The 144,179-nt window shown below is 42.7% G+C and overlaps 1 protein-coding gene and 2 long non-coding RNA genes across 3 annotated transcripts; 1 reads left to right on the top strand and 2 right to left on the bottom strand.

The window, feature by feature from the left end:
* Positions 1-39,285: 39,285 nt before the first annotated feature.
* LOC115460390 lies at positions 39,286-57,053 on the bottom strand. Its single transcript, XR_003940476.1, has 4 exons — positions 57,043-57,053; positions 44,682-44,696; positions 44,325-44,329; positions 39,286-39,379 (listed from the first exon to the last, which is right to left on the bottom strand). It is a non-coding gene; the product is annotated as an uncharacterized LOC115460390 (long non-coding RNA).
* Positions 57,054-73,440: 16,387 nt separating this feature from the next.
* Positions 73,441-112,283, top strand: SBSPON (somatomedin B and thrombospondin type 1 domain containing). Its single transcript, XM_030215532.1, has 5 exons — positions 73,441-73,853; positions 100,123-100,317; positions 100,713-100,803; positions 107,454-107,630; positions 111,848-112,283. The coding sequence occupies exons 1-5, from the start codon at positions 73,622-73,624 to the stop codon at positions 111,963-111,965; spliced, it is 813 nt and encodes a 270-aa protein (XP_030071392.1). The 5' UTR covers positions 73,441-73,621; the 3' UTR covers positions 111,966-112,283.
* Positions 104,735-112,365, bottom strand: LOC115478235. The gene is made up of 3 exons (XR_003943471.1): positions 112,282-112,365; positions 105,139-105,144; positions 104,735-104,744 (listed from the first exon to the last, which is right to left on the bottom strand). It is a non-coding gene; the product is annotated as an uncharacterized LOC115478235 (long non-coding RNA).
* Positions 112,366-144,179: the final 31,814 nt, after the last annotated feature.

Below are 144,179 nucleotides of genomic sequence, written 5' to 3'. Positions count from 1 at the left end.
TTCAGATGTATGGAAGAATTTTTGCCTCTATTCTGAGGTGATGATCTGATGGTGAGGGGTGTGTGTGTCTGTAAAATCAATGATCCGCGTGGCCCAGTCCTTTCTTCTGTCATGTTAGGGATATATATGATTAAAATGTTCATTTTGGTTTTTTTAAAGCTCTGCTCTGTCATTTTATTCTTTTTATTTGATGTTTAATTTGGTTAATTAAATTTTAAGAAAAATACACACAAAATTGATAAAGAAAAGGAGGAGCATCTTCATCAGCCCCACCCCCTCAGTTCCTACTTGTGCCATCTGTGGGATCTATGTACTATACATAGGTTTAAATTAAATTAAATAAGGATAAAACCAAATTTCTGTGATGTAGTAGACGAGAGAATGCTATCCCTACAGAATTAGTCCTATTGGATGGGTTGATTTTAAAAGTGGCAAAAGTATCAAAGATACATGGTGTCCTTGTCAACACCTCTTTATCAATGAAACCTTGGGTTAATGCTGTAACTCAGTGGTTCCCAAACCTAGTCCTGCAACTGCTTTCTGTCACGGGGACAACCAAAGTTCACGGGGGCATGTCGGCAGAGTAGCGAAGGCGGGACTGGGGCGTGCTTAACACATGGGCATCCTCGGCCGATAATGGAAAAAAGAAGGGTGTCCCTGATGAACACTTGGGCGACTTGGTCCATTTTTTTTCATGACCAAACATTAAAAATGTGCCTGAACTGACCAGATGACCACAGAGGGAATCGGGGATCAACTCCCCTTACTCCCCCAGTGGTCACCAACCCCCTTCCTCCCTCAAAAGAAATCTTTAAAAATATTTTTTCTCAGCCTCAAATGCCATACTCAGGTCCATCACAGCAGTATGCAGGTACCTGGAGCAGTTATAGTGGGTGCAGTGTAAATCAGGCGGGCAGACCCAGGCCCATCCACCCCCCCCCCTACCTGTTACACTTGTGGTGATAAATGTGAGCCCTCCAAACCCCACCAGAAACCCACTGTACCCACATGTAGGTGCCCCCCCTTCATCCCTAAGGGCTATGGTAGTGGTGTACAGTTGTGGGTTTTGGGTTTGGGGGGGGGGGTTGGGAGGCTCAGCACCCAAGGTAAGGGAGCTATGCACCTGGGACCTTTTTCTGAAGTTCACTGCAGTGCCCCCTAGGGTGCTCGGTTGGTGTCCTTGCATGTCAGGGGGACCAGTGCACTACGAATGCTGGCTCCTCCCACGACCAAATGGCTTGGATTTGGTCGTTTTTGAGATGGGCGTCTTTGGTTTCCATTATCGACGAAAACCATGGATGACCATCTCAAAAATGACCTAAGGACGACCATCTCTAAGGTCGACCTAAATTTCATGATTTGGGCGTTCCCGACTGTATTATCAAAACAAAAGATGGGCGCCCATTTTGTTTCAATAATACGGGTTGCCCTGCCCCTTTATGGGGCCGTCCTGCGAGGACGCCCTCATGAAAACTTGGGCGCCCGTTCGATTATGCCCCTCCATATAGCCCAATATAGCTCCATACAATATTTTTTAAAAAATTAGGCTACCTAATTTGAACATAATCTGGCCCTCAACTGGAAGCCAATGAGTCATCACATAAAATGGAGAAACATGCAAAGAAACTTTTAGTGAAAAGACCAAACAATTGGCAGTATGTTGTATAGTTTGCAACCTTTTAAAAGATTCTTAGCCACCCCCAAATAAACTATATTGCAGTAGTCCAGTTTACTCAAAATTAATGACTGAACTACCAGTTGAAACTGTTCACTATTAATATATTTTCTAATTTTTCTCAATTTCTGCATTACCCCAAAACATCTCTTTGTCAAATAATGTATTTGTTCCATCATGGTCATCTTACAATTGATGATAACCCCCCAGAATCTTAATTGATTTTTCTAGCAAGTATGTTGTATTGTGCATGATAAATGAGGCTGTTTTAAAACATGGAGAAAACAATTACAAAAGCTCTTTCTGTATGTAGCACCCTCTCAAGTAAAGAGGCAAATTTATTGCCTAGGAAGGAGGGAATTGCCAACAGAAGAAAATTTACCCACTGTGTAGCTGGCTAGATCCTGGCGGGTCTAGTGAGGTGAGGGTTCATATCTGCAAATGGGGTAACCAGTGTCCCACAATGTCCTACCTATGTCTTTTGGGAAACCTAGTTACATGGGTAAATCGGAGGTTGAAAGCTGCCTTCCCATTATGGGAGTAAAAGTACTTTTACCTACCGCATGGATAGGTGGGGTCCAACGGACAATACATACAGATTTGCATTTTGAAGTCCCCATGTGTGATTTATGGTGCGCACGTGGGAGGTAATTCTATAACAGTGCAACTACATTTAGGTGCCTAGACTGTGCCTGTTCTAGAAAGGAAAGTATCATGTTTTCCTTTATAGAATTCTAACATACCACAAGCACTTAGATCAGCCATAGAGCTCACAGCTAAATGTCAGCAATAAGCACATAGGGGTAAAGACTCAGCTTGGCAGTGGTATTATGACCAGATATTCCATGTCGGGCCATGTCCAGACACTGGCATTGAATATCCAGGTTTGTGCGGCTGGCTATCCCGTATCCTGTTAAATGTGATATTCAACACTTAACTCCCTATATGAAACCAGATAGAGATAGGACTGAGTTTTATGTGGTCCGATTTGTCCACTTGACTTAGGCAGTTAAGTGCTGACTCTGCCCACAAAATAGCTGTCTAGGGCTTTAGCAGTTACCCCCAGATTCTATATATTCCACTTAGCGTTCTGCGCCAGAATCCAAGCGTATTCTATAATAACGCATGTAACTTAATTGGCTTAACAAGCCAATCAGCCTTTTTAAACAGCACTTAACAAGCAATAATGAGCATTATTTGTCAATAATTAGAATTTACTTGCATAACTCGCTAAGTGTATTCTGTAACGCAGAGCACCTAAATTCTAATGCGCTGAGCCAAATAAGGGGCGTAGTTATGGGTGGGGAAATGGGTGTTTCATGGGTTTTCCAAAATTTACGTGCACTGTTATAGGATATGTCCCTCTGCACCTACATCTATGCACCAGTACTTATGTCACATTTCCCTTGGTGTAAATGGATGCACGTAGTTCTAGGCACTGGGATATCAACTAAGCGTATTCTATATACTGTGCTTAAATCTAGGCGCCACTCACAGAATATGCTTAGGTGGAAATTTATTCCGCGCAGATTTTGGTGCTTACTTATTTTTATAAAATGCTGGCATACTGTATATGGTACAGAACATGTCTTGAATGTAGGCATGTAGTACAAGTGGAAGGAAGTCAAAGGATTAAGGAGCCACTAGTCCAAAATTATAAATGGACCCACATTTATTGAAGAAAGACCCATCTTGACCAAGTTTCGGCTAAAGCCTGCATCAGGGACCATCAAATTTTCATATTCACGGAACACAATGGTCTTACAATGATAATAAGGAACCCCTTTCTTTTCTGCTGCAACTATCTCCGCCGGTGTCAGTATCTTCTCAGACTCAGTTCATGCCAACATGCCAAAGCATGCTCTTCCATGTCTGTCGGTATTTTATAAGAGGTCATTTACGCTCATATTTGGCCACATACATGTGGGAATGACTTTATGAAGTTGCCTCTTAAATGACCGGCATCTATACATTTAGGAGTCAGGGGACAGAATTCAGAGTCAATGTACTACAAATTCATGAGAAACACTGGCCTTATGTTTGGTTTGATGTGATCAGTTTGATTTAACACACATTATAACATGCCTTCTCCAAATCAGTAAAGAAATTTACCCAAGCAATATTATAAAGAATTAATAAACACTTATTTGGAATATTAGTGTAAAATACAACTTTAAAATTCATAAGCCCAGCTCACCTCGCTTCCATTTACTAGCTGTGTGATATCAGACAAGTCATTCATTCATATCTCCCAATTTATAGTTTATATTATTGCCAAATCAGTCCCACTAATGACTCCAGATATTTGGGTATGAATATTGCCCTCTCTCATTTAGAAATTTTCATGCAGTTCTTGCTCCAAAAAATGTGCTGTCATGTTATACAGCACCTAGATGCATGTTTTTGAAGTATTTATAAAGCATGTTGCATCTTGTTGGCAGGAAAGCCACTGTATGAATCCAAAATTATTGTTTTAGTTTAGGTTTTCTTTAGAAGAAATAATTAGCAGTTTTAACGTGGAAGAAATTTAACAAGTTTAATAGGACTGCTTTTTTTTCCTTTTAAGATTATATTAAGTAAATAGGAGAATATGTATAGAACATGTGCCTAATAAAAACATGCATGATCGAAGCTTCCTGTCTTGTAGTTCAGATTCACTTATTGTGACCTCATCATTAAAAAAGAGGAAGAATTACATAGGATGAGGCTTTCATTTCACCATATAGTGACATTTATTTTTGTTTTAAATTTTTTTCCTCTTGTTCCCTTGGCTTCCAGCTTGGATGGAGTTTGATGGAGTTTGGGAAGGGGGGGGGGGGGGGGGGGGGGGGGGGGGAGGAATTTACTACCAAAAGTAAAAAGGGCCGGAAGGAGGAGAAGGTTGTGTTCTGGCTGGCAGAAAGGGGAAGAACAGGACATTTTGTGTCTGCCCATGTGATTCAGAAGGAAGAGTTGGCATCAACCCAGGTGGGCTGGAATAAGGGGGGGGGGGTAGGAGGGGATGCTCTTATATCAACAGAAACAGAGGACCAGGAAAGCAGAAGTTGGAGGCAAAGATGAAAGCTTGTGGGGAACTGGAAGGAAACGTTTGCTGGGGTAAGGGAGAAGAGGGAGAAAAGGATAGAACTGTGGGGTTGGGAAGTAGGGGGGGGGGGGAGTAGTGGCACAAAGCTTGGGGAGAGGAAAGCGTACAAGTATAAAATAATAATAACTGGAATTTGTAGATTGCCTCTACCAAGAGCTCTGAGTGGTTTACCAAAAAACAATAATCAATTTTAGTACATAAAAATGTAGAAACCCTCCCCCAATCTAACCACACCTTTTATAAAGCTATACTAGTGGCTGTTGGTGCAGTAATGTTTACTAAGTCACGTTAGAGGTGTGTTAGTGTGCACTGTGTAGATGCCCATAATATTCCTATGGATGCATACATCGTTAGTGCATTCTAATTTTTAGTGCACCTTAGGGCCCCATGTTTGTTTTTTGTTTCATTTGTACCTTGTGCTTTCCCACTCATGGCAGGCTCAATGCAGCTTACATGAGGCAATGGAGGATTAAGTGACTTGCCCAGAGTCACAAGGAGCTGCCTGTGCCTGAAGTGGGAATTGAACTCAGTTCCTCAGGACCAAAGTCCACCACCCTAACCACTAGGCCACTCATCCATTTTAAAGCCTTTCTAAAAATTAGATAATCAACTTCTGATCTTAAATCTGTAGGTAAAGAATTCCACAACCCTGGAGCAACTGCTGCCAGGACTGGCTTCCAAGTTAAGATTTTCCCAAAGCCTGACATAAAAGGAAGTTGAATTTTTCAGCATAAATAAATTGAGATGAATGTGATCTTGTTGAAAGTTGTAAGAAGGATGATGAGTAATAAGGACTGTGTCCATGTGAAATTTTAAAAGAGAGAACAACTTAAACTTGATCGTGTGTGTGTGTGTGTGTGTGTGCGCGTGTGCGTGCGTGCGTACGTGCGTGCGTGTGTGCATGCATATGAAAGAGAAAGAATACGAATGGGTGAAAGGGAAAGATAAATTGTAGGACTACATTTCAATCAAATTTTAATTGCATGATTAAAGATATGTTGTTGGTTTTTTCACACTGCAAGTCCTTGTGACTCTGGGCAAATCACTTAACCCTCCATTGCCCAGAGTCACAAGGAGCTGCAGTGAGGACAAAAATAAACAAACAACATACCATTAATTGTGCAATTAATCACATGATTGATCACAATTACAAATTTTAATCAAAAAGCAGCCGTAAAAAAATTTAAGAATAAAAAGTAATGCAAAGATAAGAAATACAAAATGCAAACAAAAATTACAAATGAAAGAATCTAAAATAGCATGCAGAATAGCTATGGACAGCCTTACAGTTTTCACAGCCTACTTCAGAAATGCAGCCCTAAAAAATTGTGCTCGCCCTCCACTATTCTGATCCATGGAACGGTCCAATCTGCAAATTTTTAAAAAAAACATCCAACTTCTCAAGCCTATATTTTGCAAATAAAGAAGCCGTTACATGAATTGGGATCTAAAGGCACAGATCACCACCAGGCAATTTACCTGAGTTTCTCCACTGAAGATCCACAATTGTTTTTAACTAGTCCAGAAATATATTGGGAAAAAAAAGGAAAAAACCTGAACTAGTGTGTATTATTGTCCTATATAAGAGTGGATCTTGAAAAAGCCTGGTTCGTGCTCTCTCCCCCTGGCTTGTGGGAGAGATAATACAAAATGGATCCATCTTCAACAGTAGTTGTCAGCTGACAATATCATGCTGTGTTTCTTTGCTAAAACCTTTTAGCTAGACTGAAATCTCCAACAAATCTATCTAAAATCAAGGGCCTTCTGGATCACCAGATGAACCATAGTCCCAATCATTGCCCTGTGCCATCAGGAAAAATTCTTCCACTAGAATCTTCCCTCAGAATATTAAATTGCTTCTTCAATCCCCCATCTGTTCTTTTCTTTCCCCCCCCCCCAAATAATCTTTATTAAGCTTTGTCAACAGATTAAAACAAGAACAAACAAAACAAAATGGTGTGAATAGAATGGAGAACCATAAAGCAAGACTTAACTAATGCAGACATTTGGGTAGAAAAGGACAGATGGTGGTGTCTGGGACCACATTGCCATCTGTCCTTTTCTACCCAAATTTCTGCATTAGTTAAGTCCTGCTTTATGGTTCTCCATTCTATTCATGCTATTTGAGCTTTTCTAGATAGCTCCTCTTTGATTTCTCTGGTTTCTACACTTCTCATTGGGTGTCTTCTTGACTATTGTAACTTGACTTACAATGGTATCCCGTATTCACTGTTACATCATCTTAAGTGGTCCCAAACACTACAATTAATCTCTGATGCAGAGATTTTCAACCTTTTTCATCTCATGGCACTCTCACAGTGCTAAAATTGTCCCTACACATGGTCCAGCATTTTACCTTCTTCCCCCCTCCCACACCCACCCCCACTCCCGCATACGGTCCAGCATTTTACCTTCTTTCTTCCCACTGCACCCGCACCTCCACACATGGTCCAGCATTTGGCCTTCTTTTCCTCTCACTCATAGTCCAGCATTTTACCTTCTCTCCCCCCTCCCCCCACCACAAACAGTCCAGCATTTACCTTCTCTTCTCTCACCCTCACAAATAGTCCAGCATTTACCTTTTCTTCCCCTCACGACCACAAAAACAGTTCAGCATCTCTTCATCCTGTCCTCTCTCCAGCTGGCAACCAGGTACCTCCCCTTGTCTCTCTTGATTCTCCCCCCCCCCCCCCCCCCCAGGTACCTTTTAAAAGTTTTCTTGTCTCTAGCAATTGATGGCAGTGACCAGCGCTTTCATACAGCCTGCTCATGCCAACGCCAGAGCCTTCTCTCTGATGCTTCCCACTTTTGTGGAAACAGGAAGTTACGTTAGAGAGAAGACTCCGAGGTTGGTGCGAGCAGGCTGTATGAATCGCTGCTCCCTGCCACCGACTGCTAAAGACAAGAAAACGTACTCCATTCTAGCACAAATTAAGCTGGCCCATCTCTTGTGGCACACCTGGGGAGCAACTGTGTGGCACACCTGGGGAGCAACTGTGGCACAACATTGTGCCATGGTACACTGGCTGAAAAACGGTAATGCCCAGAAGTTTGATTACTTAAAGACGCCCACTGGCTCTTGGTGTCCCATTATATTAAATTCAGGGTATTGATCATGGCCCATAAAGCTATTTATAAGGGATTCCTATACTATCATTATGACATTTGATCCACTCTGACTAGAAGTTTGTTTTCAAGACTAAAATAATCTTGCAGTCCCACATAGGCCACTTCCAGCTTGGAATTCACCAGTCAGGTGTTTTGTTTTGTTTTTTTTTCTATCTTGTTCCAGCCCTTTGAAAAATGCACTTCAGTTGGCTATCTGAACTGAAACTAATTTCAAATTTTCAATAAAGGACTGACAGTACATTTTTGTTTCACTAGCATTCCAAGACAATTAGCCCCAGCATTGGGAGTCTGTATCCTTTGGTGGCTGAAGTTATGAGAATTTTTACTCTGATCCTGATTTTCTGATCACCTTCTTTTGCTATCTCGTATTTTACTATTGTAAATTGCTTTGATTTGTTCCTCAGGAGGGGCACTATAGCCAGTTTTAAATAAACATAAACATATAACATTAATTGAGCCTGGGTTCTGAAAGAGGAGGTAATCAAATCTAAAAATCCAGATCTCCATTTTTATTTTTCTCACTACATTCCGGAGCTCATGGTGTAAATTATCCAAGTGATAAATGATGTTTCGCCTTTCATTCTATATAGAGGTTGTACAAAATATTATTTTTCCTTCTCATGATATAGTGAGGGCCTGTGAATTCCATAGCTGCTTCCACTGACAGCTTAAGTGGGGCCTACACAGTTCCTGCTCACTCAGCCAGGTTGTTAATCTTTTTAGCAGGTTTTTAGGTGGGGTTGACACATGTGGTTTCTAGACTCCTTTATGCTCTGGTCTCCCAAGCTGCAGGATACCTGCTCCATTCACTTAAGTGGCTTTTTACTGTATCTTGTAAAAATAAATGCATTCCCTGATTGTATCTTATCACAGGTCTAGAAAAGGTCACCAGTATTGTTAAGCCTGGTATTGTACTAAAACAGCCCAAAACAAATTCTACCGAGTATCCCAAATAAAAGCAAATAAAGAAATTCAAGAAAAAGCTGAATAAATAGAAACATTAAGGGGTCTGAGTTTGCTGTTTTCTATAAATCTGTAATTTGAAAATGAACTTTATAGTCGCGGGCCTGGCAAACAAATCCAAATAAAGGATTTAAACAAAATGGGAAACAAAAAACGTATGGTGATACCAATATGATGGACACCTAAAAGGGTATTTTTAATAAAGTCCATTTTTACCATGGCTAGCAGGGTAGGTGCCGCTCAAGTGGAGACATACACATATCCGTCTCTGTTTTCTTTGTATTAACATTTGCCTTTTCAGCCCCTTACCTGTTATATTTTAATGAATCATCATATTTGCTGTCCAAAGACTGAAAATATGAAAAGGCACAGGATTAAGGCAATAGCTGCAGGAGTTTTGGTGCATGAAAGATTCAAGTTCTCGATAATATGAACAAATAAAGGGTATGAACAAAATGAAAAAGTCTTATGGAGATACCAATGTGATGGACACCCAAAAGTATATTTTTAATAAAGTGCATTAAGCACTTACCCCAGGATTATATACGTGGTGTCTTAATTTCTGCGTGGAAATTGAAGTGTATTCTATAACAGTGCATGTAACTTAATTGGTTAACAAACTAATCAGTACTGTTAATTGGATGTTAACAAGCAGTTATCAGCACTAATTGGCATTAAGATTTATACGCACAACTCGCTAAGCGTATTTTTGTAACACAGTGCGTGTCAATTCTAAGTTGCATAGTTGAAAAGGGGGCATGGCCCTAGGCAAGGCCTAGGCATTTCTAAAATCTATGTGTGTTGTTATAGAATACACCCGCTCTCCCCCAGATTCAATATAGCACACCTAGAGATCCGAGCCGAAATAACAATGCACGTAACTGAATTGGCTTAATAAGGTAGTGAGCGCTGATAACAGCACTTAGCAAGCAATAATGAGCACTTATTGGCACTGATTAGAATTTAGACACACAGCTCACTAAGTGTATTCTGTAATGATGTGCGCTGAACTTCTAACGCGCGCAGGCAAAAAGGGGTGTGGTTATGGGTGGGGAAATGGGCATTTTGTGGGCATTCCAAAATTTACACGCCTACTTATAGAATATGGTCCAGTGACCTAAATTTACACACCGGGATTTACGCCACATTGGTGTAAATGAATGTACGTAGAATTAGACGATAAAATATCAACGAAGCGTATTCTATAATTGGCACCTAAATCTAGGCACTGATTATAGAATACGCTTAGTCCGCACTGATTTTGGAGCCAATTTTTTAGGCGCCATATATAGAATCTCCCCCTCTGCTTGTAACTTAGGCGTTCAGATTTACACCAAATAAAACATGGCATAAATGGCCACAATTACATTTGGTCACATGGAGAGGTGACTGGCATTATTCTATATACCTTGAAGAAATTTAAGCCTATTCTATAAAATGTAGGTGTACTTTGCAGAATACGTCTGGGTGTATTTTTTTTCCACACAGAATTTTCAGCCGTCATGTACAGAATCTAACCCTTAGGGGACTTTTTACCAAACAGCAGTAAAAAGTGGCCTTAGCAAGTCCTTAAGTGGGTCTTTCCAGCATGTTAAGGCCATTTTTATCCCTGGAGTAAAATGGCCGAATTTACTGTATTTTTTATTAATGGCCAGGTGCTAATTTTGTTATTAGCGTGTGGCCATTAGTGTGTGAGTACCTACCACCTTCTGTAGGAAATAAGGACATATGCGCTAAGCAATGTAGCTGTGCTAACTGATTAGCACAGAACACACTCACTCTCCACCCCCAGACAAGCCCCCTGCACCATAAATACATTTTATTTTTTAGCCCGTGGGTCATGTACACACATCCCAAAATTACCACAGGTATTCTGAACACAGCAGCAAGCAGGCCTGAAGGGTAGCCTAGTGGTCAGTGCAGTGGACACTAAGTCAGGGGACCCAGGTTCAAATCCCACGTCAACTCTTTATTTTACTTTTAAATTGTGAGTCCTCCAGAAACAGAGATATACCTACTGTACCTAAATATTAAAGACACCTGCAAGCCTGAGGGCTATTGAGGTGGTACACATTCAGTTACAGTAGGTATTTCCCTGTCTTTGTTGGGCTCACCATTTAAAATAAGAGTTGCAGTGAAATATGAACTTGGATGCCCTGGATTAAAGTCCACTGCACTGACCACTAGGACGCCCCTCTGCTCTGTGGCCATTTTGTACAAATACTGCCAGATGAATGTCCTTGTATCTGTTTGTTGTATTTTTTTTTGTTGCCGTTCATAATTTTAACATTTTATTTTGGAAATTGGCTGTTCATTTTGGACGTTCTCACATATTTTCGAACAGGAAACTCCGATGTTTCTCCTGTTCAAAAATGGCTGTGAGATGGACATTTTGGGGGGATATTATGAGCTGGACGTCCCAATTCTGACCTGGACATTCTTTCAAAAATGCCCCTCTCTGCTTACTTGTGGACTTGAGTGTAAAAATGTGTTTATAAATATTACTTCTTGATTTCGATATATGTTAACACTTTTCTGAACTAAGATTATGATCTTGTCTTAAAATGACAAAATTGCAAAAAAAAAAAAAAATGTCCCTCCACTTGTCATGGAAGCTTTGGGTGTTCCAAGATCAATATTCTTTACTCAAAGAATTTGAAAATTTCAAGCCAGTTCTTTAGAGTTGTCATCATCTTAGTACACATTTCAAACTTGTTTTAAAACCCTTTGGGGGTTGAGTGAGAGATATGCTATATCTGTTTGACATTAATCCTTACATACACAGTTAGTACATTGTAAACAATATGTAAAGCCAGCATGACAGTAAGATTAGTGTAGTAAGAACATTAGTTTATCCAGCATGGAAATGTGTTCTCTTTCACAGCGCAAACCATAGTGGCCCTCACCCGAAAGCACAGTAGATGAAAGTGCCCTCGGACAAGCTAGATATTTTCACATGTGCAGGGCAAAAAAATTATTGAAGTGATTCCTTTTTTCCTTACATTTTGAAAAATCTGTTTCTTACTTGCTAAAAGAGTACACAGATCCTTTACATATGGAAGGGATAACTTATTAGCCCAATTGTACACACAAAGGGGGTATGAAGGAAACTGTTCTTATTTCTCTTATCCTGTCTAATGTTGGTGTTCGTTTCTGTTTAAGGATTTGTTTTATTGTGAACCATTATGCTGTATTTTATGAATAGCGGTATATCAAATAAATTTAGACCATAGATCATCATGGGGATACCATTATGCAATAAGATCTTTAATAACTGGGGTTAACAGAATAAGACTTTTAATTGAATATTCAATTAAGTTTGTTCATTTCACCATTAACTAGAGAGCAGAGCTGTATTTGCAGAAGATTCATTTAAGGTCTTTTTCAAGTTCTCCCATAGCTTTTGGTATTTTGACCTATTGGCATATTGAAACAATTGGATAGTTTTTCTCCTGATACAGCATCAAGGCTCTTGAAGCAGGCCTTTGGCCGAAACACAGTGCTGCGTCAAGTCATCAATCATCAACAGACATTATTTCTTTGAACCTCTGAAGTTTCTTCCGTTTGTCCTTGGAAAGCCAGAGTCCATTTCCCAACGGTTTTTTTTTTACCCTTGTGCCTCTTGTGGGAGTTCGACGTTCTTCCACTATGGTTAACTGTTTTGTTAACGGAATAATAGCATGGAACCTATGCTAAAATAGCATGAGTTAGTGGTAAACCAACATGTCTTAATGGTAGTCCATATTGATAACTACACCCCAAACAGTGTTTTGCATGGACAAATGGGCACACTGTGAAGTTGTGTACGCAAAAGCAGGGGCAAAAGTTGGGCAGAGCTAGGTCAGAGCTATGAGATACACAAACATGTTATAAAATATACATATGTCCACACAAATGTATGTGGAAAAATTTCTCCTGCCTCAAAGCAAGTATAATTTTGTGCTGCAGCTATTGGGAATAGAAATTTATCAACATATACCCCTTTGTGCCTTTATAATCTAGGCACCCAGTTATAAAATCTATCCCCCCCCCCCCCCCTCATTATAAAGAAGCAAACTTTTTTTTTCAGTGGTAGAGAACTAGGGTAATAGATACCTAGTGGGTACTGGAAGGTAAGATGGACTTCAAGAAGGCATGAGGTAAGCACAGAGGATCTGTATTTGCAAAAGGTGAAGAGACAGTGGAAGAATTAATTAGCAACAGGATTTACCTGACAGATTGCAAGTTTAGTAATAAGTAGAAGCCCTAGTAGAAAGCTGGGCACTTAGGTAGGCAGACTTGTCCGAGAGTCTATGATTTTAGAATTAATGAGCAACTAGGTTTGTCTGGCAGGCTATAAGTACAGAAGAAAGTGAAAGTTGTAGTGGAAACAGAAGTGCTGACATAGCTAGGTTTTGCTGGAAGGCTCTATACTTCTTGTGTTGATCACATCAGTGTAGTAGGCTGTTGGTGTCAGGGCATCTCCAGGAAAGGCATGATCATTTAGGAGACTGAACCTGAAGCTAACAGCTACCCTGATTTCTGTGGCATTTTGACTTCTTGTGGGATGTTATGATTGGACCTTAGAAGTGTGCATGGAAAAAAATTGTCATTTTGTTTATTGTTTTAATATCATTGCCGTTCCTTTTTTCAACTAGTTGGTTCTTTTCATTTCTTTTTAGTGCACACTTAAGGGTCCTTTTACTAAGGTGCACTGAAAAATGCGCTAGTGTAGGCACACGTTTTGAATGTGCGCAGATCCATTTTTCAGCGCGCCTGCAAAAAAGGCCTCTTTTTTTTGCCGAAAATGGACGTGCAACAAAATAAAAATTGGTGCACGTCCATTTTAGGTCTGAGACCTCACCGCCACCCATTCACTTAGCGGTAAGATCTCACATGTTAACTGGATGGTAATCATCAGCGCGCGTACAATGCCGATTACCACCTGGTTAGTGCCACTTACTGGAAAATAAAATATATTTTCCAGCGCTTGTAGTGGACACGCGTAAAAAATGAAATTACCACCCAGGCTACGCGGTAGCCAGGTGGTAGTTCCGAATTGGTGCAAGTTGGGTGCACACAGGTGCCTGCGTGGCTTAGTTAAAGGGCCCCTTAATTTTTGCAATGCTTGCTATTTTGTACAAAGCTTGTTATTTTGCAAATAGTAAAATACTAAAAAAAAATTAATAGCCCTTATTTGCAAAGTAGCACGCATTATAAAAATAAGAATGCTTCAACAACAAGAAAATGGAACATTTTTAAAAATAATATGTATCATTACATATAAACTGTAAAGCACATTCCTATTGAACATGGGATAGGAGATGTGCTGGAGGTGAAAAAGAGGGATCTTACATGTAGAGGCCAACCAAAACCGAATCCGCAGCTGAAATTCACCATTGGTTTCAGCTGGAACTGAAGCTGAAGTCAAAAACAAAATCTTGGCTCCGCCCCCCTGCCGCCACAAGTCCATTCCTCCCGAGTCAGCCTTCTCCCCTTCAGGCGCCCACCATCCTCCACTCATAGGCCCTTCCCAGGCCTACCTTCTAAAAGTCCTGGTGGTTTAATGGTCTCTTCGGGGCAAGAATATCCTGAGTTGCTCCCGGTTATACTGGTTTTGGGAATGGAACTGGCATGGGCAGGAGCAATCTCCAGTTGCTCCTGCTCATGCCACTTCCAATCTCAAAATGGTGGCTATGACCTCGCACAGCAGGAGTGACTGGGGATTGTTCCTGCCCGGGCCAATTCCAATCCCCAAATGGTGGCCATGACCTCTTGCAGCAGTCTCACTGGCTATTTTCACAATGTAGCCATCAAGAGACAGGAGCAACTCAGGATGCTCCTGTCCCCTGAAGAGGCCACTACATCACCAGGACTTTTAAAAGGTAGACTTGGTGAGGGCTTATGGGTGGGAGGTGGTAGGCTACCAAGGGGATGTGTTCTTTGTCAGGGGAAGAAAGCTGGATCAGGGGGACGGACTTACAGCGGGGGGGGGGGGGGGGGGGGGGGCATGGCCATGGTTTCAGTTTCCACTGAAAAAGCACAGGCATTTTTGAACAAAACTCAAACCCGCATTTCAGGTCAGTTTCGGTGCCAAAACCGAAATTTGATCGGCCTCTACATAAATGATCAGCTATCAGAAAAGTAGAGTAAAATGGAGGAAGGCTACTAAAACTGTCTTGAACAGTGGCGTTCCTAGGGGGGCTGGCACCCGGGGCGGATCGCCGATGAGCCCCCCCCCCTGGGTGCAGCGCCCCCCCCCGATGCAGCACGGACCCCCCCCCGGCGAAAGGACACCCCCGCGAAGGAACCCCCTCCACCGGGTGCACGCCGCCGGGCGGGTGCCATGCGCGCTTGTCCTCCGTTGTTCCATGCTTCTTCTCTGCCCCGGAACAGGAAGTAACCTGTTCCGGGGCAGAGAAGAAGCATGGAACAACGAAGGACAGGCGCGTGCGGCACTCCCCCCCCCCCCCCCCCCCGGCGGCGTGCACCCGGGGCGGACCGCACCCACCGCCCCCCCCCCCCCCCCGGAATGCCACTGGTCTTGAATAAGGAGTGATAGCCTACAGGTGATAATGCTTTATGACTGTTGGGATATATTCTTGGTAGTGTAAGCAGGAATAATCTGGAATACTGGATGGACTAGTTAGGGCTACCAGTTTCTATGTAACTATCAGGCTTATTTTTGAAAGAGAAGGGCGCCCATCTTTCGACACAAATTGGGAAATGGGCATCCTTCTCCCAGGGTCGTCCAAATCAGCATAATTGAAAGCCGATTTTGGGTGCCCTCAACTGCTTTTCGTTGCGGGGAGACCAAAGTTCACGGGGGCGTGTTGGAAGCATTGCGAAGGCGGGACTGGGGCGTGTTTAACACATGGGCATCCTCAGCCAATAATGGAAAAAAGAAGGGCGTTCCTGATGAGCACTTGCCGACTTTACTTGGTCCATTTTTTCTTGCGACCAAGCCTCAAAAAGGTGCCCGAACTGACCAGATGACCACCGGAGGGAATCATGGATGACCGCCCCTTACTCCCCCAGTGGTCACTAACCCCCTCCCACCCTAAAAAAATCTTTAAAAATATTTTTTACCAGCCTCTATGCCAGCCTCAAATGTTATACCCAGCTCCCTGACAGCAGTATGCAGGTCCCTGGAGCAGTTTTAGTGGGTGCAGTGCACTTCAGGCAGGCGGACCCAGGCCCATCCCCCCCACCCACCCACCTGTTACACTTGTGGTGGTAAATGTGAGCCCTTCAAAACCCACCAGAAACCCACTGTACCCACATGTAGGTGCCCCCCTTCACCCCTTAGGGCTATGGTAGTGTTGTACAGTTGTGGGTAGTGGGTTTTTGGGGGTTGGGGGGGCTCAGCACCCAAGGTAAGGGAGCTATGCACCTGGGAGCAATTTCTGCAGTCCACTGCAGGGCCCCCTAGGGTGCCCAGTTGGTGTCCTGGCATGTCAGGGGGACCAGTGCACTAGGAATGCTGGCTCCTCCCACAACCAAAGGGCTTACATTTGGTTATTTCTGAGATGGGCGTCCTTGGTTTCCATTATCGCCGAAAACCGGAGACGACCATCTCTAAGGATGACCATATCTAAGGTCGACCTAAATGTTGAGATTTGGGCGTCCCTGACCGTATTATCGAAATGAAAGATGGCCGCCCATCTTGTTTCGATAATACGGGTTTCCCTGCCCCTTCGCCGGGACGTCCTGCGAGGACGTCCTCAGGAAAACTTGGGCGCCCCGTTCGATTATGCCCCTCCACGTAAATCAGTCATATTTTTGGTCAGCTAAGACATAAACTACTCCATTAAAAGGAATTTTTCTGATACAATCTATCAGTGAGTGTTAGAGAGCCTTATTCAGTGGTAAGGCTTGTATTGAATACCTTCATTATGTACTATGGGCTAGATACATGGTGCCTAAAAAATTGGCAATGAATAAAATAGCACTTAGTGCTATTCTATAAACCACACTTAAAGTTAGGCATGGTTTAAAGAATAGTGCTTAGCGCTGGGAACCATGACTACATTTAGGCACAACCATTTACACCAACGAAAACCTGGTGTAAATTCCCATGCATAAATGAGGTGCAGATCCCCCTAATTCTATAACAAAATGCATAAATTGCAGGAATGCCCCCGACCCACCCACGTTCCTCCTATGTCCATGCCCGCTTTTTGGGTCCACGCACTAGAATTTATACTACAAAGGACACGCAAGCAGGATTCTTGTCTAATGGCGGCAGATTCTGGGGAACACAGGTGTCATCTATTTCTGTTTTGGCTTCAGAGAAGTTTCAGGTTAGATGCTCCCAGGTCTAGTCCTAATACATCTGTAATGGAAGCTTTGGAGGTGATCTCCAACCTAGTTATTCTAATTGGAATAAGCTAGATGTGGTTCTACTGGGGTAGTCATGGGAGACAGAAACAGAAATTGAGGAAAACAAACAAACAAACAAAAACCTCCAGGGGGGTCATTTTCTCCCATTGAAATGGTTACTAAACAGGTCCCTAAATGAGCAGCTATCTTTGGCTCTATATATCAAAAGCTTCAAGACTTTAGTGGCTATGGACTAGATTCTATATATATATATATATATATGATGCCTAAAAAATCAGCGGTGAAAAGAAATATGCTTTGTACAAAATAGCAAGCGTTGTAAAAATTAAGTGTGCACTAAAAATGTCCACATGGTTTACAGAATATGCAGAGCACTCATCCGTGTAACTTACGGGCAGTTAAGCCAAGTAAAAGGTGTAAATGCTGACACTTAAATTAGATGTGGACTGGATGTTTTCTATAAGCAAGAGCATAGATTTTAGGAACTCCCACAACCCGCCCATTCCACACCCATGGTCATGTCCCCTTTTCAACTATGCGCATCATGTTATAGAATTAGCTTAGACAGTTCTGCGCATAACGTCTAATTCCAATTAGTGTCAATAATTGCTTGTTAAGTGGCAATAACAGCACCGATTGGCTTGTTAATTAAGTTGCATGCGCAAATCCAGAATACGAATGGATTTGCGTGTGCAACTTAAGTCTCGCTATATAGAATCCCAGGGTATATGCTTAAGTCTCTTGCTTCTTGGAAAGAAATACATAGTTGCAAGTTATCCTAGAGGATTCCATTTGACCTGGACAGAGCTCAGTGATACTAGGTTCACTCATGAATCCATCACTTCTATGGGAAGAGAACAGTCAGCATACGAAATGGTACTCTCAGTCCTTTGCAAGAAAAGGAACATACCAAGACCTGTTTCAGTTGCTGCAAGCGGCTGTGCCTAAAGTTAGGTGTGATTCCCGGGCATAGGCGCTATTCTGTAAAGCATGCCTAACTTTAAGCGTGACTTATAGAATAGCATTTTTTGGTGCCAATTTTTTTGGCACCATATATAGAATATAGCCCTTAGCGGGCAAGTTTCTAAGTAGGCACTTCCATTTAGGTGCCCTGATGCCTCACAGTGAAAGCCTATTCTATCAATACCATCTGGGCACCCAGTTTCTGTTATAGAATACAAGCATAACCTGGTATCAAAAGGCCTTAGATTTATGCACCTGCAGTTACACCAGACACAGCCTGCTGACAGTTAACTGCTGTCATATAAATGAAGCAGGGATGCATGTAACACTGTAAGAAGTATCCTATGCCATACTTTGTATTGCTATTTGAATATTTTTACTGCAGTAATTATCTGTTGCTGATGTTTGATTTATTCTTACTGTACACCACCTTGAGTGAATTCCTTCAAAAAGGCAGCAAATAAATCCTAATAAATAAATAAACTACCTTTTACTCCACTTCCCAAACTGCAAATGATCTCTTTACGACACAAGGTTCTCCTACCTCGCTAACCCAGGCCTAGAACACCCTCCCCACAAACATTAGGAGAATAATCGATTACCTTACATTTCACAAAATGCTAAAAGCATACCTCTTTACAAAAGTTTTTACTAACATAGGATAAGCCTCCGACGACCGAGCACACAACCCGACAATGGCTCCTAGTCACTCTTTGACTGACTCAACAATGACACCTCCCTGTGTACCAGCCCTGAACCTTACTCTTCATAACAACACACAACTACTCTTGTTATTCACTATGTTTTCTATTTACACCATGGACTCTTGTCTATAATAGCTCTTAATCTTCATTGTTAACCTGTTGATTGTAGCCTCTCTCTTACAATGCAACTGTTACACAATAGATTCATTGTCATAGTAGGTTCCCTGCTACTCCGTAACCTCAATGATTACAGTTCTCTATTAGATTCATTATCTTAGTAAGTTCTTCGTTACTCTGTAAGCCTGTTGATTGTAATTCCTGATTATAATGTAAACCACGTTAACTGATTCTGTTACACTGTGAGCCACGTAGAACCGAACTCGATTTGGATAATGTGGGATATAATAAACGGAAATGGAAATGTAACTGACGGTATTCTGTAAGTTATGCATGTACGTGGGAGCACCAACCATTTCTATGTGTTTCCTTGCATTTATACTCTATGGGGGGAATTCTATATACGGCACCAAAAAAATTGGCACTGAAAAAGCACTATTCTAAGCTGTGCTTAAAGTTAGGTGCGGTTCTGTATACAACAGAATGGTGGCTTAGTGGTAGGACTCCTTGTCTGCTATGTGGGTGACCTGAGTTGACTTCCAGACCAATGAAGTTGAAGGAAGATAATTTTTATTGTTGGAATGGTGAAAGTGTTTACCTAAAGTCTGATTGGCCACAGCTTGGTCACGTGATTAGTTTTCAGCCTCTTTAAAACAAGGCCGATGCCATTTTTGAAAGTTTTATCAGCTGAGTTGTAAAGATACCGTACAAAGAACTGGCAGTTTGTGTTAAAAACCGAAATTGTACTATGTGATACCTGCCAGCAAGTCTTCTCAGGAGTGGTCCCTACACCGTGGAACTTGCTCCTAGATGGGCTATGTTTAACTCAAGACTACTTCCATTCCAGAAAGCAGCTGAAAGCCTGGCTCTTCTCCCAAGCTTTTAATGCAGACTATCCAGTCACTCGGCACCTGGGACAGCTTACTGCACATCCTGTAACTTAGACCAATTCCTCATATCTTATTCACCCGTACATATAATTTGCCTTCAGTCTGTCCTGTCTATATATTTCAACTACACTTGCCCCCCTCGGCTCCATATTAAGACGTTTTGTTGTGTTGTACAGGCAATGTTGGCATCATATTTGTGTTATATGAATGTTCTAATGTGTGCCTATTAAGGTTTTTCATTTGTATTGTGCAGACATCATGAGGATTACTATAAATAAATAGTTTGATAGCAATGTCATGGTTTCTGGTAGGGTTCCCAAATAAACTCCACACAACCAAGGGATCAGATAAGAAACATTTTTGATATTTTATTAAATAGTAATAAATGGAAACATTTGGATACGTTTCTTTCTTGGTACCAATTATTAAAGTTTGATGGTATTAAAGAAAATGGTACAAGGTGTTAAATACTTTGCAATAAATTACAAAGGCAATAAGATGTTCTAAAAGTTTGCAATTAAAGTAACCACAATTTCAATTTAACTTCTGTAATAACACAAAATATCCCAAACTTTTGCACAAAACTTAGTTGTTGATTGTTCCCTCAGTACCTCGGTTACTGGAATTTAGTAACTGCAACCAGCAGCTTTCAGGGACCATAGCATCAGATGAAGCTACTCTTTCGCCTTAACGTAATTCCAATTCTGTCCACTAGGGATTTGATTCTTTGTTCTCAAATCTTAATTTTCCTTTATAGGTTTCATTGGATTCACACACACCCAGACTTTCCTCAGGTAAATATTTTCTGGTGGGTGTGTACTGGTAGTTAGTATAATCTGATCTGAGATTTTCTTATTAGAATTAAATGATATTACTGTTATATTAAATATTTAATAGCATTAAAGCTGTCTTGTGGTGGGTACCTTAGGTATCTCCGTGTCCATGTCTCTCGGGTGTCAATGTCAGCTCATCTGCTTAGGAACTCCAGAGTACCTATTATCCTGACTCAAAAAACTCAGAAAGAGAAAACCTTGACTCTCTGTCTTCGGTGTATGCACCCTATCCTCAGTCAGTGTCTTCTTTGGCAACAGAGCCTTGTGAACTAACTGAATTTAAATAAAAAGATAGCACAGGGAATTCCTATCTAACTCTCCCAGCACATATCCCCTTTCTTGATATCTTTTTCCACCCATTCTATGCCCAGTACTTGAACTGGCAGGCAGTTAAACTAAACTTCTTAGAGGCAGGTCTCTAGTTGAAGGCACTCATAATGGCAGGATTTCTGCCAAGGGCAGGCACTTAAATTGGTAGGCTCTTACATGGACTCCTCCTTCACAGGACAGGCACTCCCGCTGGCAGACACTCCAAACCAGGCTTCCTCATGTGTGGGCACTCGGTGCAGGTGGGGCTGTTTTCATAGTGGGGCTTCTTCCTCTTCAGGATAGGCTTCTTCTTCACAGGGCAGGCACTCACACTGGCAAACGCTCAGACTGGGCTTTTCTCATGAGTTTGGGGCTCCAATCATACAGATTTCCCCCAGTTTTGCTTCCCGGCCCAGCCTGGCTCTCTTAGGTGCCACACAGGACTGCTGTTCTTTGTGGCCTGGTGCTGTTCCCAGCACAGATCTGCACTAGGCCCAGCCCAGTGCAGCTTCCTAACACAGGGGTCCTTTTATAAAGGCGTGCTAAAAATGGCTTGCGGTAGTGTAGGCGCGGGTTTTAAGTGCGTGCCGATCCATTTTTTAGCGTGCCTGTAAAAAAGGCCTTTTAAAAATTATTTGTCGAAAATGGACCTGTGGCAAAATGAAAATGGCCACGCATCCATTTTGGTTTTGAGACCTTACCACCAGCCATTGACCTAGAGGTAAAGATTCACACAGTAACTGGGCGGTAATGACCTAGACGCACCAAATGCCACTTGGCGCGCATTTGTTATGAGCACCAGAAAATAAAAAAATATTTTTCAGACACGCTTAGTGGATGCATGCCAAAAATGAAATTACCGCAAGAGCCACGTGGTAGTCAGGCAGTAACTCCGTTTTGGTGCGCATTGGGCGCGCATAGACACTTACGCGGCTTAGTAAAAGGACCCCAAAGTCTCTGTCCAGCGCACACCAGCCCTCGTCTCTCTTCCTGCTCATACTGTCCAGGCTAGCCTCAGCTGTTGTTGTTTCTCTTCCCAGCCTGGGATTTACCTGAAGCCTTCCTTCTCACTCTCTTTTCTCAGCCATGCCCTCTTCCTGCCCAGGCTTATCTGCTGCCAGTCTCCCTCTTCTGGTTTACTTCTGTCTCTTCTGCTTTCTTGTCTTGCTGTCTGCCCTCAGCCCCTCCTGCATGGTCCAGGGGCTTCTCTGCACTGCTCCACTTCCCTGGGGCTCACCTTGTCTCAGGTGGTCTCTCACACTCTCTTCCCAGGGAATCCAGCCTGCAGCTCCTGCTTTCCTCTCTCCCAGGCTTGCTTTATTTTTCTCTTGAACCCTGCCTGTGGCCCTTCTTTGCCTGGGCTTGCCTGCCTTCCTCCCAGGCTTGCTTGTAGCTGTTCTTTGCCTGAGTTCACTTGCCTTTCTCCCAGGCTTGCCTGCAGCTCTTCCTCTTTTCATTGCCAGCTCTTCTCAGACCCGCAAGCCTGCATTAGGAGGCTCCATGCTCCTCTTCTTGTTCCTGAAGCCCTCCCCCCAGGACTTCCCTGATGCTGGAAACCAACCCCTCCTCCTGCCAGAGAAGGGGGTGCAAGAAAAACTTTTTTAAAAAAAAATATTTACGGTATCTATGTGATATGAATGTTCTTCCATGCTGTCTATTATGATATCATTTGTATTCTGCTGACACTTATTTTATTTCTTTTTTTTTTTTATTTCACATATTTATTGATTTTTTACATTTACATATTTAAAACATAAATGTGGAAATACAGAAAAAAAAAATAAAAAGATATATGAATAACATATTTTACATCCAGTAAATATATTATTGAAATATACTATTACTTTAGTCCCCAATATCAATATCTGAATCAAGATACTAGGATATATATAAAGAAAGTTAAATCAAATTAATAAGCAGTTAAGAACAACAGAGACCGAAAGCTGACTTTACAGCATTTCCTATGAGATCGTTTTCAGGGGTCTTCTCCCTTTTTCTTTAAGTTCAATAAATTCCAACAATTTTCTTGGGGTATAGAATACATAGAGGGGCATAATTGAACGAAAACGCCTATCTCCATGGGCGTTTATCTCCGAGAACGGGTCCGTGAAGGGGCGGACCCAACCGTATTTTTGAAAAAAATAGACGCCCATATGTTATTCGCTAATTTGTGAGCTGGGCGTTTTTGTTATTCAGTGATAATGGAAAATGAAAGCGCCCAGCTCAAAAACGAATACATCCAAGGCATTTGTTCGTGGGAGGGGCCATGATTCGTAGTGCACTAGTCCCCCTCACATGCCAGAACACCAACCGGGCACCCTAGGGGGCACTTTTACAAAACAAAAAAAAAAGGTAAAAGAGCTCCCAGGTGCATAGCACCCTTCCCTTGTGTGTTGAGCCTCCCAAATCCCCCTCAAAACCCACTGCCCACAAGTCTACACCATTACTATAGCCCTAAGGGGTGAAGGGGGGCACCTACATGTGGGTACAGTGGGTTTGGGGGGGTTGGACGACTAACGCATTAAGCAGCACAATTGTAACAGGTAGGGGGGGGGATGGGCCTGGGTCCACCTGCCTGAAGTCCACTGCACCCCCTAATAAGTGCTCCAGTAACCTGCATACTGCTGCCAGGGAGGTGGGTATGACATTTGAGGGTGAAAATAAAAAGTTGTGAAACGTCATATTTTGTGCTGGGAGGGGGTTTGTGACCACTGGGGAAGTCAGGGGAGGTCATCCCCGATTCCCTCCAGTGGTCATCTGGTCATTTAGGGCACTTTTTGGGGCCTTATTCGTGGAAAAACAGGGTCCAGAAAAAGTGCCCTAAATTCTCGCTGAAATCGCATATTTTTCTTCCATTATCGGCGAAAGGGCGCCCATCTCTGTTCGCCCGATAACCACGCCCCAGTTCCGCCTTCGACACGCCTTCGACACGCCCCCGTCAACTTTGTCTGCATCCGCGACGGAGTGCAGTTGAAAGCGTCCAAATTCGGCTTTTGATTATACCGCGTTATTCGTTTTTGTGAGATAAACGCCCATCTCCCGATTTAGGTCGGAACTTGGGCGTTTTTCTCGTTCGATTATAAGCAGGATAGTTAACTGATTCTAAAGATATACAACATCTGCAAGGAAACTTTAACACAAAAAGACCACCAAAACCTTGGATTTATATAAAAGAAATTCTTTTCTCCTTTTTTGTGTATTTCTTGCAATGTCCGGAAAGATCTGGATCTTACCCCCAAGGAAAAAGTCATTCAGATGTCCAAAATACAGTCGAAATATATTGTTTTTGTCTGGTTCCAGAGCAAATGTTACAATTAACGTTGTTCTTTCAGTTACTATCTCGAGAGAGTTTCCAAGAAATTCTGTTAGGCTTATTTTATTTCTGTTACATGATTGTTTTACAGTGCTGCTAAATGTTTATATTTCGGATATTGTATCACTAGTAAAAAAAGGCCCGTTTCTGCTTCTGATGAAACGGGCGCTAGCGGGCACAGAAGTCCCTTCCCCTCCCCTTTCGCTAGTCTCCCTGGTGGTCTAGAGGTACCTGTTCGGTCGGGGCACGAAAGAAAGAGCCCCCTCTTTCCTGCCTGTAGCGGTGCTGCTAGCTGCTTTGCTGCATCGTGTGGGAGTCCGGCTCTCGACGTTTCAAAATGGCCGCCATGAGTTGAAGTCTCGCGAGGCAGCTTCAACTCTCAGTGGCCATTTTGAATCGCCGAGAGCCGGACTCAGACACGATGCAGCCGGGCAGCTAGCAGCAGCGCTCTGGGCAAGAAAGCGGGGGTTCCTTCGTTCCTGCCTGAGCGAACAGTTACCGCTAGATCACCATGGATAGTGGCGTAAGGGTAGGGTAGGTGACAGGGGGGAGGGAAGGTGATGAGGGGAAGAGTGTGCTACCGGGGGCGGGGCGGTACCTTGAAAGAGGCGGGGCGATGGGGCGAGAGGTCCGAGGTGATGGGCACGTCGGCGGTGGCGGCTGGGATTTCTTGGAAGGGGAGGAGTAGGGAAACACGTGCCGCGTGTTTCCCTACTGCTCCCCGTGCGTTCATGTGCCTTGTTTTCTTGTTCCGCCCTCGATGTCATCACGTGTGATGCAAGGGCGGGGCATGAAGACATGGGGGCGTATTTTCAAAGCACTTAGCCTTACAAAGTTCCATAGGTTACTATGGAACTTTGTAAGGCTAAGTGTTTTGAAAATGAGCCCCATGGTGAGTGTTGTGGCTTCGATATAACAAAAGAGAGGGAACGAAGTACAAACTGAAGTCCAAATAAAAAAAAAAACAGCACCACGGGCCTTTAAAAATGGAACACAGTTCTTTAATGAATGAGCCTTGACAAAAAGACCCGACACGGGCCGTGTTTCGGTGACTAGCACCTGCGTCAGGGGTCACAGTGATGACGTGGAAAACTTGGGGAATAACTCGAATATATTTCTCTACAATATATTATTCCTTACCCCACGTCTCATATAGTAAAAGCTACAAAGCACCAAGGCACTTTCACTTTCTGTATCCAAATTTGAGTGTTGTGGCTTCACCACCATGAACTTACGAACCGGTGTGTGAGTGCCTGCAGTGACGTCAGTGTCCTCAGAATGTTGAGGGTGTGTTTTATTATAGTAGATGTTAGTCCTATCTCTAGGTTTCAATTTGCCATCTCCAAATTTACCTCATTGTTTGTATTTATGATTATATTTGGTCATTTTACTATTGTTATAGCGTTAACAAAATTGTATGTTGAGGACTAGATTCATTAAATGGCGCTCAGATTTGGGCGTTGAAAACAATGAGCGCTGAGCACTATTCTATAAATGGCACTCCAAGTTGGGCGCTGTTTATACAATGGCGTTTAGTGCCAGGATCCATGGTTAATTTGGGGCACAAGGATTTACACCAACTGAAATAAATCCTTATGCCTAAATTAGGCATTGATTGCCCGTATTTTATAATACAGCTCACAGCTTTAGTGAATGCCCCTGCCCTGCCGCTCCCATGGTTACGCCCCCTTGTCGGTTGCATAGAATAGCACCTAGCAAGATGCGCACATATATTCAAATTATGGCCACTTAGCAATAATTGTTAGCGCCCAATTATTGGCACCAATTGGCTTGTTACTTAATTAAATTGCAAGGACAAATTGAGCATGCGCCCAAAATTTGTGCAAGCAATTATGAGCGCCATTTATAGAATTTGGGGGTCTATGTCAAGATGTATCTGCTGTACACCGACTTGTGGGAGTCTTTTCATAAAAGTGCTTAATAAAGTCCAATAAATAAATGAATACATAATTTAACAAATGATTCTTGAAACACAAACTGAAAGAAATTACCTAGACCAGACTTCAATGCAAAAGTCAAGGTGTCTCATCCGTGAAAGCTAACAACGTATTTATCCAGTTTTAATTCTAACAGTCTTCTCAGACTCCATTTAAATATGGGCAATCATAACCAATTAACTATTTAAATAACTTCCAGAAAATCCATCACCTAGTGTGAATGCCAGGCACAATCATCCCAAGCCACAAACAGGTGGAAAATGCTTTAGCCAAATAAATTCTGTAATGCTCATTGAAGTTCAGGAAGAGAAAGTACTTAACTGCAATTTGTCTTGATCCTACAATACTTCACTGCCAGGATGCTTTCAGTATATTAGTGCACAAAGTATAGGTAGAGATACACACATAATCTCTTCTTCTCATACCCCTGATCCCCTTCCCCCAGTACTGTTAGCTCTGATCTTTATCAGTGTTCCTGTTGGTTTCAGCAGGGCAGGGTAGGATTTTAATTTATGTGCATTACTTTTTGATTTTCAAAAGTATGCAGGCAAATTTTCCCAAAAGCAGATTTACGCGGTGAAAAAGTATTTGCATAGTTTTCTCTGGTTAATTTTCAGTGGGAGAGTTCATGCACACTTTCCCTCCAAAAACAGATGTATCCAAGATAGTGCCATGAAAAGGGGTGTGTTTGGGTTCCCCTTTTCTCTTTGATCGTGCAGGTTTTTTTTTTTACTTATCTGACAGGAAAGTGTTTAGACTAGTTTCTTTAAGTGTGGTCTAATCAGAGTGCTTCCATGGTTGTGGTACTATGCCCTTGATCAGGCTGTTATTAGATTAAAAAAAAAACTGGAAAGATGGAGGGAGAGTAGCTTTTACTAAGCCCAGCAGGCACCACATCTAGGGTAGAGCCAGCTGGATTAACAGAGGAAATTAGTTTTTGCAGTTCAGAAGAAATTGGAGAGAATTCTGAGAAACAACTTATTCCGCATTCAACTGGGTACAGTCCGATGACAATAGAAGGCAGCAAGAGAGAGAGAGAGTGGAGAGAAATAGTGAAGAAATAGAAGGGCCTTGGAGATTAACTAGTTTCCCAGTGTAACCTGGTCCTGCTATCCCAGGTTAGAAGGGGCTCAAGATGCACTGCATATTATTCTCACTTACTCACTCTGGTCCCGTCAGCTCATCCACTCAGGAACCACATGGCACTCAGAGGATTAAAAGAACTGGAACATTTATTAACTCTTAACTGATGGTGTCATCCATCTTCTTACAGTCAATTGTGACTCATAATGCTCTCCAGATGATCATAAGCAATAATACATATCCGGGCTAATATACATGCTTAACCCTCATGCCTGTCCTGCAGCTCAGTCAGAACCCAGAGTGGATTTCACACTCCCAATGTACTTCAGTACCAATGTGAGCTGGACTTCCAGTAACTGCATTCTCCCTTCGGGCTGCCACCCCGAAGGTCTCACTATCAGCCAGGGGTAGACTGCAATTCCACCCGAGCCCTGGTTATGGCTGGACTCTCCAATCCGCCAAGTTTCTGGCTCCTAGAATGGCTGATGCAATATAACAGCTTACTTTGCAGGTAATCGGTCTACTGGTTACAATGCCACAGGACTTCCCCTTCTCTTGCAATGGACCATCTGGCAGGGGAACTAACAGTAACACCTAATTCCCACACCCAAAGCTGGTTACTTAATCAAGAGGCAGAACCAGAGACGGGATCCTTTCCCCGGGGCTTCCCTTATATACCCTCTGAGCTCCTTCTAGGTCTGGGCTGCCGGGTCTTGACGGGAGCAGAAGTATCCTGCAATTACATATACCTTTTTTGGATAGTTCTCAGCTGAGTGAAGCCGTTCAGAGACATATGTTACTCTGGCCTGTTGGAGAAGGGATTTGTATTCAATCTTTAGGGATCTACTGATAGTGGAGGCACCTTTGTTCTGCTTTGTGCAGTGCAGCCTTATAGGCCCTGAGTTCCAGAGTACAGAAATAGATCATGAAGGAGCAAAAGGGGTACTCAGGGAGGACAAAGCGGAGAAACTGAATGAATTCTTTGCTTCTGTCTTTACAGAAGAAGATGTAAGAGATCTGCCTGTACTGGAAATAGTTTTCAAATGTGATGATGCCGAGGAACTGAAAGAAATCTTGGTGAACCTGGAAGATGTACTGAGCCAAATTGACAAATTAAAGAGTAGTAAATCACCTGGACCGGATGGCATATATCCAAGGGTACTCAAAGAACTCGAGCATAAAATTGCTGATCTGCTATTAGTAATATGTAACCTGTCATTAAAATCATCCATAGTACCTGAAGATTGGAGGGTGGCCAATATGACGCTGATTTTTAAAAACGGTTCTAGACGTGATCCGGGAAATTATAGACCGGTAAGCCTGACATCGGTGCTGGGCAAAATAGTGGAAACTATTTTAAAGAATAAAATTACAGAACATGTAGACAAACAGGGTTTAATGGGACAGAGTCAGCATGGGTTCTTATGTACTCAGCTTTTAAGGGGATGAATTGATCCAATACCAAGGTCACGTGAGCTGCAAAAACTTTGGCCTTATCATCGAGGGGCAATGCAGATAAAGATGATAGGTTAGCAAGACCCTTTTGGAAAAAAGGTCCTTATCCAGCTTGCTATAGGCACAGTGAACCCATAAAGCATAAAAAGAATGAGACAAAGTAGATGGCAGCTGACAGTTAAACTTGACTAAATAGTGATCCTACCGGGGGGGGGGGGGGGGGGGGGTCAAAATCAAAATCACTCAGAAAGGGCATACAGACTTCTTGTCACCACTAAGGCCAAGGAGTGGCCAGGAGGCATAGAGAGTAGGGAAAAATCAAGATCTTGAATCAAATCTAAGATATCACACTCCAGCCAAATGGAATGTCATCAGCATATATGTTAAAATTGCCAAGCAGTAACAATAGGCCAGATCACAAATGGTTTCAAAGTCAATTCAGGTGGCTTTTTGGGCCCATGGAGAAATACAGCTACAGTGCATACATGCAGCTTGGTTATGATTGAGATGCAAAGAGATTACATTCTTGGAATGGGTTATCATGTTTTTCCAGCAGAGAACCTTCAGGAGCACACAGGATCAGAAAATGTTTGAAATTAGAATGATCAAACACTTTGAGAATGACACAAAAGGACTCAATAGAGACATTGGCTTTCTCACAGGGCCTTTGAATTATGAATTGTTATTGTCTCAGCATCTCTGTCTGTCTTCCATCCCCTTTCACTGAGCTGTACTAACATAGTATGCAGATAATCTGAAACCTAGATGAGTTTGTGGTACTTACACCCATTTTATTTGAAATGTTTTTCCACTGACCTGATGAGGAGAGGATACTGAGGAAAGGACTGCTTGTGGAAAAGGTCACACATGCTTAGAACTTTACACTAAGTTCTGAGCTCTGATAGAGCTGTTTCAACTCGCAATGTGCAATGACAGCACCCTGTGGGCAGGGCCGCCGAGAGCCAGAGCCGGGCCCGGGACAAGGCCGCCCCCCCACCCCACCCGAGGTCATCGTCGTCGCCGCCGGGCCCCCCTCCACCCGCTACCGGGCCCTGAACTAACCTTAAGCGCCTCCTTCCTTTTCTTTCACCACCTTCGCAGCAAGCAGCAGCAGGGCAGACCTCTCCTTCCTTCCGTGCACAGCCCTCGCAGACGTTACGTCAGGCGAGGGCGGGACATGGAAGGAAGGAGTGGCCTGCCCTGCTGCTGCTTGCCGCGAAGGTGGTGAAAGGAAAGGAAGGAGGCGTTTAAGGTTAGTTAGTTTGGGAGCGACGGTGGGCGGGCCTGACTGTGGTGGCGCCGGGCCCCCTCTGGAGGCCCGGGCCCGGGGACTTTTGTCCCCCCTGTCCCCTCCCCTCTCGGCGTCCATGCCTGTGGGCCTAACTTAATTCTGCTTGTTGATGGAAGATGAAGACTCAGCAGCTTGTGTTCAGGTCTCTAAAGAAAATCCGGACAGGAGTCAGAACATAATAGCAGCCATACTGGGTCAGACCAGTATCCTGTTTTCCAGACAGTGGCCAATCCAGGTCACAAGTACCTGGCAGAAACCCAAATCGTGGCAACACTCCATGCTACCAGTCCCAGGGCAAGCAGTGACTTCTCCCATGTCCATCTCAACAACAGACTATGGACTTTTCCTCCAGGAATTTGTCCAAACCTTTTTTAAACCTAGATATACTAACTGCTATTATTATATCTTCCGGCAAAGAGTTCCAGAGCTTAACTATTTGAGTGAAAAAATATTTCCATGTAACTTCCTTGAGTATCCCCTAGTCTTTGTACTTTTGGAATGAGTAAAAAATCGATTTACTTCTACTTGTTCTACACCAATCAGGATTTTGTAGACCTCAATCATATCTCCCCTCATCCGTCTCTTTTCTAAGCTGAAGAGACCTAAACTTCTTAGCTGTTCCTTGTATGGGAAGAGTTCCATCTCTTTTTTCATTTTGGTTGCTCTTTTAGAGTACTTACTTTTTTGAACCTTTTCTAATTCCACTATATCTTTTTTGAGATACGGTGACACAAACTGAATGCAGTACTCAATGTGAGGTTGCATAATGGAGCGATACAGAGGCATTTTAATATTCTTGGTCTTATTTTGCATCCCTTTCCTAATAATTCCTAACATCCTCTTTTGGCCGCCGCCACACACTGGTCAGAACATTTCAATGTATTGTCTACAATGACACCTAGATCTTTTTCTTGAGTACTGCCCGCAACCTCAGAGTCATCTTTGACTCCTCTCTCTCCTTCTCTGCGCATATCGAGCAGATAGCCAAGACCTATCGCTTCTTCCTCTTTAACATCAGCAAAATTCGCCCTTTCCTTTCTGAACACACCACCCAAACTCTCGTCCACGCTCTCATTACCTCTCGCCTGGACTACTGCAACTTACTCCTCACCGGCCTCCCACTTAGCCATCTATCCCCCCTTCAATCTGTTCAGAACTCTGATGCACGTCTCATATTCCGCCAGAACCGATATACTCATATCACCCCTCTCCTCAGGTCACTTCACTGGCTTCCGATCAGATACCGCATTCAATTCAAGCTTCTCCTTCTGTCCAATAACCAAGTCCTAATCCATAACAGAACATTGCCTCCTATCCCGTGAATTTTTAATTTTCTCAGGAGTGTCTCATGAGAAACATTGTCAAAACCTTTTTGAAATCTAGATACACTACATCAACCAGCTCACCTTTATCCACATTTTCCAAGGAATGAAGCAAATTAGTGAGGCAAGACTTTCCTTGGCTGAACCCATACTGGCTTTTCCCATTAAACCATGTTTATGTGTTCCATAATTTATTCCTTTATTCCTGCTGGTGATTTTGCCACTGAACTGTACTATTTGTGACTGTTTGGATTTTTGTTTCTGTGCAACTATTTCAGTAAACCTTTTCTTTTTGAATAACCCCCAAATCTGTGTGCCTTTATGGTTTGTTTATGGGAGATAGTTGAGAATGGTAAGGGACTTAATGCTTATCTTGATGGCCCAGTAGCTCCCATTTATGTTCTTATGACCAAAAAAAAAAAAAAGAGTAGACTAGAGGTTACATTAGATGTGTCAAGGAAATCTTCTTGCACCTCCGTCTTTTGCCACTAGGTATAGAGGAATGGATATAGACAAGCTTGTAGACAGAGATAGCTTCAGAAAAGTTAGCACATCTGAAAAGAGAACACCTGCTGATGACAGTCATGCCTCCAGCTACCCTCTGGAAAGAGTCAGTGACCAAAGAATGCAGAGCTGTCAAACCTTTCACCTCAAGGACAAGCTGGGAAAGTGACCTATATGGGATACACATGTCCATACAGGAAAGAGATAAGAACTTTGGCCAGGTGAAATGTACTCCATTAAATCTGCCTTAGGGTAAAATATCCTGCTAGCATCTCCTACAATGTGCATTAAGAAAGAGGCAGCAAAAGAAACAGTGAAGATGACCAAAAAACTATGTGTAGCCAAAAATATCTTCAAATAGGGTCCTTTATTAGCAAACAACTCACATAAAGCAAATAACTGCTAAGAGGACTCAACACGGGCTATGTTTCAGCTTTCCTGCCTGAATAAGGAGTCAAAAAAATAAATCTAAACAAACAAACTAATAAGAAACTAATAAAAACTGTATGACACAAGCATAAATAAGACACACATGTATAGAAAATAAACCTAACTAATCCCCCCTTTACAAAGCCATGCGGTAATGCCGACACAGCCCATTCACTTGAATGGGCTTTGTCGGCATTACTGCACTGGCAGCCACTAGTGCAGCTTTGTAAAAAGGGGGTGAGGGTAAGATGTGTGAAGGGGCATTTTTGATATGACATTTAAATCCAACTTTGAACGTTTTGCTCAAAACATCTAAAATCCAAGCGGCAATTATAATGATTTTCAAAAATGCAAAACATTTATCTTTTAATTTCAAAAATGGCCTTTTTCTAGATATTGCTGTATGTACGTTTATCTTTTTGGACCATTTTCGAAAAAAAAAAAAAAAAAAAAAAAAAGACCAAGTGAAAAACACATAAAATCAAGCCACCTGGATGTAGAAAGAGCCAGCATTCTTAGTAGACTAGCCACACAAACATCCAAGCAGAGCAGTGGGGCACCCTAGGGGGACTGTAGTGGACATTACATAAAAGTTCCCAGGTAAACATCTCAACCCTTACCCACCAAATACGTACGGTACCCAACTATACACCACTACATTAGTCCTTATGTCTGCAGGTGTTGCCTATATGTAGGTGCAGTACGTTTTTGGTGGGTTTGGGGGGGGGGGGGCTGACACTTTCCACAGTTAGAGTGAATTATGAGCATGGTCCCCTTCTCTACAGTGCACTCCATGGACCACTAGGTGACTCCAGGGACTTGTTTGCTGCTCTAATAGGACTGGCTATAACATCTGAAGCATTCATAGAAGCTGGTATGTACTGTTTCTCTCACATCTTTAGGGGGTGGGAGGGTGGTCAGTGACCAATGGGGGAGTAAGGGGGTGACATTACTTTACTCTTCCAGTGGTCATTACTACTACTATTTAACATTTCTAGAGCGCTACAAAGTGTACGCAGCGCTGTACAAACACAGAAGAAAGACAGTCCCTGCTCAAAGAGCTTACAATCTAATAGACAAAAAGTAAAGCATTTAAATTTAAAATATTTAAGCAGTCAAGCACAAGAGAACAGTCACAGAAGGACAGAAGATGTTGAAGGGTGGTCAGTGTGATTAGGTGTAACTCTGGTTGGAGTAGTGGGAGAAGGTGATAGAAGAATAGAAATGGGTGAGGTAAAGTAATGAGTGGGTTGATAGGGAGGTTATATAAGACATGTCACTCTAGGGGTGGGTGGGTAGAGGGGTAGGGTGGGTGGAAGCAGGAGAAGGTATTCTCTGCAGCCTATCTGTGAGATGGAAAATGCTCTCTGAAGCTGCTGCTATAAGTTGTTAGTTTTCTCTCCCTGAAAGAGATCCAAGCCACACCCACGAAGTTCAAACTGTCAGTGGGGAGGGTGAGGGGAGGAAATGGCAGTGCTTGATGAAAAAGAGAGCTCAGTTTGATAGGAGATATACTATAGGATGTCATTCTGAGGCCAGGCTAAGTCTAAAGCAGGAGAAGGTATTCTCTGCAGCCTATCTGTGAGATGGAAAATGCTCTCTGAAGCTGCTGCTATAAGTTGTTAGTTTTCTCTCATCTGATCATCTGATCATTTAGGGGACTTTTTTGTGGTTTAGTTGTTACTAAAACAGGACTAGCTCAAATTGTCTTAGTTTGTAGTCATGAACATTTTTGTTTTGTTATATTGTAGCAGAAGAATGTCCAAGTGTTAGGAATGTTCAAATCCTGCCTTTTACATGCCTCTGACATGCCCCCTGATGATTTAAATGCACTGCGGACAAACAGCTTGGAAAAACATTTAGAAAATGGGTTTCAGGAGGAAGTGACATCACCAGAGAAGATGGGCGCCTGATCTTGGTGCTCCGTTTCAGGCCTGAGAAAAACCCCATTGTTAGTGTTGCAGCCCATGGATCTCTTGTTCAGAAGGTGGCTGGTAGCGGGATGGCAGCTCATCGGAAGACAGAGGCAGAGCATGTGGCTCCCCAAGCTGGAGAGAAGATGCCAGGTCGTGGCCAACCTGGTGCAAGTCAGGTGGGGAGAGTTCTCCATGGCGACCATTGGCAGGACCTGAACTGGAGAAGCGGGTGGTGGAGCAGCCAGACCGGGTTGGCCTGGAGGCGCTGACCAAAGCAGACATGAGAGAATGGTTTTTGGAGGTCAATTCTGAAATTGCTACAGTGGCAGTGCAGGTCTGTGAGGCTATCCAAGAACTTAAAAATGATTTGTCTAATATGGGCACTCGCATTGGCACTGTGGAGGCCTGCGTGGATAACTGTGGGACCTTGATGATGCATGCACAGAGCTCCAGGAGTTGGTGGATAAAATGGAAGACATCATGAACCGCACTCACCACAATAATTAGCGGGTTCGGGAGGTCCCGGAGACGCTAGAGTACCCGTATATGGGAGAGGTGGTGACTCACTTGGCTAGATTGGTTCTACAGGAGGATTCCCTTGATCCAGGTATCAAGACTGCACATTGGGCGCTGAGTCCCTGCTCCCAGGATAAGCCTAAGGACATTGTAGTGTGCTTTCGGAGTTTTGCGCTTAAGGAGTGGTGGCTCCAGCCGGCTCGCAACCTGGGTACTATTCAGTGGAATGGTTGTCGTGTGGAGTTCTACCAGAATCTAGCTGTGAGTACGTTACAGAAGCGCTGGGCCGTCTGGAAGGTGACACATGCCTTGACTCCTGCCCAAATGCGGTGTCGGTGGACTTTCCCATTTGGGCTTCTTATGACTTTTAATGGTGTCCACAAGAAGGTTATCACGTTGACGGCGGCTAAGGACCTGCTGCACAAGGAAAGTATGGAGATCCCTCTGGATGCAGGAATGCCAGCAGTAGCTTTGAATGCACGTCAGCGGTTGGCATATTTCCACTGGGAAAAGGTGGAGAGGGGCTCGAGACCTGGCCAGGATGCTGGGGGCCTGGGACCCTCCAGAGGCTTGGGCTGATTTGGGATTGCATGTTCGTGGAGCACCTGAACATTTCTATTGCCCCTTGCCTGTGACTTTTGGGACTGTAACATTGCATGGCAGGGTAAACGTGTGTGTATGTGTGGGGGTGGGTTGGAAGGGGTATGTGGGAAGTGTTTGATTGGATGTGCTTGGGGGTGTGGGTGGTGTGGGGTTTTTTTTGTACGTAGGGGTCTTGTTGTGTTCGTGGCTATGGATACAGGTGGTATGGGATGGGAAGGGTGGCAGGGTGGGCATAGGGTGTCCTATCATTGGTCTACATTGATTGCTGCTTGATGCACATTTCCTTTTTCTTTTTGTGCTGGTTTTTCTAGATGAGGCTTAGATGTGCTTTTGCTTTAGTTTCTGTGTCACTGGCTACTGGGGGCATTACCTTCCTCGGACCATCGTGGGGATGCTGGTGGAGGTGGTGGGTAGCCAAGGGGGTGGCCTTGGGAGTAGTTATAGTGGAACTACGAGGTTTTGCTGATGAGTGGTCAGGGGTTAAATTTGTTTCCTATAATATTTGGGGCTTGAATTCTCTACACAAGCACAAGGCTTTTTTTTTTCGGGAACATACCCGGGTGCAGGATTTAGTGTGCTTTGCCCAGGAGACACATTTAGTGTGAGCCCATGATCATTACCTAAAAGATCCCTGGTTTACATTGACTTTTTATTTATTTATTTATTTATTATTTATTTATTTAATTGCATTTGTATCCCATATTTTCCCACCTTTTTGCAGGCTCAATGTGGCTTACAATGTATCGTTCTTGGTGGAAATAAATGAGAAAACAGACACTTAATGTTACATAAACAGACAATGTTACATAAAGACCTTGAATAGCATAGTAGAAATTTAAACAAGCAGATACATGAAAACAATTCTGAATATAGGTAGGAGGAGATGTGTTACATTTACATTTGTTGATCTTTGTGGTATGCCTTATTAAAGAGATGGGTCTTCAGAAATTTACAAAAGTTAGTTAGTTCGTAGATCGTTTTTAAGTTGTGCGGCAGTGCGTTCCATAACTGTGCACTCAAGTAGGAAAAGTTTGACGCATGCATTAGTTTGTATTTTAGACCTTTGCAACTGGGGAAGTGAAGATTAAGGAATGTGCAGGATGATCTTTTAGCATTCCTGGGTGGTAAGTCAATCAGGTCTGACATGTAGGCTGGGACGTCTCAATGATTGATTTTATGAATTAGGGAACATATCTTTAAGTGGGAGCCAGTGTAACTTTTCTCGTAAGGGTTTAGCACTTTCATATTTTGTTTTTCCGAATATGAGTCTGGCTGCGGTGTTCTGGGCTATCTGGAGTTTCTTGATTATTTGTTCTTTACAGCCAGCGTAGAGTGCGTTGCAGTAATCTAGGTGGCTGAGCACCATTGACTGTACCAGGTTGCGGAAGATGGTCCTTGGGAAGAAAGGTCTTACTCTCTAATTTCCACATTGAATGGAACATCTTCTTGTTGTGTTTTTCACGTGGGTTTCAAGTGTTATATGTCGATCGATGGTGACTCCAAGAATCCTTAAGGTGTCCGATATTGGAAGGGACAGGTTTGGTGTGTTTATGGTGGTGAATTTGCTTGTGTTATGTTGTGAGGTGAGAATGAGGCATTGGGTTTTTTCTGGATTAAGTTTTAGCTGGAATGCATCCACCCATGAATGCATGATTTGGAGACTTTGGTCGATGTCGTTGGAAATTTCCTTTAAATCTTGTTTAAATGGGATGTAAATTGTTACGTCATCTGCGTATATATATGGGTTGAGGTTTTGGTTGGATAATAGTTTGGCCAAGGGTGTCATCATTAAGTTGAATAGATTCAGCGAGAGGGGGGATCCTTGTGGGGCACCTAGGGGGCACTGCAGTGGACTTCAAATAAATGCTCCCAGGTACACATCTCAATGTTGCTCCTTTATCTTGTCTGCTGAGCCCCCCAAAATCCACCCAAAACCCACCACACCCAACTGTACACCATTACAATAGCCCTTATGGGCACCTATATGTGGGTACAGTGGGTTTCTGGTGATGTTTGGAGGGCTCACAGTTCCCACCACAAGTGTAACACGTAGGGGGAGGTATGGGCCTTGGTCCATCTGTCTGCAGTGCGCCCACCACTGGACTACTGTAGGGACCTGCATGCTGCTCTAATGGACCCGAGTATAACATCTGAGGCTGTCCTAGAGGCTAGTAAGTAATGTTTTTAATTACATTTTTGAGGGGTAGGAGGAGGTTAGTGACCACTGGGGGAGTAAGGGCAGGTCATCCCCAATTCCCTCCAGTGGTCATCTAGTCATTTAGGGTACTTTTTATGTGGCTTATTCATTAATAAAACAAGTCTAGACCAAAACATCCAATGTATAGCCCTGGATGTTTTTGTTTTGTTCCATTACAGCAGAAAAACGGCCAAGTATTAGGAATGCCAAGATCCCGCCCTTAACACACCCCTGGCATGCCCCCTTGTGATTTGAATGCACTTCTGACAGACTTCATAGAAAGCAAGACTCAAAAAAGAACTAATGAGTTCCACACAGTCTCACAAGACAAAACCAAAAAAAGTGGAAAAAGTAAACCAAAATGTCCAGCATTTCTTTTGAAGAATAAATTTTGGTCATCCTGGACATTTTGGTTGGCTTTTTCCATTTTTTTGGACGTCATAGAAAAACGTCTAAAAATTGATTTGAAAATATCAGTTTGGATGTTTTTGTGAGAAAAATGTCCAAATGCAGATTTATGCCACTTTTGGACATTTTTCTCTTTTGAAAATGAGCCCCAAAGGCACATAAGTGGGTTTTTTTTTTTTTTTAATAAAATGTTAAAGGTAAGCATCAGAAATCATGCCTACCTTGCAAGCTCAGATACTTACAATTCTTTAGCAGATGTAAGAATCTATGTCTATATTATACAAGGAGGTGCATACATTAGAATATTTTATAATCTATGCATGTACTAGCAAACTCCACCCATGCTTCACCTAAACCCAGCCTCTGTACATGCCTACTGGCAAAATAAATGCCATATACTTTTACACCAGTTGGTATTTTATAGACTCCATTTACACATGTAAATCAGCATCTTCCACACAAAAATGATTTATAAAATCACCTTCCATAAGTCATTGAGGTGCAGCTTAAATGCGCCTCAGCTAGTCTATGTGGAAAGGAAAGCACCATCATCCTTTTGTCTGTTTATATAGGATGCTGTTAATGGAAAGAAAATAGCAAGGGGTGTGTTTCAGCAGTGCCAAGTGACCATACCACCACCAGCAGCTGGTCATCTTAATCCAATATTGGCATACCATCTGCAATGATTGTGATATTGTCTGTAAACACTGCAGAACCAGCTCTGAAATGAGACCTTAAGTGATCTTTTTCCTGCCACTGTTTTACATTCCATTCCACTGGAACCTATGAAACTTCAAAGGAAAGAAAGTGGCATGGCCCAGCTCCCATTATTTTCCATGGAGAAAAATAAAAACAAAAGTGACAATTTTCCTCATAAAGGAAATAATGGGAGCTATGTGACCAAAAGAGAAGCTGCCAAGAGTTGTCCCTGTTCTGAATAAGAGTAAATCTATTTGAGATAGAGGCCATCATGAGATGAATAAAACCTACACAAAGGCAGGTGTGAATAACCCTTTGTGGGCTGTGCTGAGGACTGTAGATAGAAAAAAATGGGAATTGTGGTGGCAGGGTTGCCAAGGGGAAGCAATTTTTAAGACGGAGGTTCTAAGCTCTGTCCCTGCTCCATCCCACTTAGCTCTACCCCCTGCACCTACCCCACCTCACTCCACTCCCTAGCTCCACCCACTATCACACCTCTCCCCACAGTCATTCTACAAAATACTTTATTTAAAGAGATACATTTTCTCCTGTACTGTGCAAAATATAAAGCTATCAAATGTAAATGATCAAAACTGACATAATTCAAACACTAAATTGAAAACAAAATTTGTTTCTACCTTTGTTTTCTGGTGATTTTATTTTTCTAATCGTTTTGGTCCTAGTCTCTGTTTCTGCTTCCTTTACCTGTCCTCTTAGAGTTTCTTGGGCCACGGAGCCTTGAAGCACTGCCATTTCTTTCTTCTTTCTGAAGCACAGTAGTTCCTGGTGTCCTCAGACACATCCCCCTACCGGTTACACAGCGTGTTGCCCCAAGTACAATACACAACATATATATTGTAACCAGGCGCCTCTCTTGTGCAGCCAGGGATAGAACAATCTCCTCTAACCACAGGCTCCCGGTACAATGAAGAAACAGATATCCACCAGTAACTTCAAACTCAAGGACTTTATTCCATGCAGGTTTCTAGTACACAGTTCCAACAGCAGCATTCATTCAATTCATCCTCATAGTTAAATCACCAAGCCGCAGTTATACTTTCTATTCTCTTCACCCTCATAATGAGTTCCATATTTTAGGGACTTCTCACACCCAAGGGATTCCACCCTGCTTCATTAGTAAGGTCAGTACTTTAGGGACTTCTTCTTACCCCAAGGATTTTCAGCCTGCCAATACTTCCAAGACTTCAGTACTTTAGGGACCTCCCTGCCCAAGGGTTTTCAGCCTGCAACTTCCTCTCAGACTTCAGTACTTTAGGGACCTCTCTGCCCAAGGGTTTTCAGCCTGCACTGCTTCTCAGACTTAAGTACCTTAGGGACCTCCCTGCCCAAGGGTTTTCAGCCTGCAGCTGCTTCTCACCTTCCTTGCTGCTCTCCTTGAACTGAACTGCTGAGACTCCTTCCCACCTGCCTAATCAATCCCTGGCTTCTGCCTTCACAACCAATCATTCTCCACTCATTAGCTTCTCTACACACCCATACCAGCTGAGTTGAGCATGAGCCTAATGAGGAGCTCCTGCACACAGGGTTTCCTAGCTCTCTTTCCCCCTAGGGGCAGCCAATCTACACATCCTGTCAGCTTATTCCCTTGTCTTCCCCTATTGCAGCTAGAAGTCCAGTCCAGGTTCCTCATCTCACCCCCTGGCTCCTTGTCTGCAATGCCTTCTGGGACTTGTAGTTCAGACTGAAACTGCCTTAACCCAACTATCCTGGATGTGACTTTATCACAATATATAGAATGTGTGTACATGACCCCTGAAGCAAGCGGTACATCTGCCGAAACATAGACCCATGTCGGGTCTCTATTGTTGGTGCCACAATAAAGATGTTTGATCTATACTCCCTGCCTAGTGTTTTCCGTGGATGGTTGTAGAGGAACTTCCTGTTTCTTTCACTTCTGCAGTCAGGAATGTCTGCGTCTAAACATTCGTGCTTCCTCCCCTGCCTTAGCAGGAGTGTCCATTTCCTCAACAGAATGACACCAAAATGACTGTCTCTGGCTGAATGTGGGAGACTTGGCAGGTATGTGGTAGTTAAGGGGGAAACAACTGTCCCAAGGCTCTCATTGCCCGACAACACAAAAACTGTTTTCTCCAGGTCTTTCCAAAAAGAGTCAGTCTACAAGGTTGTGTACTTCTCTTGGAAATCACCTTTATCAGTGTCTTCCCCCAAAACAAAAGTAAACCCAGCACAGGAAAAATGAGTAGACAGCTAACTGCTGTAAAAGAATTTCCAAAAAATAAAGAACAATTCAAAATCATAGTCCTCTTTAGATTATTGTGTTCAGCATGGAGTCTTTATCTGTCTTGTTTTAGCCAAGTAGACTACCTCTTGGATCTCCTTCCAGCCTCAGTACAGAGTGGTTCACCTTCCTCTACTCTTTCTGATCTTCACAGTTTCTTTATGTACCTGGATGGCATCCTGTCTCCTTAGTCTTCCTTGAAAGGAAAGGGGAGATCTAAGCTTTAGTAAAAGGTCGCCTTACTTGTTAAGATATGTGGCATATCACACTGGTAAAAAGAGCTTTCAGGTCTTTAATTCTGCCCAGTGAGTACATTCTTCAGCCAGAATTGCTAAGCCCTATGCCTTCACACAAAACAGCAACATTGATTCAGTTCAGTCACTTTCATCCCATTAATGGCCACATATAAAATACTTTTCTAATTATGTATTTTTTTTTTCTTTCATCTGTTTCCAGTTCTTGCTGCTAGAAGACACAAATGGTTAACGTCAGAGCAGTGCATTAAAATTAAAATTCTTCTGTCATTAGACATGGTCATTTCATGACTGGGAATAAAAATGAATGCTAGCCAAGACAAACCGCAATACTTCTCCCTCACAAAACAAACACAGCCCCACTTTTGAAAACAGTTTGCCAAGCATTTCTCAAAGTCTTTTACAATCTGTAACCTCTAAGACCTTTTTTTTGTATAGTGAAGTAGTGGATCAGAGTTTTAAAAGAAGGGACCTGAGTGTTCCAAAAGTGGGGCCTATTCTTTGGAAAGTAAATGTTTTTGAATGGGAAAAATGACTGAAATTGCTATTCAAATAAACAATAGGGGAACTATATTCAATGAGTTACTGGGTGGGCATGGGAACATAGAATGTTTCCTTTCTGTATCACTTGAGGTTATCAATAGAAATCAAACAAAATAAAACATGGAAAAGAAAATGATACCTTTTTTATTGGACATAACTTAATACATTTCTTGATTAGCTTTCGAAGGTTGCCCTTCTTCGTCAGATCGAAAATAAGCAAATGTGCTAGCTGACAGTGTATATAAGTGAAAACATTCAAGCATTACTATGACAGTCTGACAGGGTGGGAGGATGGGGGTGGGTAGGAGGTATGCATTGGGACATCAAAGCATATCAACTCAAGACATGCCTAACCAGCCTGGTTTGTGAGAAAGCCACAAACAATATGCCTCAGGTAGATTTGTGTAGTTTGGAGACCATATGCTTTGATGTCCCCATGCATACCTCCTACCCACCCCCATCCTCCGTGGACTAACACGGCTACCACACTCCTCTACTGTATCACTTGAGAAATTCTCTCTCTTACAACATTCTGTGTTCTTTATTAAATGGCTGCTTAACTTCTATAATTAATGCATGAAAGATATCACACTAATTGACACGCTGACCCTCAGACGTGGCCATTCTAAAACAGTGTTTTCCAACCAACGCAAGGCATGCCTAACCAGCCTGGATTGTGGGAAAGCCACAAAGAATATGCCTCAGGTAGATTTATGTAGTTTGGAGACTAGGCGGGATATCCTGAAAATCAGATTGATTAGGTGTGCTTCTAAGAGTTGGACAATGCTGCTCTAGAAGATGGGTGAGACACAATGGTAACACAGTGTTAGGAAGATTAAATTTAATTTCATTTTTACTGTTACATGTGCAGATCATTTTTCAAGATTTAAATGCCTCAAAGGGATTCACAACATTTGAACATAATAAAATATAATGAAAGCATAATAAACTTAACACATAACTACGGCTGTCATTCTTCCTAGGTCTGCATATTCCTATATGCAATATAATATAACATGTCAAAATACAATACAAAATCATTAAAAATATTATAAATCACTGTTGCCCAGCAAAAACTAATGAGATACCTTTATTGCTACTTTTAATACCATAACCCCATCTTTCCCAGTTGATCTCTATGAAGCTTCCCCTTTGGTTCACTCTTAGGTGGCAAGTGCAACTTGGCACTGATAGGAGGCCATCTTAACTTTTGTTCTTGATGACCTTAGTAGTATAAAGTAGTATTTTACTTACTTTATAGATAAATGAGCACTTCCATTTATAAAACTGTAAGTTTGCAAGCTTTCAGAAATACTAAAGGCTATACACCAAGCTTTTTCTCCCAAAACACAAAGACTCTGATGCAGTAAGCTGTGATATCCTTTAATGCAGTGATTTACTCAAGATTTAGTACATCTGTTCTATAAGGGTGTAATTTCTTTTAACAAGACACCTGTGCAGGAAGTCTAAATGGCATCTATGTTAAGCCTATTTCAGAATGGAAACATAGGGGTCTTTTATAATTTTACATTAGCGTTTTTAGTGTGTGCTAAAAATTAGCATGTGCTAACCATGTAGACATCAATAATATTCCTATGGGCATCTATACGTTAGCGCATGCTAATTTTTAGCGTGCGCTAAAAACGCTAGCAAGCCTTTGTAAAAATGGCCCATAGGCACTTATGTGTCTTTATAAAATAGGCTCCCAGAACCAGCCCCATTAGCATGCAAACATTCATGCAAAAATTTCCACCCATCCCACAAGAGAGCATATGATGCTGTGAGTGGGGAAACACGTGCATCTAACCTGCTCCGGGGCCCTCAACTTCATCCATCTATATTGTCCACAAAGTAGCGACTGGTTTTGCTCCTAATTATAAAACACATGCCAGTAAATACATGGACAAATTTTTGGCTCAGTCTGGGGAAGCAACGTCAACTATATCAGCTAAGAAAGTGATCGAGCACAAGTTTCTGATTACAAGATGGCGGAGCCCATACTTGAAGCCATGTCTCCGTTTACAGAGGTAGCACTGGCAAAGCTAAATAATGCAGTAGACAGGCCTTAGGACCCTGTTCAGAACAGCTCTTGGGACAAATCACTCATCAGGAGGCGATTTTGGTTGAGACTACTTGACAAACCACGGGTTTCATGGTAGAGGATGATTCCCAAATGGTGTGCGAAGCTTTGGATGACCTCAAAGTTCTAACGCATACTCATGCAGACAAAATAGAGGACCTGGAAAACCAACCCCAGAGAGGGAACCTTTGTTTATGGGGGTTTCCAGAGTTGGTCCCTGAAAATCGCCTCCTCAGTGAAGTGGAGCATTGACTAAAGTTGGAATTGCCACTATGCGAGGGCCTAGCACTGTGTGCTTGGAGCGCGCTCACTGCATTGGAAGGAAATTACCTGGATATCGTTGGCTGAGAATAGTAATTGTGAAATTTCATGATTATGTGCACAAGGTGGAAATGCTCAGACAATACAAATTGAAAAGGGACAATTTGAAATATGATGGCATCCTGTTACGTCTTTTTCAGGATTATTAAGTTGCACTACTTGAAAACAGGAAATTGTTTCACCTGCTCTGTAGTGCACTAGCAGGAAGGAAAATGCATTTCATGTTTTTGTATCCAGCAGTGCTGAAGATATATCATGGGGGCAAGTGGAGAGTCTATAACTTTGATCAGTACACGCAGGATTGCATTAATACCTTGGAGAAGCCCACAGTGTCATGTCCCCTACCTCAACGCAAGCGGCGTCCTCGGGCTGTGCGGGGTCCTGTTGACACGCACACTTGCCATGTGTGTGTAGTTCTTCTCTGGGTTTGTTCAGAGAGCGGTGGTTGCAGGCTCCTTAATTGCTTTGCTTCCATGCACCTGTGTCTGCTCTCTCTCTGCCTGGCTTCCAGGCTCCTTAATTGCTTTGCTTCCATGCACCTGTGTCTGCTCTCTCTCTGCCTGGCTTCCAGGCTCCTTGATTGCTTTGCTTCCACCCACCTGTGTCTGCTCTCCCTCTGCCTGGCTTCCCTTGTTCCTCTCCTATTGGTCTTCCGATTCCTCCTTCCCCTGCTCTTGTCCTATGGCTGTGCTCCTTCTCCCTGCTGGTTCCTGCTGATGTCAGAAGCCAGCACTTTATCAGCTCAGCTCTTCCTGGACTCCATGCTTCGGCTTCTACTTTAGTAGGTGTTACTTGCTCAGTAGTTTGCTTCTTATCTACTTGTCCCTCGTTGCTGATTTTTCCTGTACCTGGATCACTCTCTTGACCTGCTGCCTGCCTACTGACTTTGCCTGTACCTGGATTACCCTCTTGATCTGCTGCCTGCCTACTGACTTTACCTGTGCCTGGATTACTCTCTTGCCTGGTGTTTGCCTATTGACAATGCCTGTTCCTGGATTACTCCCCTGCCTGCTACCTGCCTATTGGCTTTGCCTGTATGTGGATCACTCTCTTGCCTGCTGCCTGCCTGGCTAATACGTTCACCACCCCGCTTCCAGCTCCATCTCGTAATTCCTGCAGGCCGCCCCACACCTAGGGGCTCAACCTGTGGGGAACGGTGGTCAGCGCAGGTGAAACCCGGGGTTGTCCAGCCACCAAGCAGAACCTGGTCCGAGTACCGGGCTCAGCAGCGCTGTACTTGGTACAAAAACTCACAAGTCTGACGCACAGCTCCTACTACTGCTAGAAAGTTATGGTACTTTTTTTACAAAATTACTAAGTTGGATTTTTATTGGACATTATTGTGGATATAATTAGCTTAACATGGGCTAAGGAAATTTCACTATTTCAATGATGGTGGTGATGTTGGGGGCCCCGTGAGGCATATATCATGTGATTTGTGTCAGGTGTTCAGTGCTGCGTGCGTCTGGTAGCGCTATACAAATGCTAATAATAATAATAATTAATAATCAAAAGAGGCTCAAAAAGTCCACTTCTTACACATGGTAAATACAACAAAACAGTGGATCCTAAGTTCACCACAATATTATTAGATAGGAGAAAAAGATCTCGGACGTTACCAGGTCAATTCACCCTGAGCATTCAAACTGGGTGAGAAAATAGAACCCATAGGTGACTGTTGTAATCATTGACCAAAAAATCCTTTCCTTCCACGTTAAACTTTAATAGATACATATTTTGTATTTATAATATTTTCAATGGTTTTTTTCATAAAAAATCTTTGAAAAAAAAGTGACTGTCAATTGGCAAAATTCATCAATTTAAAGTGGCATATCTGTAACCCACTAAATCCCAACAGGCACCCATTTCGCTGCTGCTTCTTCAAGGGATATAGGCCAGTGGTCACCTAAAAGAAACAACAAAAGTCACTCATTTAAAAAACAGTGAAAAAAAACATCAAACATTTCACCTGGCTGTCACAAACATCATGAAACCATGCACAATGCTTCTGCTGCCAGACTGAAAAACTCGGTGGCGGCATCTTAAGAGCCTTGCAACAGGAACTGTAGAGAGAACAAATAGGATATGACATCATCAAAATCACAGGCAGCTTCACATAGAGCAACCCCAATTCACACTAGTGTTCAAACCTATAGGTTCAGGAGACTGTAGGTGGTAAATTCAAAATAATTCCCTTTGTAGCAGGATTCTATCAGTGTTGCCGCTGCACTTTGAAAGGAACACACAATCTATAGCAAAACAAACCAAGTCATTGAAACTGTGTGTTTGAGTCAAACAATGCTGTACCAAAGAGCCCACATTTTCTGCCTGCTAATACATGATCTATATTCAGTAATGCATGTAGAGCCCACATTTTCTGCCTGCTAATACATGATCTATATTCAGTAATGCATGTATGTAAGGCTCTTTTTGTTTTCCCCACATACAGTATATCTTATTGCAGGTGCATCTCAAAACATAAACTACATGGGATGTCAGGCATGTGGTATGATGCTTCAAATGATAGATCTTATTGTCTGCTGGATTCAAGAAACCAGTAGTCTGTTCAGTAATCAAACAAGTCTTAAAGCCCGAGCTGCCACATTTGAAATGACTGACAGGTAGGTTCCATGGTACATCTAAAACATTCATAAGGGTTAACTGAGCAGGAGTCAACAGTTCTTTTAAAATTTTGGCAAGTGAAAAAGCAACCCATAAATATTGAACTTTAAATACAGAATGTGCCTTCATAATATCCCAGTTCCAGTTCTGTAGAATTTATACAGCAGAAGAGGATTTTAAGGTTCAATCTAAGAAGTCTTTTTTCAAATTTAATTACAAGGAATTATCCTCAGAATGTTCTATGTCGAGCTTACAAGAAAGCAAAATATAATAACTGAGTGCTCCTGTTGGGTAACGGACAACAAATAACATCTGATGCAGATTGAAGCACCTATGTAGAGCAATTTATGTCGGGAGGGGATGAGTTGGCAAAAATTATTTATTTATTTAGTTATTTTATTTATTTATTTATTGCATTTGTATCCCACATTTTCCCACCTCTTTGCAGGCTCAATGTGGCTTACAATATATCATGAATAGTGGAAATACATAAGAAAATAGACATTTAGTATTACATAAGGATCTTGGGTAACATGATAGTGATAAAGCATGATAGTAGTGTGTCAAGTAATTATCTTAAGGCAATTCTAGATATGTGTGTTGGAGTTCACATTTGTTGATCTTTGCAGTATGCCTTGTTAAAGAGATGTGTCTTCAGTAGTTTGCGGAAGTTAGTTAGTTCGTAGATCATTTTTTAGTTGCGCGGCAACGCATTCCAGAATTGTGTGCTCAAGTAGGAAAAGGTTGACGCATGCATTAGTTTGTATTTTAGACCTTTGCAGTTGGGGAAGTGAAGATTGAGGAATGTGCGGGATGATTTTGTGGTGTTCCTGGGTGGTAGGTCTATCAGGTCTGACATGTAGGCTGGGGCATCTCTGTGAATGATTTTGTGAACTAGGGTACATCTAGTATTTTTTTTGTTTTGTACATTTGTACCCCACACTTTTTCCCACTCATGGCAGGCTCAATGCGGCAGGCAATGGAGGGTTAAGTGACTTGCCCAGAGTCACAAGGAGCTGCCTGTGCCAGGAATCAAACTCAGTTCCTCAGTTCCCCAGGACCAAAGTCCACCACCCTAACCACTAGGCCACTCCTCCACACGAGGTTTCTTGTCACTTCAAGACCATTTGTTACAGTCTCCTTCACTTGATGAGCGGTTTCTTATATACAAATCTACAACTCCTCTAGTCCTCTGCCCATCCGTTTCTGAAGCACAGTAGTTCCTGGTGTCCTCAGACACATCCCCCTACTGGTTACACAGCATGTTGCCCCAAGCACAATACACAACATATATATAGAATGTGTGTACATGACCCCTGAAGCAAGCGGTACATCTGCCGAAACATAGACCCATGTCGGGTCTCTATTGTTGGTGCCACAATAAAGATTTTTGATCTATACTCCCTGCCTGGTGTTTTCCGTGGATGGTTGTAGAGGAACTTCCTGTTTCTTTCACTTCTGCTGTCAGGAATGTAGGCTGGGGCATCTCCGTGAATGATTTTGTGAACTAGGGTACATATTTTGAACATGATGCGTTGAGTGGTAGCCAGTGTAGCTTTTCTCGTAGGGGTTTAGCACTTTCATATTTTGTTTTACCGAATATGAGTCTAGCTGCTGTGTTCTGGGCTGTTTGAAGTTTCTTGATTATTTGCTCTTTGCAGCCAGCAAAAAGTGCGTTGCAATAGTCTAGATGGCTAAGAACCATTGATTGTACCAGGTTACGGAAGGTGGTCCTTGGGAAGAAAGGTCTCACTCTTTTTAATTTCCACATTGAGTGTAAAATCTTCTTGGTTGTGTTTTTCGCGTGATTCTCAAGTGTTAGGTGACGATCAATGGTAACTCCAAGAATTTTTAGGGTGTCCGAAATTGGAAGTTTCAGGTTTAGTGTGTTGATGGTGGTGAATTTGTTTGTGTTATGTTGAGAGGTGAGTATTAGGCATTGGGTTTTTTCTGCATTGAGTTTCAGCTGGAATGCATCCGCCCATGAGTGCATGATGTGTAGACTTTGGTTGATGTCATTGGAAATTTCCTTTAAATCTTGTTTAAATGGGATGTAAATCATTACATCGTCTGCGTATATGTATGGGTTGAGGTTTTGGTTTGATAGTAGTTTGGCCAAGGGTGTCATCATTAAGTTGAATAAGGTCGGTGAGAGGGGAGATCCTTGTGGAACTCCGCATTCAGGTGTCCATGTGGCTGATGTGGTTGAGTTAGATGTCACTTGGTATGACAAACAAAACTGGGATATTATGAAGACACATTCTGTATTTAAAGATCAACGTGCCAAAAATGTGGCCATCTTTACTTGTGACTGTAACAAGAATGTCGGCCCCATGTGTGCTGGAGGGATATTATGGGGAGGGAGGGTTGATAGGATTCAGGGAGGGAAGTCTAACAGATATAGATAGATAGATAGATAGATAGATAGATAGATAGATAGATAGATAGATAGATAGATAGATAGATAGATACCCATTCCACAAAGGTGTAATTTTATTAAACTTTCCACACAGAAAAGGGCTTTTTATACAATTATGAAACATGTATGCATGTGAGAAGTATGTGCGTGGAAAAAGGCACCTACTTTTACATGATCTATGCACAGGCTTTCCCAGGGGTGTAGCTTGGAAGGAATGGAGTGGAGTTGCAGTGTACATGTATAGAGTCCCTGCACACATTTACACCTTTACACTCTCACCGCCTAACACATAAGTCTCTCGTGGGTTTCTGACGCACTTAGGGAGTAGAAACCCACGAGAGACTTATGTGTTAGGCGGTGAGAGTCTGATATGTACTGAGGGGGAGAGGGATCTTGGGGTGATAGTATCTGAGGATCTGAAGGCGACGAAACAGTGTGACAAGGAGGTGGCCATAGCCAGAAGGTTGCTAGGCTGTATAGAGAGAGGTGTGACCAGCAGAAGAAAGGAAGTGTTGATGCCCCTGTACAAGTCGTTGGTGAGGCCCCACCTGGAGTATTGTGTTCAGTTTTGGAGGCCGTACCTTGCTAAGGATGTAAAAAAAATTGAAGCGGTGCAAAGAAAAGCTACGAGATTGGTATGGGATTTGCGTTCCAAGATGTATGAGGAGAGACTTGCTGACCTGAACATGTATACCCTGGAGGAAAGGAGGAACAGGGGTGATATGATACAGACGTTCAAATATTTGAAAGGTATTAATCCGCAAACAAATCTTTTCTGGAGATGGGAAGGCGGTAGAACGAGAGGACATGAAATGAGATTGAAGGGGGGCAGACTCAAAAAAGATGTCAGGAAGTATTTTTTCACAGAGAGAGTGGTGGATGCTTGCAATGCCCTCCCGTGGGAGGTGGTGGAGATGAAAACAGTAACGGAATTCAAACATGTGTGGGATATACATAAAGGAATCCTGTGTAGAAGGAATGGATCTTCAGGAGCTTATCCGAAATTGGGTGGTGGAGCCGGTGGGGGGAAGAGAGGTTGGTGGTTGGGAGGCAAGGATAGTGGTGGGCAGACTTATACGGTCTGTGCCAGAGCCAGTGGTGGGAGGCGGGACTGGTGGTTGGAAGGCGGGGAATAGTGCTGGGCAGACTTATACGGTCTGTGCCCTGAAAAAGACAGGTACAAATCAAGGTAAGGTATACACATATGAGTTTATCTTGTTGGGCAGACTGGATGGACCGTGCAGGTCTTTTTCTGCCATCATCTACTATGTTACTATGTTACGTGTGAATCCAAATAGGGGTGTGGTCATAGGAGGGGCATGAGTGGGCCAGGGGCATTCCTGGAATTTGTGCAGATCCACACCTAATTTAAGTGTGAGGATTTATACAAGGTTTCAGTTGGGGTAAATCCTCATGACTAAAATTGGACATGGATCCTGGCGCTAAGCGCTATTTTGTGTTTCAATCATTTTTATATGTTTCAATCATTTTTTTTTTGCAAATATGCATAAGAAGCACATACAACACCTGTTAAAGCAACCACATCATACCCCCCAAAAAAACAAAAAATAAATGCCCCCCCCCCCGTACCATCAAGAATAAACACCCTTAGAGAGCGAAGAAAGCAAAAAAGATTAAATATAAGTACATAAGTGTTGCCATACTGTGACAGACCGAAGGTCCACCAAGCCCAACATCCTGTTTCCAACAGTGGCCAATCCAGGTTACAAGTACCTGGCAAGATCCCAGAACAATACAAAACATTTTATGTTGCTTATCCTAGAAATAAGTAGTGGATTTTCCCCAAGTCCATTTTAATAGTGGCTTATGGACTTTTAGGAAACTATCCAAACCTTTGAAAAGCCCCGCTAAGCTAAATGCTTTTACTACATTCTCTGGCAATGAATTCCAGAGTTTAATTACACATTGAGCGAAGAAATATTTTCTCTGATTTATTTTAATTTGACTACTTTGTAGCTTCATTGTGTGCCCCCTAGTCCTAGTATTTTTGGAAAGAGTAAACAAGCGATTGACGTCTACCCGTTCCACGCTGCTCATTATTTTATAGACCTCTATCATATCTCCCCTCAGCCGTCTTTTCTCCAAGCTGAAGGGCCCTAGCTGCTTTAGCCTTTCCTCCTAGGGAAGTCGTCCCATCCCCCTTTATCATTTTTGTCGCCTTTCTCTGTACCTTTTCTAATTCCACTATATCTTTTCTGAGATGCGGTGACCAGAATTGCACACAATATTTGAGATGCGGTTGCACCGTGGAGCAATACAAAGGTATTATAACGTCCTCATTTTTGTTTTCCATTCCTTTCCTAATAATACCTAACATTCTATTTGCTTTCTTAGCCGCCGCTGCACCATGAGCCCTGGAGAGATGCGTATACCCACACTTGGTAGTGTGCAGCAGCCACCAGGGATATGTGCAATTGATGAGAAAGATGTTTCTTTTTTTAGTTTCAATGTATTAGATATGCAATTGTAAATTCTTCTGAAGGACTAATTGTTTGTAATCCGTTTAGAATCTCTTTTGAACTTAGAAGAATATAAGAATAATATAGCATAGCATATACTAAATGAAGTGCAAAAGACAAATTTGCCAAGATTCCATTCCCTGGGGATCTGTGCACCCCCCCTCTTGAATCTCCCATAAGATCAAGAGAATTTTCCATTACCAAGTTGAAGTCTCCAGCTATCACCAAATCAAAAGGGTAGAGGAGCAGTAAATGTTTCAGGAGAGAAGAATAAAATGTAGAGACAAATATGGTGTAGGGCCATAGACCACTAGCAAATAAAACTCTCTACCTTGTGCCTACACCTTAAGGCATAAATAATGCCCAGTCTTATCTTTAAATATCAGGCGTACTTCCACTCCCCCATGGCGTCCTCCTGAAGATGAAAAATATATCTCCCCTACCTAGAGTTGCTTTCAAAATCTGCACCCTGGTTCATAAAATTATCTACTGCAAAGTCCTGGGATACATGACAGACCTCATAGAACTACCAACCAGAAACACAACAGGATCAACACGAATATACCAAGGGCGTAGCCAGACAGCAGATTTTGGGTGGGCCTAGGCAAGAAGTGGGTGGGCACCAAATGTTCTCCCCCACCCCCCCCCCAAGCCAAAAAAATATCTCAGCTGGTGGGAAAATGCTTCTCTCCAAGTTGGTAGTTTGCAGCAGGCATGCACTGAAAACTGAGCATGCGCAGGTGCCGGTCTCTTGGAGAGTAGCGTTTTCGTTACCATCAGGGGGAAGTCTTCAATTGGCAGAGCGTGGGATCCCTACCAGCTACCACTAAACATGTGCTACTGTTGGGTGGGCCTGAACCCTAAGTGGGTGGGCCCCGGCCCACCCAGGCCCTCCTGTGGCTGCGCCACTGGAGCATACCTAAATCTCCACTACCCAAGCTGCAAATGACTCAAATACAAATCAACCTATGCATCCAGCTTTTCCTACATAAGCACACAACTATTGAACACATTACCAAAAGCCGTGAAAACAACTTATGATCACCTAAACTTTCGGAAATCATTAAAAACTAACCTGTTCAAAAAGCCATACCCTACCGACCCAACTTAAATGCCTGCTGTACCCTACAACACAATGAAACCAAAGCTCGTAATGGACATATAATAACTCTTCCTCTCTACGATTCCCTAATGTGTCTGTACACACGAACCTTATTCTACCACAACATTACTGTATTTGTTCATACCGGAATTGGTGACCGCCTTTAGGGTACTATGTAAGCCACATTGAGCCTGCAAATAGGTAGGAAAATGTGGGATACAAATGTAACAAATAAATAAATAAATGCTCTGCATCAGTGAGATGTGTTTCTTGTAACTAGCAAGCGATATCAGTTGCACGCCTTTGTACAGCATCCAAGATTTTTGTACATTTTATAGGGGACATAAATCCCCCCACATTCCAAGAAGCTGTTTTACAAGTGTTAGCCATCATGTTTGTCTATTGGGAAACCAGAACACAAGAAACATTGTGTAACGGTGCTATTGGCAAGCCCAGCTCCCACTCCTAATAGCCTGAGTATCAACAGTACATGGCTGCCAAACTAAAAACCTAAAGATAAATGTAAAAAGTCTCCCAGGGTGTATGATGTATAAAAGTAAACAAACCAAACCCACCTGCACACCTTCCAACCTCACCCTTCCAGAAATCCACCCCCTTATCCCCAGTCCCACCCCACCAAATGCATCTACAAGCCGCAACATCTAGCCAATGCTATAGGCTTGCTGAAGTCACTACTTAATGTTCAGAAGACCCCTCCCCCGCCCCACTCCCAGCCCCCATCACACTAATTGCACCCAAGATATAAATGAAGCACAGAGGTACAGTCCCATCCATTAAATCTTAAATCTGTTCAAGGTGATAACATGAAGTCATGATATCTATAGAGGCATCTCAAAAAACTCTCTGAGCAACACTCTTTTATTCAATCTATAGTTAGATGTGGGGCTTTGATCAAACATAAATTTTATTATATAAATAAAAATAGCCTCAACAGCCCAGGGAACCTAACATTAGGACTCCACTGAAATGGCTAACATCATAGGCTCCTCTCACTTTCCGAAAAAAATCACAGAAATCAAAAAAACTCCCGAACACTACTTACTCAGGGAGAAAAAGATTCTATGAACAAAAAATGGAAAGCGGAATGTTTTCCAATATCAAAAAATGATCAAAGTCTACACTCCCCTCTATATTGAATATAAATGGATCTGAAAAACCCTAGTATCCACTATTAAACCTTCTTAGATGAGATTAAACTGAAGGATATCAAAAGCAGAAAACAATATGCAGTTGCAATGTTAGTCACTCATCACCTAACAACCATTGCAAACTCAAAAAATAGATGACTTAACTTAAATTGTTGTTTAATAACTCTTCTGGAGTACTTTGTCTTGACTCAAAGTAGCAAGAAGTAGTGTCTCAAGTTCCTGCCTCGATCTTTCCAGTCTCATTTAGAAGAAAGTCTTGAAAACAAATATGATTCATCACGTCAATCTTTCAAGTGGGTGTAAGCTTTCAATCTCTCTCACTCACAATGCCATATAACTTTTCTTGACAGCAAGGGACCCCACTGTTTCGCAACCTTCATCAGGAGAAATACAAAAAACAAAAACTGTTTTTCTTTTCTTTTCAATCACAAAGAGCTGCCTGTGCCTGCAGTGGGAATCGAACCCAGTTCCCCAAGACCAAAGTCCACCACTCTAACCACTAGGCCACTCCTCCATTATATGGTGACTAAAGTGGCCAAATTGTGCATGCAACATAATTGTTCAACAAGACAATCAGCGCTAATAATTGGCCACTATTAAGCAATTATCGTCACTAATTAGAATTTGCATGCGTAACTTTCTAAGCGTATTCTGTAAAGTGATATGTGTAAATTCTTATGCATAGATCTCAAAAGGGGCTGTGGCCATAGGAGGGGCATGGGTGGGTCATGGATGTTCCTAAAAATTTACACGCACTGTTATAGAATACACTTTCCCTCTTTATATTGCAGTTAACTGGATAGCACCTTTGGTCAGCACTGATTGCAGATATTCAGCATTGGCCGGTATCTGGATACTGCCCTGAATATTCATTTACATTAACTGTAGCAGCCAAGGTTTAGGATCAATGCTCACTACCATGGCTCAATATCAGAGGGACAATTTATATATTTCTGATTTAAAAAACTACATCACAAAGGGATACTGCTGGAATGCTGCAGCATTATAAAAAGGGACAGGAAATTTCACGAGCAAACAACGATTGGGGAATCGAAGTGTAGCTGTAAAAGTTTTATTGGTTGGTCAAAATAGACTTGACACAATTTGTGTTTCGGCAACTAGACCTTCATCAGGAGTCTCAATCCAACCAGTGTCCAGTATTATTGTGAGCAGTGCAGTGCATGATTTCACACGTTATCTATTCTGTTACAGTTGTTCCCACATATGGGGATGTTAGTAGTATTTAAGAGTGGATGCTGAGCATACTTATCAACCTCTGCAAAAATTGGCTGAATGGTCGAAATTATAGGGTTGGATTTAGATTTTTTGATATATGCCCAAGGTAAGAATCTTAGGACCCTGTTTACTAAGCAGTGCTAAGTGCGTGTTAGTATTTTTAGCACATGCTAAACACTAACAGGCTTATTTTTGAAAGAGAAAGGCGCCCATCTTTCAACACAAATCGGGAGATGGGCGTCCTTCTCCCAGGGTCGCTCAAATCGGCATAATTGAAAACTGATTTTGGGCATCCTCAACTGCTTTCCGTTGCGGGGAAGACCAAAGTTCACGGGGGCGGGTCGGAAGCATAGCGAAGGTGGGACTGGGCCGTGCTTAACACATGGGCATCCTTGGCCGATAATGGAAAATAGAAGGGCGTCCCTGATGAATACTTGGCCGACTTTACTCGGTCCTTTTTTTTTTACGACCAAGCCACAAAAATGTGCCCGAAATGACCAGATGACCACTGGAGAGAATCTGGGATGACCTCCTCCTACTCCCCCAGTGGTCACTAACCCCCTCCCACCCTCAACAAAAATTTTTAAATATTTTTTCCAGCCTCGATGCCAGCCTCAAATATCATACCCAGCTCAAACACAGCAGTATGCAGGTCCCTGGAGCAGTTTTAGTGGGTGCAGTGCACTTCAGGCAGGCGGACCCAGGCCCATCCCCCCCACCTGTTACACTTGTGGTGGTAAATGTGAGCCCTCCAAAACCCATCACAAACCCACTATACCCACATCTAGGTGCCCCCTTCACCCGTAAGGGCTATGGTAGTGGTGTACAGTTGTAGGGAGTGGGTTTTGGGGGGGCTCAGCACCAAAGGTAAGGGAGCTATGCACCTGGGAGCTTTTTCTGAAGTCCACTGCAGTGCCCCATAGGGTGCCTGGTTGGTGTCCTGGCATGTCAGGGGGACCGGTGCACTACGAATGCTGGCTCCTCCCATGACTAAATGGCTTGGATTTGGTCGTTTCTGAGATGGGCGTCTTCGGTTTCCATTATCGCCGAAAATCGGGGATGACCATCTCTAGGGACGACCTAAATGTTGAGATTTGGGTGTCCCCAACCGTATTATCAAAATGAAAGATGGGCGCCCATCTTGTTTCGATAATACAGGTTTCCCTGCCCCTTCGTGGGGACGTCCTGCGAGGACACCCTCAGGAAAACTTGGGTGCACCATTCGATTATGCCCTTCCACATCACCCATAGGAATATATGGGTGACTCTAGCATTTAGCGCACGCTAAAAACGCTAGTGTGGCTTAGTAAACAGGGCCCTTAATAGAATATGAGAGAACCTATCTGCTTCAATTTGCATCTATAAAGGAGATCTGGATAAATCAATAGCAGTTATCCAGGATGAATGTTGGTGTAGTAAGAAAGCCACATGATAATCTAAAAAAATGGGAAATTTACCCCGCCTCTATTTGTAATAGCTTTCAATCTTTTTAAAGGAATGTGAGGAGGTTGCCAGAGAATGTAGTAAAAGCGGTTAGCTTAGTGGGTTTTAGAAAAGGTTTGGATGGCTTCCTAAAGAAAAAGTCCATAGACCATTATTAAAATGGACTTGGGGAAAATCCACTGCTTAAAGCAACATAAAATGTATTGTACTGTTTTGGGATCTTGCCAGGTACTTGTGACCTGGATTGGCCACTGTTGGAAACAGGATGCTGGGCTTCAATGGACCTTTGGTCTGTCCCAGTATGGCAATGCTTATATACTTATGCTTATTTGCCCATAGGAATTTAGACAAAATAGTCTCATTGGCTTTATATGTGCTATGCTGTAGAAGGAAAGGCAGCATACAGAGTATGTAGGTCACCTTTGGAACTATCTCCATTTTTATTGTCTCCAAGCGCCCCCACCAGGTTAAACGTAGAGGAGACCATTTCTGTGTCACATCTTTAGTGATCTTCAAAATATAAGCACTGTTCAGTCATATGGGGGGGGGGGGGGGGGGGGAGGGAGGGGATTCTATATATGGCATCTAAAATTACCACGCGGTAACCAATTCCGCCTAGGCTTATTCTATAAAATCCACTTAGATTTGAGCATGGTATATAGAATACACATAGTGGCAGTTCAGTGCAACTAAAACTACATGCCCCCCATTTACACCAATGAAAATGTGGTGTAAACCCCTGCACATAGATTTAATCACATTGGATCATATGCTATAACTATGCACTTAAATTTTGGAATGCCCATGAAATGCCCATCTCCCTGCCCCTAACAACACCTTTTTGCTGCACACAATTTAGGCACAGTGCATTACAGAATACGCTTAGCGATTTATGTGCATTAATTCTTGTGCTCATTATTGCTTGCTAAGAATTTTTAACAACATTTATCAGCTTGTTAAATCAATTAAGTTATGCACATTGTTATAGAATGCGCCTGGATTTCCGCTCAGAAACCTAGGCACGTTATATAGAATTCAGGGGGTGATATCTTCAATAGAAGGACCAAAGCATATGCCTAAATACTTCATAAACTGTAGGGCCCAAATGAATTTATAGAGAGTTATCTCATGTTTGATTATCTGCGCAGTTAATGGGCATCAGTTCAGTCTTAGTGGCATTCAATTTATAACCAGATAAAGCAGAATATTTGGAAATAATATCCAAAAATCACAGATATAGATGAGGGAGTAGTATAAAGTAACACATAATCTGCATAAGCAGATACTTTGGCCATATGCTAACCAAAAGGAACAACCTGGACATTTGGAGATTGCCAAATAGCAAGTAAAAAAGGTTCCAGAACCAAATTAAATAATAAAGGCGATAATGGGCAGCCTTGGTGAGTAGGGTGAAAAGAGTCTGAGACAATGTTATTTCATTGGATTCTAGTAGTAAGTTTAGCTTATAGTGTTTTGACCACATCAATAAATTCTGGAGAAAATACAAACCACTGTAAAACATAAAAACACATATTCCCATTCAACATGATCAAAAGCCTTCTCGGCATCAAGACCAATAGCTACAATTTGTTCTGATGATAACTGACTTTGTAACAATACATTGGTAACTAGGTGGGTGTTATCTGAGGAAAGTCTACCAGGCATGAATCCAATTTGGTAAGTATTAATTTGGGTAATACAGTAAGTAAACGTTCAGCTATTATTTTTGCAAATATTTTAGCATCAATATTTATAAGCGATAAGGGATGATAACTCTGTACTAGGAGAGGGACTTTATCAGGTTTTAAATAGAACTATAATAGTGGCTTCAGTGAAGGAACCACGAATGTCCCCAGACTGAATGAAGTCATTATAAAATGAACTCAGCTTGAGTATCAACAAAACAAGGATGAAAACGTGAGAGAGAATTCCACAGTGAGCCCATCTGGGCCTGGGTTCTCTTTAAGGGTCATGTTTTTCAAAGCAGATAGGACTTCAGGTTCAGTAATAGGGTCTGAGATTCCTATATTGTCATCTAAAGTAAGGGTGGGATGTTTTAGAGCATCAAAAAGAGAAAGGTCAGCTTTTAAAAAATCTACATCAGCTGTATATAATTTAGTGTAGAGGGCCTTGAATTTGTTAGCTATTATCAATATTGTTAGTAAAAACATTATCACTTTTATCTTTAATAGCAGAGATAGTCTTACACTCATGTCTAGCTTTCAAGTAATTAACTAATAAGTAACCAGACATTACTTTCAGAGTAATATTTGGCTGATTGCATACATAGTTCTTTGCTAGCCTGTTTCCCTAAAAGAGAATTGTATTGAAAGCGAGTCTTCCATAAATGATCAAGTATTTGCATATCAGAAGGAATAGCCTGATGCAAATTTTTTAGACTTTTATTGGAAGTGGCTAGGTTACATAAGTCATCATTATTCTTCTTATGTGTAGATGCAGAAAAGGATATTATTGTGCCTCGGATAAATGCATCCCATATCATTTTCCAGGAGGAGTCTTACAGTGCATTAAACTGAAAATATTCCTTAATGGCATTAGGGACTAGTTCTTGAAAATCAAGTTGAGCAATCAAAGAGGCATTGAAACGCCATTGAGGCCACGTTGGAGGGTGACCTACAGGGGCAGACTGACCATTTGGGTAAACGGGCTGTGCCTGAGGGCCCAGAGGCTCTAGGGGGCCCAGAGGCTTTGCCCGGTTGCTGGTCACCACCGCATACTATAGTTCTACCTTGAAAACCCCTGGTGGTCTAGTGGCATCTATGGGGGCAGGAAAGAATCCCACTCTTTCCTGACTGCTGCCACTAATCTGCCTGTGCCTGGCGCTCTGTGTTTTAAAAATAGCTGCCGAGACCTGTGAGACTACCGCGGGAAGTCTCGGCAGCCATTTTGAAAACATGGTGGCACCTGCCCCAGGCCCAATAATGACAGCAGGCAGGAAAGAATGGGTTATTTCCTGCCCCCGAAGAAGCCACTAGACCACCAGGGCCCTTCAAAGTAAGACCCACCTGCAGGGGTCTGTAGTGTGTGAGGGGGGGGGCAGCAACTGTGGGGGTGGGGGGCTGTAATGTGTGGAATGGTGTGGCAGTGCAGTAGTGGGGCGGTGGGCAGTGGCCGGGGGTGGGGCCAGATTGACCTTTACTGCCCAGTGGCCATGACCACTGTCAATCCGCCCTTGGTGGCCTTTACTAGCATAGTTATATGGGCATGATCTGATAAGGTTATTCCTTCAATAATAAAATAAATGACATTATTTAGTAAAGAGGCAGAGACCAAAAAATAATCTGTATGGGAATAGGTGTATTGAGGTGGAGAAAAGAAAGTGTAATCTTTATCAGTCACATGTGTAGTCCTCCATACATCCTGGAGGTTCAATTGGGAGATAACATCACGTAGTGCAAACCATGCTTTGGGTTTCTTGTAAGAGCAATGTGAGCATCTGTCCATGACAGGATCCAAAGCTAAATTAATATCACCACAAATAACACAAGGTACAGACCCTCAATAGTAACTTAGGGGCCCTTACAATGGCGAGTAAGGGCCTATGCACGTGCAGCACACGTCAAATCATCACTACTGCCCGGCTAGCACATGCGCCTGGCGGTAATTCTGAGTTTGACACGTGCTGAAAACCTGCGGTAGAAAATAGTTTTCTATTTTCCACTGCAGGGGCGTTCCCAGCGGTAATCAGCAGTTGGCACACGCTGGACGGTTACCACATAGGTAACATGTGAGCCCTTACCACTAAGTCAGTGAGTGGCGTTATGGGCTCAGGCTGTATATAGACGTTCACTGGTTTTAATTTTGCCACACGTCCATTTCCCGGCCCCCAAACCCCCTTTTTTCCAGACACAGTGAAATGGTCCAGCACGTGTCCAAAACACACGTCTACACTACCGCAGGCCACTTTTTGTCGTGCCTTTGTAAAAGGGCCACTTAGTCAGCCAGCGGGATCATCCACAGTTGGAGCATATATGTTAAACAAAGTAAGCAACTTATCTTGGGTTTTAAGTGTGACCTTCACCCATCTCCTAAAGACATCGTTATCTTAGTAACGTGGTAACATAGTAGAGGACGGCAGAGAAAGACCTGCACGGTCCATCCAGTCTGTCCAACAAGATTAACTCATATGTGCTACGTTTTGTGTATGCCTGACCTTGATTTGTTGTGATACAATAGTTATGTCTGATCTTTTCCTAACTAGTACAGCAACACTATGGATGGGTGAGACCAATTCGTCCACAGTTTAAGGGATTCAGTAGCTGTGGGTGAGTTTCTTGAAAAAGTAAAAGGTAAAGTTTTGTGTTAAAATTTTCTTTCAACTGTGTTTGATATAAAAGTTAGGGTCATTTAAGGGATGAAAACAAGTTAATTGTAATGTAGACATGATAGTAAAACAGTGCCTGGGAGCATATCAACATCATAAAGAAAAATAGGACGATACCAAAAAGCACCCAGTTAACCATATGCATGAAAACATTATGTAAACATATGTTTTCTTGCTGCTGCTGCTTATCTAGAGAAACAGCAGCGGCGGGGATGGGTGTGTGTGGGACAGGGGCGTAGCCAGACCTCACGGTGAGAGGGGGCCAGAGCCCGAGGTTGGGGGCACATTTTGAGTGCCACCCGCTGCCCCCCCACCGCCACACCTCACCTCCTCGCCTCCCCACCGCTTCACCTTGCCTCGCCCCCTTACAAACAAATACCTTTGGTGGCAGGGGTCCCCAACCCCCACCAGCCGAAGCCTTCTTCAGCACGGTCTCCGGCGCAGCCACGTTCGCTGCCTGCCCCCTGCGCTTCTTTCTTCTTGCTCCTCCTGTGCACGCTGACGCCGGAGACCGCGCTGAAGAAGGCTTCGGCTGGCAGGGGTTTGGGACCCCCGCCAGCCAAACCAGGGGCCTGGATTAAATTTGCAGTGGACCAGACACCCGTGGCCCCCCCCGTAGCTACACCCCTGGTGTGAGGAGAGCGGGGACAGAGAGGAGGCAGACGCTGGATTGGAGGGGGAGCAGTAGCAGTTCATGCGGTGGAGGGAGGGAGGTTGGGATTTGCTGCAGCACCCCTGAGTGTTCGTTGCTGTACATCAGGGTGCTGCGGCATACAGTTTGGGAACCACTGAGCTATGTTTTTGTGCTGAATAGAATGAGATTATCTTTATAAAACTTAATGTTACAGACTTTTTAGCGTGACCACCTGGTGATTTTTGTGTGTTCAAAAATGTTTGCACTGTAAAACTACCATTATTTGAAAAACAAAAATAAAGTGCCAATTTATTTGTGTATGTATTTATTTATTGCATTTGTATCCCACATTTCCCACCTATTTGCAGGCTCAATGTGGCTTACATTGTTCTGTCACGGCGATCGCCATTTCCAGAGTGAGAAATACAAGTAGTATTACATTAGAGATCATGATTGGCATAGTAGATTAAACAGTCAAGTATCAAGAGTTCATATTCATGTTCGGGATTAGAGATAGAGTGTTGTTGTGTTAAAGTTCATTCGTGGTAGGGTAGACTTTGGTAGTCAAGTATAGAGAGTTGGGTTTTATCTAGTTCAGGCTTGAGGTTCGTTGTCTGGTAGTTAGGCTATATCGTTGTGGTATGCCTTTTTGAACAGGTTGGTCTTCAGTGATCTCCGAAAATTGGTTAGGTCGCGGATTTTTCTCACTGTAAGTGGTAGTGCATTCCATAGCTGCATGCTAATGTAGGGGAAGCTGGATGCATATGTTAGTTTATAGTTTAGCCCTTTGTAGCTAGAGTTAACGATGTCACTTACAGTTAACGATGTCACAGTGACGTAGACTTTTGAAAAACAGTGATCTGTATTTGAATAATTTGTATTTGATATGATAACTTACAGATAATTTCTTTAAAAGCAAACAATCGCCGAACTCAAGGAAGTGCTGCCTGCCACAGGGACCGATGTACAAAGCTGTTAAGAACTTCCCAAAGCAACTGAAGGCCTGTTTTAAAGCTGGGGGAGGACACTTCAAGCATTTACAGTGACTGTGAAATTCTGACACATTGTTAATTGAATTGTTTGATTGATGTTATTTTACTGTGTTTTAGCTCAAACATTTTTAATACGCAAAAATCACTAGGTAGTAATTCTAAAATGTCAGTAACATCAACATAGCTTAAAATAATGAAATGTTGTTTAACAGTAATATGTAAGTATTATGACTAAATAAGTATGTAAAATTTCTCATTGAAATTCAAAGCAGTTGCTGAGAAAACTGCAAAAAAACTTTAGGGAGTTGCCTATTTTTCTTTTGCCTCACCCTGTATATGTATGTATGTATTTTAAAGCAAAATGCAATTTTCAAACTTGCACAGTAAAAAAAGAAAAAGTCAAACCAAATGCCATCTATTTTACAAGGTTTGTACTAGAAGGCATTTCCTTCTGTATGGTATTAAGTACATTTCTCTGTCTTTTGTCCTTTAGAAATCAAGAGGCAGTCTCTGAAAGGTAAAGAGTAATTTGAAAGTAAACAGTAGTCTAGAAGACAAATGGAGAAGTCAAGAAATGAAGAATCTTTAACGCCATCTCAGTTTTGTGCCATCAGATTAACCCTTCAAACAAACAGAAACTTGGCAATCCATGTTTGCACAGGTTAGGCCGTGGAATGTTCCTCCGTGGCAAACAGTCCAGCTAAATACACTTTGATGTTGCCCAAAATGATCCCTCAGTTGTGCTGTTAGTATTAATGTATCTATAGATTAAGATGAAAGAGAGCCCATTATTTTGCTATTCATCAAGACCTTCTTTTCAATGTTAGCAATTCTTTCAGACTACATCGAGCACTATCTATGATTTTTATACAGCCCGGTAGGCGGAACCAGTCCTGACTGTGCCCTGGAGCAGATTGACCATTCAGGCAACCGGGCTGTGCCCGAGGGCCCAGAGGCTCTGCCCAGATGCCCATCGCACACTACAGCCCTTCCCGGTCCCACCTTTAAAGGTGCACCGCTGGTGATCTAGTGGCCTCTGTGGAGGGAACATGTTCTTTCCTGCCCGTTGTGCTGCCACTATTCCCCCTGCATGGCACTGCCATATTTTACAAATGGCAGACCAGACTCCCTGCGGAAGTCTCGCAAGACTATCAAGACCCACGAGACTACTGCAGGAAGTCTCGGTCGCCAATTTAAAAACACGGCAGCGCTGACAGGCGGGGGAATAGCGGTAGCACAGCGGGCAGGAAAGAATAGGAGTGGCCTATTGGTTAGGGTGGTGGACTTTGGTCATGGGGAACTGAGGAACTGAGTTCAATTCCCACTTCAGGCACAGGCAGCTCCTTGTGATTCTGGGCAAGTCACTTAACCCTCCATTACCCCGTGTAAGCCGCATTGAGCCTGCCATGAGTGGGAAAGCGCGGGGTACAAATGTAACAAAAAAAAATATGCTCCCCCCCTTGCAGATGCCACTAGACCACCAGGGCTCTTCAAGTAGGACTGGGGCAGTGGGGTCATAGGCTGCGGCAGTACTAGAGGTGTTGGGCAGCAGCCGGGCAGGGGGCCCAGACATAAGTTACATTGGCCATCCTCCAATCTTCCGGTACTATGCTTGATTTTAAAGATAAATTACATATTACTAACAATAGTTCTGCAAGTTCATTTTTCAGTTCTATCAGTACTCTGGGATGAATACCATCCGGTCCAGGCAATTTGCTACACTTCGATTTGTCAAATTGCACCATTACATCTTCCAGGTTTATTGAGATTTCATTCAGTTTCTTTGATTTGTCAGCTTTGAATATCTTTTCTGGCACCAGTATCTCTCCCGAATCTTCCTCGGTGAAGGCCAAAGCAAAGAATTCATTTAATCTTTCCACTATGGCTTTGTCTTCCCTGAGTGCAACTTTTACCCCTTGGTCATCTAGCCACTGATCTATTAGGCAGTTTATATATGAACACAGCATGTTCTTTGTTCATTTTCAATAATGAAAACAAATCTGATTTCATTTAGTAGCCTTGCAGGAATGAGAGGTTTAGCCTGAGTGCCCGTATTATGGAAGCAAATGGGTTTGAGCAACACAGAATTACTCTGGAAGAAAGAAGGCATTATTTATCCTTCAGTCAATGACCTGTGTTTGAGCCTCCACTATGTTTGGGAACACTGGTAAGAACAAAGACTCTTCCTCTTATTAAATCCAGATGTTAATGCAAGCTACTCAGTGAGGCCTTGAAAGAACCCCATTGCGAGATGTTGTATCTGTGTGCTGGGCCCAATGGATAAGCATAAGTGATGGATTAAGACTTGCCCTTCAACATCCATCATGTCTCTTCTTCCCAGAATGACTTGGATGAAATAGAGCGTAGTGGAAGAGCTGCCACTCAATAAAGCAGAAGTTTTGCTTAGTTCCAATGGCTGAGGACCTCCAGGATTGGCACAGAATTCTGTAACTGATAGTATATATTTGGGTGAAAGGGGATGTCTCTTTTATCACATGATGTGCTACCTGATACGGTAGGGATTTCTATACCCTCAAGGGATCAAGAGCAAGTGGAACATCTTTTCTTAGTTCAGATCTCCTTAGTTAAGTGCCCTGGAACTCTGGAATCTTTTTGGATGGTTACCACCAAAAGGGAACAAGTCTTCACTGCCAAAATTGATCATATGACTTCAGTTATATTTTATTTTTGTTACATTTGTACCTTGTGCTATCCCACTCATGGCAGGCTCAATGCAACTTACATGGGGCAATAGAGGGTTAAGTGACTTGCCCAGAGTCACAAGGAGCTACCTGTGCCTGAAGTGGGAATTGAACTCAGTTCCCCAGGACCAAAGTCCACCACCCTAACCACTAGGCCACTCATCTCTGCATAATCCCAGATTAAACGTGAATTAGGTTGAAACTTAGTTTGGGGGGTTTGGGGGGCATAGGTAGAGTAGTAATTTGTTATAAATCGTAATCAATGCTTCATTTTGAGGGACTGAATTAGCTTCAAACCTAGTTTGGGGGTGTGGGGGGGGGGGGCTTTGCCCCCCCCCCCCACACATGAATTAAGTTGAAACTTAGTTTGAGAGGTGTGGGGGGCATATGTAGAGTAGTAAATTAGACTGAATTGAGGTCCAGATTAAAGATGTTCAAGCAGCTGAGCTCTCAGTAAAGGTAGAGATAAAAATCCATTTGAAGATTACTTAATTTTCCAAATTCTCCTCTAGTGTGTCTCTTAGACCTTCTTAAAAGATTTTATGTTTCCACCTACTCCTAAGGTGTTCTCTTTGCCTCTTGGTTATAGGGGGCAATTGCAAGGAGTGTTCTTGAGAAACACAAACTTTCTGTGGATAGTTTAGAGCTCCCAAATGTTTTTACAGGACTTTAGTGTGAAGTAATCTCTAGATCCACTCTCTTCATGGTATTTGACCTGAATCCAGACAATAATTTTACTTGGGAAATGTTTTTCCAGGCTATGCTAAATATTTTTCCTGGACATAAGGTAGGAATGTTTCCTGAGCTTTGTTAAGAGACTCGGCAAAGGCATAAAGTATTTTTTTGAAATAAAAAATTAGATGAAATCTCATTAGGGACTACATTTATGCCAAGATTTCCTTGTAAGTGTGAGGTAAAGTTTAAAGGTACTTAATTAACTGGGTCACTTGATTACTTTTATGGAGCAGAGGGCTCCACTGGTTCCAATGATTATGATGGTGGCTTTATCAGAAAATGGGCTTTTGTGGTTTTCTCCCCTGCTTCTTATTTTTCACTTTTTCCTTGGATAAAACTCATTATGGGCTCCTTTTATAAAGTGGTGCAACTGATTTGCATGGCTGAATGAAAAGAAGCCCATAGGAATTGTAGATTTTTTTTTTATTTCAGTCTTTCTTTTAATATATTTCTCATGGTGCTTCTGTTGGTCGAATTGTACTTGATAAACTTATTGAGAAGTTTTCATAAATAATAAAGATTAAAAAATAAAAGTCACCTACTGAGATGTTATTGCATTACCAGCTGTGATGTTGTTGAGTTAAACCACCCAGCTATTGCAGTTCAGTACATACTGTATATCCCATGGTTGCAACAAGGCATAAAGGAAAGACATTTGCTTTTATTATGCTACAAGTTTCTGGAGTAGTAAAACAGTGGCATTGTGCACCATCTGGGTGACAGCAAGCAGCGGTATCCAGGACATGGAGAGCAGCATCCTCTCCTTTCAGTTTTCATGTAGTCTCCCCTCTTGCAAGATGACACTATCTACTCCCACCCATAGGCTATCATCATAGGATTGTATTAAATCCTGTGTTTGTGTTCCAATACTAATAGTAACGGAGTCTAGAACATAAAAGTATCCTTTGTTTTTTTGTGGTGAGAGTGACATTGGCAGGAGGTATGAGTACCCCAAGACAGAAAACTGTAGACTGACAGGCTCAGCAGGCCAGTCACCCCCTCTCTTTAGATCTCTCTCATTCAATGGTTTAGCAAGAGATTTGGTGTTTGTACATTGCATCCTACCAATCTGCTGTCCACCTACACTCGGTGACCTCCTGGTACTACTAGCCAGTATTGTAAAGAACGGCAGGGAGACAACTTTAAACTTCTAGGTGATGCCCCACAAATATTCTGAAAAGCTAGCAAGAACTCATAACAGGCAGAGAGAAAGATCTCTCAGTGGGCCCTTGGACACGCAGGTCTGATCCTGTCTACATTGTCACAAAGTTCTAGTGGTTGGGTTGCAAGGAGTTCTGCTGGAAGCACAGACAGTGCCCAAAGAAGGGCACACTGACTGCACTTAACCTGTCAGTTTCTCTGTCCTCCTTCCCTTCACTGAATATACTTGACCCTGCTGTTATTGAGCTCATAGATGTCAGCTCTGTTGGTCCTGGAGGAGGGGGATGGGATTTGATATACTACTTTTCAATGCTTACAGTCAAAGTGGTTTACGTAGTGCTCTCAGGGCAGGTGGTAATCCATTTCATAGTTTTGGACCCATGACTTCAAACACTGAGGATCGATGCTCTTCAAGTTTAATCGTTTTAAAATCATTGACGACCTAAATGTCCTGATAGGCTGATAGAGCCAATGCCTTGGTTTTGTCTAAGGTGGTGTATTTTGTGAAGTATTTATTTTCAGCACCTGATACACTGCAAGTGATCCCTGAGGTGACCATATGGTTTAATGACCTTATAATCTAAGTTATTGGCTCCTATGGTTGCGCTATCTGACCTTTATAACCATCACAGAATATACCACCAAGTAGGAAAATGGGAAGGGACAGAAAGTAAAACAGCTCTCTCTCTTTTCCCACTAGCTGTTTCTCGTAAGCAGGTGTGCAAGGCAAGCGCCATTAAATGGTTCTAGGTCAGTTCCCACCTGGACAGTTCCCACCCACCAGTTTCTATCTGGACAATTCCCACTGAACCAATTTCCACCACACCAGGGAAGACAATTCCCACCCATAACCCAAAAAATACAAAACACACTAGGCAAGTAATCTCCCTCCCTTTTCTCTTCCAGATTGTTTTGGGGGGGGGGGGGCAGTACCCTCTCACCTCTCCCCCACAATATTATCTTTTAAACATCCCTTTCCCCTTCCAGACATGCAGTTTATGTGTGGAGGGGCAATACCCCCCAAACTAGGTTTCAACCTAATTCATGTTTAATCTGGATTCTAAATGCCATAAATAAGTAAATACATAAATAGATAAATTCAAAATGCAGTTCATGTGGGGGGCAATCCCCCCACACCCCCAAACTAGGTTTTGACCTAATTCAGCCCCTCAAAATGACATACTCATTACGATTTGTATACATCCTCTGTGTACAGCCATATGCTGCTCTAACCTCCTTGTTCCAGATGCCATTAAAAGAAAGCACTGCCAGGATTTATGGGACCCAATACAAGAAAGAAGCTAAGATTGGTATAAAAATAAAGGGATATGGAGGGTGGGAAGTGACTGGGGAGGGGGAGTCCTTGCTGGGAATTGTCCCCCTTAAGTGGGAATTGTCCTAGGTGGGAATTGTCTCGGGGGGAATTGGTGGGTGGAAACTGTCCAGTGGGAACTGTCTATGTGGGAACTTGCCTGATACCCATTAAATAACAGAAAAAATAGCTGAGTCACCTTTGATTCATTTACAGTTTAAAAAAATAGACATGCATGAACCATGTTGCATACACACTTGTAATTATTATTATCATCATGATTTGTATAGTTCAGTGTATATCAGATTTGCACAGCACTGTTCAGATAACCCTGGTGGAGGGACCCTATTGCAACTGAGATGAGTACAACCTTGAGGGACATTCCAGAGAAGGAGAAAATCCTTGAAGTAACAGCGAGAAAGACTGTTATACTCAGCAAAGTTTCATAGTGCATAGACCAAAGATCATCGGTGTATTTTCAGTATAAATTTGTTCTATGTGATTGGGAAAGGTAAATAATTTTCCTGTAGTACTTTCCTTCTTGGAACAAAAGAAGCTGTGCTACCTTACTGGCCAACGAAAACTGAAACTGTTTGAAAGCTTGTGGCCAAAACCAAAACTGAAACTCATCACACTTGATTTAAACTGAAAACTTAAATTTAGTTGTGTGAATGTGAAATGGGAACGGGGTTAGCAGGAATCCCATGGGGATCCTTTCCAGATCCACGGGGATCCTGCAGGGATGAACCCAGGTCCTGCGGGGTTCCCACAGAAAAGCAGGCAAGACATCCCTTCCTCCCCGAGCCTCAGGGCGACCTCCCCAAATGTGCCTCAATGCACGCTGATAGTCTAGTGACTTTTTGGGGGCAGGAAAGATCACCACTTTTTTCTGCCCACTGCCGCTGATCCACTTGCTGCAGGCACTTCATCAAAATGGCTGCTGAGACTTCAAGCAGTGGCCTCGTGAGACTTCCACAGAAGTCTTGCAAGTTCACTGCTTGAAGTCTCAGCAGCCATTTTAAAGAAGCAGTAGGCGGAAAAGAGTGGGATTTTTCCTGCCCCCAAGTGGCCACTAGACCACCAGGGTGCACTGAGGTATGTTTGGGGAGGGCACTATGACTCAGTGCTGGAGGGGAGGGGAGGTGGATAGATGGAGAGGGCTGTAAAAAGGATGGATGGAGGGGTACAGGGAGAAAGGGGGGCTGGAAAAAAAGGTTGGGAAGGGGGACATATATGGAGGGAGGAGAAGGAAAAGGGGGAAATAGAGCATATGGGATAGAAGGGGATGGAGAAGAGAGGAAAGGGGATATGCTGCTCATGGTTGGGAGGGAAAAAAAAGGGGGACATGTTGCTCATTGATGTTTGCTTTTTTAAAAATGTTGTATTTAGCAGAGTAGGGAAGAAAATGCATTTATGTTAATTTACTAGTATTTTCACTGCTTATAGAATCTTTCTTAGGAGGCAGGGTCAAGGTGACAGTGTGGCAGGGTGCGATGTGGTGTGGTGGAGGTGAGACTGGGTGGGCCAGGGGTAGGGATGGAGGAGATTACCTGCAGTGGGGATGGGTGGGGATGGGTTAGATTCCCACGGGGATGGGTTAGAATTCTGTACCTGTGCAACTTTCTATTGATGACCGGATTTCCAGCACTTCTTTCCTGCCATCCCCCAAGCCTAGAGAAGCAAATGGATTGGCCGATTGCAACAGCTAGCCCGCCTCCTCTTAAAGCAATATCACAATCATGTCAAGAACATGCACAGTTTGTACTCTGGCTTTTGTTTGCTTTCCACGTGTTTGCCCCCTGCTCTTTCATCAGCCTTGTGTTCCATACAGTCCAGAAGAAGCTCTGCAGTGCACTGAGGCATCTCTTGATTCTGGCGTTGGAGTCACTGTGCTGTCTTCTGTCACTGCTCTTCTGCTGGATATTTTGAAGTTATTGTGGGTCAGATCCATAGGCGGTCGGTGGCCCAACTATTTGGGGAGGCTAAAGGGGGTGGGGTTAGGGGTGAGACTTACATTCAAAATTGTCTGACAACACACAGAAAAAAAATAAGTAAGAATAAAAGTCATCACAAACAAAATATAAGAAAACCAATGGACTGCATTAGGGGCTTATAGCCCATTTAGTTATGTTTAAACAAAAGAGATCTGCATGAAGCAAAATATTTATTTTTTTATTTTGACTTATAATATAAAACCTGCCTCAGAGTCAGCACCTCTCCTGAAATCCAAGTACGGCGTGCCACAATTTAGGTCTGGGAACACTAGTATCAGACAGCCACACTGGGTGGATAGTATTCACAAAAATGAGCTCCTTTTATTAACGACCAGACAGAGACAGATTGATAAGTTTTCAAATTTCAATTTTGGCACAGTATACTGTAAGTTATTATCACAAACAAAATAAAAGAAAACCAATGGACTGCATTAGGGGCTTATAGCCCATTAGTTATGTTTAAACAAAAGAGATCTGCATGAAACAAAATATTCATTTTTTTTATTTTGACTTAAAACCTGCCTCAGAGTCAGCACTTACCTCTCAATGTGCGCTGCGTGCCACAATTTTCTTTTGAATTTTCTTCTACCATCGAAGCGAAGGAAGTGGATGGAAACTCTTAGCCAGCCTTGCCTTTGTCAGTGACAGCTCCGCCCGCGCGTTCCCGACTTTGCGGAAGTTGCATCATGACGGGAGCGCCCTCGTAGGGAAGGCTGACTGGCTGAGGGCTGAAGGCAGCAGATGAGTCAGCGTGAATCGACGATCGCTATTCGCTACTACTGTAGCGAATAGCGATTAAGGCGGGAGCACTCAGGAGTCAGGACTCGATCATGTTGGCAGGGCAGCAGCCGCCAGCCCTGAAGGCTGAAGAGATTGAGGCGCGTGGGGGAGGGAAAGAGGAGAAACGGAGCGCAGGCAGCACTGCAAAGAAGAGAGAGGAGTCAGGACTGGTTGGAGGAGGAGAACGGAATGAAGAAGAATAAATACGGAGAAACAGCTGATCCATCCTGTTCCTGTTGTTGAGCAGGGCCGTGCCAACACGGTAAGCGAGGTAAGCATGGCAGGAGGGCGCCATCCTCTGGGGGGCGCCCCGCCGCACCATGCTTACCTCGCCCTCTTCTCCCCAGATCCTTTTCCTTTTTTTTTTGTTTAAATTTACCTCTGTTCGGCGGCAGCGTAGCGTTAGTGAGAAGGAGGTGGCGCTCCCCCGCCCCTGACGTGTCAGTCTTCCCTTCGCTCAGTTCCGCCTTCTTCTGACATCAGAAATGACGTCAGAAGAAGGCGGGAACTGAGCGAAGGGAAGACAGACACGTCGGGGCGGGGGAGCGCCGCCTCCTCACTAATGCTACGCTGCCGCCGAACAGAGGTAAATTTAAACAAAAAAAAAGGAAAAGGATCTGGGGAGAAGAGGGCGGGTAGTGTAGCAATCGTTTTTTGGGGGGGCAGGGCGGGTAGTGTAGCGATCGTTTTCGGGGGGGGGGGGCGCGGGGCCAACTGCAGGGGGGCGCTGGAGACCCTAGGCACGGCCCTGTTGTTGAGAACTTGTGGCTAGCCTCTTATACCGGGCGCCTATGGTCAGATCTTTTCTTATCCGATGAAAGGACTGTCTGATCTGTCATTTGGGCAGCTGGTGTTTGTTCTTGTCAACGGTGTTTGGGCAACTGTGTCAACCGCTTTACACATGGCTTTCATACATGCTAGCTTGTTGTGTGTATGAAACCTGTGTGCAGTGAGACTGTTCTGGGTATGCGCATAGCAGCCACGTTTACCGATTGACTTCTGTGTGCATGCCATGGTGCTTTCCCTACCTGAGCTGCACAGTAAGAGTCTGTGCAGCTCATTTGCATGCATTGTTTTTTTTTTTTTTAAGAATTGCTTGCTATTTCCATCATGGCAAATTTTACCATGGTGGAAATAGCAAACGGTTCTTTCCAGGGACTTTAGTGCATCTCCCTCTTAATTGCTGCTAAAATGTTGAATCAAAAGCATTTATTTGGAGCACTCTGTTAACCATATAAACTATTGCACAAGATCATAACTGCATTATTTGGAATCCCAATACAAAAACAATTTAAAAAAGACAAGTAGCCATTCCCCCCACCCCCACCCTACAATTCCTGATGGGCTGGTAGTGTAGTCTGGACAGGAATGATGCCTCAGTTGCAATAGCCATTTTGAGAGTGGAATGGGCAAGAGTAATTGGGGATCACTTCTGCCCCAACTACACACTTAGACCACCAGGGGTGGGGGTGGGGTGGGGTCTACAGGTAAGGGAGGCGTGGGTGGGAAGGAGGAGGGAGGCAAATGGGACAAAACACAAATTCGGCTTCCACTGAAAACACATGGCCATTTTCGGCTGGAACCAGAACCATGCAGAAAAAGGATTTAGGGCTCGTTTCTGCACCGTAGCTAACCAAAACCAAAATTCGATCGGCCTTTCTCTTCTCCCTCACTATATGCAGCAGGTTTCACCTAGGTGGAAGTATTGAAGAAAAAAAGAAAAGTACAGGAATGGGGGAATAAAGGAAAACAGCTAAATTGATTTAAAAATGGGATCCTGAGCACAGAAAGTTTCGAGCGGGTGTTGACAGAGAGACAGAATCGAGACTGATCAGCACCTAACAAAACGCCTGCCTCAGTCGGCACTGGATTTCGTGCCCTGCACTGGACCGGTTCCAACTTCTCACATTCCTGGTCCTGCCCTCGGAGGCACCGGGATGGGGACAATTCAGCGCACTAATGCTCGCCCAGATCCCACTTTCTTTAACTGGCCGAGAAAGCCGAACAGAGAAACACAGAGACCAACCAGAGCAGCAGTAAATAGCAAACAACCCACGGTCTTAGCAGGAGTAAATCCTCTCCTTTCTGTTCCTCTATTCGCAGGGGCGCCTGCCGAAATTCCTGCTTGCCTGCATAGATAGATTTTTGTGTGTGTGGTTGCTGTTTTTTTGGGGGGGGTGGGGGGGTGGAGGTCGACGACTGCAAAGCAACTAAACAATAATTCAATCTCCATGCCATGCTTAACTTCAACAATAGATGACTCAGTCCCGTCCTGACTCAGAGAGGAAAATGCTGACGACCCAGTGAGTGCCGAGCAGAGGGGGGAGAGTGAGGAGGAGACCAGGCGGGTGCCATGTGCGGGACAGCGCTGCCCGCTCTGCTCTGGCTGCTCTTGCTGGACGGGCTGAGCCTGTGGCAGGGGGTGGAAGGAGGATGCGTTGAGGTTGCCCGATGCTGCCAGGGCAGAGACCCGACCTGTGCCAGCAGCGGCTGGAGAGTCAGCAGGGTCTACGGCACCTGTTTCTGCGATCAGGCTTGCACCGTGACCGGGGACTGCTGTCACGACTATGCACAGGCTTGCCCAGGTAAGCAGCAGAGAACAAAAAGAACTCTTTTCAGTGAATTTAGATTCAATTGGGAATGTTAGCATAGCTCATTAGAACGAATGAGTTTTCTTTTTTAGTCTGATCATCGGGCTGGACTGTCTAAAGGTGTCAGAGAAATTGAGAAATATGTTATTTCTTTATGGCCACATGATAACATTGTGTCTGATTTTATTTTCGTTGTTTTACACTCGGGCAGTGTGGATTGCTTGCCTAAGTTTCAGATATAAAAGAATCATGTGTATTCCGATTCTTTTCTTTGCTTTGGTTTGCAAGTTGTTAAATTTTAACTGAAGAGTCAGCGTAGACCGTTAAGAGTTAGTTCTTCTTCGGCAGTTGCTAAAGCGAACGGGGTGTGATTTCCCTTTTGGAACAGGGTTTAAAAATTGTTGGAGAGTGATGTGGACGGATGTGCGGCTTTCCGGTATTGCCAAATGCTGCATTCTGCACGGATGTGGGAATGAACCATCTCCCCTCCCCCCAAATATTCCATCATCAAAATCGAATATATTTATTTGCAGCAGGTGTTCTCTGTGACTAGCAGGATAAAAGTCCTCACAGCCTGGGTGATGCCAGGGATAGATCCAACGCAAGAAAGGTTCTCCAGCCCAGGGCTGGTGGAAAGTATCGGATGTCCTGGGCAACCTTTAGCTTAAGCCCCCCATTCAATTAATTCTCAGGCCCCCGCCCCAAAGTTGTTGTGATTAAACTCAAAAACATGATCTTCCTACAGCAATACTATAAAAATGCATAATTAGACATCATACTTTAAAATATATATACAGAGACCTACATACAAGTAATAAAGACAATATCCAAAAGTAATTTACCTGGGTAAACCAGCGATTTGAAAATTGTCCACCATCTTTATGGGTAAAATTATTTGCCAGTTGTTCTTTGAATTAGTGTGGCTATTAGGACTTTTTTTTTTTCCTTTATCTGAAACAGCTTTTTAGTGCCCCCTTCTCCAGAAGCTGCTGCCCTGATGAACCACTTAGTCTTGCCTAATAGTTAAGCCAGCCCTGCTCCAGTCTAGTAAGTATCAGAAGCTTCTGAGTTGCTCCACCGTGCATGCATTGCCATGCCCCACCTGCCATTATTATGCAGGACCTCTCAGTCCATTCATGCAGCTTGAGGAGGTAGGTGCATATGTGGGGACTTGTATCCTGCTGTTCATGGAGAACACCTGCTACAGGTAAGCAACTTGGTTTTCTCTTAAGACTATAAGGATTGTAAGCCCTCACAGCATGGAACTCCCCAGCTACTGCCGGTCTTCTGTAGAAAATAAGAAGAAGACACTGCAACAGGCAGACAACAACAGATTTTGGGTGGGAACTAGCTTTTGGAATAATAGTTTCCTTTTATTATCATATTCACTTTTTTTTTTTTTGGAAGGCAACACAGAACAAAAAATAAAATGGACCTAGGAGGGTGGAGTTGGATTCTGATCCCTGAAGAGATTCTAGAGGACTGATTAGCCCAACCTACTTGTCATACTGGAAGACCTTCTGCAAAACGTAATGGGCTGTGAATGTAGGAATAGATGTCCATGTCGCAGCACTGAAAATTTCCTCCAGGAAGGCTGATCTTAAGTGGGCTACCAACGCTACCATAAACCTTGACATTGTGAGCTGTGGCATGACCCTCAAGAACCAACCCTCTCAGTGCATACGCAAAGGAAATGCAGTCTGCTAGACAAATATAGTATGTGATTATCGATGGCAGCCTCTACCCTTCCTGGGTCAAAAGAAACAAAAAGCTGGATGGACCTGCAAAGCAGGGGCGTAGCCAGAGAACAGATTTTGGGTGGGCCTAGGCAAGAATTGGGTGGGCACCAAGTGTGTTCTCCCCCCCCCCCCCCCAAAAAAAAAAAAAAAAAATCTCAGCTACTGGGAAAATGCTTCTTTCCACCCTGGCAGCAGGAATGCACTGGAAACTGAGCATGCGCAGGTGCCAGTGTTGTGGAGAGTAGCATTTTCGTTACCATCAGGGGGAAATCTTCAGCTGGCGGAGCTTGGGATTCCCACCAGTTACCACTAAACATGTGGTACTGTTGGGTGGGCCTGAGCCACTGCTGCAAAGGTCTGTAGACTGCTCCAAACAGAAGGATAAAGCTCTCTCTTGCAATCCAATGGGTGCAATGCAACTTCACCTTTGTGGGCATGCGGCTTGAGAAAAAATTGTTAGCAGGATGACAGACTGGTTAAAGCTGGAAATCTAACACTATCTTAGGAAGAAACTTGGGATGAGTGTGCAGAACCACCTTGTTAAAGAATTTATCATAAGGTGGATCAGTTACTAGAGCCTGGAGCTCACTCACTCTGCACTGGAGTCACAGCCATCAAAAAGAAGACCTTCCAGGTCTGTTCACAGGTATTGAGCAACATTCCCAACAGGTTTCATGCTGATGTTTGCTGACAATTTTGAATTAAATCCTCTGCTGTGGTAGAAAGGCTTCCGTCAGAGTTGCATCTAGCAGAGCTCCAGGGAATTCCAATTGTGATAAGCTTCATTGGGACTAGGGACACTTTATAATGGACCCAGTAACTCCAGCACCCAGATGGTTGTGTGCATCAATCTTTCTTCCTCTTCTTGAGACGTGCTCTTCACCAGTCAATCATCCAAATAGGAAAACGCATGCACTCCCAGTCTACATAGATATGCTGCTTCAACTGCAAGGCATTTTGATTCGTCTTTTAAGAAAAATCTGAAGACATAAATGTTTTGCCAGGCCTTTGGCTAAGAGTATCTGTAATGGTTGTATGATTTGTTTTTTTACATTTTCTTCCTTTTTTGATTGATTGTTTATTGATTATATATGTATGTTTGTACTCCACCTAGACAGGTAGGCAGATTAGAAATATTTTAAATAAATAAATAAGCAAACACCTGAGTTGCTGATGCAAGGCCAAATGGTACGGGGTTTTCCTTATACCAAGAAACAAAATGATGAATCTGAGATATCTCTTATGACTGGGATACATCTCTATGAAGTAGGACTGCATTTTAATTAAATGTTTAATTGCGATTAGTTGCACAATTAAAGGTATGGTGTTCATTTATTTCTTCCCACTGCAGCTCCTTGTGACTCTGGGCAAGTCACTGAACCCTCCATTACCCAGAGTCACAAGGAGCTGCAGTGGAAGAAAAATAAATAAATAACATACCTTTAATCATGAAATTAATTGAAATTATACATTTTAATTGAAATGCAGCCCTAAAAAAATCAAAGAATAAAAAGTAATGAAAAGATAAGAAATGTAAAATACAAATTGAAAAATTACAAATTAAAAAAATCTAAAACAACACAATAACTATAAACAGCCTTCCAGTTTTCACAGCCTACTTCAGAAAAGCAAGCCTACTGTGAAGGTGTCCTTTAAGTCAAAAGAACAGTCACTCTTTTGAAGAAAAAGAATTAGGGTGACCAGGGAAAACATCCTGATTTTTTTCTCTTACTGGGGACTTGTTCATGGCCCTTAGGGACAGAATCCTTCCATCTTTTTCATGACCAGGAAATGCTTGGAGTAAAATCCCTTCCCTCTTTCTCAGGGTGGAACCGGTTTGACCACATTTTCACCTAAGAGAGAAGAGCTCATTGGTGGATATTTTCTGATGTTGGGAGCTTGTCCAAGATACTCTCTGTGGGCAGTTTGGAGGAGTTTCCAATAGATGCAGATGGTCATAGGAGCCGACTCTGTGGGTGCTAATATTGAGAAAATTCCTTGTATGTGTCCAGGGAGGGATTATTTCCACTGGGCTTAGCACCCCCAATAATTTTGAAAAGTTGGCTCCTATGCAGATGGTATCTTAGATGGACCATTTTCAGAACCCACTGACTGGAGGTCATAAGGAGCCAACAGTTTTGCAAATAATTGTAGCCTCCCTCCTACTGGTAGGTTGTCCGGCAGGGATACTGGAATGCTACTACTACTACTACTATTTAGCATTTCTATAGCGTTACAAGGCATACACAGCGCTGCACAAACATAGAAGAAAGACAGTCCCTGCTCAAAGAGCTTACAATCTAATAGACAAAAAATAAATAAAGTAAGCAAATCAAATCAATTAATGTGAACGGGAAGGAAGAGAGGAGGGTAAGTGGAGGCAAGTGGTTACAAGTGGTTATGAGTCAAAAGCAATGTTAAAGAGGTGGGCTTTCAGTCTAGATTTAAAGGTGGCCAAGGATGGGGCAAGACGTAGGAGCTCAGGAAGTTTATTCCAGGCGTAGGGTGCAGCGAGACAGAAGGCGCGAAGTCTGGAGTTGGCAGTAGTGGAGAAGGGAACAGATAAGAAGGATTTATCCATGGAGCGGAGTGCACGGGAAGGGGTGTAGGGAAGGACGAGTGTGGAGAGATACCGGGGAGCAGCAGAGTGAGTACATTTATAGGTTAGTAGAAGAAGTTTGAACAGGATGCGAAAACGGATAGGGAGCCAGTGAAGGGTCTTGAGGAGAGGGGTAGTATGAGTAAAGCGACCCTGGCGGAAGATGAGACGGGCAGCAGAGTTTTGAACTGACTGGAGAGGGGAGAGGTGACTAAGTGGGAGGCCAGCAAGAAGCAGATTGCAGTAGTCTAAACGACAGGTGACAAGGGTGTGGATGAGGGTTTTGGTAGAGTGCTCGGAAAGAAAGGGGCGGATTTTACGGATGTTGTAAAGAAAGAAACGACAGGTCTTGGCAATCTGCTGGATATGAGCAGAGAAGGAGAGAGAAGAGTCAAAGATGACCCCAAGGTTTCGAGCTGAGGAGACAGGGAGAATGAGAGAGCCATCAACAGAAATAGAAAACGGGGGGAGCGGGGAGGTGGGTTTGGGGGGGAAAATGAGAAGCTCGGTTTTGGTCATATTTAATTTCAGGTGGCGTTGAGATATCCAGACAGCAATGTCAGACAAGCACACTGAAATTTTGGTTTGGATGCAAGGTGAGATATCAGGGGTAGAAAGGTAGATTTGGGAGTCATCAGCATAGAGATGATAGGAAAAGCCATGGGATGAGATTAATGAACCAAGGGAAGAAGTGTAGATAGAAAAGAGGAGGGGACCAAGAACAGAACCCTGAGGTACGCCGACAGGCAGAGGGATAGAAGTAGAAGAGGATCCACCAGAGTGAACACTAAAGGTGCGGAGGGAGAGGTAGGAAGAGAACCAGGAAAGGACAGAGCCCTGGAATCCAAGTGAGGACAGGGTATCGAGAAGTATGCTGTGATCGACAGTGTCAAAAGCAGCAGAAAGATCAAGAAGAATGAGGATGGAATATTGACCTCTGGATTTAGCCAGTAATAGGTCATTGGAGACTTTAGTAAGCGCAGTTTCGGTTGAGTGGAGAGGGCGAAAACCAGATTGTAGTGGGTCAAGAATAGCATGTGAGGAGAGAAAATCAAGACAGCGGTGGAGAACAGCACGCTCAAGTAATTTGGAGAGAAAAGAAAGGAGGGAGATGGGTCGGTAATTAGAGGGACAAGTAGGGTCGAGTGAAGGCTTCTTAAGGAGAGGTGTGACCACAGCATGTTTAAAGGCAGCAGGGACAGTCGCAGTGGAAAGTGAGAGGTTGAAAATGTGACAGATAAAAGGAATAAGAGCAGGAGAGATGGCATTAAGAAGGTGGGTGGGAATGGGATCAGAGGAACAGGTGGTACATTTTGAAGAAGAAAGGAGAAGTGTAGTTTCCTCAATAGTAACTTCAGGAAAGGAGGAAAGGGAATGAGGGGAAGGAGAGAGAGGGGAACGGACTAGTGGAGGGAGAGGTGGTGAGGTAGAGAAAGCAAGGTTTATCTTTTCAACCTTGTTGTGAAAGAATTCAGCAAGGGTCTGAGGAGATAATGAAGGGGGAGTTGGGGGAGGGGGCACCTTGAGGAGAGAGTTCAATGTGGTGAAGAGAAGTCGAGGATTAGAGCCAAGAGAGTTGGTCAGTTAGATATAATAATCCTGTTTGGCACGTAAAAGAGCAGATTGGAAGGAGGTCAGCATGAACTTAAAGTGTAAGAAATCAGCAAGGGCCCAAGATTTCCGCCAGAGGCGTTCGGCGGAGCAGGTACAGGAACGTAGGTAGCGGATATTAGAAGTCAGCCAAGGTTGGGGTTTTGTACGCCTTACAGGGCGGGTCATCAAAGGTGCAAGAGTGTCTAAGGCAGAGGATAGAGTATTGTTGTAAGAAGAAACAGCCTCGTTGACAGACGTGGATGGTGCCATAGTAGAGAGGAGGTTTGAAACATGGGAGGATAGAGATGAAGGGTCAATATCGTGAAGATTCCTAGATAAATTTGATAAGATAGGACGGGACTGGGAGGGAGGAGATTTAAGTGTGAAAGTTATAAGATGGTGATCAGAGGAGGGAAGATCAGAGGCAAGGAAACTAGAGGGTGAACAGTTGGAGGAGAAGATGAGATCAAGACAGTGACCATTTTGATGAGTGGGGGAGGTGGAGCATAGTTGGAGATTAAAGTAGGACGTTAAAGCGAGTAACTTGGAAATATAAGAGTTGGAAGGATCATTAGCAGGAATATTAAAGTCACCAAGGATGAGAGAGGGGGAGGAAGGATCATGGAAGAAGACAAGCCAGGCGTCAAAGTCACTGAGAAAGGATGAAAGGGACTTATCAGGGGGACGATAAATGACCGCTATTCGAAGAGGCAGAGGAGAGAAAAGGCGGATAGAGTGGACTTCAAAGGAGGAAAAACAGTGAGATTGAGGTGGAAGAAGGGGTTGAAATCTGGAGGAGGGAGAGAGAAGTAGTCCAACACCGCCCCCACGGCCAGCAGGGCGAGGAGTATGTGAAAATAGATAACCGCCATGGCACAGGGCTGCGACTGAAGCAGAGTCATCAGGGCAGAGCCAGGTTTCTGTTATGGCGAGCAGATGGAGGTGACGCGAGATAAAGAGGTCCTGAATATAGGCGAGTTTGTTACAGATAGAGCGGGCATTCCATAGGGCGCAAGAGAAGGGCAGAGAAGAGGAGGGGAGTAGAGAAATAGAGATGAGGTTAGAGAGGTCGCGGTAAGATCTGTAGAGTTGGGATACTAGTTGGTGAGGGGGGCCAGGATTGGGATTGATGTCACCGGCTGAGAGTAAGAGAAGGAGTAAAAGAGAATGCTGGCTATGTTCTTAAAGAAGCTGTTGGATCTTTTGGGCCCTCTGCTCTTGGGATTGAGAGTGTGATCCTTGTCCAGATTAGGAAGAGTAGAAAGGAGGAGGATGCCTACACTTTTAAGAGTAATAGGATCTCCTTGCCTTCCAATCTGTTACTTCCTAGAAGAGGAGCCCGGGTCAGAAGTGGGCTTAGAGAGGGTCTTAAGAGTGACACTGTGCTGCTTGATCAGGGTTGCTTTTTTGGTCACTGCTGCACACTGAGTAGACTTCAATGTATTGTCCACAATGGCACTAAAATCCTTTTGCTTGGTAGTGACCCCTATTGTTGATCCCAGCATCATTTAGCTATAATTTGGGTTATTTTTTCCAATGTGCATTGCCGAGAAGGTACTTATCAATTGGCGATATATCAAAAGATGAATTCATTTGGAAACTTTGCACTTGACTACATTAAATTTAATCTGCCATTTGGATGCCCAGGCTTCTAGCCTTCCAGGGTCCTCCTGTAATTTCTCACAGCCTGCATGCGATTTAACAACTTTGAATAATTTTGAGTCACCTGCAGATTTGATCACTTCACTTATCATTCCCCTTGCCAGATAATTTATAAATTTGTTAAAAATCACCAGTCCCAATATAGGCCTTATATTCTCAGCTGCGAATCCTTTAGGAGTCTGTGAATTGGCTTTGTCACAACCTACTTGAGGGTCTTCCTCCATCTCAAATAGAATTGCTTCAGCCATTTCCTTTACAAAATCAATGAATAAGAACTGCTCTGGTGGGGATTTTATTCTCTTTGTGGGGGGAGATGGGTTTGATGGCAAGCCAGGTGAACCTACTTCAGAGCAACCATTAGGCTACTTCTCCTCAGCCTTAATACATTTTTTTGATCTAGTCACTACCCCAAAAAGCTAGAAGCCAGAAGTTGAGACCCCTCTCATTCTTTTTGTCAGCTTTGCCTAGATTGAAAGAGCAGGTGGGTGGAAGTGGAGGTTAAAGGACTGTCATAGTAACTTGAAGTCTGACTTACTAAGCTGTTTTCTCATTCTACGGGGAAAATGAGCTTAATGAATCAGGTCCTTAATGCACCTATGATGAAGCTATTGCTGTGGCCTAGGTTCCAACCAATCCAACTCCTCTGAAGCCCTCACATGCTGTCCATACCCAGTCTTTCTTGCTTTCGTCCTCTCAGTAGTTAGAGCAGTGAACTGTGAACCAAGGAAGCAAGGATTCAAATCTCACTTCTTCCACTGACGCTCCTTAACTCTCCATTGTCTTTGGTACAAATTTAGATTGTCTTGCGCAGGGATATGCTTACTGTACCTGACTGTAACAATTCAGTTTTGGACTGAATGGAGTGAGTGATTAAATTAAACCCAAATGTAAATCAGTCTCCAGCAATTTCCCTCGACCTTCCCTCCCTGTCTCAAGTGTCTTTCTCAGTCTCCTCCTTTGTCCTCATTAGTTTCCCTCTTCTTCAACCACTTGTTCTCATTTTTTCACTCTTAGGGGCGCTTATACTAAGGCGCGCATGCCCTGGGCAGTGATTCTATTTTTGATGCACGTACCAAACACACGGCAGAAAATATTGTCTATTTTATACCACGTGGTGCAAATTGGGCGGTAATCGGCAGTGTACGCATGCTGATGATTACCACCCGATTAATGCGTGAGACCTTACCACTAAGTCAGAGGGCAGGGCTGGTCTTAGCAATTGTGGAGCCCTGTACAGACCAGTTCGCTGGGGCCCCCCAGTCCTGCCCCGCCCCTTGTTGACAAGATATTTTTAAACATTTTCTTTTATTTCAAATAAAGACAAAACAAGCAAAACTTGTATACAAAAACTAATTCAAACATGAAAAATTCTATACTAGGAAACTTGTGGGTTTAAAAAGCAAAACCATGTGCATGTAAGGACTAGATAAATGAATTAAAATGAATCCCCTTAATATGTAATACTCGGTAGCAATAATGAAACAGTGATTGAATATTCAGATAGCAAGCAGCCTGAGCTAACATTTATTTTCCACTGAACACAATTAACTTTGTATGAACTTGGCCCAAATAGTGTGCTGAACTGGGCAATGTTGGCACATTTAGCCACACCCTTTTACCAGCCATGGCGCATATAAACAGTAATCATTGAAAATATTTCACCAGTACAGGAGAAGAAAAATAACTTTTTTTCATTATAAATAATTTCTGTAAGCTGTTACAGTATACCCAAATGACACAAAACAAATTAGCATACAGATTCTGCATGCAGCACAATACCAGAAAAACAGAACATTGCTATACATTGTAAAATAAGACAGCATATGTAAATTCTCAAATTGGACATATTCCAAACACTAAAATGAAAATAAAATGATTTTCTCTACCTTTGTTGTCTTGTGACTTTGTTTTTCTGATCATGTTGGTCCCAGTCTCTGATTCTGCTGCTCTCTATCTGCTCCCTTAACTCCACTTCCAGTGCTTCCTTTCCATTTATTTCTTTACTTTCCTCCTTTCTTCTTCATTTGTTGCCCTACATCCTTAGGTAAAAGCTGGGTCCTCTACGGACTTGACTGGAGGAGGTATAGAGTGGATCCAACTTTTGCCTATTTTCTCCAGCCATGTGCAGTTTTTCTCCTATTTTCCTTTCCCTCATCTCCATCAGTATGCATCTCCTTCCTCTTTCTTCCCTCCCCTCCATCCATATGCATCTCCATCTTCTCTCAGGATGCATCTACTTCCTCTCTCTTCCCTCTCCTCCATGCATGTCCAGCATTTCTCCTCTCTCTCCTCCCTTCCATCCATGTTCATCTCACTTCATCTCACGTCCTCTCTCTTCCCTTCCCTCCATCCATATCCAGCATTTCAACTCTCCCCTCTCCTCCATCCGTGTGCATCTCCTCCTGTCTTCCCTCACCTCCATCCATGTCCAGCATTTCTCCTGCCCTCCCCTCCCCTCCATCCATCTTTTATTTTATTTATTTATTTGTTACATTTGTATCCCACATTTTCCCACCTATTTGCAGGCTCAGTGTGGCTTACATTGTACAGTAGAGGTGATCACCAATACCGGTATGAACAAATACAAAGTTAGGTTAATGGCAGGGTAATGATCAAGTGTGAGAGGCACATTGGGGGTTATAAGGAAGAAGGGTTAGGTTATGTCCAGTATGAACTTATATCTTGTTGTGTTGCGGGGTTAAGGCATTTAGGTTGGATCGTTAGGGAATGCCTTTTTGAATAGGTAAGTCTTTAGGAGTTTCCGGAAGTTTCTCTCCCTGGCCCTCCCCACCCATCCATGTCCAGCAATTCTCCTCTGCTCTCCCCTCCCATCTACGTCCAGCGATTCTCTTTTCCCCCTTGTCCTCCCCTCTCATCCACATCCAGTGATTTTCCTCTGTCCCCTGCCCCCCTCCCATCTATGTCCAGCATTTCTCCTCTCTCCTCTCTCCTCCATCCATGTGCATCTGCTTCCTGTCTTCCCTCACCTCCATCTATGTCCAGCATTTCTCCTGTCCTCCCCTCCATCCATCCATGTCTAGCAACTGTCCTCTCTCCCCTGCCCTCTCCACCCATCCATGTCCAGCAATTCTCCTCTGCCCTCCCCTCAAATCTGTGTCCAGCGATTCTCCTTTGCCCCCTGTCCTCCCCTCTCATCCATATCCAGTGATTCTCCTTTCTCTGTCCCCTGCCCACCCCTCCCATCCATGTCCATCGATTCTCCTCTGCCCTCCCCTCCATGTCCAGTGACTCACTCCAGTCCCCAACTTACCCCCCTTTTCCGACTCTGAGTTTCAGTTCCCAACCCCAGCCCCACCTTTGCCCTCAGTTCTCCACAGTCCTCCTTTCCTTCCAGCTTCCTGCGTTTAAAACGTCGCAGCGGCGTCAGCAACAAAGCAGGCTCACCTCTAGCCTTTAAGCCTTCCCCTTCTCTCTCAGCATGAACTGTGCCGCCTTCGCGGAAACCAGAAACAGGAAATTGCATCAGAGAAAGGCGCAGGCCATTTTTCGGTGCACCTTATTAAAAGGGCCCCTTAGCTTTGCTACTCTTATCCCCACCAATCTCAATCCCCATGGCCAGCCAGCCAGCCAGCCATTCCCACACCCTTGCCAGCTATCCCTCCCTGCAATCCAGCCAGCTCCAGTAATTTATTAGGCCAGTGCTCATGAACCCACTCCAGTAGGACACCTAAGCACTCTAATTTTGAAGATATCCATAATGAAAATGAATACCCAATTCTCAATGGGCTTAAATACTCTTCAAGTATCAACAAATTTTATTGCATGTCAAATAAACATATATGATGACTCTCTAAAACATAGAATTTTTACTTTTATTAAATCATAATAATCTTATACAAATCATACATATTTGTATAAATCACCAGATATACTGTGAGATTGTGGAACAGTAACTGACATTTTGCATGGAATCGTCAGCAGTTTTGGTTTCTTCAAAAGTTTTTAATGAAGGAAAGACTTTCAAGATTTCCGAGTACTAGAATTTCAAGAATTGGATAACATTGTTTGGGTAGTAGGATCGTGTTACAAGGATGATTTATTAACTGCGTGATGAAAGGGATTATATTTGGCGATTGGCGAACAAAATGGGAACTGGAAGTAATCTTGATATTTTGAGTTGGTTTTACACCATAAGAAAGGACTTTGAGACATTTGAATTTTGGAGCAAGACCAACAGATTCCAGTGAAGGACGTTTAAGAGATAATTGTTTTTATATGTCTTTGATTGTGGAAATGGGGAGAGCTATGGCATGTATGTGATTTGTGTTTATACAAATGTGTATGATATGTATAAGGTTATCAAGAAAATGAATGAGATATGTTTGCATACATTGAAGACCCAATTTATGCAAATCAGTCTCATGCATATTTATTTTGTGTATCTTAGAAGTCAGTGTGTTTAGTGAATCTGTAATAAACACCTGCCGCAACTGTGTGCTGAAGTTTATAGTGAAAAAAGACAGGAAACCTCATACAACTGGTGCTCTGCCTGGTAAATGTAAACCAAAAAATAATTAGGGCTCACAGTGAAAAAGTAATCACAGGTAAAAAAAAACCTCTCTACTGGTCTATCAATAAATTTAATAGTGGCAAAATCGTCTAACCACTTTCCTTATCCCGATAAGTTAAATAGTGGCCAAATAATCAAACCACTTATCTTTATCGCGCTGTGTCGCATAGCTCTGTTGCTCCACACTGCTGAAGTCAGCCATGTTAGCTGTGCCTGTAGGCCTGGATTGAGAAACACTGCCTTAGCTGGATTGAACCAGTCACCCCTCTCCCTCATCTTGATGGCTGCCACCGAAGCCACTGCTACCAAACGTCTGTCTTCTTTTACTGGAACTTTCTGAAAGTAGCCCAGGAATTTAGACACCACACAGCTCAAACTCACATACAAGAAAACAGCTGTTGGATAGCTGAAAGGAGGAAGGACATTCAGGCCAGCAAAATCCCAAATGCCAGGCCAAAATTTCTAGTCACCAACTGGCATCTGGGATTTGTCAGTCCCTGGTGTTAATAGCTGAATTGTGGGGAGGAGTTGTTGTAATCAGAGATCAGACTGAACAGGAAAATTAAACTGGGAAACTATTCTGTTTCAAAACTTAGGGAGTTACTAAGTGGGAAGCATTGCTTTCTCATGACTGTACAGTTATTGTGAGATTGAGGACAACAACGCATTTTTACTGAAATTCTCTGTTGGTGATATTCATGGACAGTAAGCTGCTGCATGCTGTATTCCACTGAAGGTACAAATGAATCAGAAGGTCAGCTGGATACAACTAGAGGTCCAGACTGAAGGTTTTCTGCAGTGTTAATCAATTGATTCTGTACTACCCATCTTGCCCCTATCTATATATCTGCACTTGACCCCTCAGCTATATAGAAAAGCATAACAATTATATACAGTGGGGGAAATAAGTATTTGATCCCTTGCTGATTTTGTAAGTTTGCCCACTGACAAAGACATGAGCAGCCCATAATTGAAGGGTAGGTTATTGGTAACAGTGAGAGATAGCACATCACAAATTAAATCCGGAAAATCACATTGTGGAAAGTATATGAATTTATTTGCATTCTGCAGAGGGAAATAAGTATTTAATCCCTCTGGCAAACAAGACCTAATACTTGGTGGCAAAACCCTTGTTGGCAAGCACAGCGGTCAGACGTCTTCTGTAGTTGATGATGAGGTTTGCACACATGTCAGGAGGAATTTTGGTCCACTCCTCTTTGCAGATCATCTCTAAATCATTAAGAGTTCTGGGCTGTCGCTTGGCAACTCGCAGCTTCAGCTCCCTCCATAAGTTTTCAATGGGATTAAGGTCTGGTGACTGGCTAGGCCACTCCATGACCCTAATGTGCTTCTTCCTGAGCCACTCCTTTGTTGCCTTGGCTGTATGTTTTGGGTCATTGTCGTGCTGGAAGACCCAGCCACGACCCATTTTTAAGGTCCTGGCGGAGGGAAGGAGGTTGTCACTCAGAATTGTACGGTACATGGCCCCATCCATTCTCCCACTGATGCGGTGAAGTAGTCCTGCGCCCTTAGCAGAGAAACACCCCCAAAACATAACATTTCCACCTCCATGCTTGACAGTGGGGACGGTGTTCTTTGGGTCATAGGCAGCATTTCTCTTCCTCCAAACACGGCGAGTTGAGTTCATGCCAAAGAGCTCAATTTTTGTCTCATCTGACCACAGCACCTTCTCCCAATCACTCTCGGCATCATCCAGGTGTTCACTGGCAAACTTCAGACGGGCCGTCACATGTGCCTTCCGGAGCAGGGGGACCTTGCGGGCACTGCAGGATTGCAATCCGTTATGTCGTAATGTGTTACCAATGGTTTTCATGGTGACAGCGGTCCCAGCTGCCTTGAGATCATTGACAAGTTCCCCCCTTGTAGTTGTAGGCTGATTTCTAACCTTCCTCATGATCAAGGATACCCCACGAGGTGAGATTTTGCGTGGAGCCCCAGATCTTTGTCGATTGACAGTCATTTTGTACTTCTTCCATTTTCTTACTATGGCACCAACAGTTGTCTCCTTCTCGCCCAGCGTCTTACTGATGGTTTTGTAGCCCATTCCAGCCTTGTGCAGGTGTATGATCTTGTCCCTGACATCCTTAGACAGCTCCTTGCTCTTGGCCATTTTGTAGAGGTTAGAGTCTGACTGATTCACTGAGTCTGTGGACAGGTGTCTTTCATACAGGTGACCATTGCCGACAGCTGTCTGTCATGCAGGTAACGAGTTGATTTGGAGCATCTACCTGGTCTGTAGGGGCCAGATCTCTTACTGGTTGGTGGGGGATCAAATACTTATTTCCCTCTGCAGAATGCAAATAAATTCATATACTTTCCACAATGTGATTTTCCGGATTTAATTTGTGATGTGCTATCTCTCACTGTTACCAATAACCTACCCTTCAATTATGGGCTGCTCATGTCTTTGTCAGTGGGCAAACTTACAAAATCAGCAAGGGATCAAATACTTATTTCCCCCACTGTATATGCTATTTGAATGTTCTATTGTGTTGCTTATTAGGTGTTTTATTGGTATTATGTTGACGTATTGTATCTATGTTATTTGAATATTCTTCCATGCTATTATAGTATTGTTTGCATTGTACTGGCATCATACTTCCAAGTTTACCTCATTTATGATATTTATGTTTATATTTGGTCATTTTACTATTGTTATGTTAATAAAATTGTAAACTTTATGTTAAACTGGACCTGCTGTACACCACCTTGGATGCATCTGTTCATTAAGGCGGGTTAATAAATCCCAATAAATAATTAAATGATTCACCTGAGTGCCTGACCATTGATTAGGATGGAGTTGTGAAACCCAATGCTATGTATGGGGGAGTGGGATATAGTATAAAAGTTTACCAGTAAACTGTCAGAAGCACAAATAGGGGCCATGAAAGGTAACAGAAAAGCTTAGGAAGCGAACACGAGAACGGGAGGCTTCTTCATTTCAGAAAACCCAGTGTTTTCACTTTATACTTAAGCAGATGCACAAGCTACATGTTTCTGGGCTTGACAGCTTCCCTTTTTGGACTTATTTTTAGAACTAAATGGTTTATGTTATCACATATGTTATTTCTTATACAGTATTTATATACTTTTCTGTAATGAAAGGTGTGCACTTTTTATTATGGTAACTACATCCTCTGTTTTTAAAATTACTCTTATCTAAGTCCTGGGTCACATGTAAAGCATGTGCTATAGTCATGTTTCACGTGTGGCCCAGCTCATGTGCAAGATAATTTTGTAGAAGACCTCTGCAGAGAGGGAGAGTAGGCTAAAATTTAGAGCAGTAGGCTGAGTACTACTCAGGGAACGGTGGTTCAAATCTGACTGCAATGCCTTGTGATCTTTATACTAAATATTTATATTGAAACTTCAAACATTATTAGTTTTCAACAGAAGGTTTTCTGCTGATTGTTATTAGACACTTATGAAGGCCATGCCATTGTAGTTCTCACACTGATAACAGACTCTTAAAAGACAAACTCACCAAAGGGACAAGGCCTTTTCAAACAGTTTTCTTGCCTTGGGAAATGTATCTATTATCAGATTTGGACTTGGGAAACTGACTGAAAATCCTATTTTCCCAGAACTTCAAAACTTTCACAGTATCTGCTATGTATCCATGTGGGATATTGTCTCCATTTGTCATCTTTTCAGTTATAGGTAAATTGCGGCAGAAGAAAGTCTGAACAGGAAACCAGGAACAGAATACAAGAATTTAGACAAAAAGATTTCACGTGGAACCCTTCCCCCTTTAACCCCCCCCCCCCCCCCCCCCCATCTATACTGTTCATTTAGTGGTGAGAGGCAGCACTAGGTTGCAGGAAGAGAGAACACAGTTTTGAATTTTTGTTTCATTAGATCTGTGAGGATTGCTGAGAGGAATTTCTTTTGTCCTTAAAATTTGCATTTTAGAATCAACAGTGTTGTGGAAGATCAGAAATAATCTGTATTTAATATCCATTTTATTAACTAACTGTTCTGTCCTGGAAAAATACATTTTCCCCTTGAAGGCAATTGCAATCTTAGCACACAAACAAACAAATGGATAAAAAAAGACCATGTTTTGTGCTTTAGTCTGTGCTGTAGGGTACATAAGATTAATACATTGCTTTCTTTCTCTAATATAGAGTGCATATTTCAAAGACCTGAAAGCTATGTTATAGCCATAGGCCAGAATCCCACAGTACATCACTGTGAAATACTGCCAGTCAGTTGTTTGCCTGTGCTTGTTCTGCACAGTTTGGGTTGATGTCATTTACATTTGTCAACTTTGTGACTGCTACGTATAGAGGGGCATTTTCGTTATGACGTCTAAGTCCAACTTTGGACGTTTTGCTAAAAATGTCCAAAATTCAAAGGGGGAATATACCCATTTTCAAAACAGAAAAATGTATTTTTTTTTTGAAATTGGCTATTTGCTAGATGTTTTTGTGCTCTGTGCATTTACCTTTTTGGTCCATTTTTGAAAAAAAAAAAAAAAAAAAAGTCCAAGTGAAAAACGTAGAAAATCAAGCTATTGGGATGCAGGAGGAGCCAGCATTCTTAGTAGACTGGCCCCAGGAGAGTAGTGGGGCAACCTAGGGGACACTGCAGTGGACTTCAAATAAATGCACCCAGATACACATCTCATCGTTGCTCCCTTATCTTGCCTGCTGAGCCCACCAAAACTCATCCAAAACCCACTACCCCCGACTGTACACCACTACAATAGACCTTATGGGTGAATGGGGCACCTATATGTGGGTACAGTGGGTTTCTGATAAGTATTGGAGGGTTCATAGTTTCCACTATAAGTATAACAGGTAAGGGGAAGTATGGGCCTGGGTCCACCTGTCTGCAGTGCATTACACCCACTACACCCACCACTAGACTACTCCAGGGACCTCTTGCCGCTCTGATGGGCCTGAGTATAACATCTGAGGCTGGCAAGTAATGCTTTTAATCACATTTGGGGGGGGGGGGGGTGGAAGTGGGATAGTGACCACTGGGGGAGTAAGGGGAGGTCATCCTTGATTCCCTCCAGTGGTTGTCTGGTCATTTAGTGCACTTTTTGTGGCTTATTAATTAATAAAACATGTCTAGACCAAAATGTCCAACTTATAGCCCTGGATATATATTTTTTTGTTCCATTATGGCAGAAAAACGTCCAAGTGTTAGGAACGCCTAGATCCCACCCTAAACATGCCTCCTTGTGATTTGAATGCACTTCTGATTGACTTCATAGAAAAACGTCTAAAAATAGGTTTTGAAAATACCAATTTGGCTGTTTTTCTGAGAAAAACATCCAAATGCAGATTTATGTCAGTTTTGGACATGTTTTCTCTTTTGAAAATGAGCCCCAAAGGCTAAGTCCAAAATATTAAGAAGACTGAATGGACTTGACAAAGTCCTGCGTTTCAGTGCTGCAAGTGCCTGCCTCAGGAGTCAGATATTCCTACAATACAAACACATATCTACATACAAATGCATAAAAAAGTACATAAGTGTCTACAAATAATGCATAACAAAAGAAGATAAAAACAAAAATAAAAACATATCACTCTAGTTAACAATGGAAAATTGTTAGCCAGTGAATCGCAGTACAGAGATATCAGCCAATAACTGTTCGGTCTGTGCCCTGAAGAGCATAGGTACAGGTCAAAGTAGGGTATACACAAAAAGTAGCACACATGAGTTGTCTTGTTGGGCAGACTGGATGGACCGTGCAGGTCTTTTTTCTGCCGTCATCTACTATGTTACTATGTTACATTTGAGTATTCCATTTCCTGGCTATTGTTTTTTTTTGTTTTGTTTTTTTTGCTTTTTGTTTTTTTTCATGTTTAAGTTTTTGGGTTTGTTTCCCTTTTTGTCTTTTGGTATTGGCTAGTTCCATTTTTATGCTTTTATTTTTGACAGTTGTTTCATCATTTTGGTATGTATTATTTTTTCATTATCATTTACATATATATTTGCACACGTGTATTTACATTGGTGCTGTTTTGCTGTAAAAGCAGGGCCCTGGGTCTGAAACAAATTGTCTCGGGTGCAAAACTTCCCCCTGTGCTATGCCGGATGGTTGGATCAGTGAAGGTTGGATAATTGAAACTGTACTGTATGTCTAGGCAATTTTATTAGTGTTTATTTCTGTGGGTAAAAAATTGTTTTACTCACAGAAAAGCTTTAGAAATGTACACCCTGGACACTTAGAGGGGCATCTTCGAAAGGGACGTCCATGTTTTGATGTGGATGTCCTCGCAAATCGTCCTGATCCAGGGGCGGGGAAACCCGTATTTTCGAAACAAGATAGACATCCATCTTTTGTTTCAAAAATACCATCAGGGACATCCAAATCCTTAAATTTGGTTGTCCCTAGATTTGGATGTCCCTAGACTTGGTCGTTTCTGATTTTCAGCGATAATGGAAACCAAGGAAGTCCATCTCAGAAATGAAAAAATGCAAGCCATTTGGTCGTGGGAGGAACCAGCATTTTTAGTGCACTGGTCCCCCTGACATGCCAGGACACCAACCGGGCACCCTAGGGGGCACTGCAGTGGACTTCATAAATTGCTCCCAGATACATACTGTAGCTCCCTTACCTTGTGTGCTAAGCCCCCCAAAGCCCACTACCCACAACTGTACACCACTACCATAGCCCTTACGGGTGAAGGGGGGCACCTACATGTGGGTACAGTGGGTTTGTGGTGGGGTTTAGAGGGCTTGCTGTTTCCTTCACAAATGTAACAGGTAGGGGGGGTATGGGCCTGGGTCCGCCTGCCTGAAGTGCACTGCACCCACTAAAACTGCTCCAGGGGCCTGCATACTGCTGTCATGGACCTGAGTATGGCATCTGAGGCTGGCATAGAGGCTGGCAATCAATATTTTGAAAGATATTTTTTCAGGGTGGGAGGGGGTTAGTGACCACTGGGGGAATAAGGGGAGGTCATCCCTGATTCTCTCTGGTGGTCATATGGTCATTTCGGGCACCATTTTGTGCCTTGGTCATAAGAAAAACATGACCAGGTAAAGTCGTCCAAGTGTTCGAAAGGGACGTCCTTGTTTCTTTCGATTATGGGTCAAGGACATCCAAGTGGTAGGCACGCCCAAGTCCCACCTTTGCTACGCCTCTGACACGCCCTCTTGAACTTTGGACATCCTTGCGACGGACTACAGTTGAAGACGTCCTAAATCAAGCTTCGATTATAACAATTTGGACGTCCCTGGGAGAAGGACGTCCATCTTCTGATTTATGTCGAATGATGGGCGTCCTTCTCTTTCAAAAATGAGCCCCATAGTAACATAAATGTTGGCAGATAAAGACCTGCACGTTCCATCCAGTCTGCTCAACAAGGTGGTCAGATTTGAATTTGGAACTCTACACAGGTTCCACCACTTCATGCTTAAACACTGGTATACATAATCTCTATGTCTCCTTGCCAATTTTGGGCATAGATCTTAGAAGTCTGCCTGGCACTGGCCCTATTTCCCAACTACTGGAGTTGTCATCAAAATTCACTTCAGCCTTGATCCTGATCTGGGTTTTTTTTTTTTTTTGCCATATATGGGACCCAGACCATACATGGTCTTACTTCCTAACCTCTGAAGCTGCTGTCAAAGCTCACTGTAGTTATGAGGTCATTTAAGTTTTGCTTTAATTGGATTCCATTCTTTTCTATATAGTGATTCTCTATGTTTATCCCACGCATTCTTGAATTCCATCACCATTTTTTTCTCCACAACCTTCTGAGGGAGGGCATTCCAGGCATTCACCACCCTCTCTGTGAAAAAGTATTTCTTGACAATGCTCCTAAGTCTCCCACCCTGCAACCTAAATTTATGACCTCTAGTTCTACGCTTCCTCATCTCTAGTTTTTCATATTAATACTTTTTAAGTATTTAAACATCTGTATCATATCCCCCTATCCCTCCTTTCTTCTACAGTATACACTGGAAGACAGATTAGAGAATAAAATGTAGATTTGTAAGATTTGTACTGCAAAGACATTGGGCCTGATATTCAAAGTGATTTAGTCAGACAGAAGAGGCTTCTGTCTGGTTAAATTGCTTCTGAACACCTAAATGGTGATAATCAGCAGCACTTATCTGAATATCACCACAGACTGCCCCTGCACTGTCTGGTTAGTGCTAAGGTGGTCCATAGGGGGAGCTTGGGTGGGACATGGGAGGAGCGGGGACCTAACTGATTAGCAACCATAATCAGACTGCAGTGGCTAAAGTTAGGACAGCAAAACAACTATCTTAACTGTATCCACAAAGCCAACCAACACCAGTCTGAATATTGACCAGTGCCTGGTTAGATTCCAGGTTGTGGCACTAGTTGTCCTGCTGTCCCTGCCCTTCACCGGTACCCCGAAACCTCCTTCTTCCACCCTGCATGTATTTAAGGGCTGACATAGCCCCCTGCCCCCACCCCCATAGGCTCCTGGGCCAATTTGTAAATACCTGGTGGTCCAGTGGGGTTGTAGGGGCAGGAGCGATGCCTAGAATTGCACATAGTATTCGAGGTGCAGTCGCACCATGGAGCAGTACAAAGACAATAGTTTGGGCTCCCCTTTCTTACATGCATCACTGCACTGGCTCACACTAAATGCACGTATGTCATTTGAATGTCCAGTCTCCCAGTCTCATAAGATCCTCTTACAATTTTTCACAATCCTCTTGCGTTTTAGAAACTTTGAATAACTTTGTTTCACCAGCAAATTTAATTACCTCACTGGCTATTCCCATCCCTAGACCATTTATAAATATCTTAATTCACAGTAGAATAATATCTCTTTTCCCATGACTTTCTAATTTCCTCAGGAGTCGTTCATGAGGTACTTTGTCAAATGCTTTTGAAAATCCAGAATGACAAAACAGCAAATAGGGGAAAGACCTCTACAGGAAAGCCAGTCCAACCAAGGTGAAGTAGAGGTTGACACAGGAAACCCAACCAGCGCAGGGAATGTTGCTTGAAATACTTTATTGAAGGCACCAGACACACTTGCCCGACATGGGCCATGTTTCGGCGGATATAACCACCTGCCTCAGGGGGCACCAAAACTCTATCAACAAAGAAATGTATATACATTATAAAAAGTATAAAATAAAAGAAATATATGTATATATAATGAAAACATCATAATATGCAAAGAAAAGGTAGCAAAATATGTAACAATATTAAAACTAATACAAAAAAACATAATGTAAAAAACAGTAGACTGTCCAGCTCATTCTTCTAATAATAAAGATATTTTCAAAAAAAAAAAAAAAAAAAAAGAAAAAGAAAAACGCCTATATTGTGACCCAAATCGGGAGATAGACGTTTATCTCACAAAAACGAATAAAGCGGTATAATCGAAAGCCGAATTTGGACGTTTTCAACTGCACTCCGTCGCGGATGCGGACAAAGTTGATGGGGACGTGTCAAAGGCGTGGTGAAGGCGGAACTGGGGCGTGGTTATTGGGCGATCAGAGATGGGCGCCTTTCGCCGATAATGGAAGAAAAATATGCGTTTGTAGCGAGAATTTAGGGCACTTTTCCTGGACCCTGTTTTTTCACGAATAAGGCCCCAAAGAGTGCCCTAAATGACCAGATGACCACTGGAGGGAATCGGGGATGACCTCCCCTGACTCCCCCAGTGGTCACTAACCCCCTCCCACCACAAAACATGATGTTTCACAACTTTTTATTTTCACCCTCAAATGTCATACCCACCTCCCTGGCAGCAGTATGCAGGTCCCTGGAGCAGTTGTTAGGGGGTGCAGTGGACTTCAGGCAGGTGGACCCAGGCCCATCCCCCCCCTACCTGTTATAATTGTGCTGCTTAATGCTTAGTCGTCCAACCCCCCCAAACCCACTGTACCCACATGTAGGTGCCCCCCTTCACCCCTTAGGGCTATAGTAATGGTGTAGACTTGTGGACGGTGGGTTTTGAGGGGGATTTGGGGGGCTCAACACCCAAGGGAAGGGTGCTATGCACTTGGGAGCTCTTTTACCTTTTTTTTTTTGTTTTTGTAAAAGTGCCCCCTAGGGTGCCCGGTTGGTGTCCTGGCATGTGAGGGGGACCAGTGCACTATGAATCCTGGCCCCTCCCACGAACAAATGCCTTGGATTTATTCGTTTTTGAGCTGGGCGCTTTCATTTTCCATTATCACTGAAAAACAAAAACGCCCAGCTCACAAATTGTCGAATAAAACATGGACGTCTATTTTTTTCGAAAATACGGTTCGGTCCGCCCCTTCACGGACCCGTTCTCGGAGATAAACGCCCATGGAGATAGACATTTTCATTCAATTATGCCCCTCTGTGTGTGATATAAAGGCTCATATGCATAAAGGGAACGTGAATAGGTAGTTGTATATCTACATTCTCCTGTGCAGCAAAGAAAATAAGATCATACCTTGGTAAGACAAGATTGCTCTTATAGGTGATACAATAAGTAACAATCTCAGCAACAGTATCTAAGAAGGGGTAAATTCAACAAAGGTTGTGAACTGTAACCATTTTGAAAAATGGATAAAATAAAACACACTCCTACTGGCAACCGATAAAGACACTACACATGCAAACTTACCTTGGTAAGTATACTGTGAGAAGCAAAAAATGCTCTGAGAAAACTTATTAAAAACATGCTTAAAAACAGCTGCAGGCATGCTTAAAAAAATGCTAAGACATTAAGGAGGCTAAAGCGGCTAGGGCTCTTCAGCTTGGAGAAAAGGTGGCTGAGGGGAGATATGATAGAGGCCTATAAAATAATGAGTGGAGTCGAATGGTTAGGTGTGAAGCGTCTTGTTCATGCTTTCCAAAAATACTAGGACTAGGGGGCATGCAATGAAACTACAATGTAGTAAATTTTAAACAAATCGGAGAAAAGTTTTCTTCACTCAACGTGTAATTAAACTCTGGAATTCGTTGCCAGAGAATGTGGTAAAGGCGGTTAGCTTAGCGGAGTTTAAAAAAGGTTTGGACGGCTTCCTAAAGGAAAAGTCCATAGACCGTTATTAAATGGACTTGGGGAAAATCCACTATTTCTGGGATAAGCAGTATAAAATGTTTTGTACATTTGTGGGATCGTGCCAGGTATCTGCAACCTGGATTGGCCACTGTTGGAAACAGGATGCTGGGCTCGATGGACATTTGGTCTTTCCCAGTATGGCAATACTTATGTACTTATTTTACTAAGCCACAGTAGCGTTTTTAGCTCACAGTAGAAACCAGCTGGTGGTAAAAGCCGAGATACCCATAGGAATATAATAGGCATCTCGGCTTTTACTGCCAGCTCACATCGACCGTGAGCTAAAACGCTAACATGGCTTAGTAAAAGACCCCCAAAAAGCACTAAAGGATTAAATGGTTATCAGTGTCACCTAGCCAGATAAAACAGGTGTAACTGGTAAAATGTGATTTTGATTTTTAGGATATATATCCGCTAACTTTATATTTTGCATAGTGCAAATGTAGTTACATTTCCTATTTCTCTGGTGTTGTACTGCATGCAGTGTTGTTTTGGGGATTCGGGTAAATTTTTGTGTACATATTTCTTTTTTTAATTTGTGGTCAATTATTCTGTACTCCCTGAGGGTCTATCTGTGTTTAAAATATGCAACTAAGGCCAGGTATTCTGTTAGCATAAAGATTCTAGGGATGCATAGTAATCCAACTTGTTTAGTTTTCCTAGTAGGTGTTTTGGAGGGGGATAATCGAACGGGGGCGCCCATCTCTAAGGGCGCCCATCTCTAAGGACAGCCCCGTAAAGGGGTGGGGCAATCCGTATTATCAAAACAAGATGGACGTCCATCTTTCATTTCGATAATATGGTCGGGGACACCCAAATCATGAAATTTAGGTCGACCTTAGAGATGGTCGTCCCCGATTTTCGGCGATAATGGAAAGCGAGGATGCCCATCTCAGAAACAACCAAATCTAAGCCATTTGGTCATGGGAGGAGTGAGCATTTGTAGTGCACTGGTCCCACTAACTGAATGGAAAAAGCCCTTCCCTTACCGATCCGGAAAGGAATGGGCATGCATGAAGGAAATTGCATGCAAAAATGAGCTGCTCGCTGTTAGCTTATTTGTCCAAAATGTGGATGTTTGTGAGAAGGACATCCATGCCTCTGACACCCCCTTTATTTATTTGGATTTTGGATCATAAATAGCAGCAGTGGGATTTGAACCAGCCACCTCTAGATTGCAAAACCAGTGCTCTAACCACTAGGACACCCTACTCTACTCGCTTGAAATTTGGCCATCCCTGTGGGGGGCAGTTGAGGACGTCCAAAATGTTTGAAAGAAGGATGTCCACACCTTCATTATGCCTCTGCTGACACACACATACCTCCCCCCCCCCCCCCCCCCCACAGGGATGGCCAAATTTCAAGGGAGTGGAGGAGTGGCCGAGTGGCCGGTTTAAATCCCACTGCTGATATTTGTGATCCAAAATCCAAATAAATAAATAAAAAGGGTGTCAGAGGCATAGCAAAGGCATGGATGTCCTTCTCACAGAAACATCCACATTTTGGCGTCCTCAACTGCCATCACAGGTAGGGAGGCATAGCGAAGGACATACTCTAAAAAAAAAAAAAAGACAAAAGTTTTTGAAGTTTTTTTTTCAGGGTGGGAGGTGGTTAGTGACCACTGGGGAAGTCATGGGAGGTCATCCCCGATTCCCTCCAGTGGTCATCTGGCCAGTTCAGACACCTTTTTGATGCTTGGTCATGAAAAAAAATGGACCAAGTAAAGTCGTCCAAATGCTCGTCAGGGACGCCCTTCTTTTTTCCATTATCAGCCGAGGATGCCCATCTGTTAACCATGCCCCCGTCCCGCCTTCTGTACACTGCCGACGACATGCCCCCTTGAACTTTGGTCGTCCTCGCGATAGAAAGCATTTGAGGACGCCCAAAATCGGCTTTCGATTATGCCGATTTGGGCGACCTTAGGAGAAGGATGCCCATCTCCCGATTTGTGTTGAGGAGTGGCCTAGTGGTTAGGGTGGTGGACTTTGGTCCTGAGGAACTGAGTTCAATTCCCACTTCAGGCACAGGCAGCTCCTTGTGACTCTGGGCAAGTCACTTAACCCTCCATTGCCCCATGTAAGCCACATTGAGCCTGCCATGAGTGGGAAAGCACAGGGTACAAATGTAACAAAAAAAAAAAGATGGGCACCCTTCTCCTTTGAAAATAAGCAGGTTGGTGTCCTAAAGGATTAACTGGTTTTCAGCATCGCCTAGCCAGATAAAACAGGCGTAACTACTAAAATCTAAACCACAGAAACATGACCAGTTAGGAGAAACCTGTTATGAACTGGACATTACAGCTAAAACCTATCATTATAGAACTGCAAAAAAGGCGCCAATCAAAGCACACTTTTTTTTTCTAGAACAAGAACGCTATACATTTTTGGGCATTTTACTAAAGGTTAGCACATGTTATCTATCACAAGGATCAGTTAATTCTTATGGATCCTGTGGAAGATAACAGGCACTCAGGGCCGCCGAGAGACTGAGCCGGGCCCGGGGCAAGGCCGCCCCCAGGACCTCTGATGACGATGATGACCCCAAGGCCCCCAACGATGCCCCACCAATCACTACCACTGTCGCCTCCATCTCCTGCTCCCAGGCCGCTGGCACCGCAGTCCCCAGTCTCCACCTGCCCATCCCCAGCCCCGTCAGCAGCACCCCTCCATCTACCACCGGGCCCCCTGCATTCAAATTGGCAGCACAGCGCCTCACCTCTGTGTGAAAGCGGCAGATCATCTCCCTTCAGGCCCTCTCTCACTGTGCCCTGTCCTCGCGGAAACAAGAAGTTACATCAGACGAGAGCGGGACACAGTGAGGGAAGGCCCGAGGTGATCCACCGCTCTCAAACAGATGTGAGGCACTGCGCTGCCAACTAGAGACTCTCCTTTTCCAAATGCAGGGGGCCCGATGGTAGACAGGGACTGCAGCGCCGGTGGCCTGGGAGCAGGAGAAGGAGAGAGACCCTGGCACTGGGCTCCCCTTGGAGGCCTGGCGAATTTTGTCCCCCCTGCCCCCCTCTTGGTGGCCCTGCAGGCACTAATCTTTAGTAAAGACACCCTTTGTATAGAAGATTTATTTGGTTTGTAATTATAGATTGAACATTCAGATTTTTGCCTTCTAGCTCGTCCATGTGCTGTGAGTGAATGGAGTCAATGGAGTGGGTGTACAGACCCGTGTAAACCCTCAGTGAGGACGCGCAGACGCACTATACAGCAGGAAGCTCAGAATGGTGGGGAGCCTTGTCCGTCCTTAGAGGAAAAAGCTGGATGCCTGCAATATGTGACTTTCCAAGGGAGAGACTGTGGACAACCATATGGTATTTATTTATTTTTTTACTGTGTTTGTAATTTATTTATACATGACTACTCCATTATTCATCCAAAGCAATACACAACATCTAAAACAATTCATTCAGGGGGAAGAAAATACAAAAAAAAAGGTATAACAAGCCCAGATATACATCAGTTGCATCCACACTATAAACACTTCACACATTCAGCTTCTTTCTTTCATTCATACAAACAAAACGTTAGAGCTTTTATCATATCACTGTTCTTAATAGTGTCTTACGAGAGTCCCTAGAGCATTTTTCAGAATTAGGTGGCACAAGTATACATGCATCTAATATGGATCAAGAGCAAATTACTCACTGTGCTGTTAGTGTCACAATTTATGTACAGTAACTGAATTCTTTCTTCATTTTTTTTTCAGTTCCTGCTTTTATAACTACTGCTGAATATGACAGAGAGAGAAAAAAACGTGCTTTATCTCCAGATTGGGACACACATATTGAGGACACTGGGTATTTACTTCTTCTACTGTACATTTTAGGCATTACGCTTACTGGGGAAAATGTAAATTTTAGATAGAAAAGCTTATAACCTTTTTTAAAATCTAATCTAATCTAATGTGGACATCTGAATTCCGCTTAACTGATCAAGCGGCTCAAGGCGGATTACAGATATAAATGTAAATGGACAAACCCCATTTGAATACAAAACGTTAAAATATTGGGCCCTGTTTACTAAGCAGTGTTATAGGTGCGTTAATGTTTTTAGCATGCGTTAAACATGTACGTGTGTTAATCATGTACGTGCCTACAATATCCCTATAGGCGCCTACATGGTTAACACATGCGCTAAGTGTAGGCGCGCTAAAAACACTAACACGCCTTAGTAAACAGGGCCCATAATATACTAATATTTAATTACCTGTCAAATATTGCCCAAATAAGTATGCATTAAGAGCTCTCCTAAAAACATTATGCAAGGTGATTTCTCGAATCTATATATATGTACATCTACCTACCAAAGATCTCAATCTTATTTCACTCTGATTACAAATTATATATCTACTTCCTCAATGTAACCACTGTTAAGTTTTAACTGCACAATAGTTTTTATTCAAATGCTTTTAATTAAATTACAAACCATCTTTATAAAAATTCTCAATCCTTACTCACGTTCACACCTCAAACACTCCTATCTATCAAGTTGTGTTAGTTTATAGCACGTTTGTACTATCTACTTATTGTCCTTAGACCTTAATATCCTATAATATACAGAATCAACCTTTCTCATATTGGTGGCCACTCAATTGATTTTTTGGATACTAGGATACAATATACTGTAAGGATGGAGGTTTGACAACAGCAGTATTTAGAAAGGAGACAGACAGAAATACTCTACTTCATTTTTCAAGTCATCATTCGACCCTATTAAAGAAGGGTATCCCAGTAGGGCAGTTCTTTCGCATCAGGCAAATTTGTTCAGAAAAACATGACTACGTAAATCAAGCCCAAGAGTTAAAACAGCGCTTTAAGCAGCGCAGGTATCCAAAAAGAATAATCCATACAGCGTATAAAAGAGCTTTTAACGTGCACCGGTCATGGTTGTTATGCAAGACAGAAAAAGCATAAGATCCCAGAATCACCTGTGTGTTACCATGTGCCCCAAATACAGAACTGGTTTGACAAATTATTATTAAACATTGGCCTATATTGAGCATACACTCAGGACTGGAATGCCACCCTCAGTTTGCTTACCGACGGGGGCAAAACCTGGGAGAGAAATTTGTTAAAACCAAAGAGGAGCAGCGCATGTTGTCACCGGGTCACTATCGGTGCAGAGGGTGCAGGTATTGTGAACATACAATTGAGACACAATGGGTGCAGATTCCTAATCAGAAGAGACCTCACAGGTTTTATTTAAGATCTAGAACTAATTCCTCAGCTGTGATTTATGCCATTAAGTGCCCCTGCAATTTTATGTATATTGGTCAAACCATTAAAAAAATAAAGCATCGATTAGCTCAATATTTGAGCAATATAAAACTGCATAAAATTGAAACTCCTCTAATGGAACATTGGGTGAACGAAAATCATTCCATGCAAGATTTAAAATTTGTGGTATTGGCAGAATTTGCGACCAATCAGAATGGCAATATTTTACAAAAAATGTTGAGGCTGGAATACAGATTGATCTTTGAGTCGTGTACGGTGGCCCCTAAGGGGTTAAACAAAGAGATAGAATAGGCGGGTCTGCTGTCTTGACGTAACTCCACTAATATTTAAAATCAGAATGATTGGAGGTCAAAGGGCATGGCGTCGAGGGATGCCTGGACACCACTTTCTCCCTTACCCAGCAAGGGTTCCTTCAGTGCCTGGCAGAACAAATTATTAAGAAAAAGCGCAAATAGGAATTAGCAAGTCAAGTAAGGCAACTAATTATATATTCTCAAACCTTTGATGGTGCAGTTGTGGATCGATGATCTTAATATAAATTGGTCTGAAATAAAAAATGCACATTCTATAAATTTGAGTTCTAGAACATCATACCGGGATGCCGTATATATGTATAATATAAACTGATTCAAACTCTATAGTAGTAAAATCATTAAAGTAATCATGTAAAGTGGCCAGAGGTATCTTATCAAAAGCATTATATAGATCAAAAGGTATGATAATCACACTAATAATGAGATGTTATTTCCTCCAAAGACATCGGTATTTTGAATGCTGAAAGCGTTGTGAGGTTTGTAAAAAAACTAAGCCTCATGTAATTACATAAGTTGTATGGATGACATAAAGTGCATGCAAAAGAATATATATGTATATATTTTAAAAAATCTCTAAGGAAAGAATATTACTCCAATCAGCTATTTGTCTTTTGTATGCCAGCTTATTTGCAGAAAAAACTTTACCAGAAAAACATGGAGAAAGCTTACCTGATTACTTTAATGATTTTACTACACTACATCAACTGGCTTTCCTTTATCCACATATTTATTCACTCCTTCACAGAAATGAAGCAAATTAGTGAGACAAGCCTTCCCTTGGCTGAACCCATGCTGACTCTATCCCATTAAACCACGTTTGTTTATGTGTTCTGTAATTTTATTCTTTATAATAGTTTCCACTATTTTACCCGGCACTGACATCAGGCATACCACCCCTAGAACCCTTTTTAAAAATCAGCATGACATTGGCCACCCTCCAATCTTCAGGTACTACAGAGAATTTTAATGACAGGTCACATATTACTAACAGCAGATCAGCAATTTCATGCTTGAGTTCTTTGAATACCTTTGGATGTATGCCATCTGGTCCAGGTGATTTACTACTCTTCAATTTGTCAGTTTGGCTCAGTACATTTTCCAGGTTCACTGAGATTCCTTTCAGTTCCTCCACATCATCACAGCAGTGGCGTAGCCAGAAGACAATTTTTGGGTGGGCCAGCGGGTTGGATGGGTGGGCACTACAACTACAACCCCAACCCCCCCCCCCCCCCCACTCAGCGCGCAGCACATTTAAAGTTATTGGAGCTGCCTCCACTCACCTCCCACCGTGGCGCTGCCTCCTCTCCTGCACTTCATGGTCTCCGTCTCCCACCCCCGTGGCAACGCTTTATCGGCGCTGCCTGCCTGACAGCTGACAGACGCGGCACGACGACATCCTGCTCCAGGACCTTCCCTCTGCCGCGTACAATCCACCCTGCGTAAACAGGAAGTTGAATCAACGCGGCAGAGGGAAGGCCCCGGAGCAGGAGGACGTCGCGCCGGGTCTGTCAGCTGTCAGGCAGGCAGCGCTGATAGCAAATTGAAAGCGCTGCTATGAGGGTGGGAGACAGAGACCGCGAAGTGCAGGAGAGGAGGCAGCGCTATGGCGGGGGTGGGAGAAGGTGAGGATGGGCCTGAGACGAAACTGGGTGGGCCTGGGCCCATCCAGGCCCACCCGTAGCTATGCCCCTGCATCACAGTTTACAGAATATGCCTAAATGTAGGTGTAGTTTATAGAATATGCCCAACACCTGTTTCCTGCGACTATATTTAGATGCAGCCATTTAAGCCAATGAAAACCTGACGTAAATGCTGATGCCTAAATTATGCATGGAACAGGCATATGTGTGTAAATTCTGGGAACACCCATGACCCACCCATGGCCATGCCCCCTTTTCAGTTCTTCGTCTTTGAATTTACGCACATCACTTTATATAATGCTTTTAGACATTTGTGACCATAAATTCTAATTATTGCCAATTAGTGTCAATAATTGATTAAGTTCAATTATCACCACTGATTGGCTTGTTAAGCTAATTAAGTTGTGTGTGCAAATCCAGAATATGACTGGATTTGCGCACACACAGCTCAAGTTGCACTATATAGAATCTGGGGGTTAGTGTGGGAAAAATGGCTAATTTGTTTTATTTTGTATTTTTTTATTACATGTTATTTTGATTTTGTATGCTATTATAGCAATTTGCTAGGAACTGTAGACTAAGTGGAATTTAAGTATTTTAAATAAATAAACTTATAGAACAGTCAATGTCAAACTCAGTAATTGGCTAGAAGAGAGAAACTGGCTAGATCCATGTCAATCTGGATTCAGACCCAGCTATGGAACAGAAACAGTCCTCGTATCTCTACTAGATGATCTTCATAGAAATCAAGACGGGGGATTCGCCTCAGTGTTAGTACTGCTAGATTTCTCAGCAGCTTTTGACATTATGGATCATGATATCATGCTAGCATGACTGACAGAAACAGGTATCAATGGAACAGTACTTGTATGGTTCAGATCCTATCTATCAGACAGGCAACAATCCATAATGTTTGGCAGCAACTCATCGCTACCATGGACACTGACCTGTGGGGTACCATAAGGATCGATACTGTCACCTATTCTGTTCAATATCTACCTCAAGCCAGTAGCTGAGCTGATTCGGTCAATTGACACTCACTTCTACATCTACACGGATGATATGCAGCTACTCATACCCATTGAACCTGACTTACCTACAGCCCTGAATAAACTGATTACCTGTCTAACATCAATTCAAGAATGGGCTAAACAAAACAAACTTTGCCTGAACCCAAGTAAAACAGAGCGTCTCTGGGTCCGTAACACAAGTGGATAAATACCTGACATCAGTACGAACTCCTCCTCAAATCACAAGTCAGGAACCTTGGAATACAGTTAGATTCAACACTTATTCTGATTCCGCAAATCCAAGCAACATTCAAGAGCTGCTTCTACTATTTTGCGACAGTTATGCTGCCTCTCTCCTTACATCGAGAAGGTAAATCTTATTCCAGTTGTGCATGCCATGATAACATCAAGACTGGATTACTGTAATGCATTCTACAACGGTCTGACTACAAAGGGCCTGCACCAGCTCCAAATGATTCAGAATACTGCAGCAAGATTAATAGAAGGTTGCAAGTAACATGACCACATCACACCATTTTTGCAAAAACTTTACTGGCTACCAGTACAATACAGGGCTAAATTTAAAACTCTAAGTCTGATCTTCAAGGCCCTAAAAGGAAATGGCCCCGAGTATCTGAAGAGTAGGATGATCCTCTACACACCTCCAAGGACACTAAGGTCCTCCCAAGAAGTATCCCTAACCACACCCTCTCCAAAAGACATTAATTCCATTATTCATGATGTCTATTGTAAGCCACATTGAGCCTGCAAAGAGGTGGGAAAATGTGGGATACAAATGCAACAAATAAATAAATAAATAAAAATTACACGATGTGATAACCGCAAACGAGCCTTCTCTGGAGCAGCCCCAACACTTTGGAATGCACTCCCTGAAAGGCTCTGCTTAACACAAGACTATCTGTACTTCAGGAAACAGGTGAAAGCTTGGTTCTTCAACCAGGCCTTTAATGGAAGAAGTAACTAACTTGTTAGTCTCACTCACACACACAAGGAATGACACAGGCTGCACATACTGCAGCAGGACATGTTTATCCACTCCTACCCTAGCTGAGATAATATTTAACCATCTCTCTGACCTCATGTGCAACTTTCTTTAAATTAGTCACCTTACTATCTAACTCTTACCTATCTTTAAGTTCCATCTTTGCTTATACTCTGTCAATTAAAATGTTATATTACGTAGTGTGTTGACATTGTAAATAGTATATTATGCCATACTTTATATTGTTATTTGAATGTTTTTACTACTGTAATTGTCTATTGCTCATGTTTGATTTATTCTTATCGTACACCGCCTTGAGTGAATTCCTTCAAAAAGGCGGTAAATAAATCCTAATAAATAAATAAATAAATAATCACACTTTTTTTTTGCAATTGTTTCATGGGCAGAGAGTGGGCATGGAAGCATTATCTAGCCATTAGCGTGTGCTAACTGTATAATGCAGGATTAACATGAGAGCACTTATCATTCCCTAAATAGGGCGTGGTAACTGCTTCTGTGTTAATATTTTTGCAGGTCTCACACACTAATGGAAAAATTATTGCTGGACCTGCAAAAAAAAAAAAAAAAAACTAACTAAAAAAGCCCTATTTAGGGAGCATTAGAAATGGGCTAGGGGTCCTTTTACCAAGCCGCACTAAAAAGTGGTATTAGCGTTTTCTGCTTGCTGCACTTTTAGCATGGTGGTGAACTGGTCACCTCACCATGTTTTTTTTGTAATGGCCATGTGATAATTTCCCCATTACTGTGTGGCCATTACCACGGGAGCTCTTATGTCACCTATAGTAGTAAGAGTTACCGTGCTAATTGGGTAGCGTGCAGTAATGTGCCCGCACTATCCGATTAGTGCAGGCACGCCTACTCTACGCCCATGGACACACCTGCCGTGGTGGAAAATAAAAAAATATTTTCCAGTGCAGGATTAGTGCGAGCTGAGTGGCAAACTACCGAAGATGCCTCAGCACGTTCTGCGGTAGTGCCTTTTTAGCACATCGTAGACCCGCGTTAGGTCTACCGCGCCGTAGTAAAAGGGCCCCTCAGTGCATGGGAAAATACCACATTAAAATGTGCTAAGCCTATTTCTTAACACAACCTAGTAAAAGGGTCCCAAAGTAGCTAAAAAACTGATACGGGTTTAATAACAGCATTTTTTGTATGCTGAAATATTGCCGTATTGAAATTGCACTATATATTTATTTTACTTTCTATTATGATTTTTAACTAGGTACTGTGTGGAATTTCAGATTCAGTCCTTGTCTCACCACTGCATGGTGGAGAATCGTCCATATGCCCGTTGGATGCAGTACCTACGAGAAGGATACACCGTCTGTGTAGCTTGTCAACATGTAGCTATGAATATTGCAAACCATCGCTGTTCTGGAGATGGCCGGGATAGTGATGGGTAATAAAAGAAAATATTTTAATTTTACAGTTTTTGACTTATTTGATCTCAATATGCCACCTTAGGAGGGAAATTATCAAGGTGCAATAAAAGGTGGGCTTTTACTGCACTTTGCTTTACCACAGCAGTCACCAGCCTGCGGTATCTCAGTACTACAGGTTGCCAACTCCAATGGTAAAGGACTAACACTGTTTGCCAAGCCATGGCCAAATGCTACTGGGCCATCTCTTAAAGGGGCCATCACCTGTAAAAATTAGTACTCCCCTATATGCCCCACAAGAGAAAGCCCTTTGAGCATTCCTAATCAAGTCTCCTTCAATATTGAACCCCAACCAGGACCCCCCAGTGTGTACATCCCCACCCAGAAGTCCCGCCTTCCAAGTCTAGGCATGCCCCATTCTCAAAAGTCTCTCATTCCTTAAATTTTCCTTGGTATCTAATGGGCAGGCAGGAGTGATCCCTAGTTGCTCCTGCCCTTACCAGAGTTTAACCATTCATTTGGTGAAAAATATTTTCTCCTATCTGTTCTAAAAGTATTACCATGCAATTTCATGGAGTGTCCCTCTAGTCTTTTTACCGTTTAAAAGATGAAAAAAAATCAATTCACGTCCACCCGTTTTACACCATTCAGAATTTTGAAGACCTCTATTATATCCCCCCTCAGATGTCTCGTCTCCAAACTGAAGAGCCCGAACCTCTTTTAAGACTTTCCTCTTGAGAGGAGGTCCAACTCCTTAATCATTTTAGTCACCTTTCTTTCAAAATTCTACTATATGGGCTTGATATGGGGGGGCCACAAGGTCATGATTTTACTGTTTTTGCTATTGTTGATTTTTGTGCTGTGAGATTGTAAACCATTGGCAAGAAGAGGGTATATTAAAGATTTTTAAATACATATTCAGCTTATGATGGTAAGCAGCCACTTCCAGCAGCAGGCTGAACCAACCCCAGATATTCAAGGCCCCGGCATGTTCAGCTCTTGGATATTGAATATCCAGCTATATCCTCTGACCCAGAAGTTAACTGGGCAATATTCAGACCTGTGCTTGCTTAACTCCCCGCTGGCCTAATTTTTGTGATTACTTAGCCAGTTAGCAGAATGAAAATCATCACTAAAAGGGCCTTTTATAAAGCAGTGGTAGGGCTAATGTGTGGGTAGCAGGCACCAAAATCGGCACTACTGCCGGGGTAGCGCGGGCGCCCGGCAGCAATTCTGAAGCTGGTGTGCTGGTTCCCGTGGTAGAAAATAGTTTTCTACTGTGGGGGCATTCCTGGCAGTAATCAGTATGTTGGCACACGCTGCATAATTACTGCTCAAGTAGCACGTGAGCCCTTACCACTAAGTCAAAGGCTGGTGGTAAGGGCTCAAGCAGTAATTAGCCACGTGCTACTTTTAATTGTAGCGCACAGCCATTTACTGTTACATATTGGATGCTGGCTTGCTGAGTGGGGTTTAACTGGTCAGGAGCCTGTCCTGCCTACTTAAACTGTTATGAATATCAGACCCAATATCTTTTTTTGAGATGCAGTGACCAGAATTGCACATAATACTCAAGATGTGGTCTCACCATAGATCAACACAGAGGCATTATAGTATTGGTTGTCTTATTTTTCTGTTCCTTTCCTAATAATTCCTTAAATTCCGGTTGTCCTTTTGGCCACCACCACAGACTGAGCAGAGGATTTCAACACATTGTTCATAATGACACCTATATCTTTTTTGGGTGGTGACTCCTCATGTGGAACGTAGCATGAAGAAGCTATGATTTGAATTAGTCTTCCTAATGTTTATCACTTTGCACTTGTCCACATTAAATTTCATCTGCATTTGGATGCCCAGTCTTCCTATTTCCTGAGTCCTCCTGCATTTTCTCACAGTTTGTATGTGTTTTATCAACTTGGAATAGTTTTTGTGTCATCTGCAAATTTAGGTGCCTTCTACTAAAGGGTATTAAGCCTTAACAAGCATTTAGGATGTGAAAAACAGGCTAGTGCAAAATGGGTTAAAGTGTTTTCTGGCATCTTGCCTTTTATTTTTTATTTATTTTTATTACATTTGTACCCTGCGCTTTCCCACTCATGGCAGGCTCAATGCAGCTTACATGGGGCAATGGAGGGTTAAGTGACTTGCCCAGAGTCACAAGGAGCTGCCTGTGCCTGAAGTGGGAATTGAACTCAGTTCCTCAGGACCAAAGTCCACCACCCTAACCACTAGGCCACTCCTCCATTTTTAAAAAATATTTTTGGATGGGGTGTGTCATGGGTAGAGAATGGGCATGGAAACATTATTAGCTAGCATGCTTGCATTAGCACATGCTTATGAGCTAACATTGAGTTAACAGGGGAGCATTTAGCACCTCCTAAATTAGGAGGTGGTGAATGCTCCCATATTAACTTTGTACAGGTAATGCATGCTAATGCAAACATTAGTGTGTGACCTGAAAAAAAGTTTTAAAAAATGCCTTAAATTGTGCCACATTGAATCTGGACTTAACCCATGGGAAAGTCCCATGCTAAGGTGCACTAAGCATAGATTCTAACTCTTTTTAGTAAAAGGGCACCTTAATTACCTCACTCGTTATCATTTCCAGATAATTTATAAATATGTTAAAAAATCACCAGTCCCTGTATAGATCCCTGGGGTACTCCACTGTTTACATTCCGTCATCGGGAGAATTGGACATTTAAACCTAGCCCCTTATTTTCTATCTTTTAACCTGTTCCCAATCCATAACAGAATACTGACTCCTTTGCTTTTTAATTTTCTCAGGAGATTCTCATAAAGGACTCCAAAACTTTCTGAAAATCTAGATGCACTACATCAGCTGGCTCACCTTTATTCATATGTTTATTCATGCCTTCAAAAAAAATGTAGCAAATTGGTGAGGCAAGATTTCACTTGGTTGAATCCATTTGAACCATGTTTGTCTACGTGTTCAGTAGTTTTATTCTTTAGAATAATTTCTATCCTTTTGCCCAGCACTGATGTCAGGTATACCAGTCTGTAATTTCTCAGATCACCCCAGAACCCTTTATAAAAACTGATGTTACATTAGTCATCTTCCAATCTTCAGGCACTACAGATGATTTTAATGACAGGTTACAGATCAGAAAAGAGTTGTCTAAGTTGGAATGTTCCAAATTTCCTTGGAATTTTACTAAGGAGTGTTGACTTTAGAGCCTTTTGTAAAATACATTTTGGGCCCCTTTTACCATGCTGTGGTAAAAGGGGGGCCTACGGTACCGTTGGTGTGTATTTTTGATACGCACCGAGGCCTCCATTTACCGCAGTGGGCAAAAGGCTGGTTTTTTTTTTTAAAAGGAAATGACCATATGCTAATCACAGGGATTTGCACACGACTATTTCCGGGGGGAGAGCCCTTAGCACCACCTATTTAGGTGATGGTAAGGGCTCCTCCACTAACCCGGCATTAACCAGTCACTGCCCAATTACTGCCGGGTAAGCCCCAGTGCTACAAAAAACCCCCAAAAAACCAACAACAACATATTTTTGTAGTGCTGGAAATGGCACACACTGGGGGTGGGAACTACCACTGGGCTCCTGCAGTAGTCCCGATTTGACGTGCAGTAAAGCAGCTGTAAATTTACCGTCACTTGTAAAGGGGCCCCTTAAGGACATACAGAAGTGCACATACAGTGAGGGCAGCCATTTTAACAAAAATAAATAAATAAATGAAAAAAAAATAATAATAATAAAAAGCTATACTTGGGAATAAATGCACGTAGCAGGACTTTCACATGGAAATGCTGATTTTTACAATTACTTGTGAAATGCTGAATTTGGGTAAAACTATACACATAAGAGGAGCTAGTTAAAGAGCTGAGTTCTAAGCCTCAAATGTTTGGTTATTAAGACCAAGGGATAAGCGTAATGGCCTCCTCATCCTTCAGATGCCTATATGAACAGCAAATCTAGGTTTCAAGGGCCACATACCATGACAGGAAGAGATATGTTTGTATTTATTACTCTCATAATATACAAATCTTGAAAACCCAAATGGTCCTAGAAGGCTAAATCTGCGAACACCTGATTTAGAAGATGGAGCGAGCCACCGAACAATAAAAACCGTCCAGTTGGCTAAAACTGCCTTATTACTGATTTTTAAACAACCTGTTAAATTCTATGGTGCAGATCTGGAACACATTCTAATATGCTTTGTGTATTTTTGTTTTTTATATCTTCCATGCTCCTACAGTGATAGAATTCTTCATTGGCAAGCTGTTGGCAATCCCCGATGTTATGGAACTTGGAAGAAGGTTAAGCAAGTGGAACAGTGTTCATGTCCTCCTGTCCACAGATTTATTTTTATTTAAGTTTAGAAGAACATTTGAAACATAAAAGCTGGGAACTGTTCTGTCAGCCTCAGATCAGAACAATATTTTATTTTTATGGGTTTCTGAATACACTATTTTCCTACCCTGCTTACAGAATATCTGTTAAAAATCATAGAAAAAAAATGAATTCAGTAGTCTGGAAACAAATGTGATGGACACTCTGCTTTCTTTCTTTTTGACCTTGTAGTTTCTTGTTTATATTTCCAGCTTAGTCTGAATAAGGAGTGAGATATGGTGCCATAAGCGTTCATTTAAAACTAGCTGGGGATTCTTCTCTTCTATCCTTCCAACATACATAGGGGTATGTTTAGTAAGGTGTGTTAGCATTTTTAACATGCCTGTAAATTTAAGGTGCAATAAACACTAATACGCCTATACACTTCTATGGGCGTGTTAGCTTTTAATGCGCATAAGCCATTTACAAGTGTTAAAAATGCTATCATGCCCATAGCGCTGATTAGTAAACATAGACGATAGTCTAATTACTGCACTGATGGTCCTGGGCCAGGGCCCATGTAATACTGCTCTTTTCCGAACCCTGTAATCATGGATCTCAAATATGATTAGTAGGCTTCACCCATAAGCAATGGACATGACTTCCTCCCTGCAGGGGCTATGAACATTGCCTTCACAGCATCCCTAACCCCTGTGAACCCAGGAGGAGCCCAAGCTTGAGGTTCTACTCATGGAAGGGCACAGAACCACCCCAAGGCACCAGACTGGCCCAGTGAGTTCTCTGTTTCTAAATGTATTATAACCAGGAGGAAAGGTACAGTAGTGTTATTAAATACATACACCTGGGCCACTTTGGAAGCATAAAGTTGGAAGCATTGACTGTATCCTTTAGAAAGCACACACTGGAGAGTGTTTCTCTACTTACATTTTTTGGAAATAAATTAATCCAAAAAAACAAAACAACAAACAATCTCCCCCCAGGGGGCATTCATGTTTTTTAAAAGTTTAAATGAATTCCAGGAGAAATATGATATAGTTAATAATGTCTAAATAGTTTGTCATTGGTTATTAACTAAGCAGATATATTAATGAGTATTATGCACAGTCTTAAACTATTTTTAGATGGTACAGAACTAATTTTAACCACCGGAAGGCAGCTGCATACCTATCTGGTTTAGGGGTCCGTTTACTAAGTTGCGGTAAGGACTAATGAGTGCTTACCGCAGGATAAAAAGCACTACCGCGGGGACGCTCAGGCATCTCGTGGCGGCATGCGCTTACCCTTTTCTAAAAAATAGAATTTATTTTTTAGCACTTGGAGGCATGTATGGTGGCAGAGAGTAGGCATGTTATGCGCCAATCAGTTAGCGCAGCTACATTCCACATGGCAACCGATTAGCACATGGTTAGTGCATGTGCCCTTATCACCTACAAAATAGGTGGCGGTAAGGGCTCACATACTAACGGCCACGTACTAATGAAGAAATTAGCATGTGTCCATTAAAAGAAAAAAAATGGAAAATGGGGCCATTTTAGTGCCATGCTAAAAGTGGCCTCAGTGTGTGGGAAAGACCCGCGCTGGAGATAGTTCTGGTCACTTTTTTGCGTTGCTTAGTAAAAGGGCTACTTAATGTTTAACTAGAAGATTCCAATATTTGTTTTGTCTCTTGAACTTTGAACTCATTTAGTCCTTTAGTAATACATATTATCAGAGCCTCTCATTCCTATTATGGAGTCACATTTCTATTGTTCACCAGTATGTTCTATTATTATGTCACAAGTGGAGAGAATTACCTTGGATGTGACTCACACCAGAATAAAGGTAATCGTAATATGTGTAATAAGTTCATTTATTTATTTATGTCTCTATCCTGTGTGCCTATAATCTTTCCCTTTTCAGTTGTTAAATGGTCGATGATAAATATTACAAGTACTCCAGAGATACCATTAACCAATTTTTATTAAAGTTCTTAAAAGTGTTAAAACAACAACAACAAATAATAGTAATATTTTCAAACTTTATCCTAGTTTTCTTCTTGGACTTAACTATTAACTTAAATTCACATATCCCTTGCAATACTTATTGATGTCTGCTGTACTATTAAAGAATAATACAACTGGAATCACTATCAGGTAAGTATTGATCAATATATTTGTTAATAGTACCAAAAGTATGTTTCTTTCTTCAACATGAGTTACTTCTTAGTCTTCCAGTTCAAAAATCAGTATATGTAGCAACGGAATAAATGCAGGAATTCTCTCAGGTATGGTATGAGATTAATTCAGTTGTTTTCAGATCTAATTTCAAATATGCACACCAAAAAAAAAGATGAGTATTGAATAGATAATTTATTTTCACTGGTCCATTGCTTTTCTGCGTCAGGTGCCTCTAAATCTCAGGGCCTCCTTCTGGATGTCCCTGGAATCCTCCTCAATATCTCACCAAGTCTCAGGGCCTCCTTCTGGATATCTCTGGATTATCTCTGGAATCCTCCTTAATATCTCACCGACTACAATAACTATAATCAAATCAATATGAGAAACCTATCTCTATGTAGTATGTATGTATACTTGAGCTAAATTTGTGTTCCTTCAAATGGTGGATTCTGATTCTGATTCCTGTGTTTCTATTTATCCCAGAAAATAAAGGATAAGCAGGTTGCCCTAGCTACCTTATCCACTTTAATCTTTTAGGGGCCCTTTTACCAAGCTGCGGTAAAAGAGGCCCTGCAGTGACATTGGCACGAGAATTTGCCATGCGCGAGGTCCCCTTTTACCACAGCGGGTAAATGGGAGTTTAAAAAAGGAAATGGCTGGGTGGTAAGTTAAGCACTTGCCATGCAGCCATTTCCTGGGGGAGTCCTTAAGGCCTCCTAATTAGGAGGCGGTAAGGGCTCCCACACAGCCCAATTACTGCTGGGTAAGTCCCCAGTGCTAAAAAAATAAAAATAATTTCAGAGTGCTGGAAATGGCACAAGACACACACCATAACGACTGCCGAACTCGTGCAGTAAAAATGCAGTAGGGCCGATTTGCTGCATGCCATTGCCACAGTAGCCCTACCGCAGCTTTGTAAAAGGGACCCTTCGTTAACTGATTATGCAACACATATAACTCTCATTCAGCTTTCACCCACTCTCAGCCAGTTTTCCTTAAGTGGTTAGATTCCCTTTGAATATGTGCTCATTAACACAAGTGAAGGTTAACTGATATGAGAAACATATTTTATCTGTGTTTGCAGCTTGAACAGCATACTTGCACAACTTGACTGTCCTTCTAAGGTACAACTCAGAATTTCTTCTCTTCAACAATCTGCAACTTTACTCCAGTTCTAACACTGCTGCGCTAAAGAAATTCTGTGAATTTCATTGATGATGCAAACAGATCCGTGTTTAATGCAATCACATACAGCTTTCCTCAAAGTTCATTTACTTTCTCGAAGAGCTCCGCTTTCTAAAATAATTTGCTCTGTCAGGTGTTTATGCAAGGATTCACATCCAATCATGCACAATACAAGCCTCTCCCTCTACAGAAAAGTACATAAGAACATAAGAATAGCCATACTGGCTTAGACCAATGGTCCATCTAGCCCAGCATCCTGCATCCAACAGTGGACAATCCAGGTCACAAGTACCTGGCAGAAACCCAATTAGTAGCAACATTTCATGCTATCAATCCCGGGGCAAGCAGTGCCTTCCTCCATGTCCATCTCAATAAAAGACAATGGACTTTTCCTCCAGGAACTTGTACAAAACTTATTTAAATCCAGATACACTAACCACTGTTACCACATCCTCCAGCTGCAAGTTCCAGAGCTTAACTATTCTTGGAGTACAAAAATATTTCTTCCTATTTATTTCCTCCTATTTGCTTTAAAAGTATTTCCATGTAATTTCATTGAGTGTCCCCCGGTCTTTGTACTTTCTGAAAGAGTGAAAAATCGATTCACTTTTACCAGTTCTACATCATCCTTGCTTACTTTTATCAGGCATTCAGTCACATTAGACAAGCTCTGAGGGTACTCCAATTCAGCTGCCTCCCTCTAGGAAAAACTGAACTTCTAAATGATTTTCTCTCTCAGGCCCAGATGCACTAAACAAGCCAGGAACGTGGTTTTTAGACCAGTTCTAGCTGGCTTAGTGAGCAAGGAATTAAACAAGACATGCACAAAAGGGTTCTCTGAACTCTTTTCCTATCATGGTAGCAGTTAATGAAAATGGAATACAAAGCTGTTATAATGAGCTGATTACTATACAAATGTGCATGTAAGGCGATACACAGCAATTTTCCATCCCGATCCACAGAAGCAGTCCCTACCTTTACCATGAAAAATCTAACAGGAGGTCTGGAGCTCTCGGTAATGCCTGGCTGGGGCTGTTGTGAGCTGCAGACCATCTGTTGCTAGTGCAAGGAAGCTAATCTGCTTTGCTTTTCTCTCTCTGGTGCAACAACTGCCCATCCCATCCCGCCCACAGGAGCAACTACTGCATAGTTTACCATTCAACTCTCCTTCCTCTCACAGAAGTCGATTAGGAAAGTGATGGTGAATAAGACCGAAAATCCTATAATGCCTTTGTATCGCTCCATGGTGTGTTCATATCTTGAGTATTGCATTCAGTTCTGGTCGCCGTATCTCAAAAAAAGATATAGCGGAATTAGAAAAGGTTCAAAGAGCGCCCAAAATGATAAAAGGGAAGGAACTCCACTCATATGAGGAAAGGCTAAAGAGTTTAGGGCTCTTCAGCTTGGAAAAGAGACAAATGAGGGGAGATATGATTGAGGTCTACAAAATCGTGATGTAGAACGAGTAGAAGCAAATCAATTTTTTATTCGTTCCAAAAGCAGAAAGACTAGGGGACACTCAAGGAAGTTACATGGAAATACTTTTAAAACAAATAGGAGGAAATATTTTTTCACTCAATGAATAGTTAAGCTCTGGAACTCTTTGTCGGAAAGCAACTGCTTGCTCTGGGATTTGTAGTATGGACTGTTGCCACAATTTGGGTTTCTGCCAGGTACTTGTGACCTGGCTTGGCCACTGTTTGGAAAACAGGATACTGGGCTAGATGGACCACTGGTCTGACCCAGTGTGGCTCTCTTATATTCTTACAGCTAAAGATAAGAAACTTTGCGATCTCTCCCTCCTCAAAAAAAAAAAGGCTACCTCTGCTATCATACACGCAGCTGGTCTGCATGTATGACAGCCATCTGTGGCAGGCACAGAGCAGCCACGCTTAGCGATGGGCTGCTCTGCGCATGATCAGCTGGCTGACAGGCTTCCCCCATATCACATGCAAATGAGCCTGTTCGTAAAAGCAACGAGCAGCTCATGCGATTCTCTTTGGGAATCCCTCTGCCATTTCCAAATCGGTAATTTTTACCGATTTGAAAATACAGAGGAGTAGCTCTCCAAGCTAGATCTAATTCAAGCACAATACTAAGCTTCCTCCCTGGAGCTCAGCAGAGCTCTCTAGCTAATCTTACCTCTATTACAAATAGCTAGCCAGCATTTCAGTTTTTCATAGCTAAGGGATTACAAAATTTATGTTGCTGTGAACTATTTTTGTAATTATTTTTGTAGTAGTAGGGCTGTACCGAATATTTGTATTCAATTCGACCCCAAATAGTACCCCGAATACATTATTTGTATTCGGCTGAATAGTGATTTAAATTCAAATACAAATAATCCAGGGCTCTACTGTACTAAATCCTACTGAAATAAACATTTGATCTCTAATTTCATGTCACTTCTTTTATTATTTGTTATATTAAAGCTCAATGCCCATTATTCATATTCAGTATTCAGCCAAATAGTAAAATATGCTATTTTTATAGCTGTAGTAATTAGGGCAATAAACCTTCAGAGGCACTACGTGTAGATGTTCTGAGGATACAATCTGTTGAATAATTTCACTTATTTGCCAGGTTTCGTTCAAGAATGGAGTGATGATTATGTTAGGGGCACATAGGCAGGGCATGGCTACACACGTTTCACTCTGCACTTTGAGTAGGAATGCCAAGAAGACCTGACATTAGTAGGGCATGGGACTCATGAGAAATAAATTGGTTTGGTGCAGTAGGCCGAGATCCAGGGGAACTGGGTTCAATTCCCACCCAGTTCCCCAGGCAAGTCACTTAACCTTCCATTGCCCCAGGAGCAAAAGAACACCTTAGATTGTGAGCCCACTAGGGACAGAGAAAGTACCTGCATATAATGTGTACAGTGATGCATATGTCTAGTAGTGTTATAGAAATGGTAAGAGGCTCCCTTAACATTTTGCTATGTACCATTCATAAGCTTGGAGGGATGGTCCCTCCCTAAGATTTCATAATGTCACCATATACTTCCTTGTCCCTAGTGGCCTGCAGCTTGTGAGGAGTACAGGTACTTCAGTCCTATACAGACTGCAGCAGGCAAGGTTGGAAGCACTGACTAATTTGCTAATTGGTCACATGTGAAAGAAGGCAGCAGCGTGATGACATTATATCCAAGTAACACATTCTATGTGTCACGCCCCTTCTTTGCATTGCACATTGGGCCACAGGACAGACATTTTACTGCTGGGATCAGAGATTCTGTGGTGGTGATGGTGGGAGGGTGACCCTCAAGCATAGGAATTGGGGAAATTGCCACAATTATCTCCCCAAAGATGGCCCTGATGTCAAGTTAAAACTCTGTTGTGAACATCTACACTGATACAGAGACCATCATAACAAGAGAGAGTATGTTTATGTTTATTCAGGGGTTTGATTGAGCGCCAAATCATGGAAAAAAACCAAATCTCAACGATTTATAAAAATTATAAAAGAGAAAGGAAAAGGGACACGAAAAGTAAGATAAGACAGAGCACAATCACTCAGAAAACAATGCAACCATCCTGCATAATAAGGCATCTATACAACTCCCCCCCCCAAAAAAAAAAAAAAAATTGGTATTCTGACCGCTGTTGCTGCCGTGTCTGACAGCACTAGCACATATTAAAAGCAAGAGTAAAAAGATGAGTCTAAGTTTTAAAAAATATATTTAAAAGAGGATTTAGATCAAAGATTTAAAGGTAGATTGTTCAGTAATAAGATGTTAAAACAAAAGAAAGCAGAAGATCTTGTAGATTCCCAGCATGCTTGGCAGAGAAGTATCGCTCTGTGATCATTGATAGATCGCAACAACCAAGTGGGAACATAAAGAATTGTAAAACAAAATAGGTAGTCTGGAATCCCATCATGAAGGGGCCCCAAAAAGTCAAAACTAGGATTTTAAATTGAATTTGAGCTGGTACTGGGAGCCCGTGTAATTGTAGAAAAAGCAGAGTATCAGAGTCCTGCTGTCTGACTTTACACAGGAAATGAGAAGCAGTGTTCTGTAGAAACTGTAATCGTTTTAAGACTAGACTGAGGTAGACCAGCATAAATAAAATTACATTAATCCAATCGCGTAGTAATGTATGCATGATACAGTGTATGTACAGCTTCATTATCCAAACAATTACAAACTGAAAACAGTTGACATACACTATGAAATCCTGATCGGAGAACTGATGAGATTTGGTGGGAAATAGAAGTGAATCTATAATAACACAAAGGTAATTAGGTGAATCCACAAGTGTAAGCAATACTTCTGAAAAACCAGATGATTCAGATGGTACAGGGGTATGATCTGTTACCCAGCAAACAGTTGTTTTATTGGCATTTAGTACTAGTATTGGGAATGATGGTCCTCACTGGTCACATTAGAAAAGTTGATGCCTACCTGTAAAATCTTCCACATTGGGTTGGGAAAACAGGAGATAACCTGCCAAAGCAGAAGACTCCTACCCAATGTGGAAGACTTTACAGGTGTGCATCAACTTTTCTAATGTGACCAGTGAGGACCATCATTCCCAATTTCTTGCTCTTACCCACTCCAGTGTAGAAGACTAGGGAGGCAGGAGGCAGTAACTCTGAGGTTACAGGGTCAGTAATGCTGAGTCAGTAGGTGGAGGAATGCCACCTCAAAGCAGTGAGAACCTATTGCATTGCAGACAATAGGTTGCTTTCTTCTTTCCTGCAGCATGACAAACTAATTTCAGATTTCATGGTTGACACATCTTGCTGATATAATCTTGCAGGTGTAGCAGGCAGGCTGTTATCAGCCACAAGAGATGAAGTGTCTTGCAATTACAGTGAAGGCAGAGAAGAAACTCTGTACAGTGGGTTGCTCAAGATGGGGTCAGCTGCTGTAGCAAGTAGGTGAGGAATGTGTTTGAAGGGGGAGAGGGAGGGCTGGAATGGCAATGGAGAACTGGCTGGGTTGAGGTGTGTGCTCAAAATCTCCTAGTTAAAAAATGCCCTGCAATGATAGCTCTGGATGAAGGGTCAAAGGCAAGGGGGGGCAATGCCCCTCTAAAATGCAATGCTGGGACTAGATGCTAAATGCAATGCCTGCCCATAGTGACTGCTGTGGCAGTGGTGGCAAAGCTAAAAAATTCAGCATGGACCTTTGAATCCCTGCATGGATATCCTAGGTAAAAGGAAGTCCATGTGGAAGGAAGGGTCATAGTCTTGAGTGAGTCTGTGAGCACATTTCAGGATCAGATGCCTCATGCTGAATGTATGTCCTGTGCGACTGTGTCCTGAATCTGCGGAATTGGTCCTGAGGTGCTGGCTGAGCCTACCAGAGCTATGTGAGCAGGAAAAAGGAGAAGCAGATATGGGAAAACAAATGCTGGGCAGGAAATGGGGATCAGAGAAAAAGAGCTTCATGTCAGGTAGAAGCTGCAGAATGTCCTGGATATATTGCAGGCCAGGGGCTAGGGGTGGGAGAGAAAGGAAGGAGATGTTGCAAAGGAGAGGTTAGGGGTGGGGAAGGAGAGATATTGGGAGAGATATAGGGTAGAGGATAGGGACAGAGAGAGAAAGGAGAAAAGGAGAGATATTGACAGACAGGGGGTAGAAAATATGAAGCGTATAACAGGTTGTCCACATGGGAAAGCCAAACAGATGCCTATTTTATAATGAAACGTGGAGGGGAATAATTGAACGGCGCCGGCAATGTATTTTTGCGGTGCCGCAAACAGCTGGCCAGACCCGTATTTTCGAAAAAGATGGCCGGCCATCTTTTGTTTTGATAATACGGTTCCAGCCAGCCAAATGCCTTGGATTTGGCCGGGGTTTGAGATGGCCGGCGTCGTTTTTTAGCGATAATGGAAAGTTATGTCGGCCATCTCAAATCCCGGCCAAATCCAAGGCATTTGGCCATGGGAGGAGTCAGCATTTTTAGTGCACTGGCCCCCCTGACATGGCAGGACACCAACCGGGCTCCCTAGGGGTCACTGCGGTGGACTTCAGAAAAACTCCCTTACTTTGGGAGCTGAGCCCCCCAACCCCCCCCCCCAAAACCCACTACCCACAAATGTACTGCACCCAGTAAAATTGCTCCAGGGACCTGCATACAGCCTCTAGGACTTATTGCTGCTGTATAACTTTGGCACACCAGTTGACACCTGAAGACTAATCTCTTTGAAAAAGTCCTTCATTTGAATAAGCACGTTTACTCACAGTTAACTGCAGATCAGAGGTTGTGCCCCACTGGCAAAGAGTCCCCTGGTACTCCCCTGGTATAAGCAGTAGGTCAGAGCTGGCACAATGGTGTACAATGCCCTCTTTCAGCACCATTCAAGGTAAGAACGTTCTCTAACGTGGGTAACACAGGAAAGGGAACTAAAACTGGCTTACAAAAATGGCCACTACCGCATGGACTACAACAGGAAACAAAACAGGGCACACTCTGACCCAGTAAGCAGGGGGAAAGCACCAGGGGAGTAGAGCCTACCAACTACCAATACCTACACCCACCACAATGCATTGCTGATGTGACTCTGCAGTGCAAATAACAGAAAAGGTGTCACACTCACCCCAGAGCCACATCACAAGCAGGAAAAGGCTGTCGGAGGACATTCTGCTGTCATGGAGGTGGGTACGACATTTGAGGCTGGCATACAGGCTGGAAAAAAAAGTGTTTAAAGTGGGGCTTTTTGGGTGGGAGGGTGTTAGTGACCACTGGGGGAGTACGGGGAGGTCATCTCCACTTCCTTCCGGTGGTCATGTGGTCATTTTGGGCACTTTTTTGAGGCTTGGTCGTGAAAATAAAAGGACCAAGTAAACCCGGCGAAATACTGCTTAACGCCGTATTTTTTTTCCATTAGCGGCGAAAGCCGGCTATCTGGTAGCCACGCCATTACCCGCCCATGTCCCGCCTTCGCTTCACCGCCAAGACGCCCATTTGAACTTTCGCCGGCGAGGCGATGGGAAAGTGGCGATGCTGTCAAAAAAAGCAGCTTTCGATTATACCGATTTCGCCGCTTTTCCGAGATCGCCGGCCATCTCCCGATTTGTGTCAGGAAATGGCCAGCGATCACTTTCAATTATGAGCTGGATAGGCGCCTTTGTGTTTTTATAAAATTTGAAAAACGTACCGTCTCTGAAATACCTGAGTATATCACATCAATTACTTTTTCTATAAGCCACAGCAAAAGGAAGAAGCATGTGTAGGAAAAGAGTGATCTAAACAGACAAAGGTCCAATCTGATTGCCATGTTAATTCTTGGAATTTATTTAGCTGAATATTGTTTTATTTTTGTCCAAACTGGCAGGAAGGTAAATATCCACTGAAATGAAAGTCAGCAAACAAAGATATTGGAAGGAAAGAATACATAAACATTGGTGGGAACATACAGGTTTATACCCTATACAAAAAGCATTCCATCCACTAAAGAAAATACCATGCTCTAAATGAAGGACTACAGTAGGTTAAAAAACCTCTTACAGTAAGGATCTACTCCAAGAAAATGTCAATATCACACCTTCCATTCGGTACTTCTATGACCTTCCTCCACAAAATGGCCTTCTTACATCAAATGCTATCAGCTGGTACTCCCTTTTATTTACTGCAATAATGAAGCCTGACAGTGTTACATGCTGCTATCCTTATCTCACAGTGATATTTCCTAGTATTACACATTAGAATGGGCGCTCCCTGCGAGTTACTCCTGTGTGAAGGCCGTTCTAATTCCTCATGATGGACTGTTTGCTTTTCCTGAATGGAATTAGTTTAAAACTAGGTTTTATATGGAAGATTTGCCAGCTATAACTAATGCTATACTCTGCTTAATTTAAGAAATACACTTTAGTTAGAACCAAGATTTGGTACTGTGAACTGTAATAAAGAGGGACTATTAGAATTTAATGGTAAACAACATTGGGCTTCTCGCACACATTTTTGGTATACTATAAAGCTTTCCATAAAACAAAGTGCTGTATGTTTAACAAATATTCAGCTTTCTTTTTGTTGGGATAGAAGAAAGGAAGCGAGAACAGGAAAGACTGGGAGAGCAGCGCAATAAAGAAAAAGGGAGGAGGAACAGAACAGAAGAAGTGTACACTAGAATAACGTGAAGGGGAGAGGAGCAGTAGAAAAGAGGTTTACAACAACAGAATAAAGTAAAGGGGAGGGGGAACAGTAGAGACGAGGTGTACAGCAGAGTCAGTTCAAAACTCTGCTGCCCGTCTCGTCTTCCGCCAGGGTCGCTTTACTCATACTAACCCTCTCCTCAAGTCGCTTCACTGGCTCCCTATCCGTTTTCGCATCCTGTTCAAACTTCTTCAAATAACCTATAAATGTACTCACTCTGCTGCTCCCCAGTATCTCTCCACACTCGTCCTTCCCTACACCCCTTCCCGTGCACTCCGTTCCATGGATAAATCCTTCTTATCTGTTCCCTTCTCCACTACTGCCAACTCCAGACTTCGCGCCTTCTGTCTCGCTGCACCCTACGCCTGGAATAAACTTCCTGAGCCCCATCCTTGGCCACCTTTAAATCTAGACTGAAAGCCCACCTATTTAACACTGCTTTTGACTCATAACCACTTGTATCCACCTACCCTCCTCTCTTCCTTCCCGTACACATTAATTGATTTGATTTGCTTACTTTATTTTTTGTCTATTAGATTGTAAGCTCTTTGAGCAGGGACTGTCTTTCTTCTATGTTTGTGCAGCGCTGCGTACACCTTGTAGCGCTATAGAAATGCTAAATAGTAGTAAAGGGGAGGAGGAACTGTAGAGAGGAGGTATAGAGTAGAGACCTGCACGGGGACAGAAATCCAACCCATCCCCGCCCATATGTAACCCGTCCGTCCCTGTGGGGAATTTAGCCCGTCCCCGCCGCAAGTAATGTCCTCCATCCCAGCTCCTGGCCCGCCAAGCCCTTACTATGCTGCAGTCTGCTTGACCCCCCCCCCCCACAAGAAAGACAGATTCTATAAGCAGTAACAATACTAGTACAAGTAACATAAATCATTTTCTTCCATACTCTGCTAAGACAGCAGATGTACAGATCAGCACAGTTCCCAAAGCAGTCCAAATTCCAAAACAAGTAAGGTCAGAAACAACACAGTTTATACCCTTTGGATTCACCCTTGAGCTTAAAAATCAAAACCAGGTATTTGTGACCTGGCTTGGCCACTGTTTGGAAAACAGGATACTGGGCTAGATGGACCATTGATCTGACCCAGTATGGCTACTCTTATGTTCTTATCATCACCTACACTTTTCAACATAATAATGCTTCCACTAGCTACCACACTGGCTAGAAATGGCTTCAACCCATTTATCTATACAGACAACACATCAATATACTTACCATTTGAAAAGGACACAACAGAAATCGCCGCCACCATAATCCAAGGGATGAAGAGCATAGAATCTTGGTCAACCACATTTAAATTAAAACTAAACAGAGAGAAAACACAATTCGTAATCCTCACACCAACCTACTGTAAGGACATGTTCCCCAGCATCACTCTAGATCCTCACTTTAATATTCCCTTATCTCTTGTTTGCCCTGTTTGTCTGTCCTAATTAGATTGTAAGCTCTGTCGAGCAGGGACTGTCTCTTCATGTTCAAGTGTACAGCGCTGCGTAAGTCTAGTAGCGCTATAGAAATGATAAGTAGTAGTAGTAGATGGGTTCATCTACCCAATAGCAGACAGCCTGAAAGTCCTAGGGATCACACTAGACCGAAACTTAACTTTCAAAACTCAACAACAAACGTCACAACAAATATGTTCCATACAATGTGGCAACTAAGGTGTATCAGAGGATACTTCCCAAGAAAAATCTTCAGCATGCTAGTACAATCACTGACCTTAGCACACCTAGACTTCTGCAATGGAGTCTATGTTGGATGCAAAGATCATGTCCTGAGAAAACTACAAACAGCACAAAACAAAGCAGCACGACTAATCCATGGAAAATCCCGTTATGAAAAAGCCACCCCACTACTCAGTGCCTTACATTGGCTCCCTGTAAAGGCAAGAATAGCATTCAAGCTCTGCACACTACCTACAGAAACATTTTCAGGTCTCGCACCCAGTTATATATAAGTACATAAGTATTGCCATACTATACTGGCACAGATCAAAGATCCATCAAGCCCAGCATCCTGTTTCCACCAGTGGCCAATCCAGGTCACAAATACCTGGCAAGATCCCAAAAATGTACAAAACATTTTATATAGCTTATCCCAGAAACAAGTCCAATTTAATAATAGTCTATGGACTTTTCCTTTAGGAATCCGTCCAAACTTTTTTAAAACTCTGTTAAGCTAACCGCCTTTACCACATTCTCTGGCAACGAATTCCAGAGTTTAATTACACGTTGAGTGAAGAAAACTTTTCTCCAATTCATTTTAAATTGACTACTTTGTAGCTTCATCGCATGTCCCCTAGTCCTAGTATTTTTGGAAAGCGTAAATAGACGCTTCATGTCTACCCGTTCAACTCAACTCATTATTTTATAGACCTCTATCATATTTCCACTCAGCCGCCTTTTCTCCAAGCTGAAGAGCCCTAGGCGCTTTAGCCTTTTCTCATAGGGAAGTCATCTCATCCCCTTTATCATGACAGACCTAATAACTCTACTGCTGTGAAACATCAACATAGATTCGAGAAACTTACACTCCAGTCCCCCAACTGCAAAGGACTAAGATACTCATCAGTCTACTCAATGTGCTTCACTTAATCTAAGCGCAAAAAACCGGAACTCACTCCCAAAAGCCTTAAGATGCACGAACCTGATCTTTCATAGAAAGACCTCAAAGTATTTTTCTTAATAAAATTCTTCTATGAAGACCCGAACAGAAATTCCAAATCACTCACATAAAAATGAGTCCTATCAAATCACTTCCCAGCACCAACCCTTCTTATCACAGCCAAGTGACTAGTCAACAATGGAACTACCCCACCTCACTGTGAATCTCACAGAAACACTCCATGAACACTATTAGGCACATGCAAAGAACTATCCTAACCCTCCTACACCCACAACAGTTATTACATTCACTGTAACAAATCTATTCAATGTATCCAACCTAATACATATAGGAAGCCACATTGAAACAATGTATATTGGAAAATGTGGGATGTAAATGCTGAAAATCAATAATAAATAAATAAATATCTATACTGTGTAGGGTCATGCAGACTGCATGCGGCTCCTGGCATACAAGAAGCAAGCACACATTTCTGTGCCTTACTCCAAAACGGAGCCATGTATTGGGGGAAGAATGATTCTGGAGCCAGAAAACAATACTGTTGATGCAGAAACAAGTATCTCAGCTGCTAACTGGCAAGCGGCACCTCTTCCTCCTCACTTCTGGCATTCTGGGCATGCGCTGAAGAGCTATGCTTAACACACAACTCTTGAGTTCATGTGCCAGGCACCATCCTGCACCTAACTCCTGAACAACTTCCCAATGCTCAACGCTATGAGCGTGCCTATATTTGCATCTCATTAGCATTGCACATTAAGTTCTTCAGCACTTATCCGGCAACATTTCACCAGCGCTGTTCAGTATAGCACCAGAGTTTTAAGCACCTGCCATGTGCATGGTGTTTGTAAGTGTGTGTGTGCGCAAGTGATGTGGATTTAGCTGCATCTGTGTGATATGTATTTTCTGTATTTCTCTGCAACCTCCCAGTCTCTCTCCCCTCTTTCTCTACATTACCATTGTAAAATACTTTGATCTGCTGCTTTCTCCACCATCCCTATTAAATACCCATTCCTCATCTGGGAACCCTTCTCCCTTCCTCCTCCCCCTCATCAAGCTTCTCAATTTGCCCCTCCCCCATCAGGTTTTCCGTTTCCCCTATTTGGGAATCCTTTTCTCCCCTATCAATCATTTCCATTTTCTCCCTTTATCCATTAGATCACCCCTTTCCAGCCCATAAGGCACCCTTGGCATTTCACCCCTTTCCATTAGAATCTATTAAAAAAAAAAAAAAGGCCTCCCCCACTATGGCAGCTCTAACATGATCAAGTCTCCCTTCTCCTTCCCATTCAGATACCCGAGTCTGTGGTTAGCCCAACTGCTTTTGCCTACAGGTCTTGATTTCAGGGCAGTAGGGGCCACCCATGGAACTTTCTCTCCAATCTGATACAGTCAGGAGGAGCATGCCCCAAAAGTCCTAAATACTGCTTTTCTTTCATGCTGTATAGTTCTTTTGGATGACTAAGAAGGGGCATTTTCGAAAGGGATGTCCAAATTGCGATTTGGACGTCCTTGCAAAACAGCGAAATCTAGGGGTGAATTTTCAAAACAAGATGGATGTCCATCTTTCGTTTCAAAAATACTATCAGGGACGTCAAGTGTTAGGTATACCCAAGTCCTGCCTTTGCTGTGCCTCCGACATGCCCCCTTGAACTTTGGCCATCCTTGTGATGGACTGCAGTTGTGGACGCCCTAAATTGGGTTTTGATTATACCGATTTGGACGTCCCTGGTAGGACATCCATCTTCCGATTTATGTCGAAAGATGGACATCCTTCTCTTTCGAAAATGAGCCCATAAGTATGCCACAGCAGCACACTACCTCTAGGTGACATCAAATCACCGTTTTCTGCTGGGCCCTGGTACTTGCCAAAATAATTATACAGAATTACATTATTATACATGCACTCTTTCCCCCAGATTCTATAAATGGGAGGCAAATTTGCGCACATAATTAAATTGGCTAATGAGCCAATTAGCACCAATAATTGGGTGCCAGTCAATTATTAGCATTAACTGGCAACAATTTAGATTTGCATATAGATCTCACAAAGCACTATTCTATAAAGATCTGTGCACAAATTTTATAGTGTGCAGAGGGGCATGGACATTCAGTAAAGATGCAAGCAATATTATTGACACCAGTGATCCGCCTCTAACTTATGCACTAAGATTTACACCAGGGTTCAAGGTTAGGTTTATTTGATATCTTGTTTAGAGTCAGACCACCAAAGTGGTGTACAAAAATCAAAAGGACCTGGTGTAAATCCTCGTGCCCAATACTATTCTATAAAGAGCGCTCATCGTAGAGAACAATAGTAACATAGTAAATGACGGCAGATAAAAAGACCTGAATGGTTCATCCACTCTGCCCAACAAGATAAAGTCACTTTACATGGTATGTAATACTTTATATGTACATCAGAGTTTGATTTGTCCCTGCCTTTCTCAGGGCACAGACCGTAGAAGTCTGCCCTACACTGGTTTTATTCTCCAAATACCGGCGTCGCCACCCAATGTCTGCTAAGATTCCATAGATCCATTCCTTCTAAACAGGATGTCTTTGTGTTTATCCCACGCATGTTTGAATTTCATTACCGTTTTCATCGCCACCACCTCCCGCGGAAGGACATTCCACGTATCCACCACCCTCTCTGTGAAAAAATACTTCCTACACCCCAAATGCATCACTTTGCACTTCTTGGCGTTAAATTTTAACTATAACTCATAAAAAGCACAGACACTCATTAGTTAACCTACAATTTTCAAGTGATACTACTGTGTAACTTTTCTTTCTTTTTTTAAATATGCAAAAGTGCTCAGTGAAAGGGCTTGTCCTGCAGGACTATTTCACAGTATAGACTGTGTTAAATTGCCCAATATAGCATCATAGTACTCCAACCTCCCTCTCTATATACCATTATTTAAGCTTGCTAATTACAATCTCTTGTCTCATTAGCATCTGTTTTAGAGATGAAAGGGCAAAGGGGCACACTACTTATCTTCAGGTGTGGTGATCGCATTCATGAGTGCAAACAAGTCCTACAGGAGTCCCCATTTCAAAATGTGTCCATCCCTAAAATGGCTGCAATCCGCAAGCTCGTCCTTGTTAGAGAGATTCATTGTCAGCAGTCCAAAACACTTTTCAATTCCCGTTCCCTACATGCGGGCATGTTTCGCTCAAAGGCGTCTTCAGGGGTACGATCTGCTGAATCTGAAGCATATATATATATATATATATATATATATATACAGTGGGGGAAATAAGTATTTGATCCCTTGCTGATTTTGTAAGTTTGCCCACTGACAAAGACATGAGCAGCCCATAATTGAAGGGTAGGTTATTGGTAACAGTGAGAGATAGCACATCACAAATTAAATCCGGAAAATCACATTGTGGAAAGTATATGAATTTATTTGCATTCTGCAGAGGGAAATAAGTATTTGATCCCCCACCAACCAGTAAGAGATCTGGCCCCTACAGACCAGGTAGATGCTCCAAATCAACTCGTTACCTGCATGACAGACAGCTGTCGGCAATGGTCACCTGTATGAAAGACACCTGTCCACAGACTCAGTGAATCAGTCAGACTCTAACCTCTACAAAATGGCCAAGAGCAAGGAGCTGTCTAAGGATGTCAGGGACAAGATCATACACCTGCACAAGGCTGGAATGGGCTACAAAACCATCAGTAAGACGCTGGGCGAGAAGGAGACAACTGTTGGTGCCATAGTAAGAAAATGGAAGAAGTACAAAATGACTGTCAATCGACAAAGATCTGGGGCTCCACGCAAAATCTCACCTCGTGGGGTATCCTTGATCATGAGGAAGGTTAGAAATCAGCCTACAACTACAAGGGGGGAACTTGTCAATGATCTCAAGGCAGCTGGGACCACTGTCACCACGAAAACCATTGGTAACACATTACGACATAACGGATTGCAATCCTGCAGTGCCCGCAAGGTCCCCCTGCTCCGGAAGGCACATGTGACGGCCCGTCTGAAGTTTGCCAGTGAACACCTGGATGATGCCGAGAGTGATTGGGAGAAGGTGCTGTGGTCAGATGAGACAAAAATTGAGCTCTTTGGCATGAACTCAACTCGCCGTGTTTGGAGGAAGAGAAATGCTGCCTATGACCCAAAGAACACCGTCCCCACTGTCAAGCATGGAGGTGGAAATGTTATGTTTTGGGGGTGTTTCTCTGCTAAGGGCACAGGACTACTTCACCGCATCAATGGGAGAATGGATGGGGCCATGTACCGTACAATTCTGAGTGACAACCTCCTTCCCTCCGCCAGGGCCTTAAAAATGGGTCGTGGCTGGGTCTTCCAGCACGACAATGACCCAAAACATACAGCCAAGGCAACAAAGGAGTGGCTCAGGAAGAAGCACATTAGGGTCATGGAGTGGCCTAGCCAGTCACCAGACCTTAATCCCATTGAAAACTTATGGAGGGAGCTGAAGCTGCGAGTTGCCAAGCGACAGCCCAGAACTCTTAATGATTTAGAGATGATCTGCAAAGAGGAGTGGACCAAAATTCCTCCTGACATGTGTGCAAACCTCATCATCAACTACAGAAGACGTCTGACCGCTGTGCTTGCCAACAAGGGTTTTGCCACCAAGTATTAGGTCTTGTTTGCCAGAGGGATTAAATACTTATTCCCTCTGCAGAATGCAAATAAATTCATATACTTTCCACAATGTGATTTTCCGGATTTAATTTGTGATGTGCTATCTCTCACTGTTACCAATAACCTACCCTTCAATTATGGGCTGCTCATGTCTTTGTCAGTGGGCAAACTTACAAAATCAGCAAGGGATCAAATACTTATTTCCCCCACTGTATATATATATATATATATATATATATATATATATATATATATACACACACATGTATATATTGTAATCATCTCGAGCAGCTTAGTCTCTAATCTCTTAACCCTGATTTATTCACTATCCTTGACAATCATTACTAAAAAAGTCAAACATATATCTCAATTTTTAGGCAAACCTATGGCGGGAACTGCACAGCCTCAGCTTACCACTAGCCGAATGCCGGTGCATGCGCATAAACCAGTTCTGTCAACCGCTTCACTCAATATATAAGCGGGGGAGAGTCTCACACCCACTAATCAATTTCTCTATTCAAACCACGTGGGATCACCGTCTGCCACTGGTAGATTAGACGTTGTTCTTTCTTAAGTAGCATGTCACCCGTGGCGTTTAAAGGTATCTGGTATAGCACAACAAATAAAAGATCCGCTTCTTTATGATTCATCTCTGTCCAATGCGATGCTAATGGTGCTTCCTTCTTGTGGGTACGGAGGTTACTTAGGTGTTCTGCTATTCGGTCTTTGATCCTTCGTTTAGTCTGTCCAATGTACCATTTGGAGCATGGGCATGTGATGCCATAGACAACCCTCATGGATTCACAATTTGTTATATTCCTCAATACATAATCCTTACCAGTGATTGGATGCTTGATCACCGATGTTTCCCATGTGTACCGGCAATACACACACTGTTGGCATTTAGTGTGACCGCCTATAAAATTTGGTGAAGTTGTACTATGTTTTTTTAGAAAAAAGCTTGCCCATATTTTGTGCTCTTGTGTATGCAAAACATATGTCCAGGGGGATGTTATGTAATTGTAATACCGGCAATGTTTCCTAATTATCCTTTTGATGTGCTTCGCTTGAGATGAAAATGGGAGCACACATACTGTGGTTCTCCCATTCACATTTAGTGTCACAGGGTTGTAAAAGCCATCTTTGTTGTGCATTCCAAGCCTGCTTGTATGCTTTCTTCAATACTCCTTTCGGATAACCGCTTTGTCTAAGTCTCTGATATAAGTCCATGGCATGATGGTCATATGTTTCTGTTGTTTGGCATAACCTCCGTCATCTTAGAAATTGCCCAGATGGGATCCCATCTTTTTGTGTGCGTGGATGGAAACTAGTGTAGTGTAAGATAGAGTTGGTGTCTGTTGGTTTACTATGTATCTGGGTGTGAAGCTCACCATGACATATGTTGATGCTGATGTCTAGAAATGAAATAACTTCATCCTCCACCGTGGATTCAAATGAGATGTTGGGGTCACATGCATTCAGGTAACAGAAAACTCGTGCAAGACCTTCCTTATTCCCCGTCCAAATAAAAAAAACATCATCAATGTATCGTTTCCACAAAGGGATGTATCTAGCAAACCTCGAAGGGTAAACAAAGAGTTGTTCAAATCGAGCCATGTATAGGCAATGCCACCCTAGGAGCTACTGTGGCTCCCATCACAATACCACGTTTGTAAAAAATATTGGTCCTCGAATTGGAAATAATTCTTAAGTATCACCTGTCGTGCAATTTGGTTTAATAATGAGATTTTCGCATCCGACAGTTCACTCACATCGAGATGGTCTGCTATTAACTGTAAAGCTTTTTGTTGGGGGATCATCGTATAAAGCAATCTAACATCCATGGTGACCAGAGTAATTGCTCCCTCAAACTGGCAGATTTTGTAACAAGGTAATAAGATGTGCTGAATCCCTCACATATGATGGAATGGATAGTATCAGGAGTTGTAGGTGAAAGTCTAAGAATTGCGAGAGTGGTTCATTCAGGGACCCAATGCTGGCTACTATGGGTCTCCCTGGAGATTTACAAAGTGTTTTATGAATTTTCGGTACAAATCGTATCTGTGGAATTCTAGGGTGGGCATTTACAAATATTGGAACTCTTTGGATGAAATAATGCCTGCCTCATTAGCAACTTGTAGAAAGATCTTGATGTTCTCTTGTAGCTGACTGGTGGGGTCCTGGTCGAGACATTGATAACATTCATTATCATTTAGTTGCTGGTATGCTTCCTCCTTGTATTTTAACATATATTGTATCTCTGTTCCTCCTCCTTTGTCCGACTTAAGTATGACAATAGACATGTCCTGCTGTAAATCCCTGAGGGCTTCCCTCTGTTGTCTAGTTAAGTTAGAGGGGGAACATATGAGAGTCTGTTCCATCTTCGTGATGTCTTGTAATACTAGCTTCTGAAAGGTTTCTACCACTGCGTCCAAGTTGATGGGATTTGATGTTTGTCAGAGAATGAGCTATACTCTTCCATGGGGGTGTGTGGCTTCTGTGGCTTCCCCAAAATAAACTCGTAATCGTAGTTTCCTAAAGAATCTATGGAGGCATTGACAGTTCGTAAATACATCCTAATTAGAGTACGGGACAAAAGATAGTCTCAGGTATAAGACTTCCTCTTGAGCTGGTGAAAGGATTTTTGATGAGAGATTGAATACTAGTGTTTCTGTGCTCACCCTTGCATTGAGTCTGCATCCGAGCTTCCAGTTGAAATGTGGCCCCTTCTGATAAAAAAGATTGGGTTGGTGGTAGATGGGATTCATGAGTCTCATCAGTTATTATGGGCGGATGACGGATTCTTCTGTTGAAGAGGTTGTACCTTTTCGTCCCCAGAGGACTCACTAGAGAGGAGTGGCCTAGTGGTTAGAGTGGTGGACTTTGGTCCTGGGGAACTGAGTTCGATTCCCACTTCAGGCACAGGCAGCTCCTTGTGACTCTGGGCAAGTCATTTAACCCTCCATTGCCCCAGGTACAAATAAGTACCTGTATAAATATGTAAGCCACATTGAGCCTGCCATGAGTGGGAAAGTGCGGGGTACAAATGTAACAAACAAAAAAACCCCCTACTTTCCTCATACGTTTGTATCTTCTAGACTGCTTATTGGAATCCATCTACGGGTAAACGTACCCACAGGTGCAATCCCTCTCGTCTCTTTTAAATTTCGTTATTTTCTGCCCATGAATCTCTATGTATTTATCCATATTTTTCAAGTGATTAAGATGGTGATATTCGAACGAGGTAGGGTCTGATAAGGATTTTAGGTCTGCTAACAGTTGGTCAAGATATGCCTTCTGCTGGTCCCACTGTTTCTGTAATTTGTCAATAGTCAGTAGCATGAGATCAAGAGAGCATCGGGTAATGACCTCATTCCAGGTTGTTACAAAATCCTTGTCAAGGAACCGAGGTTCCTTGTTCCATTTTAGGCCTCGGGGCACCCGCTGTTTGTGGCAATATTCTACCAGAGTTTTGATGTGGTATTCAGTTCTGATCACCAGTTTATGTTGACAACTAATGTCATCCCATTCTACTCCTATACCCTCTCTATATGTTGTGAAGAGCCTATCTCCAGTTAATAATTCACGGACACGTTCAGCTGGGAGCAGTTTGCTATCCTACCCGGTTGCCATTTTCCCCCTTGTTTCCTAAAAGTGACGGTCTCTGGGGTATATACTGGATGAGAGTATATACCCCCGCTGAGGCTCTGCAGTTCCCGCCACAGGATTGCCTAAAAATTGAGATATATGTTTGACTTCTGTAGTAATGATTGTCAAGGATAGTGAATAAATATGGATTAAGAGATTAGAGACTATTTAAGCTGCTCGAGATTATTACAATATATACATGTATGCATATATATATACATATCTTTCTGCTTCAGATTCAGCAGATCGTTCCCCTGAAGACGCCTTTGAGCGAAACATGCCTGGATGTAGGGAACGGAAATTGAAAAGTGTTTTGGACTGCTGACAATGAATTTCTAACAAGGACGAGCTTGTGGATTACAGCCATTTTAGGGATGGACACATTTTGAAACGGGGACTCCTGTGGGACGTGTTTGCACTCATGAATGCGATCACCACACCTGAAGATAAGTAGTGTGCCCCTTTGCCCTTTTATACTACTACTACTTATTTCTAAAGCGCTACTAGACGTACGCAGCGCTGTACACTTGAACATGAAGAGACAGTCCCTGCTCGACAGAGTTTACAATCTAATTAGGACAAACAAGAGATAAGGGAATATTAAAGTGAGCATGATAAAATAAGGGTTCTGAATAAGTGAATAAGGGTTAGGAGTTAAAAGCTGCATCAAAAAGGCGAGCTTTTAGCTTAGATTTGAAGACTGCCAGAGATGGAGCTTGACGTACCGGCTCAGGAAGTCTATTCCAGGTATATGGTGCAGCAAGATAAAAGGAACGGAGTCTGGAGTTAGCAGTGGAGGAGAAGGGTGCAGATAAGAGAGATTTACCCAGTGAATGGAGTTCCCGGGGAGGAATGTAGGGAGGGATGAGAGTGGAGAGGTACTGAGGAGCTGTAGAGTGAATGCACTTATAGGTCAATAAGAGGAGTTTGAACTGTATGTGGAAACGGATAGGAAGCCAGTGAAGTGACTTCAGGAGAGGGCTAATATGAGCATAACGACACTGGCGGAATATTAGTCGTGCAGCAGAAGTTTGAACAGATTGAAGAGGAGAGAGATGGCTAAGTGGGAGACCTGTGCGAAGCAAGTTGCAATAGTCTAAAGCGAGAGGTGATAAGAGAGTGTGAATGAGGGTTCTGGTAGTGTGCTCAGAAAGGAAAGGGCGAATTTTGGTGATACTATAAAGAAATGACAGGTTTTAGCAGTCTGCTGAATACGTGCAGAGAAGGAGAGGGAGGAGTCAAAGATGACCCCAAAGGTTACGAGCTGATGAGACAGGAAGGATGAAAGTGTTATCCACAGAAAGAGAGAATGGGGGAGGAGGAGAGGTTGGTTTAGGGGGGAAAGATAAGAAGCTCAGTCTTGGTCATGTTTAGTTTCAGATGGCGCTGAGACATCCAGGCAGCAATGTCAGACAGGCAGGCTGATACTTTGGCCTGGATTTCGGCTGAGATTTCTGGTGTGGAGAGGTAGATCTGGGAGTCATCAGCGTAAAGATGATACTGAAAACCATGGGATGAGATCAGAGTACCAAGGGAAGAAGTATAGATGGACAAAAGAAGGGGTCTCAGGACAGATCCCTGAGGTACACCAACTGACAGTGGGATAGTAGAGGAAGATCTACTAGATTATACACTAAAGGTACACTAGGCGAGATAAGAAGAAAACCAGGAAAGAACAGAGCCCTGAAATCCAAGTGAGGACAGCGTATCAAGGAATAGGCTGTGATCAACAGTGTCAAAAGCAGCAGATAGATCGAGAAGGATGAGGATAGAATAGAGACCTTTGGATCTGGCCAGGAACAGATCATTGGAGACTTTAGCAAGCGCTGTTTCAGTTGAATGAAGGGGGCGAAAGCCAGATTGAAGTGGATCAAGAATAGCTTGAGATGAAAGAAAGTATCTCTAAAACAGATGCTAATGAAACAAGAGATTGTAATTAGCAAGCTTAAATAACGGTATATAGAGAGGGAGGTTGGAGTACTATGATGCTATATTGGGCAACAGTCTATACTATGAAATAGTCCTGCAGGACAAGCCCTTTCACTGAGCACTATTGCATATTTAAAAAAAGAAAAAAATTTTACACAGTAGTATCACTTGAAAATTGTAGGTTAACTAATGAGTGTCTGTGTTTTTTATGAGTTATAATTAACAAATATAAGTAAACCGGACGAAAGTATATACCCCAGAGACCGTCACATTAAATTTTAACTACCAGACCCTCGACCATTCTTCTAACTTTCGGAGATCCCTTTCTCATCATTTCTACTCCCTCCAGGTTATCCACTCTATTGGCTATCTTCATCTCATTTGCAAAAAGGCAAACCTTTCCTTCCAACCCTTCAGCAATATCTCTCACAAATATATTAAACAAAATGGGCCCCAGCACCGACCCCTGAGGAACCCCACTGCTCACCATCCTTTCCTCCAAGCGGATTCCATTTACCACCACCCTCTGCCACCTGTCGGTCAACCAGTTTTAAATCCAGTTCAGCCCTTTCAGCTTATTCATGAGTCTTCTGTGGGAGACTTTATCAAAGGCTTTGCTGAAATCCAAGTAGATTACATCTAGCGCACGGCCTTCATCCATTTCTTTTGTCACCCAGTCAAAGAAGTCAATGAGATTCGTTTGGCAGGATTTTCCTTTGGTAAAGCTATGTTGCCTCGGGTCCTGTAACCCGTTGACTTCTAGAAAGTTCACTATCCTTTCTTTCAGCAGCGACTCCATTATTTTTCCTACCACCGACGTGAGACTTACCGGTCTGTAGTTTCCCACTTTTTCCCTGTCTCCACTTTTGTGAAGAGGGACCACATCCGCTCGTCTCCAAGCTCGAGGAACTTCTCCCGTCTCTAAAGATCTATTAAATAAATCTTTAAGAGGTCCCGCCAAGACCTCCCTGAGCTCCCTCAGTATCCTGGGATGTATCCCATCCGGCCCCATAGCTTTGTCCACCTTCAGATTCTCCAGCTGTTTATAAACTCTTTCTTCCGTAAACGACGCAGTATCCACTCCATTCCCAAATAGTCCTTCAGCAGCCAACCGCGGTCCTCACCAGGATTTTTCTCCGTGAACACTGAAGAGAAGTAATTGTTTAGCACATTCGCTTTATCCTCCTCACTTCCCATATAACGATTCTCATTATCTTTCACTCTCGTAATTCCATTCCTATCTTTTCTCCTTTCTTCAATATATCTGAAAAAGGTCTTGTCACCTCTCTTTACATCTTTAGCCATTTTTTTCTTCCGCTCGCGCTTTTGCTAGCTGCATTTCCCTCTTCACTTCTTTGAGTTTAATCCAATAATCTTTTCCGTGACACTCTCGGTGCGTTCTTTTGTATTTCTTTAACAAAGCCTCTTTTGCTCTTATTTTTTCAGCTACTTGGTTGGAGAACCATATAGGCTTCCTGTTTCTCTTGGTTTTGTTTACTTTCCTTGCGTAAAGATCAGTCGCCATATTTATAACAGCCTTCAGCTTTGACCACTGATGTTCCACTTGTCCTACGCCTTCCCACTTCAATAGCTCCTTTTTTTTTTGTTACATTTGTACCCCGCGCTTTCCCACTCATGGCAGGCTCAATGCGGCTTACATGGGGCAATGGAGGGTTAAGTGACTTGCCCAGAGTCACAAGGAGCTGCCTGTGCTGGGAATCGAACTCAGTTCCTCAGTTCCCCAGGACCAAAGTCCACCACCCTAACCACTAGGCCACGCCTCCATTTTATCAAAACCAGTACGTCTGAATTCCAGTACTTTTAGTTTTGTGCGCCCACACTCCGCCTTCGCCCTTATATCAAACCATATTGTGTGATGATCACTATTACATAGGTGGGCACCCACCTGGATATTAGAAACACTTCCTCCATTTGTGAGCACTAGATCCAGCATTGACCCTTCCCTCATGGGTTCCGTCACCATTTGTCTGAGCAAGGCACTTTGACAGGCGTCCACAATCTTCCTACTTCTTTCCAATTCCACAGACGGGACGTTCCAATCCACATCAGACAAGTTGAAATCTCCCAACAGTAGCACCTCCCCTTTCATACCAATCTTTTGAATATCCTCTATCAGATCCTTGTCTAGCTTCTCTATTTGTGCCGGAGGTCTGTAGATAACCACCGTGTGGATACAGGTTCCATCTTCTCTTTCCAAGGCGATCCATATAGCTTCTTCCTTTCCCCAGGTGCCCCGCATTTCAGCCGCTCTGATATTGTCTCTCACATACAGCGCCACTCCTCCACCCCTTCGGCCTCTCTATCTTTTCTAAAAAGATTATAGCCGGTATAGTCACATCCCATTCATGGGAATCAATGAACCACATCTCTGTAATACCAACAATATCTAAGTTTTCTTCAACCATCAGGGCTTGCAAGTCTTGAACCTTTTTACCTAGACTACGAGCATTTGTGCTCATTGCTTTCCATCTGCATAGAGTTTAGGTGGTTTTCTATATTTAGATGACCTTTCCTTCTGCCATCAAAGTTTATTCTGGGGGTGACTTTCTGAATTCCCTTGTTTCCTTTTGTCACCCCCACCTTCTAGTTTAAATGTCTAGAAACATACTGTCTAAATTTCTCCCCAAGGATCCTTTTTCCCATCACCGAAAGATGTGGCCCATCATTACAGTACAGCCTGTTATTTTTCCACGTATTACCCTACACCCCTATGTGACTAAAACCTTCTTCTTTACACCAAGACTCAAGCCACTTATTGAACACCACTGTTTTGCGTAGTTTTTCTTCTCCCTTCCTCCACATGGGAATTATTTCAGAAAAAGCCACAGTCCGAACCAAAGATTTCAGTCCCTCCCCAAGCTTCTGGAACGCTCTCTGTGCTGTAAATTTGCTATTGTTGGCCAGGTCATTTGTCCCCAGGTGAATTACATTATCAATATTCAAAGCATCACTCTCTTCTCGGATCACTTTCAGAATTTGGTAGGTACATCTGGTAGCTGAAGATCCTGGAAGGCATTTCACGAGGTTGGAACCCTTGAACTGTGTTCCTAAGTTAATGCCTCTGATAATGGAGTCTCCGAGCAGTAAGAGCTTTCTGCTTTTCACCAATCTGTCATTTTTGGGGGGCATGATTCTTGGGTTGTGCTTTCATAGCCTCTGGTTCCACCACAGTACTTCTTTTTTCAGCATCATAATGATGCAACGCAGCAAAAGAATTTGACAGGGGCAAAGGTTGGGAAGGTGAGAGCTTCTGTATCACAGATCTTAGTCTACCTGAGCCTACTGTGACCCATCTATTCCTCTGTTGTTGCATTCTCTGTGGCAGTGGTGGTGGTAAATTGGCAGGGAATTCAGCAATCCTGAATGCTTTTTTAGTTGAAGCCAATTCTTTCTTGAGTTTGTTGATCTCATCTTTCAAAGCTGATAACTGGAGACAGATAGGACAAGCTCTAAGACTCCAGATAGTTTGCCTTAGGATTAAAGCATAACATGTATTGCACTGAATAAAGGATATATTGATGTGATTCACAAGTGTAAAAAAGGTTAACTATGATAGGGGTAAAGTATAAGATAGACCAATTATGGTGTAATGAAGATACTTGTCACTTGACTGCCCTATATAAAAGTGAGTTCACCTAGGGGAGAGTGGGAGGGAGGGTGGGACTAGGACACAGGTAAGCTCAGTTACCAATCAAACCAATTCTGAAAATGCTCAGCGTAGCTCACAGCTCCCAAGGTAAAGTGAAGTTCTGGTTTTTTTTTTCTCTAACTACACAGTTGTACACAAATTGCCCCTCCTCCCAAGGTATGAGTCACTAGGTGCTATGTAACCAAATTGATTTAATTAGGTCTCTGGCACTGAAGATTCAAAACCCAATTCTAATAAACACAAGACACCAGAACCAGAGTCTCCAAATTTTGTGTAACCAAGTTAATTGGATTAAGTCACCTGGCACAGGTACAAAACACAGTTCTAGAGAGCACCTTTAAGACAATTGCAGCATAACAATATGAAATCACTAGCACAGAAGGTCAACACAATTCAAATAAGAAACTACCAGCATAAAATTTTGAAATCACAATGCAACTACAATCGTAAGTTATAGGCAATAGGATAGAAAGGTTTAGAGAGGACAGACCCTCAGCAAGTGAAAGGACAGGGTTTTTTTTTTCATTAGATGAGATAAAACAGTTTTATCAGAAAGATTTTAGGACACAGGTAACCTCAGTTACCAAACAAACCAATTCTTAAAATGCCCAGCTTAGCCCACAGCTCCCAAGATAAAGTGAAGCGCCCTGGGCACCCTTTACTGAATCTAGCCCTTTATGTATACACATAATTCTCCAGGGTATACATAATAAATTAAACTTAAATTCTTATATTTGTCTTGAATAGATTGTAAGCTCCACAGATAAGGGACCAGCGCTTATGTGTAGCACTGTATATGTCTACTAGTGCTACAGTAGTAGTAGAAACTCATCCCCACTGAAAGGCTGTGTGCTGAACCTCTGCAGATTGCATCCACCCAGCTGGCATCTGTCTGCTGTAAGTTACTTGTAGCACAGTGCTTCCCCTCTTCCCAGAGGCATACTGGAAGGAAAGGGAAAAAAGAAGAGAGTGTGATCACTTTAGAACCTGAGAGTCCAAATCCAAAACAGCACCACAGAAGATTAAGAGAGATCAATGAAGAGGTTGTGGTGCAGGCCCTTTTTTTTTTTCCTGCAAACTATTAGCTCTCTGGTGCTCTCCAAGAATAGAGGGAATATTTTCAGTAGCTGCGGTGTGGCTCCCATCCCCTACAGGAAGGCCATCAGCCACTACTTATGGGGGGAATTCATCAAGCAATGTTAGGGCTTCAACACGCATTAAGAAGTGCATAGGTATAAAATGGGCTTCTTAGCATTTAGTGTGCATTAATTTCCTTAATGGACATTAAGGCCCTAACGCTCACAAGACCCCAACACTGTTTGATACATTCTCCCCTTAGTGCTGGATCCAAAAAGTGTAGAACGCGACTGAAGTGATTACCAAAAGAGAGGAGGGGGGGGGGGGGGGGGGGGGGAAGAATCAGTTCTAACTGGACTATTGCTTGGAGCGTCTGCTGCCCCAGACTCTATTTATACTACAGTGGACTACAGCGTTCATAGGAGAGTTTAGACTGGTCTGGCATAGACATTACAGAATTAAAATGAGAAAAGACTATGATTTGTGCAGTCCTAATTGAAGGCAAATTAGCAGTACTTACCAAACCTTTTGGCTGCAACCCCGTTTTATCAGAAACACACGTAACCACCAACTCTATACTACCGCCATCCTGGAGTTCTGGCTACAATGTTGCATACTACCCACCCTGCTCTGGAACCAGTGAAGTGGCATGGGCTACTCTGGCTCCCTACCCCAATTAGTCATGATTTCACAGTTTCAGAAGCGCAGGTTTATAAACCTTTCAACCAACATACCTCAAGAATGAAATACTCTATGAAGAATAAACCATATTGATGTTCATGATGAAACTAAACCATCCTCAAAGTATAGGGGAACAGTAAGCAGTGTTGTTCAAAGTACAAGGTTAAAGTACTTAAGTAAAAATAAATGTATATTTTACTACTTAACAGTACAATGAAAAACACATTAAAAAGTTTACTTAAGTGAAAGCAAAAAAAAAAAAAAAAGTTACTGCCTAATATAATACTGTTTAAAAAGTAAATACTTTAACTACAGTGAATATAACTTACATTTTTATCCCAACAATTTTATTGCTCTGCAATTCAATCTACTTCGCTTTTAGTAAAACTAAGAGTCCTGCTTACTATTTTTATTTATTTAGTTATTTAGATTTTGCTCACACCTTTTTCAGTAGTAGCTCAAGGTGAGTTACATTCAGATATCGCATTCAATTCAAGCTTCTTCTTCTTACCTACAAATACACTCAGTCTGCTGCCCCTCACTATCTTTCTACCCTCATCTCCCCTTACGTTCCCGCCCGTAACCTCCGTTCACAGGATAAATCCCTCCTCTCAGTACCCTTCTCCACCACCGCCAACTCCAGGCTCTGCTCATTCTGCCTCGCCTCACCCTATGCTTGGAACAACCTTCCTGAGCCCTTACGCCAAGCCCCCTCCCTGCCCATCTTCAAGTCTTTGCTTAAAGCCCACCTCTTCAATGCTGTGTTCGGCACCTAACCCTTACCGTTCAGTGAATCCAGACTGCCCCAATTTGACTGCCCCTATCGGACCGACCGTTCACTTGTCTATTAGATTGTAAGCTCTTTGAGCAGGGACTGTCTCTCTTTGTTAAATTGTACAGCGCTGCGTAACCCTAGTAGCGCTGTAGAAATGTTAAGTAGTAGTAGTAGTAGTACTGTGGATATTTCTCTGTTACTAAGCCACGCTACCATTTTTAGCACGCGCTAAAAATGCTAATGCACCCTTAGCACTGCTTAGTAAACAGAGCCCTAAATTTTGAAAATGAGTGTGCTTGTGAGTCATTAATCCACCACAGCTAAAATGGTGTTCAACAACTGCACTATCAAGAAGTGGATTGTTCAGTCTGATAAAAAGTACCTTCAAATCAGACAAGGCCACAATATTAGTGATGCCTTTTAACTGGGTCTGCAGTATTGATCAAAGGAATCTGTCTGAAACACTTGATTTCCTTATCGCAAAGAATATTTTATCATCATTGTCGTCATCATCTTCTGCATTAGTAGTAGTGCTAATTCATCACTTGCATCTTCATCTTTGTTGTCATTCTCGTGCTGTTCAATTAGAGAGGCTTTCACAAAGTTGAAATCATTGTGTTGTCCTATTTTTCTTCTGATGGCAAACTCTGAATATCTTCAAGAGCTGATGCAAAAATGTCAAATGTATGGAAAGTCTTCAGCCTTAAGGCCAGACAAGCAGACTATCAATCCAATGGACTGTCATACCAATGTAAAATTTTCCATAGGATGTGTAGCAGGCTGTTGTGATAGAGATATGTCTGTTCACCAAGAATTGCAACCAGCTTCCGCTTCATCTCTGCTTCAAAGTGACCCAACTCATCGCTGTTCTGTTTGGCTAGAGACTAGCAACCAGTTCAACAAGAACAGGCAACTACTAGTCTCACAGGCTTTATCCCCACACCAAAAAATTTAAGATGAGATGATCCACACTGTTTGTGTGACAAGGTTTGCAATTACAAAATCCTGTTTCAGGATTTGCTGCTTCATCATTTAGGCCTCTCTACCACTTTTACTTTTTACATTTAACTGCAAGCATCAGAAGTAACTAGACAAAAGTAATACAAATTGGTAATATTATTACTTCGGTAACAGTAACAATTTTTTCCTGTACTTAACAAGTAAAAGCAACACAACTACAGTAACTAGTTACATTTACTTACACCCCTGTTTACAAAGCCGTGTGGCAATGCCAACACAGCCCATTCAAAGTGAACAGGCTGTGATGGCATTAGCGAAATGGCTGCCACTAGCGCAGCTTTGTAAACAGGTGGGTCAGTTACTCTACAACACCAACAATATGTGCTGGATTAATCCTACTCAGTTACTTAATCTAACACTACCTTGCTATCACCAAATGATCAGGGTATGGGCTATAATGAACTATAAACAGTAAAAGCAGTTTAATAATACATTGTTCCTAAGAGACTACATAGAAATTGATTGCTTACAATAAATATTGATTTACTTTAAAAGAAAGTGAAAAGAAAAAAATATTACACAAGATTATTACAATGGTTATCAATATGCAACGTAGAAAACCTAGTACTGTTGTACTGTATTGACTCAATTTTGGAAACTATATTGGATCCATGTACACTAGGACAAGGATTAAAAAAAAAAAGATTATTAAAAAGGACCTACATTTTTAGACATCCCTGGAAAACACTTGTAGTCACAAAACATTTAAAAAAATGTGATGCTGTC

This window comes from Microcaecilia unicolor, chromosome 1 (genome assembly GCF_901765095.1).
Source record: "Microcaecilia unicolor chromosome 1, aMicUni1.1, whole genome shotgun sequence".
In the NCBI taxonomy this organism is placed as follows: Eukaryota; Metazoa; Chordata; class Amphibia; order Gymnophiona; family Siphonopidae; genus Microcaecilia; species Microcaecilia unicolor.
This window is presented reverse-complemented; position numbering and strand designations above follow the sequence as displayed.

Excerpts from the sequence above, each read along its gene's own strand:
- SBSPON (XM_030215532.1), top strand. The coding sequence starts at position 73,622 with ATGTGCGGGACAGCGCTGCCCGCTCTGCTCTGGCTGCTCTTGCTGGAC. Across the intron at positions 100,318-100,712 it reads AGACTGTGGACAACCATATG|TTCCTGCTTTTATAACTACT; the intron begins GTATTTATTTAT and ends TTTTTTTTTCAG. Across the intron at positions 107,631-111,847 it reads GATGGCCGGGATAGTGATGG|TGATAGAATTCTTCATTGGC; the intron begins GTAATAAAAGAA and ends ATGCTCCTACAG.